This window comes from Lissotriton helveticus, chromosome 6 (genome assembly GCF_964261635.1).
Source record: "Lissotriton helveticus chromosome 6, aLisHel1.1, whole genome shotgun sequence".
Lineage (NCBI taxonomy): Eukaryota > Metazoa > Chordata > Amphibia > Caudata > Salamandridae > Lissotriton > Lissotriton helveticus.
In genome coordinates, this window is record NC_136067.1 from 179013444 (window position 1) to 179157622 (window position 144179).

The 144179-nt window shown below is 43.3% G+C and overlaps 1 pseudogene; it reads right to left on the minus strand.

Annotated features, from left to right (window-relative positions):
* Window positions 1-26894: 26894 nt before the first annotated feature.
* Window positions 26895-106623, minus strand: LOC144762217 (uncharacterized; annotated as a pseudogene).
* Window positions 106624-144179: the final 37556 nt, after the last annotated feature.

The following is a 144179-nucleotide window of genomic DNA, read 5'->3' on the forward strand; positions in this document are numbered from 1 at the left end:
GTTAGAAATAGCCCTTCGAAATAATAAGACAACGCCTATTATGCTCGACAGTCTCGGTATGTGGCGCAGAGAGGCTATGCAACGACAGAGAAAAGACGAGGACAAACCAAGTAGAGAAATATACCGACAGGACAACCCCAGGACACCGCTACCCACAACTTATCCCCCGACACTATGCAAAAGACGACCAGACTTAGGGCCAGACCAATGCGCTTTTTGTAGATATGTCGGACACTGGAAAGCCCAATGCCCGACTCTACTGAGCGTGAGTAAAGGCAAAGGGCCGACAGGAACGACAGACCGGCAGTACGAGAAAAAGCGCGAGACAAAGAAGAACCCGACTTACATAGGCAGACCAGATAGAACCACCACGTTTGATTATGCCCGATGGCACAGATTTCGCCAGGACAATTTCAGCGGCATGCTCAAGTTCTCCTAGGTCGGGCAACGTCAAGACGGGAACCCAGCCTCGCTTTAAAATTCACAGACGGAAAGAGATAATCATGACCAATAACTGTTTTATATTCGTCTTGGGTCTTTGTATGTCGTACTTGTACTGTCCCCCGTCTGAGTTTGTGTGTATGTAATGTACGAATCTGCGTCATCCCTCTACACGTGTTTCCGTGTTACTCGACCTCTGTTAGCAGAAACTTAGCATAAAAGCAACCTGGAAAGAAAGAAATGGCAAAACAAAATCCGTAGACCATTGATGAACTTGAACTTTTAATTTAACACAACAAACAAGGAATAATAACGGTAAAACTGTAGAAAATGAAAGTCAAACAGAACATTCACCCCCCCATTCTGGAACCTTCCAAGGTAGGGCAGGGTTACGGCTACGCCCAACCTGCGACAACCCATATAAGGCGGGCCCCGCTGCCAACTCTTGGTCAGGAAATCTTAACGTATGGGGGAGCCGGAGGAGAGGCAGGAGCCAGCAGCCTGGGCAGTTGTAGGTAGTCCCGCCACATGTCTCCTCAGCCAGCCGCAACGGGCCTGGATAGACTTAAGTAGTCCCGCCACATGTCCAGAGAAGAACGAGGCACCTCTTTCTTTTCCCTTCCGTAACAGCCGCAGCAGCTCTGGACGGCGGGATGTCCTGCACGTACCTCCACAACAATTTGTCCAAGTTGGGCTGGGAGGGAGAGGCGACGCGGACGAGCCTCTCCCACCTCCACCGATAGGAGGTCTCCCAGCCCCCGGCCCGACGCCGAACACCCCCAGTCAGGCGATGGTGCCAATACTTCCACAGCACCGAACACACCATGGTGGCACCCCAGTACTTGCGCAGCACCGAACGTGCAATGGTGGCCATATTTTCGGAACACCGAACCAGCAATGACTGCACTGATACTCGTGCCGCGCCGAATGCGCGCCACAGGTGGCCATACTCCCACAGCACTGAGCACAAGACTTGGGGAACACCGGATGTGGAGAGACCTTCATGCGGGGCGATGAAAAAGAACAGCATGGAGTGCACCGGGAGAAGGAGACGGCGCAAACGAGTCTCCCTCGCCCCCCCCAGGTGGGGGCATCACAGCTGCACCCCAGCTGAACGTCCCGCTTTCACACAACAGGGACCTCTTCCTTTCACTCCGAAGGATCTCTCCCACTCTTGCAAAACTCGACGAGAGTGGCCCCTGTAGGGCCTCAAAATGGCGTCTGGGTCCGCTGGAAAGCGGGCCCCGGCCACTAGAGTAACTTTGACCAGCAATATAACTCAAACATTTGCCCGCTGGGGCACGAGCCCCCCATCTCCGACAGCATCTCCGCAGCCTTGAAGATCCTACAAAGGTCCCCGGCGGAACCTTCGGCCTCTGCAGGTTTCCGGTAAGGGACGGCTGCCTTGATCGCCAACGAAATAAACGTGACATTGCCACTCCCTCTGTTAGCATGAATTCTAGAACTGCCGAAAAGGACTCTGGTCCAACTGCCAGTAATGGGAACATTTCCCCCTGATGCTGCCTCCGGACTGAGCCGGCCCCGCCCAAGATGGCGCTGGTATCCATCGGAACTTACGAACACCTCGTGGTGTTCCTTCGCACTAATATAAACTTGATGTTCTGAGACTTTATATGATCCTTTGTACACTTGGCTAGAAAAGACAAGGAGAGCTCACTCGACGAACAGTATGAAAGGATCGCGTTACAAATGCTGATTACAAATGTACAATGTATTATATTTTTTTATAGCTGATGTATAACCTCATCTACGACGCACACATACGGTATACATATAGGAAATCTGATTGCAACTATTATGATTATGCTTCTAAATTATGAAAATAAATGCCCCCCCCCGAACCCCCAGCCAATTAATAGACGTTTTAGTTTCTTACAAATGAATGAATAAAACTTTCCGATGTTTTTATTGCTGCAAACGACACCCCCCACTGTACGCACTTTAGCCATTGCCACGACCGGCCAAATACGACCGCACCCTCATAATCCACGTGCTGAAATGATTTTGCAAAATAAAGTTTTTTGAAACTATGGACGGGTATTGCATGCTTTATTTTAAAAATGTGGGATCGGTGGGAAAGTTCTTTTCTGTGCACCCTACTCTGCTCTCTCTTTAAGGTTAAAAGAAGATGGTCGCCCAGCCCTGGAGGACGGGTCGGATCGACAACACGACACCCCGCCTTCAAAAGTACGCGACTGACCCATGAACTCTCGCGTAGAGGAAGGCCTTGACTTCCAAGGATGGGTAAAACGAACGGTGTAAATGAGGGAATGTTAAAGGAGGGTAAAATGAAATGGTGTAAATGTTATAAAGTACAACGTTCCAAGGTATCAGGGAACGGAGCTGACCCAAGAACCGAAGAGCCTTAGAACGCCACAGCGTTGAAAGAGGTTTAAGGATCCCGATAGTGAGATACATCCTTTTGACTAGATACCTCGCACTAGGCACCTCTGGTTTCCTTTTTACGTTTTCCTACACCTAACCTACAAGGGCACACTGCCCCTCTCCCCTCCCAACCCCAAAAACCATATCCTCGGGGACTCTGCCCCGAGGAGGAAAGACGAGTAAGAGGTAAGTAAAGGACTTATGAATCCATGTATCTGAATATACGCGAATGTTGTCCTCCCCCACCCCCCTTTTTTTTTTTTTCCTCCCTCTGCAGGTTACATCAGAGATTACAACCAAGGTGTGGCGAAGATCTGAAGCCTTGCCATGTCTAATACACGAAGCAGACTAGCGCCGCAGGCGGTGCCTAAGCACGCCTGCAATCTACTCACGTATCGAGCAAACCCGAAAAATTAGTACGACCTGATAAAAAGTGATCACCCTTAAACCAGACCGGACGAATGAACCCATGTCACGTATGATGCGAAACTATGAGAGAATGTGTGTGTGTGACCGAGACGCTGACCCTACTGGTCGAAGGACCGAGAGTGCGAGAAAATGCGACAAAATGGTACCTCCTTTCTTCTTTCCTTTTCTCAAGGCACGTCCCCTCTATCCTGTCTAATGCTCAAACTGCATGATTACAAGATTTTAACGCAGACCCGCGAATGTCCTTTACTGTGTAATGCACTAAATAGCCTTTCTTGAATACACTGCCACCCTCTCTGTTGCACGTGTACTATTTAGCCTGCCGTTGCGCTCTCTCTCTCTCTCTCTCTCTCTCTCTCTCTCTCTCTCTCTCTCTCTCTCTCTCGCTCTCTCTCTCCCTCTATTTTTGCACTCCCACTCTTCCGAGTGATTAGCCCCGAAATTGGCAGACTGCCACCCCTAGCACACCACCTAATTGGCTTCAAATACCGTCAGTATTTGCACAAAAACTTGTCTTTAATACAATCACCCTGAGACCGTGTCATTACCTCTCCTTTTCCGCTAGAAGTCAATGAACCGAGGTTGGGCCGTAAGGGAAAGGACAGGTAAGACGACAGAGGTTCCCTAATCTGGCCCGTAATAAGGGAACTACATGTCAACGGCTCCTATGGTATAAGAAAGGACCTCAGAATACGCGACCCTCCCCACCCCGACTTGTCGCAATACCCAAACAGGAAAAATGATCACCCCTGTTACATCCCCTGTATCAGCCGCCCAAAAACGGGAGTTATGAAACTACCCCTCATTTCCGGTTGTGAGAAATGGGTCGATTTACGCCCTTACCACAAGTTTCTATGTCCCTAGTCGTCTCCCACAAAACCCCTGTCTTTTCTGATTAAGTACTCAGGCCGTAGGAAGTTACGTAGGACCCAGAATGATGTTTTACAAGGTTAACTGACTAGTCCAAGGTGAATCATCGAAATGAACCCCGTAGTAGTTGAAAAGCAGGATACATCGATAGAAAAGAAATGTTTAGCCATGTTCGTCTCTCAGCAAAATGCCTGTGTAGTACCATGTTGACAACTCACAGTACCCTTTGTAAATGTAAAACTCTAGAGAACGGCATATCTTTGCCAGGTTCGTCTCACGAAGGTGGGTCACCATCAGATGAACTGTCGTGACTGTAATAAATAATTGTGAAGGAAAGTCATAGTAGATCCAACAGGCCCGTCACCGGTCATTCATATGCCAGTTGTGAACACTAATATAACGGGCATTTTCATTCTTTGCCTGGAGCTGGGAGAGAAATAGACTTTTTGATTATCTTCATCTGCAAATTCTCTAAAGACTGTCTTTTCAAACTTGTTTAAGGGTACTGCTGTTGGAGGAGAGAAGGACCGGATGTGGGAGCACGAGGCCTGACTGCAGACTAAGGAACACCTGCGACATTAGCCAAGGCGAGACCACGACGGAAAAGAGCTGCAGGACGAGGCACTGTTTTCGACAACATGAGAAGAAAGGGCCGACCTGATGCCCCTGCTCGATGTCCAGTGTTTGCCGACAAGTCCCCGCTCTCTGAATTCGGTCACACGCCCGCCTATCTGAAGTCTCTCGTTCCCCTAGTCTGTTCCTAATTTGGCCTTGCTCCATCCCCCTTTTTCTCCGACCTACCCTATGGACTGTTTTGTACGCTCTTCTTCCATCTGAACTTTCTGACAATCACCTCAAAGGACACAGGACGAAAGGGACCTTTCCGACCAGAAACGCGAGGAAAGGGTCATGCCCTGCAACGCAGAACTTAGAATAGAGCTGGACCCGTAGCTCCATCGCCGGTGCTCCACAGCGCCAACGAAAGACCACAAAGAATAATGAGAACTCGTTAACTTCGAACATTTGACATCCTCAATCACCGTTTCTGCTATGCCTCATTTCTCTCCCAGCCGCCATTGTATTGATCCTGCTCCAATCCGAATCTGAGATATGTAATAACCTGCCAGTTCACGTTATGATATGTACTTGCTGCTCTCGCTACAGAACCGTTTTTTGTATTACATTCCTATGACTTTCCTGCTGAACAAGTTTATCAAAGTTTATCCAATAGGTCCAGCTCCTAAAAACTAGAAATCGCAAAATGTATTGTTTACAACTCTTTCATCTAGGGTTCCTACCGTTTTCTTTCTCATGCCCACCGCAATAGAACCAAGTAGAAAATGAACCAGCAAGATGTCTTGAATATGTTAAAGGGAGGACTGTTGAAAATTAGTACGTTTTGGTAAACATTATCCGCGCCATCTTGCCTCTTCCCCTGATGCCACACTTTTGTCGTGCGCACCCGCCATTTTAAGACGCCCCGATCAGAACGAACCCTTTTGCATGCCGCTGGCCCCTGACATAGCCCTTCGCCTTCACTAAGCCTGCACGCTGACCACCCCCCTTGCTTGCACCTGCCTTGAATCATAAACCCCTCTTCGGCGCTGCTCTGCCCCAGGCCCTCATCCTGTTCCCAGCGCGACACCTCCCTTCTTCCCTTTCATGATCCCCGGCCCTTAGATGCAAACCCCCTTTTTCCCCGTGTGCCCGTTTGTCTTCCCCGTTCCCAGGCCGACACCCAGCTCTGCCGATACTATCCCTTGCCCCTCCCCGTACAATAGAAAGCTTCCCTCCTCAAAGGACCCCCGAGTTGATCAAAGCCCCCCCACCCCATGAGATCCGATCGAACCCCGCATTCCATGAATTGGCGGAATATCCAGCTGCGCGATAGTTATCACCTGCTGTGACCAGGGTGGGGATTTTTACTGTAGATATGTGTGGGAACGGGCCCGAAGGGGGATTCCGGGAATGTCTTCCTGTACATCAAAGCTTTATCATATGTATGTAAACTATAATAAAAACCACAAACACTGTATATAAGGGGCCAGGCCTCAAACGAAAGTTAGAGCACCTCAGAACGATACCTTCTGTCCGTTTCGTTGTGTTCTCCTCCGGAGAGAATAAAAACCTTGTTTCCTGCTTTCCAGTCTCCAGCGCCTGCCTCTTCATTGATTAAATAACTAGAGGGTCACAGAGGCAATACCGCCGGGCAAATATCGATTGTCCCCGACCCGACTCAGGTTTCAACAGTCACAGAGAGGATATTCAGCATTGTGGAGGCTTGTTCGGCTACAGCTTGCAGGCTTGTCTGTCACGATTTGCTCCCTGTGCTCTCGTGCCCTCCACCAGGGGGCCAAATCGTGGACCCTCCCATTCATTCATATACTGACTTCCAGCCATTTGGACGCTACTTGGAAATTGCATCCATTGGAAAAAACAACTTTCGAAAGGAGGGCCAAGGGAACTATGTTTACCGACCATTCAAGATAATATCCCTTACTAACAGTACTCTTAACAACAAAAAACTTGAAGGTCAAAAAAAGCTGAGTAGGACAGACACCAAGAGAAAGAGTTACACTATAAACAGTTTCCACCCGTGGTAAAGAAACATCAAATACTTAAATAAGTCCTATCAGCCCACCCATATGGTGGAACATCGGTATTTAGGACCTTCCGAACAGGGTCCATATGTCCAAGCCCAATGATAGTGGCTTAGTCTCTTTAGACCATTGTTCTAAAGATAGATGTATCCCTACCACACGTGGAGCTGATAGAGTGCAGTGCTCAAAAAGAAATATATAATAGTGATTTAAAATGGCGGTCAAAGTAGAAAAATGTGTTTATTGGTATCCACCTTGACGTCAAGTAAAAAACAGTGTAATGACAGTGTGAAAATATCACTGTCCAGTATGTTAATAAGATTAATTTGGGCCAACATGTTTCTGCCGTGTTGGTGGAGGTTCACCGGCATTCTTCAGGGCCAGGCTGGAAATATAGCTACTGCAAAGTACACTATCATCAGTGTGAAAGAAAGAGACATTTTTTCAGAACATGTAAGTATTACTGAAATAGGCGAGTGTGGTAAATTTAACCACCCTACCGTATCCTCGTGACTTTTTTTGTATAAAGAGGAGTTCTTCCTGTAAATATTGAAAAAAACTAATGTCAATACCTAGTTAGTTATGGTGTCATTAGGAAATAACAATAATATAGAATCAATTCTCTGCGAATGCCCTCACTCAACTACGCCAATCTCGGTCTGTGACGGCGGCAACGTTAATGTGCACTCTAATAGTTACACCCAACTATTCAGTTAAAACAGTGTAAAAGAATATTTTTCACTTACCCAGCTTTATGTGGGAAGAAGGCCTCACCTCACCCGGCAACGGCTCGGACTGTGGGGCCCCGCTCTATTGAACATATGAAGAGGGACAATTTCAGGAAAGTCAAATATCCCCCTGAAGATAATGTTCTTCGTAATTTATTACCGGTCAAAAAATAACTTGCTTGTTGAGATATGCCCATAAGTTCCAAAACCCGATGTCTAACACAGGCCTGGCTGCATACGTAGAAAAGATCTTAAACTAAATGCCACACGATTTTTTATGTGCAACCAACACGGTCTGTGTCATTATTTTGGAGCTCTCCAATCTAGATAACTGCTTAAGTCATAAAAAATTCTAACAGAAAAGAGTTCTCTTATCATTTTTAAAGTTAGTGCTAAGATCTATCAAATGCTTTCTTTAAAGGTCAAAAAACCTGTGGTACGGCTTGAGACAAAGCCTCCGGGCGCCAAAGCAAGGTTGTGAAAGTGGCGCTTAAGTCCTTACCTGTCCGTCGGTACCTCCAGGAGTGTTCCTGAGCCGAAGAGGAGGTACCGACGGACGGAAGGAAGAGCGTTTATATACTCTCATTGATTGGTGCATCGCTTGGTAACTGCATTCACCTGGCTCGAGTCTGCGTAGACCATCAAAAAGCTTCCGGGTAATGCGAGTAATAGTGTCTCATTCAGCGCATGCGCAACACAGTCAAACGACCAACTCGCTGGAGCGCCGGCTGTCTCAGTGACAGGGCATGCGCAACTGCAGCGTTTGTCCAATGAGACACCGCTCCATTGTTATTCCGTGTCTCCGAGTTCTAGCGCAATTACTTGTGACTTAAGAATTCGTTATCTATATATATTTCAAAAGAATGTGTAATATACTGGATCCTCTATTGATTTAAACATGTAATGTTTTAAACAGTTGTTTTCAAAATATAATGCGCTAACCAGAAGTCAAATCATACTGCTCATTGGTGATCCGATGAAACTAAGTTCGCACTGGTATTAATAGTATCCTCTCTAGACAGGCTGGAGTATGAAAGAAAGTCTAGAGCAGGTCTACTTTATAGAGAATATATATCTGGATGTGGTGTAGTCACATGGAACGTCACAGGGGAACACTAGATAAGTCCAGAGCGCTATGAACCATGTGTATTGATCATCTTATAGAGCGCTAAATGAACAGGTACTAGTTTGAGGTCCAGCAAAACCAGGTCATCCGGATCATATGTATCTTGCTGGTTTTTCTCAAATCGAGACCCAAGGTATATTGTCATTCAAACCCCTCACATCGGTTTTGAGTTTAAAAATCCAACGTTGTTCTTTCAAAAACAGAAAACGTGACACATCAGTAACATGAGGGGGAATAAATGGCTTTTCCAGTACTACCCACTTCAGTTCGTCTGCCTTATGTTTAAATTCTAAAAAGTGATTTGTTAGGCAGGTCGATTGTTTGTTACACCGAATGGTGCTTTTATGTTCACTGATGCGGAGTTTAATCTTCCTAGTAGTATGGCCAATGTATGTAAGCCTGCAGGGACACTTAATCATATAAATCAGTTTCTCTGAATTACAGTTTGTGTGATTGTTCAGGCGCCATGGTCTGTCAGTACCGATATCTATCATTAAAGTTTTGCTTGTCTGAGGACAGGCAGCACAGCCTCCACATGGGTAGTGGCCTCGTACCGGGTCGGTGTTCCATAGAGTATTGATGTTTTCTCTTCGGTGATGTTTTGGTCTAGTATGTACTAAATTATCTCTAATGCTGGGGCCCCTTTTGAAAGCAAAAAGGGGGCGGGGGATGTCTCCTGACACTGTATTCAATATTTTCCAGTGTTTCAGGACGATTTTCTTGACCCCGTTAGAGAGGGTGCTGAATGTATGCACCATAGTCATGCGATCTTGTGGTGTTGTTGAGCGTTTATGTTCAATGAGCGCTTCCCGGTTGTTATTCGATGCTCTTTTACACGCTCTTCTCACAAGGTGGTGCGGGTAGTGTCGTTCTCTTAGTTGCACTGACAGATCTTTTGCGTGTTGATGAAACAGGGTGTTAGAGGAACAATTTCTTCTAACGCTCAGGAACTGTCCAATCGGTAAGTTATCCCGGAGAGATTGAGGATGAAAGCTATGGTAGGATAACAAAGAATTACGTGACATCGGTTTCCGATACAGTTCGCTTTGTAGACCTCCCTCTCCTGGGAAGATCGAGATGTCTAGGAATGGAAGTTATTCTTTGCTGAATTCCATAGTGAATTTCAGATGTCGATTTTGTGAATTAAGCCAGTTGTGAAAGGCTACTATCTCTTCGTTGGAGCCTCTCCAGATCACAATCACGTCATCAATATATCTCCTCCACAGCAACACCTGATGTAAAAAAGGGTTGCTGTGGTGGAGGACGTGGTCTTGCTCAAATTGGTGCATGTACAGATTGGCAAGACTTGGGGCAAATACACTCCCCATTGAGGTTCCCGAGATTTGTAAGTATAGTTCATCTTCAAATTGGAAAAAATTCTCCGTCATTGCCAGCCTGGCACATTCCATGATGAATCCCACTGGGGTGATGGTATCCATTTGTCTTGATTCTAGGAGACCTCTGATGCAATCCAATGTTTCTTGTTGTGGGATGCATGTGTATAGAGACTCGACGTCAAAACTCACCAAAAGGTCAGTAGTGACATCGAACTCTACCTCTGCCAGCAGCCTCAACACATCACCAGTGTCTTGTAAGTACGTTGGTGTTTCACTTACAATTGGTTTTAGAAAAAAATCTACGAATGTAGACAATGGCTCTAGTATTGAGCCTATCCCTGAGATAATAGGGCAGCCAGGTGGTGGTCTTATCTCCTTGTGAATCTTCGGGAGGCAATAGAAGTATGGTGTCACCGGATGTGTTGTGATGAGATATCTGGCCTCTTGGGTCGTGATCCAGCCTTCTCCGGATGCCTCCTCAATCAGATTTTTTATTTCATTTTTGATCCTGGTGGTAGGATCCTCTGTGAGGCGGTGATAAGCTCTTGTATCATTCAACTGCCTCCTACATTCTGCTCGGTAGAGATCTGTGTCCTGGAGCACAATCGCTCCTCCCTTATCAGCAGGTTTGATAGTAAGGGTAATGTCTTTAGCCAGATCCGCAAGAGCATTTTTTTCAGCTCTCGTAATGTTGTGGTAGGGTCGTTGTTTAGTTTGGCTTAGATTCATAATTTCATGGGTCACTGCTTGTTCAAAAGCTCTATAAGATGATCAATACACATGGTTCATAGCGCTCTGGACTTATCTAGTGTTCCCCTGTGACGTTCCATGTGACTACACCACATCCAGATATATATTCCCTATAAAGTAGACCTGCTCTAGACTTTCTTTCATACTCCAGCCTGTCTAGAGAGGATACTATTAATACCAGTGTGAACTTAGTTTCATCAGATCACCAATGAGCAGTATGATTTGACTTCTGGTTAGCGCATTATATTTTGAAAACAACTGTTTAAAACATTACATGTTTAAATCAATAGTGGATCCAGTATATTACACATTCTTTTGAAATATATATAGATAACGAATTCTTACGTCACAAGTAATTGCGTTAGAACTCGGAGACACGGAATAACAATGGAGCGGTGTCTCATTGGACAAACGCTGCAGTTGCGCATGCGCTGTCACTGAGACAGCCGGCGCTCCAGCGAGTTGGTCGTTTGACTGTGTTGCGCATGCGCTGAATGAGACACTATTACTCGCATTACCCGGAAGCTTTTTGATGGTCTACGCAGACTCGAGCCAGGTGAATGCAGTTACCAGGCGATGCACCAATCAATGAGAGTATATAAACGCTCTTCCTTCCGTCCGTCGGTACCTCCCCTTCGGCTCAGGAACACTCCTGGAGGTACCGACAGACAGGTAAGGACTTAAGCGCCACTTTCACAACCTTGCTTTGGCACCCGGAGGCTTTGTCTCAAGCCGTACCACAGGTTTTTTGACCTTTAAAGAAAGCATTTGATAGATCTTAGCACTAACTTTAAAAATGATAAGATAACTCTTTTCTGTTAGAATTTTTTATGACTTAAGCAGTTATCTAGATCAGAGAGCTCCAAAATAATGACACAGACCGTGTTGGTTGCACATAAAAAATCATGGGGCATTTAGTTTAAGATCTTTTTTACGTATGCAGCCAGGCCTGTGTTAGACATCGGGTTTTGGACCTTATGGGCATATCTCAACAACCAAGTTATTTTTTGACCGGTAATAAATTACGAAGAACATTATCTTCAGGGGGATATTTGACTTTCCTGAAATTGTCCCTCTTCATATGTTCAATAGAGCGGGGCCCCACAGTCCGAGCTGTTGCCGGGTGAGGTGAGGCCTTCTTCCCACATAAAGCTGGGTAAGTGAAAAATATTCTTTTACACTGTTTTAACTGAATAGTTGGGTGTAACTATTAGAGTGCACATTAACGTTGCCGCCGTCACAGACCGAGATTGGCGTAGTTGAGTGAGGGCATTCGCAGAGAATTGATTCTATATTATTGTTATTTCCAAATGACACCATAACTAACTAGGTATTGACATTAGTTTTTTTCAATATTTACAGGAAGAACTCCTCGTTATACAAAAAAAGTCACGAGGATACGGTAGGGTGGTTAAATTTACCACACTCGCCTATTTCAGTAATACTTACATGTTCTGAAAAAATGTTCTTTCTTTCACACTGATGATAGTGTACTTTGCAGTAGCTATATTTCCAGCCTGGCCCTGAAGAATGCCGGTGAACCTCCACCAACACGGCAGAAACATGTTGGCCTAAATTAATCTTATTAGCATACTGGACAGTGATATTTTCACACTGTCATTACACTGTTTTTTACTTGACGTCAAGGTGGATACCAATAAACACATTTTTCTACTTTGACCGCCATTTTAAATCACTATTATATATTTCTTTTTGAGCACTGCACTCTATCAGCTCCACGTGTGGTAGGGATACATCTATCTTTAGAACAATGGTCTAAAGAGACTAAGCCACTATCATTGGGCTTGGACATATGGACCCTGTTCGGAAGGTCCTAAATGACGATGTTCCGCCATATGGGTGGGCTGATAGGACTTATTTAAGTATTTGATGTTTCTTTACCACGGGTGGAAACTGTTTATGGTGTAACTCTTTCTCTTGGTGTCTTTCCTACTCAACTTTTTTTGACCTTCAAGTTTTTTGTTGTTAAAAAAAAAAAAAATTGCCATTCATTCCCAATCTGTGCCGGGTATTGTGAAATCCAACCTGCTCATGCCCGTAACTCCATTACCTAGAATTCCCTGCTCACTGCTTCGTCTCCAACCCTGTAGGCCAAGGATGGGTGGAGAAATTCATCTCACCTGTGGCTGGCTGCTGCTAGCCTGCTCACAACTGATGCATGTGATTACTGTGAGCTCTTGAAGCTCCCTTCAGTCCAGCGTTGGTCATTGTAGATGTGGTCCGGTGAGACCAACCCTTGTTTCCTGAACCTTTGTAATCCTTGTTTCCAGAATTCCTGAGCTATACCTATTCCTTGTGCCTGAATTAGCACTGCCATCAGGGCTGCCTTGTTTCCAGAGTTCCTGAGCTATGGTTATTCTTTGTTCCTGTTCATATGCTGCAGCTATTTCTTGTTCTTGATTTGCACTGCTTGCAGTGCTCTCTTGACTCCTTGTTTCCTGAGCTGTAGCTATTTTCTGTTTTCAGAACTTGCAGTGCCTGTCAGTACTACTTAGATGCCAGAGCTATAGCTAGTCATTGTTCCTGAATTAGCACTGCTTGCCGTGCTTCCTAGATTACTTGATTCCAGAGCTATTGCTAATATTTGTTCCTGAACTAGCACTTTCTTCAGTGCTACCTTTTTTCCTGATTCAGCACTACTCTAGTGCTCACTTGAGCCTCTCTCCTTCCTTATTTACCTTTTCCCAGACCCTGCCTTTCTTCCTATTGCCTTTGTTTCAGTTCCTAATTTGCTGTCTTTCTATTCCTGTTGTCTTGCTTCTATTACCTTGTATGTTTCTTACTTGCTTTCTGCCAAGTGCTCCCTGTGATTTCCTTATTTTCCTGTTAAGCACTACTCCTTGCTAGCTCCTTGTCTATCATGCTTGTGTTTAGTTCTAAATGCCTTGCTTTTACTGCCTTGTGTGTTCCTGTTTGATCGCCAGGATCCGTGGGCACAGCTGACAACCTAGGTGGTGTTTCTTGTTCACTGTGAGTATTGTCTTTGAGTTACATTTATAAGATCACCGTAGGTATCAGCACGACAGACCCTGACTTTGCATGCATTTCCCATATGTGGGTATTTGCAGTCAGTATCTGTAACAGCAATTGTGGGTGAGGAACTTACTGAGCTTCAGTCTTAACCGTGTGGAGCTACCAAGTGCTTTACCCCACACTCCCTGTATTGCTAATGTTTCATATATATGTCTTGCACATCCATCCTGGAAGTAGTTATTCTGAATGCTAAATCACCTCTTGTGTGCGTATCCCTTCTTCGGTTTAGCTATCTTGTTCTTTTGTGCAGGCATCCCCTTTGAATCCCTTTTCTCCTCTGACTTCTTGTGTCATCCTGGGCAGTGCGGTGCTAATCTTTCTGCTTACATATTCTACTGAGTCACCAGTCATTGCCCACATACCTGACTGTGCCCCAGACAGTCCCAGACAGTCCCTGCCCTTGTCTGTGACGAAGTCCAAATGTAGAAGCCTTCATCAGCTGAAGACGTCAAAAGTATCTGGAGACTCTGATTGACCGTAAATTTTGATTTTTTTCCATTCTGAGCTTTCCCACCAAAAGCCAACAGCTTTACCAGGACCTCGTCCAATTACTATCGAAACTCGTGCAGGATTTTCAAGGCAACTGCCTGATGCCTTGAAGATTTTTGATCTCCATTTCAGAGACTATGGGGCCAGATTTAGAGTTTTGCGGGTGAGTTACTCCATCACAAGGGTGACGGATATCCCGTCTGTCGTATTACATTAGTATTATATCCTATGGCACTTGTAATATGGCGGACGGGATATCCATCATGTTTGTAATAGAGTTTCCTGTACGCTGAAGTATAAATCAGGCCCTAAATCAAAAGGTACAACTTACATCCAGGTGGAACCTGATTTCTGTATCCATCCCACAGTCCATTGATGTCGGCCTGAAATCGTACCTGAGCTGCAGTCAAGTACAACCAGATGAACGTAGTTGGTGCTTAATGCCTTTTGAGCTATATTCCAGGTAATCTTATTTGATTTATGTTATTTTGGTGTCATTTTGTTAATAAAAATATGTTCTCTGCTTATATATTAGACACAGATTGTTCTGGTGTTCTTTTTTTTACTTTTTAACTGCTTTTGTACATCCAATCTTTACAAAGTTTTGGACGCTAAGCCTGTCTGCTCTTTGCCTCAGCAACCAAGCACACTGTGCAAGTGAATAGGATTGTCTCCTCATGATGTGTTGATGGAGACACCCATGCAAATTCCTTCTATTCTAGCTGCTGCTCTTGTGAATATCACAGATGAACAAGTTCTCAAATACTGTGAGGGATTGGTGGATGTGGTACACTTTATCAGTCGCCAGGTCAATGCCGCTCCTCCAGTTGGGCAAGAATCTCCATGTCATAACCTGAACTCTACAGACTGGGTTCACGTTAAGTAGCATGTTTGCAATCTGTGCCTGGAAGACTGTTGAAGAGGCCCATATCAGTTGATCCTGGTCACCATCACTGCTGTGAAGTGCTCTAGACTGGCAAACTGGATACATGCCTCACACACCTAGAACGCGAAACGAGAAGAGGAAGAAGCGGAGCCAACATACACTAACTCCTGGGGTCCGCCAAGTTTGATATTTCTGAGGCATTGGAAGAGGGAGAAGAAGACCAGTCTGAAAAAGCGTCAGAACCTCAACGGTGGCGAGAGAGGAAGGACGGTATCACTATTCCAGTCACAACCGAGACACCAGACTTTGGACTAAGGCTGCGCCTTTGCCAACACAGCGAGAACTTGGAGAAAACTGAATCAAATCAACCTGTATCAGTTGCACCTGAACCAGAGAGTGATGCTTAAAGGGGAAGTTCTGCCTCTGAAAATGAACCAGCTTCATCTGAGCTGAAAATCACAAGTACATCCCAGAATCAGTCACTGACAGAAAAAGCTTGGCCAAAGACAATGACGAGACAAAAGAGACTTTTGACAGGTACTAAAATACCTTAGACGATAAAAGAGGCAGGTGAGTTAGAGGACCACGTACTGCCCAAATGATAAGATACTGGTGAGGGGTGCTAGACTCAGTGGTCACTAAATAATCCAGAAGGGAGAGGAAGGTAAATCACACACATTCAGGTTTTTATTAGATGTACTTTGTCAGAACTGACATTAAATCTGACAAATGTCTGACTGACATTGATAAACCTAGGTGAGTCCAAGACAAAATAAAAGGGTTCAATTTGTGCCTTCTCTTGGCAAAACCAAAAATGACAAGCAGATAGTCAGGGTAACAGTCAGAGCCTTAGACCTCCAGTCGATACACAACAAAAATCACTGTAGAATTAAGAATAGGGTAGTGATGATAGAGTAATTGTTGAATAACTAATCTCTTAATTCAACAATAGCAATATTATTTTCTTGATCTGATTTCAGTTAACATGGTGCAGCAATGACGCTAAATCGTGCATGTAGTTATGGTAAATGCCATTTGACACGGTGTCACATTCCATCCTTTTAAAATCTCTCCAGGCGGCAGGAGTTGTAGGACCTGCGTTAACCTGGTTGTCTTCTTTCCTCCAGGACCGCACATTTCAGGTTTTCTCTTCTACATCTTCATCTACCATCAGGTCATCTGCGTACGGAGTTCCTCAGGGGTCCACGTTGAGCCCTCTGCTCTTTAACATCTACGTGAGACCCCTGGCATCCATTGTAGAGGAATGAAGGAAAAAGGTCCTAAGACTGAGTACAAAAATTATCACACAACTATTCAATTACATTAATTTAAATCAAATTAAAGAAGCAGAGCTATTCAATGCAAAATAATTTAATTCAAATTTTGCATATATATCCTTCTCAATGGATTACAACTTAAGTTACATTAGACACATTTGTAAACATGCTTGTGCCCACAAACACAACAGGGAGGGGTGAAGTGAAAGGAGTGTTAGGAAAAGGGTAAACGTGATCTGAGTCATTCAGTGACAAATCTTATTTACAATCGAAACAATACATATAGGTGGTCCCTTGAGACAAAGGCCACATTACAAGGCTCGCACAGAGTCCAAATTTGTTCAAGTAGAACGAGCCTAACTCCCTTGTAGCGATCAGTGTCTGTATGGGGACGGGAGTTGGTCACTAGTGTGTAGTTGTCTACGTTTCGACCCGAAAGAACAGTAGGGGTTTCTTCCTTACAATTGGGTCTTCATCAGGACAAAAGAAGTTGTGGGCGGGCAACCTCCTAGGGAAAATAAAAAAACTTGTTTGAATTTCTTCGTTAGAGACCACTACATCCAGTTATATTTTTTCAATGGATGGTGGGAATAACATTAAAATATGAACCCGTGTCGTCTGATAATGTCTGATTTGCACACTATTACGTCTAAACCTATGTACACAAATAGTTCTCACCTATCGCCAAAGGCGAGCGAAGTTGGAACTACTTCAAGATGGATTATCTGATCCTAAATCCAATCCTTATTGGTCGTGACGTTGGTAGCAAATAAGTTTGTGCAGCATACTTAGTAATGTCTAAAGAAAAAGGAAATTCGAACTCAGTGAAAACAGTCCATTCTGGACCACAGAAAGAATGGCACCACATTGGGAACATTTACGCACACGTTGGAGAATAATGTTTTATTTTATTACCTAATAGCCTCTAAAAAGTCAGCTTTAGGGGACTTATGACAAATATTCTTTCACAGTGAGTTTGGCACCCTACAAAAATAGATAAAAGGAAGTTGGTCACCATTAGATCACAGAAAGACTTCCAAATCATTGTGAGCGTTGAAAACACATTTTTGAGAAAAACATCTTGATGTATTACCTAATAGCCTCTAGGAAGTAAGCTTTAAGGAGACTTATGACACAATTTTCTTTCTCAATATGTTTGGCACCCTACAAGAATAAGTAAACGAAAGTTGGTTACCATGTTATGGGCTTGATTGTATTCTGCCACAATACATATTGCGTGTCCATACCTCAAAGCGTTTTCAAAAGCCCATTCCGGATTAATCTGGTAGTGCTAATGCGTTCAGCATCAAGTGAATGTTATACGTGAACTCTTATTTCGTATTCATATCCGCGTTAAGGATCCATGAAACCTTATTTGAAAATGACAAGTAAGACCATACATTGATTAAGTCAGTCTACGTAATAGCTCCAAAAGGATGGAAGGTATAATTGCTATTATTATCACACTTTAACATTACCGCTTTCTCTTAGCGGGGCTTCTAACAAGTAGGAGAAGTGAGGAGTCAAGCCTGAAAATCGGAAAGAAACATATTACCATTGAATATATGAACCAAAATGCGCGATTTCAAACGATCCTCACAGTTATTGAATCATACCGTCACCGGAGTTGGCTGTCAACGGTGAGAGACAGAATCTTGTGGTCTATTCACAGCTATCTGTCGAACAAGAAATCGGACACCCACGTTTTAAAAAAATGTCATGAAATCACTACCGCGATTCTATATACAAAAAACACCAACAAGGAGCTGGGTTTAAATACCTTGGGACGTCTTAAATTATTCCAATAGATCGTCAGGTATTCATAGCTTATATGGTTGTTCAAAGGTTGCTGTAAAGTATTAGGAGGAAACAAAACACGTTTTAAAAAGACGTTCTAAACAAAGGAGTCTCGTGTGTAGCGCGCAATTGATTTTGACGGAATCTGGACTCGCAGTAAATACCTTAGAACTTCATCTGTCATCCGACAGAGATCCTCGGGTGTTCCTCCCCCATGTAATTACTCCAGGACGCCAAACCTGAGCTGCACTCACATCATCCGCCGTGAGCTTTTACTCAAAGTAAACTAGGTTAAACCACTTCCTGGTTGCTCGGTGGGTGGGCGGAACTACTACGTAAGAATAGAAGAGAGACTATCCTTAGTAAAGGAATCGTAGTTCCAAAGCCATTTAGCTTATTCGGACTACAAACTCTTCATTGATCGTAATTGCTGTTTGCAGGCCTGGCCCCATAATTATATATGATTAATTGCCGGTAACGCGACATCAATCCCTATGGGCATATAAGATGACCTTTTATTTCCATAGTATTTTCCCAGTATTCAGTGCATTACCGACGTAGGTTGGTAAGAGTACATGTCCAAAAATCAAAAAATGTTGCGTGTAAATTTACCATACATATTCTACAGAAAAGTGAAACGAGTGCACTTAACTCACAGGTTAGTGAAAACTCATCACTCCATTGATCATTGCGAAAAGATTCTACATCAGTTCCTATATACACCCCGGAAAGAACGGGGGGGTTCCACAGCATTGGGCTATGGCTGATCCCGTTATTGCATATCTGTTGAGATGTTGGTTTTAAAATTTAAACAGGTGCAAAGATGCAGAGCGTCAAAAATTTAAATCACATGATTCTGCTATTAGGCCCTTGATAAAACTGAAAGACAATCACCACCGTTTTACCATATTGTACTCTGTAGTTCACAATTGGAAATTACTTATTGGAGGAGTGCACTTATCACATAGGATAGTGAAGACTCTACCAGTTGTTGTTTTAATAGTGGAAGAAAAAATGTACATACAGACTCTCAGTTACCTAACACAAAAAGATTTCAACATATATGCTTAGATATTCGCTAATTGAGCAAAACTAGTTTCTGATTCATTGAGACCTTCAGCCACAGAGTTGAAAATATGCATCCACTTTAGCTCTCTAATGTTCAGAATATTGGACAGATCTCCACCCCTAGGGCCAAGTGTGATGTGTTCCAAAACTACCCATTTCAGTGACTCAGGTAAATGGTTATGTTTCGTGCAATGCTCAACCAGAGGTGCCCCAGGTACCTTGCATCTGATTCTGCTGCAGTGTGAAAGGAACCGTGCCTTAACGCGCTGTTGAGTCTGACCGACATATATGAGCTCGCACGGACAAATTATTGCATAGATCACATTTTTCGTGTTGCAGTTCGTGTGTTGTTTGTGGGTATGACGATGGTTCTTAAAGACAAAGTCCTTCGATTGAATCGTAGAGGGGCAAGCCTTACACTTCCCACACCTATAGTGTCCCACTATCTGAGGGAGATTCCAGCATGAGGTTAACGTAGGTTCAGGTGGACACTCTAGAAATGATGAAACTACATAGTCTTTAACATTCCTGGCCTTTTTGAATGCATGCATTGGTACGTTTGTTATGCCCAGATCTTTAGCAACCATGCTCCAGTGCTTGTTGATAACTTTCTTAATAGAGTTACTTTTCGTAGAAAAAGTAGTAACACAAATCATGCGTTCCTCCGACTGATTGTTACGTGTGGTAGGTTCCAGAAGTGTTTCGCGATGACAAAACCAGGCTCTTTTCCTGGATCGTTTTGTGAGCCGTTTAGGATAGCCTCTCTCTATTAGGCGTTTCATCAGAATCTCTGATTGAAGCATATAATCTTCATTTTTACTGCAGTTCCTTCGGATGCGGAGGAACTGCCCGTAGGGCAAGTTATCTCGAAGGCTCCTAGGATGGTGGCTCGAGTACTGTAACAGGGAATTCCTTTCCGCAGGTTTCCTGAATAGGGTCGTGTGTAGTGTGCCATTTTCCACCACTACTGTGATGTCGAGAAAGTCAATCTTTTCATTGCTGGCTTGTATAGTGAATTGGATATCTGGAGACCGTGAATTCATCCATTTATGAAAAAGTGTGAGTTCATTATTATTGCCTTTCCAAAGTAACAGCACATCATCTATGTACCGAACCCAAAGTTGTATATGTTGTTGAAAGGGATTCTGGTCACAGATGACAAATGTCTTTTCATAGAAGGCCATGAATAGGATGGCCAGGTCCGGGGCAAAGGCTGCCCCCATTGCCACGCCCTTTGTTTGCAGATAAAATACATTTTGAAAAATGAAAAAGTTCCTCATCATTGCTATTTTCAATAAAAGAATTATGAATGAGGTGGGCACTTGCACAGGGGCTACACGACTGTCTAGGGCTTCAGTGATCACCATCAGGGCTTCATCCTGCGGTATGCTCGTGTACAATGACACTATGTCGCAGGTTACAAGTAGCTCTTCGTCAGGATTAAATGCTTTGCCGTCTACCAAGGTGATGGTCTGTGTGGTATCTCTCAGGTAGGTGGAAGTCGCTTCTGCCAAAGGTTTTAGGAAAAAGTCTATATAGCGACTTAGAGGTTCAAGGATGGAACCACATCCGGAGACAATAGGTCGCCCCGGAGGGTTGTGCAGATCTTTATGCACCTTCGGCAAGGTGTATATCGTTGGTATCCGTGGGTGACTCTGGTTAAGATATTGGTATTCCTGATCAGTCAAGAAACCCTGTTGGACTCCTTCCTGAGTTACTCGTTGAATTTCAGTGGCTAAGTCGCGTGTTGGATCAGATGTCAGTCTTCTGTAACTCACACCATCGTTCAATTGGCGCAGGATCTCATCTTTATACTTGGATACGTCTTGTATGATAATGGCTCCACCCTTATCGGCTGGCTTCACAACCACATTGGGATTGGATTTGAGAGTTTCCAGCGCCGTCCTTTCCGTCTTCTTAATATTGTATTTGACATAGGTTTTCTCACTCAAAATTTCTTTGACCTCATCAGTGATGATGTTCTCGTATGCCAATATTCGATGGCTCATCATGTTCGAGTGGGGTACAAAAGTAGAAGGTATCCTAAGTCCTGTTACCGAGATGTTCCTTGGAGGTGGACTGTTTTTAAAGAAAAACCGCAATCTGATTTTGCGAAAAAATCTGGAGAGTTCCATGATCATGTTAAAGCAATTCGGTGGTGTTGTTGGGACAAAAGATAAGCCCTTACTTAGCACCCCGAGTTCGTCCTCATTGAGTTCATGCGATGACAGGTTGATGATGGGTGTATCCGTGGTTCCTACCACCTGTAGTTCTTGCGTCTGGTGGAGCGCTCGCCGTGTTCCTCCGGTGGGAATCTGACCTGTTTCTGGCCTCGGCCTCTGCCACCGTCGTTGTCCCACTGCATCGGGGGACCTTGCTGTCCACGTCCTGTCCCTCAGTTCCAGTTGTTGCCTCGTCCGCGAGGTGGTCTCCATGTACCTTGTTCTAAAAAAGAATTTGGTTGGTATTGGGGACGATAGTTGTCCTGGTAACTGTAGGAGTTGCTACTTCCTGCTTGCTCTGAATCCTCTCCGGAACTGTAAGAGGAGTCGGAAAATGTAGTGAATTGTCCGCTAGGTCTTCCGCCCCTAAAGCCCCGATTCGTGAAACGTCCTTGTTGGTCCTGTCGATAGAAGTCTTCAGATAGGTATGGATAGGTTTTCTTCTTATCATAGAATTTAAGATCACGAGCTAATTTGTCAAGCTTTTTCTTGATGGTAGATGTCTCAAAATCTTGAAGAGTTGCAACCAGTTTGGATAGTGCCTCTTTGGAATTTGTAAGCGTACTATCCCCTGTGATGCTCGCCTTTAATTCAGCTATCTGTTTGGTCTGTGTCCCAACTTGCTCTGCTGCAGTTTCAATCCCAAGGACCATCCAATGTCTGGAACAATTATTTGCAACAAAACTAAAGCCTTCACGAAATTTGGGGATGTCCACGAAAATCGCAGGCTCAACTCTAACTTGAAGACCCACAGGTATGATATTATTCTGGAGGCACTGTGCGAGGAAGTGACCATGCAGTTTTGTTCGAGTCAACTTTTTTTCTAATCTTTCTAACTGGGATATCTTATCATTTAAGGTGATGTCAATGATAGGTGTGCCTACTGATAGAAAGTTATTCGCCGGGTCGTGTAGTAACTGATCAATGTAGTCCTCTGTATATGTGAGTATTTCCTTATCTACCATATTGAAAAGTCATATAAACTTGGGAGGGTGATTATGACCACAAGTTACAGAACTAAGAGAGGACACGGGAAGGACCTCCAGGAGGAGGTACTATAACCTCACAGGCCAGCGCCTGTACAGATCGTGCTTATAAACAATGGGTTGGACCCTATAAAGTCAAAAAGGACCTGGGTAACAGTAGGAATGAAGGAAAAAGGTCCTAAGACTGAGTACAAAAATTATCACACAACTATTCAATTACATTAATTTAAATCAAATTAAAGAAGCAGAGCTATTCAATGCAAAAGAATTTAATTCAAATTTTGCATATATATCCTTCTCAATGGATTACAACTTAAGTTACATTAGACACATTTGTAAACATGCTTGTGCCCACAAACACAACAGGGAGGGGTCTTCATCAGGACAAAAGAAGTTGTGGGCGGGCAACCCCTAGGAGGTTGCCCGCCCACAACTTCTTTTGTCCTGATGAAGACCCAATTGTAAGGAAGAAACCCCTACTGTTCTTTCGGGTCGAAACGTAGACAACTACACACTAGTGACCAACTCCCGTCCCCATACAGACACTGATCGCTACAAGGGAGTTAGGCTCGTTCTACTTGAACAAATTTGGACTCTGTGCGAGCCTTGTAATGTGGCCTTTGTCTCAAGGGACCACCTATATGTATTGTTTCGATTGTAAATAAGATTTGTCACTGAATGACTCAGATCACGTTTACCCTTTTCCTAACACTCCTTTCACTTCACCCCTCCCTGTTGTGTTTGTGGGCACAAGCATGTTTACAAATGTGTCTAATGTAACTTAAGTTGTAATCCATTGAGAAGGATATATATGCAAAATTTGAATTAAATTCTTTTGCATTGAATAGCTCTGCTTCTTTAATTTGATTTAAATTAATGTAATTGAATAGTTGTGTGATAATTTTTGTACTCAGTCTTAGGACCTTTTTCCTTCATTCCTACTGTTACCCAGGTCCTTTTTGACTTTATAGGGTCCAACCCATTGTTTATAAGCTCCATTGTAGAGGAGGCAGGCCTGTCCCTCTTCTCGTACGCCGACGACACACAAATCATCTTCTCCTTATCCTCTTCCAAGGAAGGGTCTTTTTCTCCCCTTCAAGCTGGTTTAAGGCGGGTGTCGGAGTGGATGAGTGCTAATCTGTGAAAGTTGAATGGAGAGAAAACTGAGGTGGTCATCTTAGGCAAACATAGGCATCTTTGGGGGCCCCATCATTGGCCTACGGAAATGGGTGCCCTTCCACAACCGGTTGCAAAGGTTCGTAACCTATGGTTTATCCTTGACAATACCCTCTCAATGCGGCAACAGGTGATTAGCGTTGCTTCCACATGTTTTACTATTATTAGATGGCTGCGGAAGATTATCTGGATGCTCCCGGACTCCACAAAAAGAACAGTAGTCCAGGCGCTAATCACCTCGCGCCTGGACTACGGGAATGTACTGTATCTTGGGGGAAATCAGGAGGTACTGAAGAAACTCCAAGTAGTCCAGTATTCCGCAGCTCGCCTTGTTTGTCAGACTCCAAGGAGATCATCCATCTCCCCGGTGCTGCGCGATCTGCACTGGCTCCGCATTGAGAGTCGGATTAAATTTAAGACCTTGTGTCTTACTTTCAAAATCATCCAAGGGTCTGTCCCCTTTATCTTAAGGAGATTGTCCATCTCTATGTTCCGGCTCGTCCCCTACACTCAGCCACCCAGGGCAACCTGGTAACACCGAGCTGTAGACTATCCAGAATGGGTGGTCGTTCTTTTGCGTTCCTCGGACCTAGATTATGGAACTCCCTTCCTTGGTCTATGAAGCAGCAACAGTGTTATGTCAGGTTCCGACGAGATCTTAAGACCTGGCTCTTTTCTCAGTGATGAGTTCTGGTTACTCAGTTACAGTATTCCAACTACCTGCACCGGGAAACCCTGTTCAGGGTAGCTGTGTGCAATATAAATTTAATTTAATAATAATAATAATAATAATAATTTCCATTTCTATGGTTGGGATGACATCTATCTGCTGGTGGAAAATGTTCCTATATGCCAACAAATCAAACTGATAAACCTGTTGTTAGCAAGCAAATGCATGAAGGTAGAATTTCGCATACCCCTCATTCTGAAAGTATTTATAGTTATAATGTTTATTTTCAGATGTTATCTGAACATGACAAAATCATGCAGGTAGAGAACTGTTTTGTGCTTCTGCAGCTGAGGGAAGCTGCATGTTTCCATTTACCTGTATCCTTTTCTTTCTCATGTAGTATCTTTTTAATTCTATTCTATCAGTAGCACTCTATTAAATAGTTTTATACTGATTGTGAAAAGTCTTCAGAAGATGTACTAAATGTGATGTATGCAAATATGTATTTGTGGTCTACTAAACATGCTTATTGTTTCTCTAAGGGACTTAAACAAAGGGATCCGTGTGAGTACATAATGACATTTTTTATTCATGTGATTAACCCGAGCATTACTAACAAAATCATGCAAGAGTTAACCTGCAAGATCAGTAAGGACGAGAGGAGCTCTGTAGACAAATTAATTGAAAGAATAAGGCAAGCAGAGGAGAAGGAAAGTAAGACAGTTAAAGTAGAACCTTGCAAGGGGAAGGGTTATTAAAATCTAGAAGCTCTGCCTCCAAGGTAAAGTGTTGATGTTGCCAAGAAGGGAAACATTTGCTTGATAAGAAGACCGGAAGAGAATTACTAGGATGGAGGGAATGTGAGCATATTTGCTTAGTTAGAAGGAGAACATTTGTTGAAATAGAGGTAAGTATTAAAGGCATATGCTAAGTGTGTGGAAAAGCAGCTTATTTTCAGCTGTTGCACAATTAGGTAGGTAGTTGTTATGCAACATTTGTCTTCTCCTGGATCTACCATAAGAGTGAGGTAGATCTGCAGCTTGATCACTATATAAAACAAAGCTGGTACAACTTAAAAACAGATTCTTAGCGGCATCTTTGGAGCACTAATACCCTCAGTAGTAGTTGCATTAAATGATGTGAAGATTAGAAATGTATCAGCCTTAGTAGACAGGTTTGCCACAAATGCTGCAGGTGCATTAACAGTAATTAACAAGGAATTTGATTGCTATGAAAATGCATATTAGGCTTGCAATAGACATGCTTCTCGTTAAAGAAGGCGGAGTCTGAAAGGTAATCCGCCCTAGAGAATGCAATGAATATATTCATAAAACAGAAAACCAGCTTAACAGTTATGAAGCAAACATTACAAATATTACTTGCAAACTAACGAAGTTGGAAGAGAAAGGTGTGTGGAAAGGAAGAGGCTCTATATTTGGGTCTTTGGGAAGGGATTGGGTAAAATAGGTGAATTTTTAGGAAGCGTAGGCAGAGGAATACTACAATAGCCTTTGACCCCTCTTTAGGTCATACTAATTGGTACTGCTTATGTGCTTTTCTTTCTAAAAATCTGTGTAGGTATTTCATCAAATGGTCAGGTAAAATATGAGATCAGGAAGTTGTCATCAACAATAGGGAAAAAAAAGAAAAATAATTGATTTAAAGGTTGAAGAAATGCATAGCGAACTCTATGAGACCATCAAGGACTTAGAAGGAACCAAGGAAAATAATCCAAAAATAATGACGGTTTTATTGCAATAAGACATAGATGTGAGGATTTAGAAATAATCAGGGGGAGTTGTGGAATCAGTTTTTGAATTGTAGTGTTGAATGTATTAAAAATCAAGCCTATACTAACATATTCAATTTAAGTTTTTAAGTCTATACATGTAATTTACATTACACTGCATTCTATCTTTAACATCCCGAATATAAACTGAGTAATATAGTGAAACATTTTGCTAGCTAAGCAGAAGGGTGGAAAGCTGCTCAGACACCCTGCAGATTTATTGGCTGGCCAAATCATGATCTATTGTTAGAAAGTCAGAACTGTAGGAATGAACCTTAAGAGCAATAAAATCGAGTCAAGCCCACTGGAATTCAGCAATTCTGTGGCAGAGGTGTTTGCCACATAATCATGGGTTGTTGACATTTGCCATATAAACCAAATAGGCTACTTAATTTGCATATTTCACCACAAAATGTGAGTAACTTAAACATATGAAAAGTTACTAAATAAAAAGTGCCACTCATAGTTCCATGAAGCAGACGTTCGATTGAAAAGGTTGATTGGTTATCTTTCAGTCAATGATTGCTGTATTGACTGGTATCAATGAGGTGGCACCTTCCCCACACAGCATTACCAGTTGTTAAATTGGCAGTAACAAAATACTACTGTTACATTCTGTGTTGCATTAGGCTGCATAACTTGCCTATTCTTGTTGCACAATTTAGTAACTTACTTATGTACTCATTCCTACTACCCCTCCTGGGATATAGGCCATCAACCAGGACTCTTGCTTTCTTTTAATCTGACTCCAGGTGTAACCAATCTCCTTGCAGCCAGCGTCAAGGCCTTGGTATCAGGTGTTTCTTGGCCTTCCTCTTTTCCTTTTCCTTGAGAGTTCCAGGTTCCAGGTCAGGGCTGACTTGGTAGTGTTTGATGTGGGCATGCAGAGGAGGTGATCTATCCAGCACCAGCATCTTTCCATGATTTTCTCATGAGCAAGGTCTGCTGTCGTAGGTGGTTGTTACTGATGGGGTTTGGCCAGGGGATTAGGAGGATTTTTCTCAGTCTGGTGTTGACGAATGTCTGGACTTTGTTGGTGGTGGTCACTGTTATCGTACAGGTTTCTGCTTCATACAGAAGAACTGATTTTACGTTGGTGTTAAAAAGCCTGTTCTTGGTTTGCAGCATTAGGTCCTTGAAGTTCCAGATCTTTTTTTAGCTGAATGAAGGCAACCCTTGCTTTGCACATTCTTACCTTGACTTCCGGGTCTGTGCCACCTTGCTTGTCTATGACAGTGCCCAGGCAGGCCTCAACCTCTTCCAGTGCATCACTTGCAAGAGTGACTGCAGTAGTGTTGGCCTTGATAGCCTTCAGGATCCCCTGTGGATGATGGCGAGGCAAAGTTGTGCTGACATGGCTCCCACATCGTTGGTCTTCTCTTGCATCTGCAGATGAGTATGGGAGAGTAGGGCCAGTTCATCTGTAAATTCCAGGTCGTAATGCTGCGTCCAAGGTGTCAACTGGATCCCATTTCTTTTCTTTGCTGTGGATGTCTTTATGAGTTAGTCTACGGCCAGCAGGAAGAGATCATGCGAGAGCAAATAACCCTGAAAGACTCTAGTCCTCAAGTGGAAGGCTTACATGAGTTGCAGGTCAATTCTTTGTAAAAGTTCCTGCTGATTCTTACAAGTCTATCGGACACACCATAGTGGCAGAGGAGTTTCCAAAGGGTCTCTCTGTCCACACTGTTGAATACCTTCTCATAGCTGATCAAATTGACATAGAGGGGGTAGTTCCAATCCATCAACTGCTCAATGATGATGCGCAGTGTTGTAATCTGTTCTGTGCAGGATCTATCTTTGCTGAAGCCAGCTTGCTGGTCTCGCAACTGAACGTCAAATTGTTTGTTCATTCTGTTCAGGGTGACTCTGTTGAACATTTCGCCTGGGGTTGGTAGAAGAGTTATCCCTCTGTAGTTTGCGGAGTTACTCAGGACACCTTTCTTGGGGATCTTGATGAGACATCCCTCCTTCCAGTCTGATGGCACCTTTTCATTTTCCCAGATCCTTCTGAACATGGGATAGAGCATGTCTACTGATGTTCCAATGTCTGTCTTCAATGCCTCTGCAGGAATGTTGTCAGGTCCCAATTCTCAGATGTTTGATGGTTGCCATATTTCTTCTTTGGTTGACCTGCTGCAGTTGATTGGCAAGTTCTTGTCAGATGGCTGTATGTCTGGTGGGGACTGTGACGTGGGCTGCTTCAGCAGTTCTACAAAGTGCTCCACCCACCTTCGTTGTTGTCCTTCGTTACCTATGATAGTCTTCCCAGCTTTGCCTTTGCAGGTTTTTCTGGCTTCCTGTATTTGCCGGAGAGTTTACTTGCTTTGTTGTGATGTTCTTTCAAGTTTCCATGGCTTGCTGCTTCCTGGGTGTTACGAGCCATTCCCCTGAATCCCAGGCGGTTCCGATAGGGTGACGCTAGATACCTTTATTTTGTTCCTAGGGTCTATCTCCAGTGGCAGAAAATAACACTGTATGGGTTGCAGGCCCCAAGGAGAAAGGGGGTTGGGTTTGAGAAAGACAAACAAGATGCTGTGGTGCTCCTCCGTGGCAGCTACAGTGGGGTCTCAAAAAGGCACCTATCTTGCAGCCACAGCTGCTGCAGGTAAGAGCCGTGGGGCTGTGTGATGAGGTACTTCGAGGGACAACCAAGAGGGAAAATTAATTATTTATTTAATTTTCCCACATGGTCGTCACTCTAAAATCCCCCCCACCCAGGTCCACCACCCCAACCTTGCTTCCTGCAGCGGCTGTTATCGTGAGAGAACGCCTGATCAGAAGAGTTTCTGTGAATTGCAAGAACAATGTTTTAACTTACAATATAGTTATTAAACAGAATCATAAAAATGTATTTACAACTCTTTTGTTCGTAGCACAAATGACATCAAGTAGTGCTCTGTCTTTCCGGTAAGAATTCTTGTGCCATCTTGAAGTTGGAAAATGGATTCTTAATGAATCGCTTGACGGATGTCAACACAAACATCATGTAGCTTCACAAGTTCAGCGCAAGAAGAGTCTAGGTGTCCCAAATGTAGTCCATGTGTCAAGCCGGAATACACCCAATTCATACTCCTAAGGGAAACCGAAAGTTTTAATACCAGGGAGGTGTATTCATGGCAGAGCCCTGTCAGTGCAAGAGTCTATTTCGCACTTCAAAAATCAAAGGGTCATTTTGTTTCTTAGAACCTACTGTAACTGAGCTCAGAACATAAGAAAATGTGAATAGTTTTTTTAATCAAAAATACCTGATTTCAGATTGCTTCTTTTGTTGTCTTTTTCTTCTTCTAGGTAATCCAATGCTGGAGCAGTCGTGGGATGGGGAGCAGCTGCAGCCTGAAGCGGAGAACAGCGAGAAAAAGGGACTCTGTGAAGGGAAGCAAGTGAGTGCAGGACAAAGAGGCCCAGCAGGAAACCAGGGTGAGAGCAGCCTTCAAAGCCGGCGCATGTTTCTAGAAAACAACACCTGTTGATTTTTGGCAGTCATCCACGTGAGCTTGATTGGCAAGTGCACACACTGCTGCCACCAGGGTCATAGAAAGTTCAACTTGAGCAGAGTAATTATTCTTAGAATGCACCTGCTGCAGCCCCTACGGGTCATGGAATGTTCAGATTGGGCAGAGCAATTAGTCTTGACAGTTTCTCTATGAGAATGTGATTAACATGTGCACCTGTCACTGTTGCCAAGGTTCTGGAGCATTCTAATAGATTTTTAACAAATAGACTATTGACGATTGAGCTAAGGCCAATAGTTCCCACAATGCCTCCAGGGAAGGCACACACAGGACCCACATCAGAAGTATGAACATGCAACTTGGGGAATGGGAATTAAAATGGAGAAAGAGAAATGCCCACCCAAATCACAAGGGCATAGAGGGCCATGCAGTGGGCTTCTGTGGCAAGACCAACGATGAGTATTTGATTGTCTCTTAAGCGCCGCTTTGCTTCCTTGTTGGTTTTGTTGGCCTTGAGCTTTTGCTTTTTCTGCTCTTGTTTGGCTGGTGTTGACTGCACCTTTCTTTTCCTTCCTCTCTTGGATTTTGCAGAGAGTTTCAGTGGAGATCCATTTTTATGCTGATATTTCTTGGGACCCATTACTTCCTGGCAGGTTCATGTCACTGTTTCTTTGATTTTCTCCCATTGATTTTTTACTGGGTCTCTGTTGCCCTCTAGTTCTTGCAGGACTTGAAACTTGTTACTAAGGGTGACTGATTATTCACTTCTTTTCTGTGCATCTTTGAGGAGGGTGGTGTTATATCACTTGTGTTCGTTTGTAGGTTCCGTCCATGCTCTCGTCAGCTTTAGCTTTAGCCTGGCCACAACAAGGTGATGGTCTGACACCATGTCAGATCCTTTTATTACTCCCATACCCTGTAGGGACCTCTGGAACATCTTGGCAATGCTGACATGGTCGATTTGATTCTCTGTTGAATGGTCTGGTGACACCCACATTGCCTTGTGTACTAATTTGTGAGGGAATAGGCTACTGCTTATCACCAGACTGTTCAGGGCACAGAGATCTGCAAGCCTTTCACCATTCTTGGTCCTTTCACCCAGGCTATAGTTGCCTATGACTTCTTCATTCCCAGTGTTGTCACTCCCAGTCTCGCTAGTGAGATCCCCTTTTAGAACGGCGATGTCTCTCTCAAGGCATTTTTCCAGAAAGAACTGAAATTCCTTGTAGAGCTTTTTCCCCGTCTTCTTTGCTGTAATTAATAGGTGCATAGCACTGGACAACATTCATGTTGAAATAAAACTACATGCATAATCCAAGGAAGGGGTTATGTGCACTCACACACAAAGTCAGTTAGCTATATGACGTAAACATTAAATTAACATATGGAGGTATTGGGGAGTATGGATACACAATCAGAACACAGACCACCAGTCCTACGGACATTATTCTTCTGTTATTAGCTTGCTTTGTTTACATTGATAAATGTATCAAATTCAAATATATTACTAAATCAATAACTTTGAAATTATAATATGACACATATCAAGAAAAAATATATATCTTTAGATATGGGAATTCTCTAAAGATACGAAACTGATTTCCACATATTATATGTCTACCTTGGATCTTTTCAAAATGAATGTTCAGTTTGGTGTGCCAGAGTAACATGGTGAGTTTCATTTATATGTGACTTGCGCAGTTCTTCAATTTAGGGATATTAGTGTAATACACAACACTTTGGACTAGGCGTTTTGACATTTTTTTTTAATGCTAGTTATATAAACAATATCAGTTACCCCATACCTCATTTTCTCATATTCTCATTTTCTCATTTTCTTTTCGGATTTTTCTTTTCAGTCTTATTGTTTTCCTTTCAACTGTATTATTTTTCTTTTTTCTTTACACTTTTTTTAGGATTTATGATGGCCATTGAGAGTGTTCTCCTTTCCACTTCTCTTGCTGTGTTTTGAGTATTAGTATTCAGGCCATGCAAACGGTGTAAACGCTCATTCTACCTGTTACTAATATCTGTTAAGCAAGAATGGTAAGTTGTATTTTTATATTACCCACAGCCCTGAAGTAATGGTATGTTATAGCTAAACACGTCATGGCATCTTCAGCGACTATGTGTAACAACTTTGTACTAATAATATTTGACGCACTGTGATATTATTTTTTCTCATGATATGTGTCATATTACATTATATTTTTTAAGTTATTGATTCTGTAATCTGTTTGAAACAAATGTCAATGTAAACAATACAGGCTAATAACAGAAGAACAAATTCCATATTACTGGTGGTATGTGTTCTGATTGTGTATCCATACTCCCCACTACCCCCCAATGTAAATTTAAAGTGTATGCCAGATGGATAACCGACTTTGTGGGTGAATGACAGGGCCCTTTCCTTGGATTATCCATTGTTTCTTGTATCTTTATGCCAAGAGGCAATGCTGCATAACTTTTTCAACTACATTATATGTGATATATATTTATATTTAATATTGTGGTATTTACTTTTTTAATTACGCATAAGAATGTATTTCACTTTGGTTTGTAATTCTCTTTGTGCACTATAGCAAACTATTTAAAGACTCAAGAAACATTAGTAGAAGATGTTTTCAAGAATAGGGGTAACGGTAGACATGCCAATAATACTATACCACGCAGAGGACTTGGGAATCTATTTATCAACCTCGATAAACTGTCGAAGAAATAATCCCAACAATGGTGGGAGTTGATAACTCTGAAACAATATTTAGAAATAGGCCGATTTCTGAAGGATTTGCGTATTAACATTTTTCAAGCTCTGGAAAATCTTGATCCTATTCAAGCTAAGAAAGGGAGGGAAAATGAACAGCCACCTGTAATGATTTAATGCTAAAGCTAATTGAGCAAGCTGAAACTAAAATGGATTCCCTAAGAAAGGAAATTAAAGAAACTAAACAATTGATTACAGGTTTAAAGTGGAAGAGGGAACTCGCAAATACGATGAGATTTTAGAAGAAGTATTAGATAAATATCAAGAACAGATCAGAGAGAGGAAAAGATCTAAGCTCTTACAGGATGAGAGAGACTATAACTCAGAGTATATATTGCTATGCCAGAAAATGGTATTCCGGTTTTAAAAGAGGGGCTTCCCAAAAAGCACCATTGCAAGAAAGTATTTCATTATCTGACTATTCCATTATAGACTGAAAAAGATGAGGCTGGCAGAAAACACATGTACAGGCAGAGAATGTACAACCAAGTCAAAAGAGGACAGAGGGGGGTCAGAAGCAGACAAGGAGAAGGAAACACAAATTCATGTGTCCAAACCAGGTTTATCACCAAAGAGAGAACAGTGCTTCTGAATCTACCCTATTAGTAGATTTGTCCTCTAGAAGGCTGACAGAGGAGGAAAACAGGGTGCTCAATAAAGGTTTATCATTTGCACCAACAAGACACTTTGATGATTTTGAATTAAAACCAGATCTCTTCAAATGCTTTAGAATTTTTAAACTGCAGAAGTTTTTTTAGTAACAAACCAGATAGGCATACTTCAATTGTGATAGAACTGAATATATAACATAAAATGTATATTTGTAAAGCGCACGTCCACATGAGGGTTTCTTGGCAGTGAATAACAGGTGTTTATTGTTACTCAACGGAACTCATTTTAAGGACCCCAGAAAGATGAAAGGTTGAGTGAACCCATCAGGATTTGAACCTGTGACCATGAAGTTTGAACACAGGCCCCTGCAGTGAAAGCATTAGTCGACTAAGCCACCAAACCCACATTATCCAAGTGTTGATAAGTTTAGATGACTCTTCACCATCAGGCATAGAGGAACTAGCCAAATAACTAGACATTGAGGATCATTTTGTCCATGATAGTGGTTTAACTATAAAACCTTGATTTACTCCGATATTTCCCAAAGAGAATGTGATAGATGTTTTGTTATGATTTGATTATTAAAGACTTTGATCAGTTACAAAGATTGACATGTAAGAACAATCTAACCAATAAAGAAATTGAAGATATAAATGACCTGTATGAAGACTGTTCCATTATTATATGACAAACTGATAAAGGTGGAAACGTTGTTGTCACGAATTACAGCAATTATGATATTGAAGCAATTGAGTATATCCACTAATTATGTCAAGTGTTCACGTAATTTGAATAACAAAGTTCAGACCAAATGTCAAGAATTGTTGCTCAAGTGGTTAGATGATGGATTTGTTGATCAAGAGGAATTTATAAATGTAGTGATAAATAATCCCACCACACATATCATTCACTTCTTACCCAAAATCCATAAAGGGAGTAGAACTCCGCCGTGCAGACCCATTATATCAGGTATTGGCTCATGCACAAAAAAGATGTCGGAATACATAGATATATATTTGGCACTGATGGTAACTTCACTATCTTCTTATATAAGAGGTGCTAAAGATCTGTTATGTAAGCTGTCCGGAATTCCAGGAGAACACTTCTATCTATTCGTCTCCATGGATGTGAAAAGCCTTTATACTATATTTTCTCATCATGATGGTATCAAAACTTTAAGGGTTTTTTTCTCCTTCAAATCAGCAAGGTATTATAAACATGCACAGAGATCGATGAAAGAGTTTGTCTTGGAATATAAGTATTTTCTATACCAACATAACTTCTACTATCAACTGCAAGGCGCAGCAATGGGTGCCAGGTTTTCTCCTTCTTATGCCAATCTCTTTATGGGTTGGAATGAGAGGGAGCATGCCTGGAGGGAAAGGTTGCATACAGGTTGCCATAAGGTATTGATATGGTACAGACTCGTTGATGATATTTTCCTAATATGGAATGGTACAGAGGCTGAATTAAAAGAATATCATACCTTTTTGAACTCCAATACCCTGAATGTAAAATTGACTTTGGAGTATTATCCAACTAGCATTACCTTTTTAGACTTCTACATTTATGTTAAAGTGCAAGTCTTACACAGCATATCCTACTGCAAACCTACTTCTAGCAATAGTGTTTTGCATTTCAGTTCTGGTCATCCTTTCAAACAGAAATCTAATATACACTACAGTGCACTCTTAAGACAGAACATCATTGTAGTAAAATTGAGACTCACAATTTATTTATTTATTTATTTAAACTTCTAAAGCGCGCAGCTACCCGCAGTGGGTTTCCCGGCGCTCAGGGATAGACTAAAGAAGAAAGACTGGCGAGCTGATTTTTACTAGGCTTTACGTTACTGCTGGAAGAGCCAAGTTTTCAGTCCCTTGCGGAAATGAAAAAGATTAGTTTCTGTCTTTAAAGAGACAGGAAGAGTATTCCAGAATTTTGGGCCTAAGTGAGAGAAGGAGCAACCTCCCATTTTAGCCAGTCTAAATCTGGGGATGGAAAAGTCACCATTAAGTGCTGATCTCAAAGTTCGACTGGGCTTATAAGCCAGGATCAAATTCTGGAGGTATTTAGGAGCTGAGCCGTGCTTGATTTTAAAAACGTGACACAAAGCTTTGAATTTAATTCTGTTAGGAATTTTTAACCAATGCAGGTCACAAAGCGCTGCAGAAGCAGAAGATCTTCTGGGGACATTGCAGAGAAGACGGGCCGCAGCATTCTGTACAACCTGAAGTTTTTTTATGGTTGTTTGGTCGGATCCCAGATATAGGACATTGCCATAGTCCAGGTGGGAAACAACCAGCGCCTGGACTACCGTTCTTCGTGTGGTAAGGGGCAACATCCACAGGATCTTCTGTAGCCATCTTAAGGTGGCGAAACAGATGGATGCCACCTTTACCGCCTGCTGTCTCATTGTGAGTTTCTCATCGATGAGAAACCCGAGGTTGCGGACTACGGTTACTGGTTGCGGGGTGGGTCCCATGTCACAGGGCCAATGGTGGGGGCCCCAGAGATCTTTATTTCTGCCCAGTATCACAACCTCGGTTTTGTTACCGTTGAGCTTCAAAAAATTACTCTTCATCCATTTCGAGACACAAATCAAACCTTCTTTCAGGGCAGAGGTGTTATTGCACTCTCTGTTAGAGAGAGAAAAGATGATCTGTGAATCGTCGGCGTAAGAGTACAGTGTTAGACCTGCCTCCTCCACAATAGTGGCCAGAGGTCTTACATAAATGTTAAATAATACGGGGCTGAGTATTGACCCCTGAGGCACACCGTACGCAGAAGGATAAGTTGTAGAAGAAGCAGAAGCAGAAAACACCTGGAAAGTACGGTCTTTTAGGAAAGAGGCTATCCAGGCAAGAGCCACACCTTCTACTCCTAGGGACCGAAGAGTCGCAAGGAGGATGGAATGAGACACAGTGTCGAACGCCGCACTTAGATCGAGAAGGATAAGGGCGGATGTTTCTCCGCGATCGACACTGTGTCGTATGCTCTCGGTAACTCCTAGGAGTGTGGTTTCAGTCGAATGATGGGCTCTAAAGCCTGACTGGAATGGATGTAAAAAACCCGTGCTCTCCACTAGATGTGTAAGTTGTGTATTGATATGCCTTTCCAGGATCTTCGATAGGATGGGAAGCAGAGAGATTGGTCTAAAGTTAGACAAGTTGGCAGTGTCTGCTCAAGCCTTTTTCAATAAAGGCATTATCATTGCATGCTTCCATTCCTGAGGGACAAATGGCTCGGTTAATGAAGAGTTAAGAAGTTTTATTAATACTTGACGTGGGCTGAATTCAAGTAGTTTTAGAATTTTAGCAGGTAGTGGATCCCGAGGGGATCCGGACTTAATACTGTTAAGGCAGAGGGAAAAGGAGACATCATCAAAAGGTGACCAATTTGCCAATTTCGTCCTCGTAAGGAGCGGGACAGCTGGAGTCTGGATGAGGTCCGGCTGAGGCGTATCATCAGATGTAGAAGGACGTAAAAAGTCGTAGATACGTTCTATTTTAGAAAATTCTGCAACCGAGTTGCATTGAACCTCATCCAAGGCGGGAGGGGCAGGGACTGCCTCTGCTCCAGTAAGTTTCTTCACGACCAAGAAGAGAGTACGGGGACAGTTTTGGGCATTAGTGACTGTATTCGAGACGTGGGCGGCTCTGGCCACTTTACAATGGTGGTGGTAGTCTCTAAGGGCTTCCTTATAGGCTGTTTTACGGGAAGCGGAATAAGAGCGTCTCCATTTTCTCTCCAGGGTTTTACAGCTCGATTTCATCCGTTTAAGATCTTCAGAGAACCAAGGTGAGGGAGAACGGTGAGAGGAAGAGTTTTTAAGAGTCAGAGGAAGAAGTTCATTTATGGCAGAATTAAGCCAATTGGATACCTCAGAATTTAAAGCAGATGTGGATGTGTTGGAGGAAGGAAGCGTGTTCAATAAACGTGCATTGAGATCATTGATATTAAGTTTGTGCCAGCGACGTATAAACATATCCTGATTACTGCTGTTGTTAGTTTGAATTTTAGTCTGAGATAAGGCAAAATGTACAGCATAGTGGTCAGACCATTCTAAAGGATGGGCGGGGAGGGAGCATTCAAAAGAAAGATTGGAGAGGATAGGGTCCAAAAGGTGGCCAGCAGAGTGTGTAGGCCCAGAATTACAGAGTAAAATATTTAAAGCTTCCAGTTCAGACAGAAACTGTTTGCTGACATTACATTGACCATCTTCTAGATGGAGATTCAAGTCGCCAAGAATGGAAAAGTTGGCCGCTTTCAGGGAAAGAGGCGCAATGATGTCTGCAAAGGAAGTAGTCCAAGTGGTAGCATTACCGGGGGGACGATAGATCAGAAGACCAGACAATGTGAACTGGGGGCTGATAGCAAGCTTAAAAAGTCCAGCTTCACATCCAGGCATGGGAAAAGCATCAAGAGTGTATGTGTAGTTAGACTTAAAAATTATAGCAATCCCACCTCCTTTACCCGTGTCTCTGTCTTTGTTGACCAGGTTATATCCGTCAGGAATCGCTATAGCGATGTCAGGCCCCGAGCTCTCACGGAGCCAGGTTTCTGTAAGGAACATGGCATCGGGGTTTTCGTCGATTATAAGGTCGTAAATATTGGTCTTGTGTTTTGGAAGCGATCTACAGTTCACACTCCAGAACTGCAGTTTTGTAGGGGGAGAGGGAGTAATACCAGCCTTAGATCTATCCCTCGGTTTACCACGTTTATGTCGTGCTTTCAGTTGGTTGCACATTGTCATTCGACCTGTGAAGAAGTCGCATTGCATGCATTTAAAATTGTGTGCCGGCAATATACATGTGGTGCACTGTGCCGACTGATGGTTGTTAAGCTGTTCTAGCTCCTCACCGGTATAAGTGTATCTGGCTCCTCGGTGAACAGAGATGACAGGAAGCGGGGCCAGGTCCAATGTCCCTTGGCCCGTCCTGGCGTGGACGGGCGTAGACGGGCCTGACTCTGGCTCGACTCCGGCGCGAGTCAGGCGCGCCCGCAGTGCGCGTTCGCTGCGCGAAGACATGGACAGCCCTTTTATGCGCAACTAGAGCGCTGACGATCCGCCCCACACACAAGATGGCCGCCGCTATTCAGTGCCCGGGACCAGCTCCACAGCGTCAATACTCGGCTGGGAGTGGTCCAGGGCAGCGGTAAAGAGGGGGAGCGAAGTGGGAAACTAGAGCTTATTCAATCAAGCTATTTAGTTTAAAATAACGGTGCAATACAAAAAGCGCCGATTTCGGCAGAAAATACAATTTAAGAGCAGTAAAAGTTCGTACACAGCACAAAATTAGTACAGCCTCCCGGCTTCCACCTCAGGAGGTTCTCAAGCAGTCATACAATCAACAAGCACAAGAAACAGTGCAGAGATTTCAACAACAGGGTTATCCCCACAAACTTTGACCACTGCACAGAATAAAGCCAATGGGGGTTAAGGGGGCATCCTTACTACTGGATAAAATTTCTAAAGCTAAAAAAGGATCTGCTTCTCCAGGTGGACAGAACGGTTTCATCACTATGTGTTGTGCTGAAAATCACAAAATATTTAACATCTTATCTAAACATTAGACTGTCTTGAAGATAGGCAAGGAATTTGGTGATATTATAGCTGATCGTCCTTTGTTTAATTTCAGAAGGGTAATACCCTAAAGAATATTTTGAGTCCTAGTGACACTGCTCAGTAGGCTAAGGTGAAATCTCAAAGTTGGTGAGGCGATAAACCTGTAGGATGTTACAGATGTGAAGGATGTGTTTGCTGTAACTATGTTAAAAATAATACCAGGACGTTTCCCAACCATGATCAGTTCAAAATGTAAACAATGGCCAAAATTCAAACCTTTATGAATTGTAATGTTACCTATTATATCTAAATGGTAATTTGTATCTGTTCTCTACAATTAGTTGGCTCTACTAGTAGATGGCTCAAAGAGAGATGGAAGGAACCATCTCAATGCCATACAAAATCAGGACACCAGATCTCCTACAGAAATGCACATCAAGGACAAACACCAACAAATTAATATCAGTCAAATCTCCGTGACTGGTATTGATCATATAACCAAACAACATAGAGAAGGAGGTAGGGAACCTAAACTGAGACATAAAGATACTTGATGGATCAATAAATTACAAACAGTAAAATGTGGTTGGAATATAGATCAAGAATTGCATACTGTTCTCTGATTTATTTATTCGTCAGCCAAACTGAAAATCTAGTAGTCTGTGACGATGACTTAGGCTATGGTAATTGGAATTTGTTGTTTGAGATCTGGCAGTGTGACTGTTAGTGTGTCTTGTTATGTTCTAAAGACTGTTATTGTACCAGATTCCAAGCCTCAACAGAAATCTAAGATATGTTTGCGATTATGTGGATTCATACATCACTGTAACTTTATTAACTTTGGCTTCAGTTAATTTTGATTTTACTCCTTTTATGTGCAATATGTAAGAGAAAAAAATTGGCAAGGGTTAATGGCCAATGTTTCAGAAGAATTTTAACTCTCATTTGAAAATAATTTTAGAGAATAATCTTTGAACATTTTATAATTTTCTTTCATTGAACAAGCATCTTAATTGCTTTGGAACACTGGTATTTGTATGCAGTGATATTGACATAGCTAACTAGTTAGCATAATGGTACAGGTACATTGCTGGAAGTTACTGACATATCCAGGTTCGAAATTTCAGTTAACCTCAGGGTGTAGAAGTTTGAATTGCTTTGATTTTTATTTGAATATTTTACATAGGTTCTAGTAAATGGGATGATTTACTCATGTTGCAACCAGTTTGAACCCTTTTTATATTGGCTCAGGGTGGTTGGAGCAGTTAGTAACTTTGATGAGAAAGCTGACAAGTTAGCGGAATGGTATGAGTGGATTGTATGAGTATATTCAGGTAGCAAAGTTCAAGACTTCTAGCTAGCCTATAACTGCATATTTCAGTACTGTACAATTGTATTTATTATCTTTGTAACTGGCACAGGTCGAAGTATGGTTACAATTTTGTGTTGCAATATATTTCAGTTGAAGTGGTAGCACAGCTGCATATATTCATTGTTTGATGATCATAACATATAAGGGTTCGAGCTGGAGTTTATTTTGAAAATATGGAACTTCATATATTTTTATATTTAATATGATGTTTAAGCTTTGTGAGTATTTTTCTTGAATCCACTTGGATTACTTAAAAATTATCCATATGAGTTGACGACACACAGTTGGTGGTGATTCTCTCGAGCGACTCCAAGCAGGATGCCATGAAATTTCAGGGTGATCTTGTGGCAGTCGCCGAGTGGATGACCGCCAACTGTTTCCAACTGAATGCTAACAAATCCGAGGTGTTGTTGGTGGGAAAGGACCATGGTCTATGGAACGAGCTCTGGTGGCCTAAGAGCCTAGGTACTGCCACCACCCCCAAGCAAGCAGTGAAGAATCTAGGGGTCTGGATGGATGCCTCCATTAACTTTCAGACTCCAACTAAAAAGCTGGTGGGAACCTGCTTGGGATTGTTGCGAGGACTTAAACCCATCCTGGGCTTCTTTGATGCCCCTACCAGGCAGATCATCATCCAGGCCCTGATAATGTCAAGACCTGACTACGCCTCCTCACTGTATCTGGGAGCAAACAAGTCAGAAATACAGAGGCTACAAAGAGTTCAGAATGCGGCCGCAAGATCTCTCCTCGGTCTGCGTAGAGCCTGCTCATTGACAAGCGCCATTCGCCGTCTCCACTGGTTGCCTGTGGCTAGGCGAATTGAGTTTAAGGGTCTCTGAATAGTCTTTAAAGCCCTAAAACTGGCATCTCCGAAAATCCTGACTCACCTCCTGCTACCCTATGTCCCCTCCCGCCAGCTTTGGTCCATGGGACATACCTGGTCGTGGTCCCCCAGTCAGGAGGGTTCGTGCCGGAGGTCGTTCCTTCCGTAACAGAGCGGCTATCCTTTGGAATTCACTGCCGGCCCACATTCGGGGGCTCAACAATACCTCAAATTCAGGAAAGCCATAAAAACCTTTCTTTTCCCCTCTCCATAGGTCACCCTTGGCCCTTTCCGAGTTAGGTCACCTCACTGCTGTTCAGGGCCGGGACGCCTCTTTGCCGGGGCAGCTGTTGTGCTTCATAAACCCGCTAACATAACATAGCATATGTTTGTAGGAATAGACCAACCCACAAAAGGAATGGAGCCGGTCCGTACTTTGGATATTTTATTGGTTTGTTTGAATTTTTTTAGGTAAAATGCCAACAGCCAAAAGCATGGTAATTGATAAGTAATTGCTGCAGCTTTAAAAGGTCTAACAAAGCTGAAGGACTTATTACGGTCATTTGCGATTGGAAAAGTTAGCCGTTATGAGGTATGTGTTACTAGGAAGAAGGGAAGTACTATTGTGGCCAGGTAACTGATTGTTGAAATCATTGCTGTAGACAAGCAAGGCTTTGTTGTTGATACATTGTAGGAGTTTATTTGTATACTTTTCTCAGAGAATAATCGCCTTATAAGGGATGGATATTTTGTAGCGCCTACATTCGGAAATGAACGAGTGGGGGCTTGAATTGAAACTGTGTAATTGTCTAGCAAGATGGGACAGATACTTTGTAGCTTTCATTGGTGAAAACATTCTGGCAGGAACATGTGTTCAAAAGAAGCGATGGCTTGTTTGACAAGGGAACTTGTTAGCAAGTAATTCTGTTTAGTTTTTCATGCCATGGTGTGAGCACGGCAGAGTGTTTTTTGTTCTGAAAGTGAGATTGGTGTTATATATATGACACACACAATTCTTGAATTTAAGGAACTTAATGTAATACACAACAATTTGGACTAGTGGTTTTGAGTTTTTTTAATGCTTTCTACTTTTCTTTTTCTGCTTTTTCTTTTGAGACTTAGGGCCTAATTATGACCATTGCCATTGGCCATCGGGCACCTCCGCATCAGCGGTCCAACCACCCTATTACAAGTTGGGCAGTCCGACCACCATGGGACAGGCACAACTGTCAGGGATCAGAGATCAGAGACCCCTGGCGGTATTACGCGGATCCTGAGGCTGCAATATGCTTGGCTGTGCCGCTGCAGTGTCAGAAAAAATATATCGAGTTTCCTCTCTGCCAGTTTTCATGGCGGTGAGCCCGCCTTGAAAACTGTGATAGAGAGGAAACAAAGGGGGCTCTACAGGGCCTCCTGTTGCCTCAGGGCCATAGTATTCATGCAGGGCGGCACATGCTCTGCCCCCCCTGTGCAGTCACCCTCTTTCCTTCATGGCATGCACTTTACAGTCCATACAATGCAGGAACGGGCTTTGGCGTTCCCATTGTGGTGCCTTTTTAATAGGCACTGCCGTGGGAATGCCAAAGGACTGCCCGCCAGTCGAGTTTGGCAGGGCTATAGCGGGGCACTGGTGAGGCAGCCCGCTCAGAAGGACTGCCAAACTTGTGATCAGGCTCTTATTGTTTTATTTCAACAGTATACTTTTACTTTGTTCTTTTCACTTTTGTATAGGTTTTCTGATGGCCATTAAACTTGTTCTCCTTTTCACTTTCCTTGCTCCATTTTTAGTATTAGTATTCAGGTTGCGCAAACTGTGATATGTTCATGTAATCTGTTACTAATATCTGTTAAGCAAGAGTAATAAGTTGTAGTATTATATTCCCTGCAACCCTGAAGATGCAGAATGTAACTGCGAAACATGTGCTGGCATTTTCAGCATCTATATATAACTTTGTACAGTTATTATTTCATGCACTGTGATATTATTTTTTTCTTTACATGTGCCATATTTTAGTTTCAAAGTTACTCAAAATAAGAAGAAGATTTTCTGTAGGACTGGTGGTTTGTGTTCTGACTGTGTATTTGTACTCCCCTCTATTCCCAATGTTAACATTCATGCTGCTCCTCTTTTTCATTGTGCAGGAAGTCGATGTGATGATTCTGGGATGGTAGGCTTCCCACTTACTCAGAGCGTTGTTTGCTGTTGACGTTAGCATCAGTGCTATTCCCTGAGTATGTGGGGCATTCTCTTCCTCATGTCCAGAATACAGCAGCATTCCTCCTGGAGCCAGTTGTTTCTGTCCCGACTGTATCCATCTGGTCTCACTGATGCCAAGCAGGGCAAGTTTGTATTTTAATCTCCACTGCCACTTGGGATGTCTTACCTGTCTCGTACATGGTCCTCAAGTCCCATGTACCGATGCTGATGGTCTTGGCCAAAAGCAGGTGGATCAGCTTTGTGGCTTCCAAGGACCTCTAGCTTTCACCACAAGGTGTCAGAGCTCTCCAAGGAGATTCCTCTCTTCCCAAGGTCAGGATGTCTCTTGGTCTTTTGGTTGACGTTTCTTTAGCTACAATTTCTTTACATGGTGGGGTAGCCATCCCCATGCATACCCTTCCTCCTTTCCCAGCCGGCCATGGCGGAATTTTACTTTGGTAAACCCTGCCTTATAATTTGATGACCCGCTGCTGCATAATTCCAGTGACTCTAGTTATAGCTGATTTTCCTGGCATGATAGCTGACATCAGTCTACAAACTGTCAGAGTCTATAATTTACTGCAGATGCAAGGGAAACATGCATCCCAGGCACTAACCTGTGCTTTACCAAGTTAGGTAAATGTCAGTGGACTGTAACATCAAGAGGTATACTGACAGACTTTATTGACACACCTTGCTCACAGACATAGCTACCTACTGTCATTTATTTCATGCACTTTTAGAGAACTGTTTATTGAGTAATCCATTAATGCAGGAAAACAATGAATGTGATTTAGTTCTAAAGTCTTCTCTATTTTATTCAAGACATTACATCAGATTAAATACCATCTAACATGACCTGGTGGGTTCGACATTGAAAGTGGTGCACCACCACATATGAACACCTGAGCACAGAAGCACTCTGATTTCAGGTTGGCCTAATGGAAAAGGTAATAATGCAGTAGTGGTTGTGGTATATAAATAAATAATACCGGATCTAGGTTTGACTGGACATAGCAATAACAGATAGCTCAATAAATAAGAGTCAAGATTCGAGGTAGTAGGAGTTTGCAGGTTTAATACAGCATAAAGGACAGGAACAGGACAACCTGCACAGGAATAGGATGGCAGCGCTGCCGGGGGCAGGATCAAGGAAAAGGAGGAGGATAACTTTTAATAACAATGTACAAGCATATATACTAAAACAGTTGCATTACAATACATACGATAGGCGGAGCAGTGGGTGTGGTCAATAGCAGTCGCGAAAGATAAGGCATAAAAGAGGCGTAAACAGGGCGTATACATAGACATGTGATGTAAACGTAACAGAATATGTCATAAATGGGGCGGAAACATGGAGGGGGCTACCTAAGGAGCCGGGACCTCTGACCTAGAGGTGCGCGCAAACTGACAATGACGTGTTACTAGGGGAAGCTGGGGGCTATGAACTCTGCGCTAGGAGCAGAGACTGAAGTCTGGGGAGTCAGGGCGACATGTACCTAACACTATCTAGTATCTAATGTTTAGAGGACATGTTGATATAAACTAAGAGTCAGGAGGGGAGAGGCTAACAGACTCTAAGACTGGTGCATGCATTATTCTACATGTAGTGCTTGATGAAGAATATAAAATGACCATAAATACAGTATTTCTCTTACATGGAGACGTAAAGGCTAGACAATGACGGAAACTATTGATGCGATTCAGTAGCTTAGGAATGCAGAGAAGGAGGGCTGAACTGATAACTAGAATCATAACATACTCTTGGCAGACTCGTAGGCAGAGCCAGGCCGAGCCGGGCACTGTGAGGCAGGAAGTAAGTGAAGGGTCGAGGATACAGGTGGGGGCTGTATCGCTCCTCAGCGAGGGTTCAGGAGACAGGAGCCGAATCTGGTGTCCGGGCCCTTTTGAGGCCTAGAAACGGGGACTTTACAATGAAATAACGTGCACACTGAGAAACGTGGCAATGTAACTTTACATAGGCCTGATATTCGTAGTATTCACGAGAACTGGAAACTGGCATACTAGAGATGGACACAACTGTAATTGCGTCTTTAATCAAACATGGGGAATACATATGCATATTAATCATGCACACATAACATAAGATGGGGGACACGTAGGGACACAGAACATGGCAAAATTTACTTTTCCACATTCCCTCCTTGTCACTACGTTTCCATCAGGAAACATCAATATTCATGATACCATCTACTATTTCATACAGTATCATTTGCTCGTCTCGAATTTTCTTGGAACTGGATTTAGAACGGGACTTGGGACTAGGAATACAAGAGGTAGCAAAAATGCCGCAAATCGCAGGGCCACATTGTAAACAGAGGCAGCAACTGAATATGATCGCTACTGCAATACCCAGAAATGACAATACTTTCCATCCCCAGGCGGAAATTATATTCCAGAACCAACCGGACCATGTCCAGGTGCCTGGATTCTGGTGTAACAGATGGGCAATTTTATGAAGTCTGGTTATAGCTGAATAAACAGACGGCGCGTTATTAGGAATGAAAATGCAGCAACTAGATCCGATGACTCTACATGCCCCGCCCCTATCGGCCAGTATGACGTCAAGGACGAGACGATTCTGGAGCACGACAATTCTCATAAAGGATTGCTCTTCGGTTAAGTTACCTAAAGCAGAAGTAGTCTCAATCACTACTGCTTCAAGGGTTCTCGTTAATCTACGTATCAGTTTACTATTCACGACAGTGCCTAAATAGGGGAAGACACCTTTATTGATATCTATATATTGTTCTAGAGCAGTTTCAGTATAATCGACAATCGGGAGGTCTCTCTTGTGTCTCGTATGTACTAGGTGGGAATTCCTATGATAGTCAGGTGGGGCTAGAAAAACTGGTGGCAGTAGGAAGGCAATGTAACAGGTTCCCTCCCAATCGAGGGGCAGACGAACATATGCGGTCTGACCACAAACAAAATAAGAATGACGTGAAGCTTTGAAAATAGATTTCCTACTGTCACTATACTTGACAATAGTCGTACAATCACTATGGCCTACATGTACGGAACCATTCTTTTGGACACATAATTCACCTTTGACTGGTAATACTGACATAGCAGGTAAGTCTGGAGTAGTATCAGACTGAACATTCAGGACCATGAAATTCGAAGAATAATTACCCAAATTATAAACTTCATTTTCTAGATCTAACCCTGTTCTGTGGGGAAGACCTTGCTTGCCTGGAAAACATGTACTGTTAAGAAAAGACATATCTGTTGAGGATGACGTTAACGTGGACCATGCTCCACATGAACCATTATGTGAAAATGGATAAGGAAAAAGTGGCAGAACTCCCTTCGGTGTCTGGAAAGGGGGGAGTCGACCACACACCCAACAATTAGTGGCATTGCTGGTCTGGTGTGAATAATGTAACATGCGGATAAAGGAATTATTACGCATAGCAAGACGATATGAAAGTTCATGAGGAGGCAGATCACTAAACGTGTGCTCTACTGTAGCATTAGCAGACTTATTTACATGAGAAACTGGAAAACACAAATAAAATGCATAACATGTGCAGGTAATCATAAGGCTGAGATATAGCAGAAAACATAAAATAATAGTGCAACTTTTAGAGTTCTCACTAACTCTCTCTCTGTGGGGGTCTATTATATACATGTCAGAAACCGGTCTAACCGTTTCACCTAGGGGAGGACTTAGACAATCAAACTGGCTGACTTATTTTACTAGACCTTAATTTTTCTTATACTCCTGCTGCGGAGTTTTCTCTAACAGGGAGGGATCTGTATCATTGTCTTTTGCGGGACAGTCCTTAAGAATAGTACTTTGGCAATCCTTAAAATCCTCGGAAATGTTCTTGGAGACAGTCTTTAGTCCGTAAAATCTTTTCACATGAGACAGGTGGACCCAGCCCTTCCTGCCTTCCAGCTTGACGGCAGTACGGGTGGCCAGGAGGACCTGCTTGGGCTCCTTCCAGCGGGGCTCCAGCGGACTTGAACGATCAAAATTCCGGACAAGAACCATGCATCCGGGAACGATGTCATGCGGTGCCACCTCGGTATTGTCTGGAAATGCGGCGGCAACCTGTGAACGACAAGAGTGTAGGGCAGACATCAAGGAAGCTAGGTAATCTGTCAGCATATTACTTGAAACATCTGTAATACTTCGAGGTCTAGGTGTACCCCACATGTTAGGGGGGCGGCCGAATACGACCTCATACGGGGACAGGCCTGATCTGGAATGTGCGACCATGCGCATATAAAACAAAGCGACTGGTAGAGCAACTAGCCAGTCTACCCCTTTTTCTTGACAGACTTTGGCGATGCGGATTTTCAGGGTCTGATTATGTCTCTCTACGAGACCGGCTGCTTCAGGATGGCGTACACAATGGAACTTCCACTGGTACCCTAACAAAAGAGAGATGTGTTTCATAAGCTCAGATGAGAATGGCTGGCCGTTGTCAGAATATACGACTCTAGGGAGTCCGTAGCGGGGGAAGAATTCACGAACCAACTGCTTGGCAGTGGTCGTGGCTGTGTAATCTGGGACTGGATATGCCTCTGTCCACCTGGACAAAGCGCATACAACTACAAGGACATACTTGAAACCTCGACATCGCTCCATCTGAATATAATCCATTTGGAGGACTTCAAAAGGGTGGTCAGGGGGCTGGAATCCACCTTGTTCCACCGGAACACTTTTACCTGGATTGAACTGGCAACATATCATACAGGTACGGACTTTCTGCTTGGCTGCAGCTCGTAAATGCTTGTTAAACCAAATGTTCTGGATACTATCTAACATAGCTTTTTCTCCTAAATGTGCTGGACTATGTGCGGTATTGATAATGACTTGAACCATAGAGTCGGGGAGAAACCATGTGGCTTTTCCCTTCGTTACCCATCCCTGATCTGTCTGGACCCCTCCTTGTTCGGACCATTTCTTGATTTCATCGGGAGTAGCATGTAACTGGATATCTATGACATCTTGAGTAGGGTCCTTAACTGTCATACATGTAGTCGGATCTGGAGTATGTGTCTGTGTCGGATTAACTGACATGTCTGGAGTCTGTGCTGTAAGCTTGGCTGTGCGATCTGCTAGATCGTTACCTTGAGAAATAGTGTCAGTAACTTTCGTATGTGCTTTGCAATTCATGATAGCAATAGATGTCGGTAAATGTATTGCATCTAACAGAGCTTGAATAAGGAGACCATGCTGAATCTTGGTTCCATGAGAAGTCATGAAACCTCTCTCCTGCCAGAGCACTCCGAAGTCGTGTACAACTCCGAATGCGTAGCGTGAATCTGTGTAAACATTAACTTTCAGGTTCTTGGCGTGTATGCAGGCTTGGGTCAGAGCAACTAGCTCTGCTGCTTGAGCAGACAGGGTGTCAATACGGTGTGTTTCTATAACTTCAGTGTCAGTAGTCACTGCATACGCGGCTACTAGTTCTCCTGTACTTGTTCTCATACATGAACCATCCACATAAAGTGTCAGGTCGGGATCTGGTAATGGAATATCTGTCAGATCTTGTCTTGGCTTAGTCATAGTGTTAACTACTTCCACACAGTCGTGTGTGGCAGGATTCGAATTAACTGACGGTAACAGTGTAGCAGGATTTAGAACGTTGCAGCGTCTGATTTCTATGTGTGGCTGGAACAGTGTCAGTTCATAACCTGTTAAACGTGCAATTGTCAAGTGCTGAGTCTGTGTTCGGTTTAAAAGAACTTCCACAGAGTGTGGAACTTGTACTGTCAAGGAATGTCCTAATACTATGGAATCACTTTGTCTGATAGCTAGTGCTGTGGCTGCAACTGACTTGAGGCACGCAGGCAGAGCCTGGGCTACTGGATCTAATGTGCTCGAAAAATAAGCACAGGGCTTGTATTGTCCTGCTTGATTTTGTGTGAGAACAGATAATGCTGTACCTTCACGTTCAGTGACGAAAAGTGTAAAAGGCTTACTGTAGTTCGGTGTAGCTAGAACAGGAGCTTGACATAAAGCTTTCTTTAACTCATTGAAACTAAGTGTATGTTCAGATGTCCAAGGGAGGACAGTCGATACGGCTGCCTCCTGTGTCGTTAACTGTATCAGTGGCTTGGCTAAGAATGCATACTGAGGAATCCATTGTCTGCAATAAGAAGTAAGGCCGATAAAAGCACGTACCTCCTTCTGGGTCTTGGGCTGAGGAAGACTCGCTATTAACTGGATACGGTCGGGTGTCAACTGCCTACCCCTCTTGGACAGTAAGTGGCCTAAATAGATCACTTGCTGGACACAGAATTGAAGCTTCGAAGGGGACACCTTGTGCCCCATCTCTGCTAAGAAATACAAGACTGTAAGTGATGCTCGCTCGCAAGCACGTTCAGAACGGGCTGTGATCAGTAGATCATCGACATACTGGAGCAGGGCAGTGTCAGTTGGCATGTGAATGTTGTCTAGTTGTCTCTTAAGTGCTTGACTGTAAATACTAGGACTTTCTGTGAAACCTTGAGGAGCTCGTGTGAACATATAGCTCCTTCCATTTAAACAAAATCCGAAAAGAAACTGGCTGTCTGGATGAATGGGGACACTGAAAAACGCGTTCTTGAGGTCTATGACTGAAAAAAATGAGGCTTCGGAATCAATGGCTGTCAATAGGGAAGAGATATCTGGGACAACTGGGTACTGGGGAATAATACATTTATTAAGTTCTCGAAGGTCAATCACTAATCGATATACTGGGGGTGCATTTGGATCAGTACGTTTCATGACTGGAATGATCGGAGAATTACATACATTGGAGTCAGTTTCTACAACTACTCCTTGAGCCATAAGCTCGTCAATAATTTTGGATAAGGCTGCTACAGCCTCAGGTGGTAATCTGTACTGTCTGATTCGTGGTAACACTACACCTGGCTTGAGAGTCACACGATGGGGTGTGATTTGCATATAACCTACATCAATTGGACCTTGCGCCCATAGATGCTGCGGAACATTAGACAATCTCGGATCAAAATCTCGTAATACATAGTGACCCTTGAAGTCACGTAGGAACAGGCGTATTCCCTCTGGGGAACAACATATGACTGCACCTAATTCTTTCAGTGTTTTAATACCTAACAGATTTTCTGGACATGACTTCGTAAGTAACAGATCAGTAGTTCGGGACAATGGACCTACTTCTAGAGTAACTGGCTTAGATATCTCGTTTACAATAGGCTTTCCTGAAAAACCAAGGGAAACATTTCTAGAGCCTGAGAGCGGAGCCCCTGGAACTTCGGCGTGACTAATGGTGGTCCTACTTGCCCCTGTATCAATCAGAAACTTTCTGTCTTTCCCTAATACTTGACTATGAACATAGGGACCCTCTTGATCTACAGGAATCTCGATGAGAGGCAAGCCTACCTCCCTCTCTAGGCTGTTTCATGAATATGGCTGATACTCTGGATACTCTGTCTGAGCATACTGGTACATCTGCTGTGTAACATGCTGTGTTGCAGCAATAGGCTGCGGTGCTGGAACTGTCTGTTGTGCATTCTGTGGCTGAGAGGTCTGTGAAACTTGTTCTTGTCTAGGCGGACGTGGTCTTTCTTTAGTCTTACCAGTAGCTATATTATGTTTCAGAACTGCACACTCGTTTATAAAATGACCTGGCTGTTTACAATAATTGCAGGTCCCTTTAACGGGAACTGCAGGATGACTGGCTTGATTCGGACCCCTCTTCTGACTGTCTTGAGGAACAGATTGTGCAACTAGTACTTTCATTTTCGTGTCTTTCATACGTCTTCTCTCGTGTTCTTGCTCTTCTCTGATTCTATTCTGATGATACTGGAGCATCTGTAACATCTGGGACGGGGTACTAGCTTGCCATGTACTTTCGACTTTCAAAACTCGATTCTTAACTTGTGGACTTGAATTCTCGACTAATTTAGTAACAAAAAGATGAGGGTATGACTCGCTACTTGTCTTGAGGCCACTGTTAATACTAAAGCATTTCTCAAATCTAGAATAAAAATCACTAGTGTCTTCGTCTTGTTTCTGTTTACAGGCTGAGATTGCATCCCAGTCTTCCTTTTTAGTGGCTAATAATCTGGGCAAAACTTGTATTAACAGTTCTGGTAATTCTTTACATTTCTCTCCAAGACCGGTACCTGGTACTCGTATCTTATCTTCAGCTTCTAGAACTGCCCAATCGATCTTTTTCTCTCCCACCTCCCATTCTTTTTCCTTGAGTTTCTCGTATACCCCTGCGGGCAACAGGACCTTTAGCATTTTAATAATATCTGGATACGTGTATTCTCCCATACGGAGCATGTCTTTTAATTCTCGGTGGAACCCTGCTGGATCTTTGTCATGACAGGGAATTAATTTCTTCATCTCTAAGAGTTCCATTTTTGTAATCGGGGTGTAAACAAATACTCTTTGCATTTCACCATCTGCTGTCCTGACTGGGTGTACTTCTCGTAACGGATTCTGTCTATCTATATAAAAGGGTTTACTTTCTGGAGGTGAAACATGAACAAAATGCGGGTTCAGGAACGTTCTATATTTATGACGCTGTTCTAGAATGACACTAATTAAATCGGTACCTAAACCTTTCCATCTATACTGGAGTAACTCGTTCAGGACATCATGTAACGGACCTGGATCAGAGTGTTGACCCTCATACAATGTGATGAGGTGCTGGATCATATACATACCCACCAGTCGTTGCTCGGCTGGGGGCAGTTTCAGAAACATTTGTGCCACTATTTCGTCTGGAAAAGTGGTAGAATCAGTAGTCCATCGGACTGCTGATCGGACTAGTTCTTGTTCATGCATAGTACTTAATTCACTATAACCGATTCGTGATTTCAAAATGTGATCGGTAGCTTGAAATACTTGTTCCAGAGAACCTTGTTCTGGTGCTGGATGAGGAACAGTTTTCTTGTAGTCTAGACGTGAATGTCGGTCGGAAAGTCTAGTTCTACCTACGTACGCTATTCTAGTGGGATTCTCGTCGTCTACCTCTTCAGTAGAAGAGTCATTTTCTTTCTCGCTTACTTGTGCTGCTTTACGTTGTTCGTGTAACTTTATTATTTCCTTACGAATTTTCTTGTACATACTCTCTATACTACTGATGGTTCTGTGCTTACCCTCGGCTATATTATCACTCCACCTTGTCAGGATTCTCATTTCGGCTGGATCTTTGGTCGGGTAATCTTGTTCTCTTATTAAACAATTAATCAGAAACTTTAATAACATGAGCTGGATCTCAGCTTTCCTTTGAGACATGGCTTCGCCAATACTTTCTGGATCATCCCCTGTACGGATGAAACGATATATTCTGTCTAGATCTTCTTTCATATTCGGTAGGGTGTCCAAATACCCGGTCACCCGTCTTACACGTATGGAGTATATAACTGTACTATCATCACCTGCGACTGGATCATAGCGGCATTCAGTAAGGGCTCGTCGGATTTCTGCAACGGACTTATATTTGGGCGTACGCTGTAACGCACGTTCATGTAACTCGACTAACGTTACACGTTGGTGTGGCGGCGGGGTACCAGGAGGACCTCCTCCTGCGGCCCCTAAACTAGAATCGTCGACTGATACTCTTCGTGCTGGCAGAGTGGCTGATGTGGCGGGAAGTTGTACTACGGGCTGGACCGGGGGTACCGTAACAGGTACTCCGGTGACTGGAGGAGCAGGATTTACATTATTTACAGGAACTGGCGGAACAGGATTTGCATATTCTGGGACTGTGTCGTCCAAATAGGACGAAATAAAAATATCAGCTGCGGTCGGTTTGTGACGTAGCTTGATCGGAACTAATGGTGGCGGAAAATTACTGGATGCCTCCGGGGTTGCTTTTGGCAAGCCCTCGGCAAGAAGAGGGTATATACCCTTAATGAGGGCATTCCTCTGTCTGTCGGACTGTTCGGTTTTAACTCGTTCACCTATCTCGATTAATTCCCTTTCTTGGGCTCGTTCTAAGGATTCTCTACTTAATTCTGACTTTCTGATTTCTTTTTCGGTTCTTTTATGAGATTCTTTGCGCCATAACTCGATGGCATCTTTCTGTGACTGTCTGGCTTTCTTTTTCCATAATGCTTCTTCTACTCGCATGATGCACTCGGCATCCCATGTACCTGATACGGGCCATCTATACTTTTCTTCTAACTGTTTGGTATATTCTACCCATAAATCTAGATATAATATGGCACTTATGCCATGCTTCTGATACATAAAATGACCTGGACTGTCCCTAGGCGGGACAGGAACTGCTGCTTCTAACAGACCTTTTCTAGTTTTCAACTGACGTAATTTAGAAAATAGCGGCATGACTGAACTATAATCTAGACACAATACAATACACAATGAACACGATAACTACACCACTTTCATACCACGACATTTAAAAATACATGAAGAACATTTAAAATAACAGTTCGAACAGAATACTACCTGGAATACTGAAAACAGAAATACATGAATTTTCTCGAGAACAGAACTGACTAGAACAGAAACTAGATGCACTGCTAAAACAGTACGAAACTTACCGGTCTCATAAAGAGACACGTCAGGACCCGCATCCACCGAAGTGGACACTTCGTTTTGGGTCTGTGTACCACCAAAACCCACGGACCAGAGACAATTAGATTGACCCTGTCTAGATACTACCCCAGCAACGGTACTCACCGGGCAGCAAGAACGGAAGGCCTCGGACTGGACTGGACTGCTTCGACGCCGGACGGACGAACTTCGGACTTCTGTTACGGGTGGGCCTCCGGATACCTCGGACCTTGGACTCTCGGCTTGGGCTCTGGTCGGGACTCGCCGCGTTCCTCCACCGCCTCGTCTGGATGCTGGACCGCCACCTCCGTCTCCTCCGTGGGCCTGAGGGATACTTGAAGCAGAAATATCTGCACGTGCACGGTATGGTTCCGTCACGGCTGCAGAGGGTCAGGGGGCCGGCGTGGCTTCACCGGCGCGTGGGGAAAGGGCAAGTCCCTGTTCGGGAGCCATTATGTGGTATATAAATAAATAATACCGGATCTAGGTTTGACTGGACATAGCAATAACAGATAGCTCAATAAATAAGAGTCAAGATTCGAGGTAGTAGGAGTTTGCAGGTTTAATACAGCATAAAGGACAGGAACAGGACAACCTGCACAGGAATAGGATGGCAGCGCTGCCGGGGGCAGGATCAAGGAAAAGGAGGAGGATAACTTTTAATAACAATGTACAAGCATATATACTAAAACAGTTGCATTACAATACATACGATAGGCGGAGCAGTGGGTGTGGTCAATAGCAGTCGCGAAAGATAAGGCATAAAAGAGGCGTAAACAGGGCGTATACATAGACATGTGATGTAAACGTAACAGAATATGTCATAAATGGGGCGGAAACATGGAGGGGGCTACCTAAGGAGCTGGGACCTCTGACCTAGAGGTGCGCGCAAACTGACAATGACGTGTTACTAGGGGAAGCTGGGGGCTATGAACTCTGCGCTAGGAGCAGAGACTGAAGTCTGGGGAGTCAGGGCGACATGTACCTAACACTATCTAGTATCTGATGTTTAGAGGACATGTTGATATAAACTAAGAGTCAGGAGGGGAGAGGCTAACAGACTCTAAGACTGGTGCATGCATTATTCTACATGTAGTGCGTGATGAAGAATATAAAATGACCATAAATACAGTATTTCTCTTACATGGAGACGTAAAGGCTAGACAATGACGGAAACTATTGATGCGATTCAGTAGCTTAGGAATGCAGAGAAGGAGGGCTGAACTGATAACTAGAATCATAACATACTCTTGGCAGACTCGTAGGCAGAGCCAGGCCGAGCCGGGCACTGTGAGGCAGGAAGTAAGTGAAGGGTCGAGGATACAGGTGGGGGCTGTATCGCTCCTCAGCGAGGGTTCAGGAGACAGGAGCCGAATCTGGTGTCCGGGCCCTTTTGAGGCCTAGAAACGGGGACTTTACAATGAAATAACGTGCACACTGAGAAACGTGGCAACGTAACTTTACATAGGCCTGATATTCGTAGTATTCACGAGAACTGGAAACTGGCATACTAGAGATGGACACAACTGTAATTGCGTCTTTAATCAAACATGGGGAATACATATGCATATTAATCATGCACACATAACATAAGATGGGGGACACGTAGGGACACAGAACATGGCAAAATTTACTTTTCCACATGGTGACAACTGTTAATAAAGAAAATGTCAAACTATCATGTCAAGAAATGAGGGAGGACAGAGAAAGTGGACAATCATGTTATTTTAGAAGATATATAGCCCGAGACAGCTTTTACAACACACCTTTTACCACGCACTACCTTTACCACGCAACTTTTACAACGCAAGTCGTTACAACGACTTGCGCTGGGGGGCGTTGTAGGATAGGGAATAGTTTACTTACTATCCAAAACCTTCCCTACTATCCACGGGGACTGGAGTTGGAATAGTGAATTAAACTATTCACTATCCAGCGCCCCCCAACGCAAGTCGTTGTAACGACTTGCGTTGTAAAAGTTGCATAGTAAAGGCATGCGTTGTAAAAGCATGAGTGGTAACGACATACATCCGCCTAGCTAGTAGTTGGTATAATTATGCATTATCAAAACAGTGTGACTGTAAGGAGGTTCTGGGGCTTTTGAATCAAGTAAAGCATGTTACAGACTAAGACTTTAGCATTTTGCAAAATGTTGCACTCTAGAGTCCTCCTGTACTCACTTTGCTGCCAAGCACGTCAGCTATTCTCGCCATGAAGTGCTATTAGACAGAGCCATCACTCATCTTCCAATATCCCCAACTCTCTAGGAATATTGACTCTCCCACAAACCTTCCTTCGCTTCCTACTTTGCTTTGTTCTCTGTCTCTGTTGTGTATGACAGGGTTTTCTCTCTCCATAATTCTTGCATGTTAAAAACTAGTTAGGCCTGATTGCATGCCAACATGAAAGCACTAACTCTTTAGAGCGTATGTGTGACAGGCTTAGGAACTAGGGGCCAGATGTACCAAGATAGTTATTTGTGATTCCTTCATTGCAAATCACAAGATTCGCAATTAGGGAATTGCAAAATGCCATGTATGAAGGTGTATAGTACACCTGTTGCGATTCCTAGTGGGTCACAAATGATCTACCGCATGAATTAAATGAGGTAGGTCGCAGTTTATGACCCCCCTAGGAATCGCAAAAATCACAGATGGTGGCCTGCTGAGATCAGCAGACCACCATGTCCATGGTTACTTTCAAATAAAGTAATCTTAGTTTTTTTTGTAAAGCAGCTCATTTTCCTTAAAGGAAAACGAGATGTTTTAGAGATGCTTTACAAAACGAAAAATGAAAAGTTTTCTTTTCATTTTTAAAGAACAGGCAGTGGCCCATGGGACCACTGTCTCCTCTTAAAAATGGTTTTACAAACATTCACAAAGGGGAAAGGGTCCCTTGGGGACGGACAACTTTCCATTTGCGAATGGGTTACCACCTACTTGAAGTAGGTGGTAACATGCAAATGTTTTGCGACCGCAAATGCGGTCACAAAACATTCATACATACTGATGCGATTCCGTATTAGGAAGGGAGACCCTAAACACGCTCCTTCCTAATACCGCATCGCAAACCCCTTTTGCGATTCCGTAACAGGTTACCGAATCGCAAAATTAAGTTTGCTGCATCGGAATAGCACTTTTTGCATTCGCAAACGGGCAAATTTGCTAAATCTGCCTTTTTGCTAATGCAAAAATGCTTGATACATCTGTCCCTAGGCAACTAACATTGTGAACACTAATGCAAACAGTATGTGCAAGATTAGCATGTTATTTTCAGAGAATATTTTCAGAGATGTAAGTTGAAATTAGTTGTATTAACAGAACACACAACTGGAAAGTTTCTGCTCTTTGAACGCTGTAGAGCTATGTGAAGTGAGTATAGCTACATTGCAGTCCTGATGTGGGCAGATGTGGAAGGAAATAGAAATAGCTACATAGGCCTGCTTTCCATGTGCTTCTGCACCAGAGGCATCACTAGTGTTCCAGAATGAGGAAACAAGTGTTCCGCCTCCCTTTTCTGTAGAGATTAATTTGAAGAGAAGGTAGAAGGAGATGTGATTTGGGAGGGCAGACATGAGGATTAACTGCTCAGTGGGCATGCTGATAGTGGCTATATTCGACGGCAGACACAAAGGGGGCCATTAGGCCACCCTATCGGGAAACGGGACCGCCCGCCTCGAGGGCGGGGGTCCCGAAATGTGCATTAGGATGCGCCCGCCACACAGGCGGGCGCATCCTGTATTGTTGCCATTGCGGCGGGCGGAGCAGTAATCTCCGCCCGCCGCCTTGTGAAACGTGCACGTTGTGCATTTCAAAGTGCAACATGACAGGCACCACGCGGTGCCTGCCATGTTGCACTTTGAAATGCGGGGGGGGTACCATATGTACCCCCCATGTGCAACCCCCCAAGCCAGGGACTCCCAGGGGGCCCGCAACGGGCCCCCGCAGGGAGTCTCCGCATGCCTTTGCATTGATGTCAGCCCATTGTAATATGGCGGGCGGTGTCTAACAGACACCGCCACCATGTTACTCATTTTCCAGGCGACCGGGGCGGTAAACATGCGGGCGGTGTTTCTCACCGCTGCGGTCCACCCCGCCATACTAATATGGCGGGGGGGATTTGGGCTGTGGATGTCGGGCGGATTTCCTCCGCCAGGCTGGCGGTAGCCACCGCCAGCCTGGCGGAGGAAATCCGCCCGACATCCTAATGGACCCCAAAGTCTTTATATGGTATACTGGGGTACTTAATGGCTTTGCATAGAAATTATTAGGGAGCTCTATTCATTATTCAGCCGATATAACAGTGATGCAGCTGAGAGCACATATGTCGATATTAGGTATGGACTAGACTAATAGAATAGGGAATGAATGGAGGTGTGATAAAATATGCTTGGGTTCTCTTAAGGTTCACTTTGTTGTAAAATATGACTTCTAAGATTACCATACATATTGCCATCATTCTGATGCACAATATTTATGGACAAATAGAACATAATAATTACCTATATGTTGTAACTCTGTGTGTAAACAATTTCTAGCAGATGAGGGTTACTCTGACAGTGTTGACTGAATCCTAACACTCCATATCTAAATGAACATAACTTGGAGAGAGGAGTGAGACACCTGCCATTTCTTTGAAAAGGGTACGCTATATTTTATTTCTCTTGGGGCTTACAGATCTCCCTGGGTTTTCCCTTATAAACCCCCTAGGATGATGGCTTCACAATATAGCTTTCTGATATATGAGACCAAAATGGCAACTGTTACCTATTGGTTATGTAAAGTGTTGTTGATGAATGTCCAGATGGGCTATCATAAAGTAACAAGCACGCAAGTTCGAAGTTATTTGTACAGATACTAGTTGGAGTAGTGCCACATTATCTTTTTTCTTTGTGTTCCAGGTTTTTAAGACACCTAGGCCGAGTATATAACATTAAATAATGATCAGAAAAATTCACAGGTTTTAAACACACTGGGGCATATTACCAAGCTATAGCGATAATTATCGCTAAGCTTGGTTAGCGGCCAAAATAATATCGCCGAGCTTCGCCTATTTTTATCGCTTAGGAGCCTTGATATTATCAAGGTTTATCTCCTAAGCGATAGAAATCGGCCGAAATGCATGAATATCGCTGAAAAGTCCGCGATATTCATGCATTACCGAGCAAATGCTCTTAGCCATGTTATCCACCTACCATTGGATAACATGGCTAAGAATTGCTCTGGGCAGGCGTTAGCTTTTGGAGATAATCGCGCTTAGTGCGATTATTTCCAAAAGTTGGTAATAGGTGTTAGCGATGTTAGCGACTGTTTCCAGTCGCTAACATCTTGGCACGCCCACTTTGCATGTCATTAGCGATAATTATCGCTGACCTGCAAAGTGGTCCCCTAAATGCCCGCTATCACCTATTAGCTGTCGCTAACACCAGTTAGGTAATAAGGCGATAAAATTATCGTCGCTTTAGCGGGAAAAATTCCCGCCAAAGCGGCAATAAGGCCCTTGGTAATATGCCCCCCTGTGTTTAGAGATAATTCAGAATAAAGTATTCCTGGAGATAAAAGAACGTACTGTTAAAGCCAATAGGTCTTTCTTTTCAGTGCTAGTTCTTGTAAACACAGGCTTTAACAAATGCTGTTTGCATGCATTTCTTGCCCAAATGGTGTGTACAACCCAATACAGGCATGTCAAAGAAGTTGGAATGATATATCCAACTGCCAATAGCAAAATGTGAGAGAGATCCTCATCTGGGTGTAGCCAAGGCCTACTCTATTTATATTTATGGAAATTGGTAACAATAGATTTTTTTATACAACTGCACTGTTAAGCAAGACCTAAAAAGGAAATAAAATGGGAATGAGAAAGAAAGAAACAAAACAAAAAAGGAATGAAACTGAAAAAAAATCAAAAGGAACTTTCAGACTGTGACTGTGCAGCAGCAGATAAGGCAAAACTTTTTTAGCTGATTGCTTTGCACTGTTTCTACATGAATAAGGTGATGTACTTAATTTTAGCAAATTTTTAATGCTCATCAAAAGGGTGCTTTTATTAAAAATTTTTGACAAGTATACATTTGTTTGACCATTGACTCCTGGCCATAAAATCACGCTTTGAAGTAATGTTTCTGTTTTACAATATATGAAGGAAGACAATTAGCAAATGTGTTATTTCTATGCTTACCTGACATATTCTTATGGTCAACATCACTTTAACCATTACCTTTCTGGTCAAAAGCCAGATAATGTGTGTTTGGAGATATGTTAACCTATTATGACATGTAGGGGGAAAATTTAAAAAAAAGTCACACAAGGCAGCACAGCCCCACGTGAGGCTGTGCTGCGTTGGGCGACAGGGAGGGAGCAGGAGAGTGCCATATCTTCAGAGATATGGCTCTCTCCTCCCCTTTCTCTTGCGCCAGCGCTGATTTCAGAGGCAGTGCACCACGCACACATCTTAGCACCGCAGCGCTAGGGTGTGTGCATGAGTGTAGCATAGGTTTTGTACAGGAAGGTTACCCCTTCCTGTACAAAATACTATGCTGGGCATGATGCAAAGCTTTTCCCACTTTGCATGCGTGCTCCACAGTGCAGCACGCATGGAAAGTCGGAAAAGGACGAGGAAATGAAAACATTTCTCCTATTAGCACCTCCTTTGAAGGGGTGTTAACTTTTGGCGCAAAACAATGTTTACACATCTTTGTAAATATGGTTTAGCTTCAAAAGGCATGGGTGGTTGCATGGGAATGCCCATGTATCACCCATGTAGCGCCCCCTTGGCGCAAAGTAACAAAAAGCAGTGCTTTACGCTGCTTGGCGCTCCTTAGAGGGTGCTATCAAGTGTAAAAAAAGATTTGCTCTGTTTAGCGTCACGTTTGTCACGCTAAACCAAAGGTTTGAAATCTCCCCACTTATGTTTTACCTTTTATGACTAGATATTTTATTCCATTGTACAATCTTGGCAATCATGTGCTAGTTTTCCATGTACATTGCTGGGCCACAAATAACTGCAATGCAACTATTTCCAATGGTAGCAGATATTTAATGTACTTCATGTTAGAGGGATTATTGTTTGAAGTATCGCAATTCACAATCACCTTTAATTAGCACTGAATGATACTCTATCTGATTGGAAAGTAGATAAACTATTTTAAAGTGGTATTAGCAACATTACCATTTGATAGTGTGTCAATTTACATATGTTAGACCTGACCCCCTAGGGTGTTAGTCCCTTAGACTGTTTGCTATCACCCTTCCTGTTTTGCTGAATTTGTTTTTGTTTGCTTTAAGAGTCTGTGCACATTATCACTGCTAGCCAGTGCTAATGTGCTTGTGCTCTCACCTTAAAACATGGTAAAATTGGCCTACACCTGATTGCCACATTTATTTTACGTGTAAGTTCCTAGTACATGTTACTATCCCTACCAAAGGCCTGTACATTTAGTGCTACTAATGGGCCTGCAACATTTAGTGTACCACCCTCTAGTAGTCTTTAAAAGATGTCGCAGGCCTACCACTGCAGCCTGTACTGCAGTGGCAGGCTGCGGACTGCCATTTTAACCTGGCAAAATAAATCTTTTTGCAGGCCTAATCTGTCCTTTTAAAAACATATAAGTAACCCCTAGGTTACACACTGACAGCTCCTAGGGAAGAATATTTAAAAAGTAGGACTTTGTAGTTTTGCATGTTGGGTAAGTGAAAAACTCAAACTCCTAAAGTTGTTTTTTAACTGTGGTAAGGCCTACATCACCCATTGACTAACATTGGGTTACCTTATTACTTTTATTAAGTGCTAACTTTAGATTGGGAGGAGATAGAGATGTCATGATTTTAGGTCCCAATTTTGAAAATGCCACTTTTAGAAAATTGAACCAAAATAGGAGTCAGGCCCAAGTGGGCAAGGATAGGGCTGGGCCGTTTTAATAACGCAAAAACATGAAAAGTGCACCTATACCCCGTATTTATTGGTGAGCTTTACTGATTTCTGCTCAAAAGACAAACAACTTTATGTTTATCTTAGTATTTTTTATTTTACTCTTTTCTTTTTTATCTTTTACTAAACTTGTTTTGTATTTTTCACACGAAAATGGAAACATGGTCAAATCATAACTCAAAATATTTCAAAAACATTTCAAATAAACATATAAACTGATTGTGCTCTACACAAAGACATCACAAAAGTTTGCTTTACATCTGTGACAAATAAAACTGTACAAAAGTGAACAATAAACATCAATTATCTACAATAAATCTTCTAATTGATGCAAGTATCCCTTTGTTTTCAAATAGAGACATACATATGTATATCCCTTAAGGAATACCCCACCACGATCTGTGAAAAGAGCATTAAATAGGCACAAGAACTACAAAGATAGGCCAATGTAGCTTGAATTTTATAATACAAAGCCTTTTCCACCCTCTCCTTAAAATCTTTTTAAATGATTGAAGACATTAAAAATTGAATACTATTGTCTGCAGAATTCTGGAGATTGACAAGACTATAAAGATACCGTGCACTGCATTACCAGCTGTCTCCTGGGCAGAATAAGACAACAACACTCAGGTATGATGGCTATATAAGTAAACGTAGTCAGAGATTCAGAGAGACTAAATTAAAATTTTAAATTCTAAAACGTTTGAATAAATACGGGGTAAAGGTGCACTTTTCATGTTTTTGCACTTTTAGAAATTTGGCATTTTCATGTCCCAACCATTTGTGCCTGCTGCCACTGTCCTTAGACACATGACTGTGAATGTCTATGCTGCTGGGGTTTGTGTTTTCCTCTCCGATAATGGCACAAAGGGGACAAGGTGTTGACACGATGGGGCATGCTGTCAGTGTGGCTGGTGCAGAGTTGTACCCTGCCGCAGTTACCCTTCAAACAGCTTTACCTTCAGCACACACAAAGGAACATGACACCTGCCTTTTTATTACCCCAGAGAGTTTAGAGCAATGACAGGGAAAATGAAAACGTTACGGAACTAGATGTGATGGCATGACAGGGTGCCCCCCTTCAACTATAAATACTGGAGGCCCAGAACCACTCTTTAGATCTCTTCAGTACCTGTTGAAAACTCAGAAGAGGAATTGCTCTGCTGCCATGCTCCTGGAATGGCTCCCCTGCTGCTAGAATGATTGCCCTGCTGCCTGGCTGCTTGAGGAAGGAAGAGTCAACATGCTGCCTGAACCCGGGACCACCAGAGGCACTCTAAGGGGTAGCAGGCTAGCATCCTGTGTGAGGGACACAACAACTTACCTGCCTGCTGCTGTTAGTCCCTGCTGGAGGAAGACCTAACCCCTAAGTGGTGCACCCTCAGGTACTAAAGCTTTGGTATGCAGCAAACGTGGCCTCCATGTACCAAAATCCACTTTTTTTTCTGAAAAACTGCTCTGAGACTGGTAGGAGACCAGGACCTACCTGCAAGCCAATCCAAGAAAGGTGCATCGCTGGTGGGATTGACTTCGCCACAGCTCCCACTATGTTCTTCTCCACAGCAGAAAATGCTCTTTAGCTGGACCTCCTGACGGATCACTGACAAAATATCGACCTACAAAATATCGACCTACAGAAACATCGATGCTGAAATATCGAAGGCAAGAATATCGACATTCCATCTACTACATGGTAAGTACAAAAAGATCGAAATAAAAATATAGCTGTTAAAAATATCAATGTTAAAAATATCGTTTATTTTTTCTGTAAAAATATAAATGTAAAATAAAGTAAATAACACTAAGAAATAAAATAAACATAGTTAAAAATATCTAATAATGTTTAAAATTAATGAATAATACATATATGATAATAATACATTAATTAAACAGATACAGACAACATATCATATATACTTAATACGTTTTAATAATTACTTTAATAATTTATAAATTAATAACAAATATTATAAATTACAAATACATTTACAAACATAAAACAAATACATAAATAAAAAGTAAATAATTATTATTAATACATTAAAAAAATAAATATACTTTTAATATTTTTTAAATTAATTATATACTACATTATCTAAAATTATAGAAAAAACATCAAATAGCTAAATAAATAAAAATACTATTCAAAACCCATGACTAAAATAAATACAGTAATAAAAACGTTGTATAGCATAGAACTTAAAACTACCATTCCCACTCCAGAGAGCGCAACTGTAGAGAAACCATTGGATAGGGTAGAGTTAAAATTTCTATTCCAACTCCAGAGAGTGCAACAGTAGGGAAAGCAATGGATAGCGTAGGGGTAAAAATTACTATTCCCACTCCAGAGAGTGCAACAGTAGGGAAAGCGTTGGATAGCGTAGGGGTAAAAATTACTATTCCCACTCCAAAAAGTGCAACAGTAGGGAAAGCGTTGGATGGCATAGGGGTAAAAATTACTATTCCAACTCCAGAGAGTGCAACAGTAGGGAAAGCGTTGGATAGCGTAGGGGCAAAAATTACTATTCCCACTCCCAAGAGTGCAACAGGAGGGAAAGCGTTGGATAGCGTAGGGGTAAAAATTACTATTCTAACTCCAGAGAGTGCAACAGTAGGGAAAGCGTTGGATAGCGTAGGGGTAAAAATTACTATTCCCACTCCAGAGAGTGCAGCAGTAGGGAAAAGGTTGGATAGCGTAGGGGTAAAAATTACTATTCCCACTCCAGAGAGTGCAACAGTAGGGAAAGCGTTGGATAGCGTAGCGGTAAAAATTACTATTCCAACTCCAGAGAGTGCAACAGTAGGGAAAGCGTTTGATAGCGTAGGGGTAAAAATTACTATTCCCACTCCAGAGAGTGCAACAGTAGGGAAAGCGTTGGACAGCGTAGGGATAAAAATTACTATTCCCACTCCAGAGAGTGCAACAGTAGGGAAATTGTTGGATAGCGTAGAAGTTAACTATATATACTTATAAAAAATTGTTGTAAATAAAATAATTATTAATTTAAAAAAAATGAAAACTCTACATCATTTGCAAATACCCATTAATAATTATTAAACACATAATTACAATTGAATAATTAATTAACAATAAATTAACAATATATACCAATAAATATTAATTAATAAATATTAGTTACCAAATAATAAATATTGAACACTAAAATATTTTTCGAAACTAAAAACATAATTACAATTGAATAATTAATTAACAATAAATTAACAATAAATACCAATAAATATTAATTAATAAATATTAGTTACTAAATAATAAATATTGAACACTAAAATATTTTTCAAAACTAAAAACATGATTACAATTGAGTAAATAATTAGCAATACATAACAATAAATACCAATAAATATTAATTACTAAATATTAGTTACCAAATAATAAATATTGAACACTAAAATATTTTTCAAAACTAAAAACATAATTACAATTGAGTAATTAATTAGCAATAAATTAACAATAAATACCAATAAATATTCATTAATAAATATTAGTTACCAAATAATAAATATTGAACACTAAAATATTTTTCAAAACTAAAAACATAATTACAATTGAATAATTAATTAACAATACATTAACAATAAATACCAATAAATATTAAATAATAAATATTAGTTACCAAATAATAAATATTGAACACTAAAATATTTTTCAAAACATACAACATATTAATAATTAATAATTAATTAACTATTAAAATATAGTTTACAATACATTTATTTTCAAATAAACAAATATTTTAATGAAACAATAATTACTGATTAATAAAAATGTATTTCCAATTAATAAAAAGTAATTAGAAATCGGAATTACCAATTAAAAAAAATTAATTACCGATTAAAAAATTAATTGCCAATTAAAAAATGTAATTGCCAATTACAAACATTAATTATCAATTAAAAAAATGAATTACCAATTAAAATAATTAATTACCAAATAATTAATTAAAAATAAAATATTTATCAATACTAATAAAAAAAATCATTATTTAATTACAATTAAATTACTTCCCACCCAATTCCCCTATAAACCCACAACCCGCTATAGAACTTAAACACAAAAATTTATTAAAATTAATTTACAATTACTAAAAATGTATAATTAATTTACTATAATTAAATTACTTCCCACCCTATTCCCCTATAAACCCACAACCAGCTCCAGTACTAAAACATAAAATTAACTTAAAATTAACATTATTACTATATAAAAAATAGTACACATATAATTTAAAACAAATAAAATACTTAACAAAAAACATAGAACACATACATATAAAATACATAATAAAATACATAACAATAAACAAATATCGATATTAGTAACATCGAAATTAGTAACATCGATATATTTGATATCAATATTACTAACTTCGATATTACTTACATCGATATAAAACATTTCGATATTACTTACCTTAGGGTCGATATTCTGTCCAACAATATTCTTGACTTCGATATTCTCCACCTTCGATATTTCCAACTCGATATTACTGTAGGTCGAAATTTCGGAATCGATATTTAGACTGTGCACCCCTCCTGACGACTGTTAATGCCCTCCTGGAACCCTCTTCAGCTACAGCCTCATCTCACTGGGTGAATCCGAGCTCCATAAAAACATTTAACTCTAAAAGTAAAAATCTTCACTAGGCTTGACGATGACCAGCACCCCATCCAAGATGACAACCTCCTCGGCCTGGAAATTCTGCGTCTTCCTCTGTGAGCTTTTAACGAACTTGTCAATGGCTTCACTAAGACCTCATCCAGTGGCTCCTCTGCATCAACAACTTGTCCTCGGATACAGACTAGTGCCTTGCCTCACGTAGACTCTACCCCTCAAGAATGTTTTCAGAAATGTCTTCTAAGTCCGAAGGTAAGACGAGACCAGGCCCAATTCACCCCTTGTATCCGACCCACACTCCATCAGCCTTAAATTTAAACTTTGACAAGGTCTTATATGACCATACACCCTCAGTTGGCACTTTCATCTTTTAGGTGCTAGATTTCACACAAAAATTCATGACTCATTTCTACTGATTGGCTTTAATTTATTTTGGTGTCATTTTATTTATTAAAATGTACTCTGTTTTTTTTAATTGGTTTGGGATATTATTTGTGTTGTGTTTTCACCTTATTATTGTTTGTGTGCTGCATAAATACTTTACACATTGCCTCTAAGTTAAGCCTGACTGCTATTCTGCCAAGTAGCCACAGAGCTAAGTACAGATTAATTTAGTGACATTTGGAGTTCACCCTGACAAGGATTGTTTTTATTATTTGAATGGCAGACAATCTACCTATATTTTATAATGGGCAATTATGGTTTTTAAATGGTTGTTGCATATATTGTGTAATAGAAGTGATATAGTTCTAAAGTAAAACTGGCATAGATATTATCTTCATGCCAAATTATGAGTGCAAGATGTCTCTATCATATACCTGCCACTGTATGGGATACGTTTCTGCAGGGCACAAGGGTTTTAAAAAGCCTTTCAATATATCTGGTACTTACTTTACTCATTTTCTGTAAGGAACGTGGGCATTGCTATCTTCTGAATGGGGGTGATGGAACTGCATTTTCATAATTTCTGCAAGAAAATGGTGATGGCTATGTTGCACATGGAGGGTTATGGGTATTATAAGGCTGCTGAATAATTTGCCACTGCATTCTAAATGTTAGGAAAATTGGAATAGTTCATTTGTACAGGGGGAATTATGGGTTTTGGGTGCCAATATATAAAACTGGCCCTTACTGTAGTGATTCCTTCAAAGACAAATTGGACATTTAGGGGTCCATTAGGATGACGGGCGTACTTTGTCCGCCCGCCATCCCATCGTGGACAGGGACCGCCCGCCATAAGGGCGGGGGTCCTGGGGCAGCATTAGGATGCGCCCGCCACAGTGGCGGGCGCATCCTGCATTCCTACCATTGTGGCGGGCGGTGCACTCAGCACTGCCCACCACATTGGCAGGCTGTGCATGGAACTGCTGGGGGGTACCATAGGTACCCCCCATGTGCACCCCCCACACCCCCTGGAGTCCCTGGGAGCCGAAACTGGCCCCCGCGGGGATTCTCTGCACGCCTTTCCGTGGCGGCATTCAAATTTGCCCATCATAATATGGCTGGCGGTGTCTGATAGACACCGCCACCATATTATACCTTTTCCGCCCCGGGGTGGAAAAGCGGTAGACGGTTCTACCGTCCGCCGCGGTCCCCCTGCCATACTAATATGGCGGGGTGTCTTTAGAGCAAGGATGGCGGGCGGATCACCCCCGCCAGGCCGGCGGTGGCTACTGCCAGCCTGGCGGGGGCGATCCGCCCGCCATCCTAACGGGCCCCAAAGTCTCATACTCTATCTCAACATTCCTACTCTTAAAGACTTGTTTTATCATCTTCTTAAATAAACACCATGAATCCAATAATTGTAATGCCATCTGAGACCCTGTGCAGTACCAACCCATTGACACACTAATAAAGAAATCCAGAGGCTTCACCAACTGATTCTTACTGTGCTCAAGTGTATTTACTACCAATGTAAACTTATTGAAGACTTAAAACGAATGTACTTCAGAGCATGTCCTTCTTATTCTTGTGATTTTATATATCTGAGCCCTCGGGTATTGTCACCTGAGCTGTAGTTCAGTGTGTCTGCTGCCCTGACCCAGCACACAGAGATGAATTGATTTGTTCAGTGAAGTTCACAGCATACATATATATTATTGGTTCTTCTTTTTGTATCACATGCATAGAAATTGCATATCCCAAAGATTCAGTTCTGACACCACTTTATTGTAAATCATAATCACAAAATTCCAGAATTAGTAATTTCCTTAGAACAAAGCACAATAGTTAAAACATTGATCTAAGAATTTTTTCTAAATATTTTTTATTGGTGTATATGCACAGGAGTCATACAGAATTCCAATATCCAGTCATACAGCAATAAATTCCAACTAATGGCTACACAAGATGCGCATTAGTAGAGAAATATTTAAGAAACACCACATGTATATTTTGTTTTTTTCCATTTGAAATGAGTGGCAACCTGAAGCTAAAAAAAGCAAAAAAACAAGACTAGCCCTAAACAACAAACCCTATCCCAACCCCCACCCAGCTGCTATTGTCCCACACTGATAAGAATAAGAAGCAGGAAGGAGTTGCTCCAGTGCATCTAAAGAAGGCACCCCCTTACCATTGTGCAATGAAACCCATGAAGCATAGCAAAGCTAAATAGTAAACTAAAGGTAAAAATACACATGGCAGAGGAGAAATTATGATGGGTGAGTATTGTCCTTGGTGCAAGCTTTAAAGTCCTATACCAGCACATCCCATACCTGTGCTGTGAAATGTTTTCCCAGACCGGGTAGAGCTTCTCATTTAACAGGGAAATCAGGAGAGCAAGACTTTGGTCCATGTGCAAGCTTTCTCAAGTTTAGGGTGGAAATTAACCCAGCAATACCATATTGGGGATGTTCATAAGCAGACATCCTGTTGTGTTTGACAGCACCTCACAAACCAATATGAAACTATAAGAGCAGGACCAAAGCATTTGCAGAAAATCTGCATTTCAAAGTTTACAGTGAGTCATGTATTGTATTGTCGGTTTTTGGGTATGTATTATTAATCCGGGCAGGTGTAAGGTAGGCCCTGTTCAAGATATTAAATTTAACACCTTCAATGCTATGGAGATTTTCATCATGTGCTGAAGATGTGTATTTCCCATTGTTCATGACGAGCTCAGCTCGTCATAAGCACACGACCAGTGTCCTGCATGACGAGCTGAGCTCGTCATGAGCAGCGAAGGGGTTAATGTATTTAAAATTGGCACCACGTGGCACCTTGTGGGGAAAATCCAAACCCTTAGCATCACGGTGCATGGGTTGTTCGAAACAGTCCCAAGAAGCGTGGTCGGGGATGGTCGGTGGCGAAGAAAGTCATCTTTAAAATTAATGAGGGTGAACCCCATTTTGGACCGGTAACATCCTGTCAATGAGAGAGCTGCCAATTGGAGCTGTGAGGCCAAATGGCATTGCTCAAAGTCTAGGAGGGCCAGGTCACCCACTGCTATGGGCAGTCTCAGAGTTGACATAGCTGATACCCCGCCCCTCAAACCAATGCAGTAAGGGCTATGTCAAGGTTTTTGCAATAGGAACAGAACTGAATAGTAGAACATTCACGAAATAGTACAGTAAAGGAGACATTTGTTAGTGCTACATGGCCCATTACAGACAACTGAAGGGAGGGCCATAGTGTAAATTGGCTAAGGAGGGACCAAACTGCACTGCGAGGTTACCATCCTGCAAGTCTTTATGAGTGGTAGATATTAAATCACAAATATCAAAATGTGACCAATTCACAATACAGTCTAAAGCCGAAGCATATATGAAGGGGAAACTTGTAGCTCAAACGTATGGGAAAAGCACAGAGTTTGGCCTAGTTTACTCGGAGGCCTGAAGTTACTGTAAAGTCGCCTAGAATGTGTGCAATGGATTAAAAGATCCTGGCCTATGTCTTATATATGTCATCAGCGTAGAGAGGCACAGCAGTGTGGCACTGTGAAGCAGTATACCCGTTTATGTTCTGAGTAGACGTGCAGGTGAGCCATCAGAGCGTGCATCACCATGGCGAACATTGATCTAGGCATTAATTTATACAATTTTCATAGTTATGAAGCTAGAAATTCTTGAAGTAGCTCAGTCAAAGCATGCTTCTCCAGTCAGCCTGGGGCATTTCAAGTCTGAAATTATACACATATCATCACTAATTGAACATAACATATGGATCAATCAATGTATGCTTACATTTTATTTTGGAGTCATGTGGGTGAAGCACTGGAAGGTGACACATACTAAGGGGCCCATTAGGATGGCGGGCGGATTGCCCCTGCCAGGTTGGCGGTAGCCACCACCAGCCTGGCGGGGGCAATCCGACCGCCATCCGCACCTAAATTCCCCCCCGCCATATTAGGATGGCGAGGGGGACCCCGGCGGACGGAAAGACCGTCCGCCACTTTTCCGCCCCGGTCGCCTTGCGGAAAACGTTTAATATGGTGGCGGTGTCTATCAGACACCGCCAGACATATTATGATGGGCTTGTTGAGATGCCTTTTTCACGGAAAGGCATGCGGTCTTCACTCTGGGGGCCCCTTGCAGGCCCCCAGAGTGAAGGAGAGGTGGGGGGTGCAAACGGGGGGTACCTGTGGTATCCCCCTGCATTTCCATAAATAAAGCGGCAGGCACCGCGCGGTGCCTGCTGCTTTGTCTCTGCAAATGCATGAATGCATTTTTAGCATTGTGGCGGGCGGTGCAGAGACCACCGCCCCCCACAATGCTAAAAATGCAGGATGTGCCCGCCACTGTGGCGGGCACATCCTAATACCCCCCACGGGACCCCCGTCCTTATGGCGGGCGGTCCCAAACCCCCAGTAGGATGACGGGCGGACTTTTCGCCCGTCATCCCAATAGGCCCGTAAATGTTGATAATGATAAGAATTAAATTGAGTAAAGAGATGAATACGCCTGAAATGGCAAATCTTCGCTGTGCACTGGTTTGGGGAGAAAGGTCTTCCTGTTCTTTGGAGTTGTTGTCTAAATTGTGTCATTTAGGCATGACACTAAGCCAAGCTGCACGCTAATGGATTACATTGGATTAAAATGGACTAAACTGAGGAAAATATGAGAATTACGGTGTGCATCCCACCCCCCTACATGTCTTTATCTAATAAGCCTATCGGGGATAGCACCCGCTTGAGTTAATGAATCAAAATGGAAAAAATGACATCGCAGTATAAGTCAACACGATGGCGTTGACATCTAAATTCATGAAAGAGACAGTGTTTTAATGTTAAAACGGGTTCACTTTTCGTATTAATCAATGCAGTGTAGTGACACTATAATAAGTTACGTGGTTGCATGATCGAAATAGATTTTTACTGTGAAAGATGAGCCCCGACATAACATATATTTTTTAGTGCACCATGGGATTGTGAGTTCCGTTGTGTGTGTTGGAAACGCCATTAGTGTAAAACACGAGGCAGGTGTGGGTTAAGTGGGGCTGAGTAACAGAGAGGATATCTGGTTAAATGGACGAAGGGGAGAGGGATCTTTAAACACTTTTTTGATACTCTGAGGATATTTGAAGACTAGCAGCGCGTTGTTGCAGGTACGGATCAATGTTTATACAATGTCGGAAAAAGAGTTCAGAGTGTAACCTTCGATAGGAGGATAATATACTGGAATAGATTGTTTAGAACAATAGGGTTAACACTGTTGAGAGGCAATGAGAAGTGTACATTAAATTACAATGTGGGACCCTGCTTGGTACAAATGAGAGAGCGTTAACATGATGTGACAATCATTATAAACGTGAGTTAAGTGAAGGGCATGGCTTTTTAATGAAATTTGGCAGTGAAATATTTTTCGATATATTAATTTGTAATGCGTCTTGATATTATCATGTACTGATTATGGTGTTATTTGTGATTTTTTTTTGTGACCACTGACGAAGGGCTATTTAAGCCTGAAATGCATTGGGTTGTAACGTCAATAAAAGCTGCTTTTTATGAACAGCGCTGCATTCGTGTTCCTGATTGAGGTCTGGATGGGCACTTTGGGGACATAAGAAACTTGGAAAAAAGCGCGTATACCCACGTGTGGACTAAAATTGTAGATTGAGTAAAAGCAACATGAAACGAAAACGGAGAAACATTGATAAGAATTAAATTGAGTAAAGAGATGAATACGCCTGAAATGGCAAATCTTCGCTGTGCACTGGTTTGGGGAGAAAGGTCTTCCTGTTCTTTGGAGTTGATAATAAAGGGAGAGCATACTGTGTATTAATGCTATTAAGGCTATATGATAACAAGCTTGTGACAGTAATGAGCAAACATGCCCATCCTTTGTTTACTCAAGTAACAAAATAGCAATCATATATTATTATTATCAACACTTGTAAAGCACAACTAACACCTTACGGGTACCCTGGCACTGTGATACGAATGGCTAACTAAGCGTAGATACAGATGGAATGCAGTTACCAGAGGAAAAAATTAACAAGATGCCAGAGGGAATACTCGAGGATAAAGCCATGTCTTTATCCTTTTTCTGAACTACAGAAGACCATCCATTTGTCTAATATCAAGTGTAAATTTGTTCCAGAGGCATGAGGCTGCTGTGTTAAAAGCCCTACCTCCTGATTTAGTTTTTTGTACTGGGCACCTTCACCAGATTGGCCGAAGAGGAACGAAGCATTCGGGGGGGGGCATAACATGTGAATTTGTCCTGCAGTGATTTGGGTCCGAAGCCATGTAAGGCTTCGAACACTATACACAGTGCCCTAAATTATATCCTCTGCAAAATTGGGAGCTATTGCAACTCTGCGAGTGCCTGAGAGGCGGAGGAATGGCGTGATCTCATCAGTGCCAGCTTGGCCGGCATGGTCTGTATTCTCTGTAATCTCTCGATCAAATACCTTGGTGATTCCAGCAGCAGGGCAATACTATCTAGTGAGAATAGTGTTTCTAACTATCAGTATTCTTGCCTGTTTTTAGAACATCAGGAGAATTTTCCCAAAATGATCTAATCAAGGTAAGACAGCTCCCAGCTGTTTTATTAACATGATTTTCAAGTGTCATTTTATTATCAAACATGACTCCCAGGTTAAGTACTGTGTTGCTGGGAACCAATGGGGTAGCAGTGGAAATAGGCCAGAAATCAAACGGAGTGTAAGGGGAATTCTACGTACTGCACAATGCAGGATCTCTCTCTTGTCAGCATTAAATTGAAGAGAGTTCTCTCTAAGCCAAAATGCTGTGTCCTGCAGACAGGCATGGAAGTCTTTTAGGGATACAGATTGCTCGCCCTATAGAGACGAAATAAGCTGAGTGTCATCTGCGTAGTTCGCTAGATTAATGTTATGAGTCCTTATAACAGCAAGTAAAGGGCTCATTTAGATGATGAATAATATAGGACTAATCGCATATCCTTGTGGGACACTGTGCAGAATGTTGGAAAACTTTGAGCGAAAAGGAGGGAGGGCTACTGCCTGTTGTCTATTAGATAGATACGATTGACACCACTTCAGGGCAGTGCCCACAACCCCCACTTCATCAAGCTTGGAAAGAAGAACATCATGGTTTACCGTATCGAATGCGGCAGACAAGTCGAGAAGAATCAGTATAGCTAACTTTCCCGTGTTTGCACGCATACATAGATTGTCCATAACAGTCACCAGGGCGGTCTCCGTTCCATAGCCAGGGCGAAAACCAAATTGCACCTTGTTCAGAATGTTGTTGGTTTCTAAAAACTGGGAAAGTGCTTTACTTACTAATTGTTCCAAGATTTTAACTGGGTATAGTAGAAGAGAAATGGGTCCGTTGCTTTTTGGACAAGTGGGGTCAAGTGATGCTTTTTTCAGGAGGGGCGTCACCAACGCCTGTTTCCAGCAAGTCGGCACAGATCCACCAGTCAACAATTGACTACAAAGTTGCCGAAGTATCGGGAAGAGTTCAGGGGCCAGTTCCTTCCAGATTTTATGTGCAAGCAGGTCCAAGGGGGATCCTGAAGAGACCCCCATGGCAATTTTATTGAATTCTTCCAAGAAAGTGTGACAAAGGGATCTAGGGAATAAGATTTTTCCACCCCTGCCCATCTTACAGACGGTGATTCCTTGGGCGTATTACCCATTTTGAGTCCATCAATAATGTTACTAATCTAGTCCTCAAAAAAGGTTGCTAGACTGTCACATAATTCCTGGCTAGGCACACTCTCATTCTTTGAGTAGTCCGGGTTGATCATATCATCTATTATCCTAAAAACACTTTGAGTACTGTTTTGTGCCTTCAGAATAGTATCTGCAAAAAACTCTGTTTTTGCTACAATTTTTTCTTTTTTATACTCAGCTATTGCCATCCTCCAGGAGATTTTTTCTTCGTCGGTGTATTCCCTATGCCATTTCCTTTTCGCTTGCTTACAGCCCAGTTTCAGGTTTCTCAGTTTTTCATTAAACCTTGGGGCTGACGGTCTACCTAATTTTTTATGACTTTTAACCGGGGCAATTTGGTCCAGCCTAGTGTTTATTTATTCACAAAATGTTACAAAATTGTCTTCCACCTGCTTATTTATATCACAACCCTTGTTAATCAGAAATATTGGAGATATCATTGCCTTTTTCAGGAGTCCCTTCCAATCCCTACTTTGAAAGTTCGTGACTTCCCTAAAGGTCGGTTTATTCATCCTATGGTTATATATGTGGGACCCTGCTTGGTACAAATGAGAGAACGTAAACATGATGTGACAATCATTATAACCGTGAGTTAAGTGAAGGGCATGGCTTTTTAATGAAATTTGGCAGTGAAATATTTTTCGATATATTAATTTGTAATGCGTCTTGATATTATCATGTACTGATTATGGTGTTATTTGTGATTTTTTTTAGTGACCACTGACGAAGGGCTATTTAAGCCTGAAATGCATTGGGTTGTAACGTCAATAAAAGCTGCTTTTTATGAACAGCGCTGCATTCGTGTTGCTGATTAAGGTCTGGATGGGCACTTTGGGGACATAAGAAACTTGGAAAAAAGCGCGTATACCCACGTGTGGACTAAAATGGTAGATTGAGTAAAAGCAACATGAAACGAAAATGGAGAAACATTGATAAGAAGTAAATTGAGTAAAGAGATGAATACGCCTGAAATGGCAAATCTTCGCTGTGCACTGGTTTGGGGAGAAAGGTCTTCCTGTTCTTTGGAGTTGATAATAAAGGGAGAGCATACTGTGTATTAATGCTATTAAGGCTATATGATAACAAGCTTGTGACAGTAATGAGCAAACATGCCCATCCTTTGTTTACTCAAGTAACAAAATAGCAATCATATATTATTATTATCAACACTTGTAAAGCGCAACTAACACCTTACGGGTACCCTGGCACTGTGATACGAATGGCTAACTAAGTGTAGATACAGATGGAATGCAGTTACCAGAGGAAAAAATTAACAAGATGCCAGAGGGCATACTCGAGGATAAAGCCATGTCTTTATCCTTTTTCTGAACTACAGAAGACCATCCATTTGTCTAATATCAAGTGTAAATTAGTTCCAGAGGCATGAGGCTGCTGTGTTAAAAGCCCTACCTCCTGATTTAGTTTTTTGTACTCTGGGCACCTTCACCAGATTGGCCGAAGATGAACGAAGCATTCGGGGGGGGGCATAACATGTGAATTTGTCCTGCAGTGATTTGGGTCCGAAGCCATGTAAGGCTTCGAACACTATACACAGTGCCCTAAATTATATCCTATGCAAAATTGGGAGCTATTGCAACTCTGCGAGTGCCTGAGAGGCGGAGGAATGGCGTGATCTCATCAGTGCCAGCTTGGCCGGCATGGTCTGTATTCTCTGTAATCTCTCGATCAAATACCTTGGTGATTCCAGCAGCAGGGCAATACTATCTAGTGAGAATAGTGTTTCTAACTATCAGTATTCTTGCCTGTTTTTAGAACATCAGGAGAATTTTCCCAAAATGATCTAATCAAGGTAAGACAGCTCCCAGCTGCTTTATTAACATGATTTTCAAGTGTCATTTTATTATCAAACATGACTCCCAGGTTAAGTACTGTGTTGCTGGGAACCAATGGGGTAGCAGTGGAAATAGGCCAGAAATCAAACGGAGTGTAAGGGGAATTCTACGTACTGCACAATGCAGGATCTCTCTCTTGTCAGCATTAAATTGAAGAGAGTTCTCTCTAAGCCAAAATGCTGTGTCCTGCAGACAGGCATGGAAGTCTTTTAGGGATACAGATTGCTCGCCCTATAGAGACGAAATAAGCTGAGTGTCATCTGCGTAGTTCGCTAGATTAATGTTATGAGTCCTTATAACAGCAAGTAAAGGGCTCATTTAGATGATGAATAATATAGGACTAATCGCATATCCTTGTGGGACACTGTGCAGAATGTTGGAAAACTTTGAGCGAAAAGGAGGGAGGGCTACTGCCTGTTGTCTATTAGATAGATACGATTGACACCACTTCAGGGCAGTGCCCACAACCCCCACTTCATCAAGCTTGGAAAGAAGAACATCATGGTTTACCGTATCGAATGCGGCAGACAAGTCGAGAAGAATCAGTATAGCTAACTTTCCCGTGTTTGCACGCATACATAGATTGTCCATAACAGTCACCAGGGCGGTCTCCGTTCCATAGCCAGGGCGAAAACCAAATTGCACCTTGTCCAGAATGTTGTTGGTTTCTAAAAACTGGGAAAGTGCTTTACTTACTAATTGTTCCAAGATTTTAACTGGGTATAGTAGAAGAGAAATGGGTCTGTTGCTTTTTGGACAAGTGGGGTCAAGTGATGCTTTTTTCAGGAGGGGCGTCACCAAAGCCTGTTTCCAGCAAGTCGGCACAGATCCACCAGTCAACGATTGACTACAAAGTTGCCGAAGTATCGGGAAGAGTTCAGGGGCCAGTTCCTTCCAGATTTTATGTGCAAGCAGGTCCAAGGGGGATCCTGAAGAGACCCCCATGGCAATTTTATTGAATTCTTCCAAGAAAGTGTGACAAAGTGATCTAGGGAATAAGATTTTTCCACCCCTGCCCATCTTACAGACGGTGATTCCTTGGGCGTATTACCCATTTTGAGTCCATCAATAATGTTACTAATCTAGTCCTCAAAAAAGGTTGCTAGACTGTCACATAATTCCTGGCTAGGCACACTCTCATTCTTTGAGTAGTCCGGGTTGATCATATCATCTATTATCCTAAAAACACTTTGAGTACTGTTTTGTGCCTTCAGAATAGTATCTGCAAAAAACTCTGTTTTTGCTACAATTTTTTCTTTTTTATACTCAGCTATTGCCATCCTCCAGGAGATTTTTTTTTTCGTCGGTGTATTCCCTATGCCATTTCCTTTTCGCTTGCTTACAGCCCAGTTTCAGGTTTCTCAGTTTTTCATTAAACCTTGGGGCTGACGGTCTACCTAATTTTTTATGACTTTTAACCGGGGCAATTTGGTCCAGCCTAGTGTTTATTTGTTCACAAAATGTTACAAAATTCTCTTCCACCTGCTTATTTATATCACAACCCTTGTTAATCAGAAATATTGGAGATATCATTGCCTTTTTCAGGAGTCCCTTCCAATCCCTACTTTGAAAGTTCGTGACTTCCCTAAAGGTCGGTTTATTCATCCTATGGTTATATACCGTATTTTCTGGCGTATAAGACGACTTTTTAACCCTTGAAAATCTTTTCAAAAGTTGGGGGTCGTCTTATACGCCGGTATCATTTAATAAGCAAGCGAATATAGCCCAAACCCTATATTTTAAAAGGAAAAGTAGGGGGTCGTCTTATACGCCCAGTCGTCTTATACGCCAGAAAATACGGTATGTGGGACCCTGCTTGGTACAAATGAGAGAACGTAAACATGATGTGACAATCATTATAAACGTGAGTTAAGTGAAGGGCATGGCTTTTTAATGAAATTTGCCAGTGAAATATTTTTCGATATATTAATTTGTAATGCGTCTAGATATTATCATGTACTGATTATGGTGTTATTTGTGATTTTTTTTAGTGACCACTGACGAAGGGCTATTTAAGCCTGAAATGCATTGGGTTGTAACGTCAATAAAAGCTGCTTTTTATGAACAGCGCTGCATTCGTGTTCCTGATTGAGGTCTGGATGGGCACTTTGGGGACATAAGAAACTTGGAAAAAAGCGCGTATACCCACGTGTGGACTAAAATTGTAGATTGAGTAAAAGCAACATGAAACGAAAATGGAGAAACATTGATAAGAAGTAAATTGAGTAAAGAGATGAATACGCCTGAAATGGCAAATCTTCGCTGTGCACTGGTTTGGGGAGAAAGGTCTTCCTGTTCTTTGGAGTTGATAATAAAGGGAGAGCATACTGTGTATTAATGCTATTAAGGCTATATGATAACAAGCTTGTGACAGTAATGAGCAAACATGCCCATCCTTTGTTTACTCAAGTAACAAAATAGCAATCATATATTATTATTATCAACACTTGTAAAGCGCAACTAACACCTTACGGGTACCCTGGCACTGTGATACGAATGGCTAACTAAGTGTAGATACAGATGGAATGCAGTTACCAGAGGAAAAAATTAACAAGATGCCAGAGGGCATACTCGAGGATAAAGCCATGTCTTTATCCTTTTTCTGAACTACAGAAGACCATCCATTTGTCTAATATCAAGTGTAAATTAGTTCCAGAGGCATGAGGCTGCTGTGTTAAAAGCCCTACCTCCTGATTTAGTTTTTTGTACTCTGGGCACCTTCACCAGATTGGCCGAAGATGAACGAAGCATTCGGGGGGGGCATAACATGTGAATTTGTCCTGCAGTGATTTGGGTCCGAAGCCATGTAAGGCTTCGAACACTATACACAGTGCCCTAAATTATATCCTATGCAAAATTGGGAGCTATTGCAACTCTGCGAGTGCCTGAGAGGCGGAGGAATGGCGTGATCTCATCAGTGCCAGCTTGGCCGGCATGGTCTGTATTCTCTGTAATCTCTCGATCAAATACCTTGGTGATTCCAGCAGCAGGGCAATACTATCTAGTGAGAATAGTGTTTCTAACTATCAGTATTCTTGCCTGTTTTTAGAACATCAGGAGAATTTTCCCAAAATGATCTAATCAAGGTAAGACAGCTCCCAGCTGCTTTATTAACATGATTTTCAAGTGTCATTTTATTATCAAACATGACTCCCAGGTTAAGTACTGTGTTGCTGGGAACCAATGGGGTAGCAGTGGAAATAGGCCAGAAATCAAACGGAGTGTAAGGGGAATTCTACGTACTGCACAATGCAGGATCTCTCTCTTGTCAGCATTAAATTGAAGAGAGTTCTCTCTAAGCCAAAATGCTGTGTCCTGCAGACAGGCATGGAAGTCTTTTAGGGATACAGATTGCTCGCCCTATAGAGACGAAATAAGCTGAGTGTCATCTGCGTAGTTCGCTAGATTAATGTTATGAGTCCTTATAACAGCAAGTAAAGGGCTCATTTAGATGATGAATAATATAGGACTAATCGCATATCCTTGTGGGACACTGTGCAGAATGTTGGAAAACTTTGAGCGAAAAGGAGGGAGGGCTACTGCCTGTTGTCTATTAGATAGATACGATTGACACCACTTCAGGGCAGTGCCCACAACCCCCACTTCATCAAGCTTGGAAAGAAGAACATCATGGTTTACCGTATCGAATGCGGCAGACAAGTCGAGAAGAATCAGTATAGCTAACTTTCCCGTGTTTGCACGCATACATAGATTGTCCATAACAGTCACCAGGGCGGTCTCCGTTCCATAGCCAGGGCGAAAACCAAATTGCACCTTGTCCAGAATGTTGTTGGTTTCTAAAAACTGGGAAAGTGCTTTACTTACTAATTGTTCCAAGATTTTAACTGGGTATAGTAGAAGAGAAATGGGTCTGTTGCTTTTTGGACAAGTGGGGTCAAGTGATGCTTTTTTCAGGAGGGGCGTCACCAAAGCCTGTTTCCAGCAAGTCGGCACAGATCCACCAGTCAACGATTGACTACAAAGTTGCCGAAGTATCGGGAAGAGTTCAGGGGCCAGTTCCTTCCAGATTTTATGTGCAAGCAGGTCCAAGGGGGATCCTGAAGAGTCCCCCATGGCAATTTTATTGAATTCTTCCAAGAAAGTGTGACAAAGTGATCTAGGGAATAAGATTTTTCCACCCCTGCCCATCTTACAGACGGTGATTCCTTGGGCGTATTACCCATTTTGAGTCCATCAATAATGTTACTAATCTAGTCCTCAAAAAAGGTTGCTAGACTGTCACATAATTCCTGGCTAGGCACACTCTCATTCTTTGAGTAGTCCGGGTTGATCATATCATCTATTATCCTAAAAACACTTTGAGTACTGTTTTGTGCCTTCAGAATAGTATCTGCAAAAAACTCTGTTTTTGCTACAATTTTTTCTTTTTTATACTCAGCTATTGCCATCCTCCAGGAGATTTTTTTCTTCGTCGGTGTATTCCCTATGCCATTTCCTTTTCGCTTGCTTACAGCCCAGTTTCAGGTTTCTCAGTTTTTCATTAAACCTTGGGGCTGACGGTCTACCTAATTTTTTATGACTTTTAACCGGGGCAATTTGGTCCAGCCTAGTGTTTATTTGTTCACAAAATGTTACAAAATTCTCTTCCACCTGCTTATTTATATCACAACCCTTGTTAATCAGAAATATTGGAGATATCATTGCCTTTTTCAGGAGTCCCTTCCAATCCCTACTTTGAAAGTTCGTGACTTCCCTAAAGGTCGGTTTATTCATCCTATGGTTATATACCGTATTTTCTGGCGTATAAGACGACTTTTTAACCCTTGAAAATCTTTTCAAAAGTTGGGGGTCGTCTTATACGCCGGTATCATTTAATAAGCAAGCGAATATAGCCCAAACCCTATATTTTAAAAGGAAAAGTAGGGGGTCGTCTTATACGCCCAGTCGTCTTATACGCCAGAAAATACGGTATGTGGGACCCTGCTTGGTACAAATGAGAGAACGTAAACATGATGTGACAATCATTATAAACGTGAGTTAAGTGAAGGGCATGGCTTTTTAATGAAATTTGCCAGTGAAATATTTTTCGATATATTAATTTGTAATGCGTCTAGATATTATCATGTACTGATTATGGTGTTATTTGTGATTTTTTTTAGTGACCACTGACGAAGGGCTATTTAAGCCTGAAATGCATTGGGTTGTAACGTCAATAAAAGCTGCTTTTTATGAACAGCGCTGCATTCGTGTTCCTGATTGAGGTCTGGATGGGCACTTTGGGGACATAAGAAACTTGGAAAAAAGCGCGTATACCCACGTGTGGACTAAAATTGTAGATTGAGTAAAAGCAACATGAAACGAAAATGGAGAAACATTGATAAGAAGTAAATTGAGTAAAGAGATGAATACGCCTGAAATGGCAAATCTTCGCTGTGCACTGGTTTGGGGAGAAAGGTCTTCCTGTTCTTTGGAGTTGATAATAAAGGGAGAGCATACTGTGTATTAATGCTATTAAGGCTATATGATAACAAGCTTGTGACAGTAATGAGCAAACATGCCCATCCTTTGTTTACTCAAGTAACAAAATAGCAATCATATATTATTATTATCAACACTTGTAAAGCGCAACTGACACCTTACGGGTACCCTGGCACTGTGATACGAATGGCTAACTAAGCGTAGATACAGATGGAATGCAGTTACCAGAGGAAAAAAATAACAAGATGCCAGAGGGCATACTCGAGGATAAAGCCATGTCTTTATCCTTTTTCTGAACTACAGAAGACCATCCATTTGTCTAATATCAAGTGTAAATTTGTTCCAGAGGCATGAGGCTGCTGTGTTAAAAGCCCTACCTCCTGATTTAGTTTTTTGTACTCTGGGCACCTTCACCAGATTGGCCGAAGATGAACGAAGCATTCGGGGGGGGCATAACATGTGAATTTTTCCTGCAGTGATTTGGGTCCGAAGCCATGTAAGGCTTCGAACACTATACACAGTGCCCTAAATTATATCCTCTGCAAAATTGGGAGCTATTGCAACTCTGCGAGTGCCTGAGAGGCGGAGGAATGGCGTGATCTCATCAGTGCCAGCTTGGCCGGCACGGTCTGTATTCTCTGTAATCTCTCGATCAAATACCTTGGTGATTCCAGCAGCAGGGCAATACTATCTAGTGAGAATAGTGTTTCTAACTATCAGTATTCTTGCCTGTTTTTAGAACATCAGGAGAATTTTCCCAAAATGATCTAATCAAGGTAAGACAGCTCCCAGCTGCTTTATTAACATGATTTTCAAGTGTCATTTTATTATCAAACATGACTCCCAGGTTAAGTACTGTGTTGCTGGGAACCAATGGGGTAGCAGTGGAAATAGGCCAGAAATCAAACGGAGTGTAAGGGGAATTCTACGTACTGCACAATGCAGGATCTCTCTCTTGTCAGCATTAAATTGAAGAGAGTTCTCTCTAAGCCAAAATGCTGTGTCCTGCAGACAGGCATGGAAGTCTTTTAGGGATACAGATTGCTCGCCCTATAGAGACGAAATAAGCTGAGTGTCATCTGCGTAGTTCGCTAGATTAATGTTATGAGTCCTTATAACAGCAAGTAAAGGGCTCATTTAGATGATGAATAATATAGGACTAATCGCATATCCTTGTGGGACACTGTGCAGAATGTTGGAAAACTTTGAGCGAAAAGGAGGGAGGGCTACTGCCTGTTGTCTATTAGATAGATACGATTGACACCACTTCAGGGCAGTGCCCACAACCCCCACTTCATCAAGCTTGGAAAGAAGAACATTATGGTTTACCGTATCGAATGCGGCAGACAAGTCGAGAAGAATCAGTATAGCTAACTTTCCCCTGTTTGCACGCATACATAGATTGTCCATAACAGTCACCAGGGCGGTCTCCGTTCCATAGCCAGGGCGAAAACCAAATTGCACCTTGTCCAGAATGTTGTTGGTTTCTAAAAACTGGGAAAGTGCTTTACTTACTAATTGTTCCAAGATTTTAACTGGGTATAGTAGAAGAGAAATGGGTCTGTTGCTTTTTGGACAAGTGGGGTCAAGTGATGCTTTTTTCAGGAGGGGCGTCACCAAAGCCTGTTTCCAGCAAGTCGGCACAGATCCACCAGTCAACGATTGACTACAAAGTTGCCGAAGTATCGGGAAGAGTTCAGGGGCCAGTTCCTTCCAGATTTTATGTGCAAGCAGGTCCAAGGGGGATCCTGAAGAGACCCCCATGGCAATTTTATTGAATTCTTCCAAGAAAGTGTGACAAAGTGATCTAGGGAATAAGATTTTTCCACCCCTGCCCATCTTACAGACGGTGATTCCTTGGGCGTATTACCCATTTTGAGTCCATCAATAATGTTACTAATCTAGTCCTCAAAAAAGGTTGCTAGACTGTCACATAATTCCTGGCTAGGCACACTCTCATTCTTTGAGTAGTCCGGGTTGATCATATCATCTATTATCCTAAAAACACTTTGAGTACTGTTTTGTGCCTTCAGAATAGTATCTGCAAAAAACTCTGTTTTTGCTACAATTTTTTCTTTTTTATACTCAGCTATTGCCATCCTCCAGGAGATTTTTTTCTTCGTCGGTGTATTCCCTATGCCATTTCCTTTTCGCTTGCTTACAGCCCAGTTTCAGGTTTCTCAGTTTTTCATTAAACCTTGGGGCTGACGGTCTACCTAATTTTTTATGACTTTTAACCGGGGCAATTTGGTCCAGCCTAGTGTTTATTTGTTCACAAAATGTTACAAAATTCTCTTCCACCTGCTTATTTATATCACAACCCTTGTTAATCAGAAATATTGGAGATATCATTGCCTTTTTCAGGAGTCCCTTCCAATCCCTACTTTGAAAGTTCGTGACTTCCCTAAAGGTCGGTTTATTCATCCTATGGTTATATACCGTATTTTCTGGCGTATAAGACGACTTTTTAACCCTTGAAAATCTTTTCAAAAGTTGGGGGTCGTCTTATACGCCGGTATCATTTAATAAGCAAGCGAATATAGCCCAAACCCTATATTTTAAAAGGAAAAGTAGGGGGTCGTCTTATACGCCCAGTCGTCTTATACGCCAGAAAATACGGTATGTGGGACCCTGCTTGGTACAAATGAGAGAACGTAAACATGATGTGACAATCATTATAAACGTGAGTTAAGTGAAGGGCATGGCTTTTTAATGAAATTTGGCAGTGAAATATTTTTCGATATATTAATTTGTAATGCGTCTAGATATTATCATGTACTGATTATGGTGTTATTTGTGATTTTTTTTAGTGACCACTGACGAAGGGCTATTTAAGCCTGAAATGCATTGGGTTGTAACGTCAATAAAAGCTGCTTTTTATGAACAGCGCTGCATTCGTGTTCCTGATTGAGGTCTGGATGGGCACTTTGGGGACATAAGAAACTTGGAAAAAAGCGCGTATACCCACGTGTGGACTAAAATTGTAGATTGAGTAAAAGCAACATGAAACGAAAATGGAGAAACATTGATAAGAAGTAAATTGAGTAAAGAGATGAATACGCCTGAAATGGCAAATCTTCGCTGTGCACTGGTTTGGGGAGAAAGGTCTTCCTGTTCTTTGGAGTTGATAATAAAGGGAGAGCATACTGTGTATTAATGCTATTAAGGCTATATGATAACAAGCTTGTGACAGTAATGAGCAAACATGCCCATCCTTTGTTTACTCAAGTAACAAAATAGCAATCATATATTATTATTATCAACACTTGTAAAGCGCAACTGACACCTTACGGGTACCCTGGCACTGTGATACGAATGGCTAACTAAGCGTAGATACAGATGGAATGCAGTTACCAGAGGAAAAAAATAACAAGATGCCAGAGGGCATACTCGAGGATAAAGCCATGTCTTTATCCTTTTTCTGAACTACAGAAGACCATCCATTTGTCTAATATCAAGTGTAAATTTGTTCCAGAGGCATGAGGCTGCTGTGTTAAAAGCCCTACCTCCTGATTTAGTTTTTTGTACTCTGGGCACCTTCACCAGATTGGCCGAAGATGAACGAAGCATTCGGGGGGGGCATAACATGTGAATTTTTCCTGCAGTGATTTGGGTCCGAAGCCATGTAAGGCTTCGAACACTATACACAGTGCCCTAAATTATATCCTCTGCAAAATTGGGAGCTATTGCAACTCTGCGAGTGCCTGAGAGGCGGAGGAATGGCGTGATCTCATCAGTGCCAGCTTGGCCGGCACGGTCTGTATTCTCTGTAATCTCTCGATCAAATACCTTGGTGATTCCAGCAGCAGGGCAATACTATCTAGTGAGAATAGTGTTTCTAACTATCAGTATTCTTGCCTGTTTTTAGAACATCAGGAGAATTTTCCCAAAATGATCTAATCAAGGTAAGACAGCTCCCAGCTGCTTTATTAACATGATTTTCAAGTGTCATTTTATTATCAAACATGACTCCCAGGTTAAGTACTGTGTTGCTGGGAACCAATGGGGTAGCAGTGGAAATAGGCCAGAAATCAAACGGAGTGTAAGGGGAATTCTACGTACTGCACAATGCAGGATCTCTCTCTTGTCAGCATTAAATTGAAGAGAGTTCTCTCTAAGCCAAAATGCTGTGTCCTGCAGACAGGCATGGAAGTCTTTTAGGGATACAGATTGCTCGCCCTATAGAGACGAAATAAGCTGAGTGTCATCTGCGTAGTTCGCTAGATTAATGTTATGAGTCCTTATAACAGCAAGTAAAGGGCTCATTTAGATGATGAATAATATAGGACTAATCGCATATCCTTGTGGGACACTGTGCAGAATGTTGGAAAACTTTGAGCGAAAAGGAGGGAGGGCTACTGCCTGTTGTCTATTAGATAGATACGATTGACACCACTTCAGGGCAGTGCCCACAACCCCCACTTCATCAAGCTTGGAAAGAAGAACATCATGGTTTACCGTATCGAATGCGGCAGACAAGTCGAGAAGAATCAGTATAGCTAACTTTCCCCTGTTTGCACGCATACATAGATTGTCCATAACAGTCACCAGAGCGGTCTACGTTCCATAGCCAGGGCGAAAACCAAATTGCACCTTGTCCAGAATGTTGTTGGTTTCTAAAAACTGGGAAAGTGCTTTACTTACTAATTGTTCCAAGATTTTAACTGGGTATAGTAGAAGAGAAATGGGTCTGTTGTTTTTTGGACAAGTGGGGTCAAGTGATGCTTTTTTCAGGAGGGGCGTCACCAACGCCTGTTTCCAGCAAGTCGGCACAGATCCACCAGTCAACGATTGACTACAAAGTTGCGGAAGTATCGGGAAGAGTTCAGGGGCCAGTTCCTTCCAGATTTTATGTGCAAGCAGGTCCAAGGGGGATCCTGAAGAGACCCCCATGGCAATTTTATTGAATTCTTCAAAGAAAGTGTGACAAAGTGATCTAGGGAATAAGATTTTTCCACCCCTGCCCATCTTACAGACGGTGATTCCTTGGGCGTATTACCCATTTTGAGTCCATCAATAATGTTACTAATCTAGTCCTCAAAAAAGGTTGCTAGACTGTCACATAATTCCTGGCTAGGCACACTCTCATTCTTTGAGTAGTCCGGGTTGATCATATCATCTATTATCCTAAAAACACTTTGAGGACTGTTTTGTGCCTTCAGAATAGTATCTGCAAAAAACTCTGTTTTTGCTACAATTTTTTCTTTTTTATACTCAGCTATTGCCATCCTCCAGGAGATTTTTTCTTCGTCGGAGTATTCCCTACGCCATTTCCTTTTCGCTTGCTTACAGCCCAGTTTCAGGTTTCTCAGTTTTTCATTAAACCTTGGGGCTGACGGTCTACCTAATTTTTTATGACTTTTAACCGGGGCAATTTGGTCCAGCCTAGTGTTTATTTGTTCACAAAATGTTACAAAATTCTCTTCCACCTGCTTATTTATATCACAACCCTTGTTAATCAGAAATATTGGAGATATCATTGCCTTTTTCAGGAGTCCCTTTCAATCCCTACTTTGAAAGTTCGTGACTTCCCTAAAGGTCGGTTTATTCATCCTATGGTTATATATCTGAAAAACAATCAGATGATGGTCCGACCAACACACCGGTAAGACGTCTACTGTTCCCATTGTCTGCTCATCGGAGAACACTAGGTCCAGTATGTGTCCCCCCTTATGTGTAGGCTCAGTAACCCATTGTTGTCGGTTTAAATTTCCACAGGATTGAATAAGATTATGATATCCCGCATCTAAATTCCCATTAGGCCACAAATTAAAGTCCCCCAAAATGAGCAGTCTGGAGTGGGTCGATGCCACATTGCTCAGGACTTCAATTAATCCCTGTTGTAATTGAGGATTGGCTGTTCCAGGAGTTCTATAAGAGACTGCACCGGTCAGTACTTGTCCTTTATAAAGAATCCCAAAAGTTCAATGCCCTCTAGCTCATCAATATTAAAAGGAGCAAAGTCCCATATTTATTTAAAAATGACCCCCATACCACCTCCTCTGCCACTGGGTTGAGGCTTATGGAAGACTTTATATTCAGGTGGGCAAGCCAATCCCGGTACCACCTTAAATCCAGGGTGTGTCCACGTTTCAGTCAGGAACAACACATCTAATTCATACCTTTCTATTAACAATTGAGTTTCAAGGTGGTGCTTAGGCAGAGAACATTAGTCAACCCCCATCTGAGGCTACCTCTTCTTGCAAAATCAGATTCAAACCCTGCAGTCTCCTCTAGCTTAAACCTGCCCCTCCTACTCCCTGATAACCCAATCTCACGCAGCTCAGCTGTTCCGTGGTATAATACTACCTCATATTTCCAATAGCGGCTTTCTCCAAATGGGCAGCATGGCTGGTGCTGTGCATGGTCGGTGCGTGGACGGGTGCAGAGAGAGGCTTGCCTTTGGTGCACCGGCGGCGTAGGCGCTGCGCAGCCACGCCTGCGTGTCACTTTTATGGGTGAGGAGTGGGGTAAAGCTAGAGCGTTGACCTCTGAATAAAGCGGGTCTGCTCTGACAGACGGACACCGCAAGGTCAAAAGGGTACTTTGGTGTTTTTTAAAGTCCAATATATACAAACAGTATTTAAAACAATTAAAGATAACTTTCTTCAACTTCATGAATTTAAGTGCGAACGTATAGAGTATATCATGCTGTGAGGGTAGGAGTGTTTTCCAATAGTATGTTTTTAGCCCATTGATGTTAAGAATAAAGTAGAGGACAGAGTAATGTACAAGGGGCTGCTCCCTAAAATGTGGCTACTATAACTTAGTGTTGTTGAAGTAAGGTACTGTAAAAAAAAATGCTATTTGCTTACAAGAGAATTTCAGGGTGCAGTCGGCATTAATTCATTATTGTGATTTCTAGCGAGAGCTCACGTCATCACACACCACAAAACATACACACAGATACAGATTGGGGCTTTTGGATCGCCCCTCTCAGTGTTTGGCTAGTGTAGTTCAGCTGGTTTTAGGCCCTGGCTTTAGGAGATGTCAATCACCCCACAGCATTTTACAGAGATAACATTTTTTTTAATTGTTCCACATAAATATACCATTTTGTTACTCCCCCAGAGCTCCTGCACCCTGTTTGTGCCCCTTTCAACCTTCCTACTCGTCCATTACTCTACACTGTGTTATCCTCTCTGTCCATTTCGTGCTGTTTTACATTTATCTTCTTGAGGGCCCAGCATTTGAAAAGTGCTATTAGTTCCCTGCAGTTTCATGTTTCCCCGCACTTTTTAAAAATGCTGATTTTATTGTTCTAACATGAGTGGTAATTTTGGAATGGTAAAGAAAAATTGAAAATGGCTGCAGTGTGTCAAAACACGTGTTGCAATGGATATGTGTGTAATTGCTGCATCACATTTATGTGTAGAGTCTGGAACTCCCTTCCGTTATAGAGTCATATCAATCTATTAACTGTTACTTTCAGGAAGGAATTGAAAACAATTTTGATAAACAGTTTCCACCCACGGTGAACCTCCTTCCCCTATGTGGCCATCCAGATCTGTCTGTCACCTTGGTATCCCAGGTGTCTTGACAAAAAGACAGAGAAAGACTATTCTGAGCCAGTCTACCTGAATCCACGTCAACAGATTGAGTTGTAGAATTTGAAATGGGTGACACCCCCCTCATATCGACTTTTTCTTAGGAGCTTAAGGCCATAGGTACAAGGCATTCTTGAGGTCAGAAACAGCCTGATATGCAGAATCGGGCTGTTTTCGAATACAAAAATGCTTTTTCATATGTACAAAGGGCAAATTGTGATTTAGTAACATGTTAATGAATTGAAATATGTGTTTAGCTATTTGGTATTTGGAAGGGGCGTGTTTAGGGCGTTCCTTCCAAATACAGAATTGCAGTGGTAAGTATGAATGTTTTGAGACCAAGTTTTGGTCTCAAAACATTCATATTTCACAAACCCCTCAAATGAGGTGGTAACCATTCACAAATGTGTAAGGTCCTGTGGTATCTCCAATTAAAACCATTAGTCCAGTCCACACCAACTTACTTAAAGGACACAAAAAGTCTGTTGCGTCTGCTAGCAGAGATCACCTTCCCTGAAAACTCAATCACTCTGGTAACTTTAGATGTGGAAAGCCTCTACACAAGCATTCCACAGGACGACACAATCAAGGTCCTCACTAAGGTACTGGATTCAACCAACTGGGAATTCCAGACACCAAAAAAATTCATTATTGAGTGTGCCACTCTAGCACTGAAAGAGAATTTTTTCTCGTTCAAAGACCAACTGTACCTCCAATGCTCTGGGACATCCATGGGCAGTACATTCGCGCCGAGCGTGGCAGGGTTGTATGTGGCAGACTTTGAAGCTAAACATATCTTACCACCCACTGCACCCTTTTTTTCGTCAATGTTATTGTGGAAACGCTACATTGACGACATTCTGCTCATCTGGAAAGGCAGTGATAATGATCTGGAAAATTTCCTCACATGGATCAACACTCTAGACCACAACCTAAGATTCACTAACACCAAAAGCAGAAGAGAAATTGTGTTCTTAGATGTGGTCATCTCAATCAGTGGAACGACACTCGCCACCAAAACCCACAATAAACCAACAGCAAAGAACAACCTCCTGGAATTTAACAGTTTCCATCCGCGTCCGCTAAAGGAAAACCTCCCTTATGGGCAGTACCTGAGGCTACGAAGGAACTGCAGCACGACCACAGATTTCAAAGTCCAATCAGCCAACCTGACGGAAAAACTAAAAAGTAGAGGCTACCCTATAACCACCCTTAACAAAGGATTTAAAAGAGCTAAAAATCAGCCAAGGGAGGCACTTCTGGAAGAAAGGACTAACAAACCAGACCAGATCCCACTTACATGTGTTACCACGTACAGCAGTCTCTCAAACATTTTGAAAAAGAGCGTAAACAAACATTGGAACATTGTAAAAACCCTTAAAAAGGACTGGGAAAAACCCCTGTTCTCTTTCAAAAAGGGACGCAGCTTGAGAGACGCCTTGGTACACACACGCCCAAAAGAGAAACCACAAACCATGACACCATCAGTGACAACAACATGGGGTCTCCCCAAAATTACCGGACACTACCCATGTTCGGATTGCAGTGTGTGCCACCTAACACAAGCTACCAAAACATTGGCTCTAGAAGAAGGGAAAATATGGACCCAACGTGGACATACCAATTGTAACTCGAACAATGTGATCTACCTGATCACCTGTTCTTGCCAGCTCCGATACATAGGTATGACCACCAGAAAAGTGAAACAACGGATCTGCGAGCACCGCAGCAACATAAGGTGCAAAAAAGTAACAACAAAATTGAGTCGCCACTTCCTAGAAAAAAACCACACCACCAACGATATGAGGTGGACTGTGATTGAAGCTATCGAAGGTACCAGGAATGTACAAAACAGACTGTTTGAAAAAGAACAGCGTTGGGTATACCGTCTGGGGACAAATACCAACGGCCTCAATGACGATATCCCCTGGAACACAGTCCTATCGTGAACTCCCGTACTACCGGCCTTGGTGTCTTCCAATGAGATATACTGGGTGATCTGAATTAATATACCATCAAATATTAAATAATTGCCACATTTTTCATATCCTATGCACATTGAGCATAAAGATATCAAAGTGGAACTATGTCCGTCTACTAAACATTAATGTTTGACATTTAACTACTGTTTGTGAATTTCTAATACTATATACTAGTATTTACCGCATTTTTCACATCCTGTGCACATTGAAAAAGACACCAAAGGGGATTTATGTCCGTCAACAAAACTTTAATGGTTGAAATGAATAAACTGTATGTGCATTTCTACTAGAATATGACTCATGTGTCCCTTACATCATCGCAGCACAAATACTTCTGATTAGTTGGCATTTATTCACCAATACTCAAACTACCACTCATTAGAGAGGATCGCCTTAGCAACCATTAGCGCGTCCAAATTCCCCTTCACGTATGGCTCGAAGATAGGCTCGCGACTCCAAGCCTCACTCTGAAATGAAGCGCACCGCGCCCAGGTGGGCGTGTGCGCTCCAGGCCTCGCTCTGGACGAGACACGCCCAACCAGGAAACGGGCGCGCAAACAAGAAACAAAGTGCTTTTAATCGCATTTACCGGCCCCGCTCTCTATCGTCGGGGTCCGGTTTAGAGGCTTCTTGCAGGTTTAGAAGCGGATTGCGAACGCTGAGGGCGTGAGTCTGCATCTCCGGCGGAACGACTTTTTGCGATCACCACGAGCTAAGTAACTGTATGCTTGGGTCATTCTGACATTTAACTCTTTCACTCCGTAGGATGTGCCAGGCGCGCTCCAATCCTCCTCCCGAGACCCATGGTGCTAGTAGCGCCCCATTTTAAAGTGAGATTTTCTCCATACTTACCAGCTTAGGGGGGTCACCGACCACCTGGTCAAATTGATCCCTGCTCATGGAGAATTCACATCGTGTTTTTACTTCCCCTGCTACAATAGTAGCTTTTAAATAAAACCCACCTTTAGCACTCCACCTCCTAGCGTATACAATATCCCTAAGGGCTACTTGGATGGTGCATAAGATATCATTTATTGTGTGCACACAAAAGCTTGTCACCATCTTAGGAGCACTATGATAAGTGTATTCTGGCATATACTAATTGTATGTTTGTCTGTATCTGTTTGTCCGTATACTTTCTCTTACAGGTGCTGACACACCCCTGAATTTTGGGGCTTTTTTAGAATGAGCAATTGCTCTTCTAATTTTTAAGCACTTTTTCACCCTTTTTTCTTTTTCACTTTCACGCCCCCAGGTCAGGGTGGACTATTAGAGTGTCCATACCGCCGGGGTATAGTCCTGAAGAATGCCTTGGTGAATACATACCACAAGTACGGCAGAAACATGTTGACTGATTAATTTTAAATGCGTGGTATTTAGCTGAATTTATCCCAACTCGTAATAACCTTGGCACGTAAATTCAGACACATAAAACCACCCACACGTGTCTTAGGGATCACTCATTAAAATGTTTTTTTGATACCCTGTTAGGCACTTTTAAATTTCTAATTTTCACATCACGTCCTCCCCACACGACCAGCTCCGCAGTCTTTCTGGCGTCGTAGCACACCGAAGAGGCACTCGGTCTCTTCGGTGGGGCCCGATGATGAAGCATGACACTGACCAGGTCGGTGTGTGAGGGCTTTCCTACTCAATCGGAGTGACTGTGTACAAACAAAAAAACCCACTTATCTCCTTGCTCCATATTCCTGGCAGCCTGATGACTGACCAGACCTCTCTTTTCTTGTTGTTTGGTATCTCCAATTAAGACACATAGGGGTCGATTCCGATCCGGTAAAATGCGCTCCGAATCGTCGTACTGAGAGTTTTTTCCCCATACGAATCGTACCCGTAGACGTCCCGTACGTACGACGAAGTACGATCCGTACCAGGTGCCAAACTCCGTACGAGTCGTACAGGACTCCGTACGACTCAGATCTCCGTACGAGTTTCACTCGGAACCGGCTGTACGCGACATCACTACGGTTCGAGGCTGGTTTTTACGACCCAGCAAGTGCGATTTGTGTCGGGTACGCGCCGTACGACCCTTTTCCTACGGGAGCCGAAAACAGTCATAAACGCAGAGTTCGCGCCGAAACAGGTACGGAACGCCCCCCCCGGGTACGGCACGTACCCCCCATGATCGCAGGGGTTCGTGCCGTACCCCTGTGATCATGCGGGGTACGTGCCGTACACCCAGCGTACATGGGGTACGCACCGTACCCCATGTACGGTGGGTGTACGGCACGTACCCCATGTACGCTGGGTGTACGGCACGTACCCCGCATGATCACAGGGGTACGGCGCGTACCCCTGCGATCATGGGGGGTACGCGCCATACGGTGTGTAGGTGATCGTGCGCTTTTCCGTACGAATCGACGTGTACCGTACGAATCGCGCCCGGGTCGGCCGATCGGGATCGGAATCGTCCGGTCGTACGGCGTCCGTACGAGTCGTACGGAAACGGCTCCGGATACGATTCGTACGGACGGGGATTTTACCGGATCGGAATCGACCCCATAGAGTAGGAGTGTAGAGAAGTAAATGAGCTTTGTTCCAATGTAAGGACTTCAGCCTCCAACCAACTGTCTCTCCTCTCCAGCTCTCACAGTCTACCAACCATAGAACACTGACCCCCAATCACATCAGCAAGAGCCAGATAACACACATCCTCCCCCAAAGACAACCCACAAATAAACACAGAAAATACTACATAGGTCAAAGGAAAAGGAATAGCACATTGCCACAGATGACAGAACAAGACAAGATCATAACTAAATGGTTATACTAACCCCAAAACACATATTCACCTTAGTTAACTACAGCAAAATGTTTCAGATTCCAGATGCATCCATCTTTAAATTTTAAAGCATTTTGAAATAACTGTACCTGCAGGTGGAGATTTGGTTGTAGTGAAATTTCCTATCAACTGCCATAACCATTCTAAATTCATCAAGCCTCTCAAAGTTGTTAAATTGTTTCAAAATGCTGTAAAGTTAAAAGATTAAGCGCTCAGAATTTGCACTACAATGGAGACTGGGAGCCTGTGCCTGCACTCCTACCCAGCAACGCAGCTGTGGTTGGAGAATGCTTCCCTGCACATGACGCGTTGGCCGGCCTAAGACAGCCAGCCAAACCCTCATGCACTTTGAAAGCAGTGCACTTACCACTCCTCTCAGTGCCTCTCACCCTACTGGCTCCGCCCCAAGACTGGGCAGGAAAGGAAAATAAAATGATAATAAAACGTGTTTATTATAGTTGTATTTTTCCTTTCCTGCCATTTTAAGGCAAGGGAGGAGCCGCCGCTACCCCTTTGCGTAAGTCATACGTTTGTTTCCATTTAACTTTTTTGTCTTTCTCCCTCAATGCACAATCATCGGAGATCTTGTCAACCATTCAAATGTATTCTGTCCAGTATTATTCTTCATCCAAAAGGGACAGACTATAGTATTAACCTGCCTCCTGTGAAACAATTCAAAAGGAGTTTGTTTGTTGTAGCATGCAGAGTGAACTTATAAGCTTCACTCTTGCTCCATAATTCTTCCTTCCTATCTTTCCCACACAGTTTCGCCAGTTGCAAGCTCTCTTTCAAAGTTCCATTGAATTTCTCCCTCATACCATTGATTTAGGGAGCATAGTGGAGTGGTGTGGCTCACTGGTTAGAGGCGGCGGACCCAGAAGCAGAGAACGGCCCGGGACCAGGGTTCAATTTTCGACGCAGCAGGGTCGTGGACCAGGGTCAGCGGACTTGATAATTCTCGGCTCGCTGCCTACTCTAACCAGGGATCACTTCGGCAACTCTGGGCATTAGCTTGTCTCATCTCTACAACGGTCCCCCACATTCGCCGGGGATGCCTGGTTTCACCTTGGAGATACCCAGTAGGGACCATCTCACAGGGATAGCCAGGACGGGTTCCCCAGCGGTCTACAGCGCCACGACGCCTCAGGGCAACAGTGCGCTTTACAAGACACATACATTTACATTTACATTTACATAGAGTGAACATTTCTTGTAGAAAATACCCCTCTCACTCAAGAACCTTTCCATAGCATGCGATGTAAGTTGAATTCCATTGTCAGTGAGGATGGCCCCTGGATTACTCTCTCTGCTGAAAAGTTTCTCTAAAAAGTTAACTACGGATACAAAGGTAATTTCTGACAAAAATACTATTCAGCTCATCTAAAGAGCATATCTATTAGTATGGGTAAATAAATAGACCTGGATCCCACACTTATAGGCCCCAAAATATCAAGGGCAATCTCCTCCCATGGTACTAATGGAACATCTCTATCAACCATGGGGGAAGTTCTCACTTTCTTGCTTTTGTTGCTAAAAGAACATTCAATACATTCTCTTACAATTCGTTCAATCTGTACATCTATCCCCAACCACCAATAATCACTTCTCAACCCTTCTTTTGTTTTACTCATCCCAAGATGTCCAATATGCACTAAATGTATTAATCATCTCCCCAATACTTGTGGAGGTACCAACTTTCAGTTTCTCATGATTAACCCATTGTTTACAGACAGTTCATCACATACATTGCAAAAAGCTTTCTCACCAATTGGATGAACGCTGGGCTACTCCATTAAGGATTTTCTTTTGCACACTAGACTGCCCTGTTCTTACTCAACTCCTCGAACTATTTAGTTTCTGAAATACACCCTTCTGTGTCTTTACAAACATTGATGTCTTCTTCCACCTACTAATGCTCAAGGGAAACATCCTTTACAACGCAACTTTTACCACGCAGTGCCTTTATGACGCAACTTTTACAACGCAAACCATTACAACGCATTGCGCTGGGGGGCGCTCTAGGATAGGGAATACGTTTAATTTACTATCCAACACCTTCCCTAGTGTCCACGGGGACTGGAGTTGGAATAGTAAATTAAACTATTCACTATCCAGCACCCCAAAGCGCTATGCGTTGTAAAGGTTTTCGTTGTAAAAACCGCGTTGTAAAGGCATGCGTTGTAAAAGTATGCGTTGTAACGTCATACATCCAATGCTCAACCTTGCTATTACTACCATCTGATGTCACCAATCTCAAAAGGCAGTCTGTTGCTTTAGTTGAAACTCCTGGCACATACCTCACATTAAATTAGAAGTCTTGCAATAACACAAATCCACTTCCAAATGTAACTGGATATGGAATCAAATCCTTTTTTTTTCAAATATTTTATGAAGGGTTTTGTGATCAGTATACACAATAAATCTCTACCCCCAAAAACACTTCTTAAACTTTCTTACAGCCCGTACTGCCAGACCCTCCTTTTCAATAGTAGAATATCTTGACTCTGACCCTCTGTGCACCCTGGAGGCAAAAGCTATGATGACTGTACCAATCACCATGTACCTGCATCAACACTGCCCCTACATCCATATTTCACTGGCATCAGTAGAGACTGAGCATAGTAAGCCTGGGATAAAGCTACTCAAATTTTGAGCTTCCTTCAAACTTGCTTTCATGTCCGAAAATTCCTCATCACATTGTTCACTCCAATCAGAGTACACGCCCTTTCTCAACAGCCCCCTCGAAGCACAAGTCCTACTTGCAAAATCCGGCTCTAAAAAACTATTCCTAAAAATGTGTGTACATCTTTCTTCCTTTCAGGCCTTCCATAAATTTAGTGTGGCAATCACAAGATCATCCTTAGGCTTAACCCCCTGACCGAAATGATTCGTCCCAAATACTTTATTTCCTCCTCGATGAACTTGCATTTCTTAGCCTTGAGTGAGACAACACTCTCACTCAAAATATCTGGCATTATCTTGGCTCTAACCAAATGTTGCTCTTTGTCATATCAAAATATAACAATATCATTGAGAAAGAATAGGACTTCTTCCATACTGCCAAGCATTCTCGTTATCACCTCTGATACACAGCAGCAATGGAACAGACCCCCAAAAGTCATGCGATTGAATCTTTAGATACCGAAACCATTATAAATTAAGTGAAATCCTTAGAACGATCTGTGAGTGTGACCTGAATATATGCCGAGGTGAGATCCATGGTGGTGAACTACCTAACACCAGAAAGATTTCCCACCGTTTGTGTTATGTTGGGAAGAGTACATTTGTCCTCCACTCCTCTCTTAGTGAGTGCCCTCAAATCAATGCACAAACTAATTTCATTATTGGGCGTGCACACTACCACAGTGCGAACCAGCCACTCGTTGCTTCCACCTCTTCAATGATCCCTTCATCACATAGTCTATCCAATTCCTGTTTGACCTCTACCCTAACACTACAGGGAATGTTCCTCGCTTTGCATGGAAAAGGAACAGCATCCGCCTTAAACTTTATATCATGCAAGAAATTCTTCAAACATTCTATGTTCGGTGAAAAGAGAGAGGGAAACTGTCACCAGAACCTTAGGAAACTTGTTGACACAGTTACTTTGGACTTGGACTTGGGGATTGACACTGGGGTTTATTATTATGCCCAATAACTTCTGATTGGCCAATTAGGACAGTATCTCCTACCACAGGGATGTACATATTGTCTTCTGCCTCTTTCCCTTTAAAACTGAAATGTCCTTCAAAGTAACCCACCAACTTTATGGGCTTAACTCCATAAGCATGAGGCTTACAATCCGGCTCCAACATCTCAACTTTTTCCTGAAAGTATTTATCAAACATGACATCTGATATTAAAGTCAGACGTGCACCAGAATTCATCATCATATCTACAACAATGTCATTTACCAAAACGTTGTTAGTGGGATCACCATCATCATCATTCACCCCATTGATAGCATCTGAAATTTGTAACAGAAATGTTTCACTCACAGCACTTAATTGATTCTACCTTTGGTCGTTATCCACAGCTTTAGGCTAGACACCACACTTACAACACTTAGCTTAATGTACTTTCCCCCCACACACATTGCATTCACACTTGATAGCAGGACAATCCGTACTGTTGGCCTAGTGTACCACATTACCACATCGGAAGGATCCCCCTTTATAGCTTTGCAAGCATGTGTTTCTAGATAATTGTGTGGACTGAAAACTAACAGCATTAACAGTCTGCAACTCCTATTTCTTTGAAGAAGACTGATGTAATTCAGCAACACTGCACATGCCTGAGAATGCTCAATTTGTTTGGCTATAAGCAACACCTCACTGAGTTTAAGATTTCTCTTCAAACACAAATAGTTTCTCACTTTATCACTTATGCACCACAACATAAACTGATCTCTTATCCGCTCTTGAGTATTGCTACCAAAATTGCAAGTGGAGTCTAACTGCCTCGGGGTAGTTACCTAATCCTCTACTGATTCATCAGACTGCTGTGCACGCATACTAAACTGATATATTTCTAATATTATAGACACTTTAGATAGGTCATGCTTGTTGAACTTTTACATGCACATTTCATATTCATCTATAGTGGACGCGGCATCACTTCCTTCTTTATCAGATACATCAGGGATATGTTCAGAAAACTCCTGCCCTTCAAATCCAGGACATTGCAGAGCAAGGAAGCCTTCTTTTTTGCAGAAACGTTTGTGCCTCATACTTTTAAATAATTATTAAACACCTTTTTTCCACTTGGATCATTTTAGCAATGGTTCACCAGGCATTCAATCAATCAATCATAGACATTTATAGAGCGCACTACTTACCCGGAGGGTCTCAAGGCGCTTGGGGGGGGGGGTGCTGCTACTGCTCGAACAGCCAGGTCTTGAGCTTTTTCCTGAAGGAGAGGTGGTCTTGGGTCAGGCGCAGGTCGGTCGGGAGGGAGTTCCAGGTCTTGGCGGCCAAGTAGGAAAAGGACCTTCCTCCTGTTGTCGTTCTTCGGATGCGGGGGACGGCGGCGAGGGCGTGACTGGTTGATCGGAGATGGCGTTTGGGAGCGTAGAAGTTGATGCGGTTGTTGAGGTAGCTCGGGCCTTGATCGTGTAGGGCTTTGTGTGCGTGGGTGAGGAGACGGAAGGTGATTCTCTTGTTGATGGGGAGCCAATGCAGGTCTCTCAGATGTCCGGAGATGTGGCTGTGTCGTGGGATGTCGAGGATGAGTCTGGCTGAGGTGTTCTGGATCCGCTGGAGTCTCTTCTGGAGCTTGGCGGTGGTTCCGGCGTAGAGGGCGTTGCCGTAGTCCAGTCGGCTGGTGACAAGGGCCTGGGTGATCGTCTTCCTGGTCTCGGTGGGGATCCACCGGAAGATCTTCCGTAGCATGCGCAGGATGTTGAAGCACGACGAGGAGACGGCGTTGACTTGTCTGGTCATGGAGAGGGAGGAGTCCAGGATGAAGCCCAGGTTGCGTGCGTGGTCTGTTGGTTTGGGAGCGGTGCCCAGGGCGGGGGGCCACCAGGAGTCGTCCCAGGCGGAGGGCATTGGTACCAAGAATGGAGGAGGAAAGATATTCTGCATAGTATGATAACACAAGAGCAAAATTAAATGTTGGTAAAGCAAATAACAAAAACTAAAAGCAACACCCAAACACCAGTATCCTATATGATACTCGAGTATTCCAAGTGTTCACTTTGGTACAATAGCTGAAATAAAAATAGGCAAAAAAAAGAATAAGGTTGTAGATGCAAATGTGACCAGTAGATGGCAGTCGAATCACATGACTTTCAAATACAAATGAAGAAGTGATGAAGGAAAACTTCCCCAGCAATCAGGATGACAATAAAGCACCACCTCAAGAGAGTTTTCATACGAAGTCGGTGAGTAGTAAGGTACCATACATATAGTTACTTCATTTTCTTTCCCGTACAAGTCAGTGGAAGAAAAAAGTGAGTGCCACGTGAATGTTGAAGCAAGATGCACCCAGTGATGCTGCAGCAGGGCTCACAGAGAGACTAGGGATGTCCTAAAGCTGTCAACGCCCGTGCGTCACGCAGCATGGCTCGCGGTGCAGAAGGAGATGCAGATGCAAGCGAGAAAATTCAGCTGTGGGTGTGGGCTTTTTTGCGGTGCAGGTAGAGCAGAGGAAGCACGCGCGAAAAGTCAGCTGTGCCCATGGCCTGCTCGCATTAGAGTTCAAGCGTGTAACAGTTGGGCCCCTGGCTGCACTCGCGGCAGGGCCCTCAATACAGTTGTGGCCAGCGGGTACGCGTCTGCCTGTCAAATAGACTGAAAGGAGTTAAACATCCCAGAAGTCCAGCGCATTCCACTACAGAGGAGGCGTAATAGTGGAAGGAGATGTATTAAATAATACAGTACCTCTGCCCAGGAGGCACAAACATGAAAATGTGTCATAAATCGACGAGAGTAGGGGTTAAAGTCCTCAACAGTGTAGGCTCACCAGGCAGTCGTCGCCAAATTGTGGCATCCCCAAATAAGAAACGCATAGTAGGAGTGTAAATCAGCTTTATTCCAGCTTAAGGACTTCAGCTGCCAGCCACTGTCTCTCCTCTCCAGCCCCCACATTCTACCTACCGTAGAACATAGAACCCCCACTGACATAAGCAGAAGCCAGATACCACAGACCCCCGTCCCCTTTGTGAATGCTGAAATAAATATTTTTTACGAGCAGGCAGTGAGTGGTCCCACAGACCTCTACTTACTTTAAAAAAATTAAACTTAACGTTTCATTTTTTTTTTTTTTTTAAGCATCTCTTTATCCTTTAAGTAAAATTGGCTGCTTTTTAAAAAAAAATTGCTTTAGAATAAAGCAATCACAGACTTGGTGGTCGCCTGACCCCAGCAGGCCCCTGTATTAGCTGCAGTTCCTAATGGATCACAAACTGCGACCTACTTCATTAATATTCATGAGGTAGGCGATGTGTAATCCCATTAGGAATCGGAATGTAGCAATTCATTCTTTTGTACATAAGTTGGGGTACACGTTTGGTTTCCTAGTGTTATCCTAGACGAACAACACTCAAATGATTGTGGTAGAAGATACTTTTAGACAGTGAGTGTATGAATGGGATCAGCGTTTTGATGGATAATAATTGTTTAAAAATGAATGCTGAAAAAACTGAGATCCTGGTTTTGGGGGCTCGCACATAGAGTGGTACAGGTTATGGTGGCCGGAGACCTGTGGTCCTTTGTCCTCCCCAGTTGAATCAGTAAAAACGTGGGGTTATTTTTGACAACTCACTTAATTTTGACTACCAGGTCAGTCAGACCGCCATCATTTGTTTATTTATCACTAGCTCACCCGTCGCGCGTTGCTGCGATCCATGAAGAAAGGAAATTCAAGGAAACTCGTTATGATAACATTCATTTTACATTGTGTCATTTTTTTTAAAAACGTATTCATTTTAATATGGAAAAAATTTCAAAGTTTCGTTTTAATTCTATTTATTTATTCGAGTGCTTGTGGATACACGATTGTTTGTTTTTCCGTCTGGTGCGTACATCAGTATTCGAAAGATTATGAGGGCCCTCGGGGGCAGATCTTTTTAAAAAAATGATGCCAGAAACCTTCACGGGAGTGTACTCAACAACTTCCCAAAGTTTCCTGGCGATTTGATGAATGCTGTTTTAATTCTATTTATTTATTCGAGTTCTTGTGGATACACAATTTTTTGTTTTTCCGTCTTGTGCGTACATCAGTATTCGAAAGATTATGAGGGCCCTGGGAGGCCAATATTTCAAAACAATTTATGCCAGAAACCTTCGCGGGAGTGTACTCAACAACTTTCCTAAGCTTTATGGTGATCGGATGAATGGTGTTTTAATTCTATTTATTTATCCGAGAGCTTGTGGATACACGAATTGTTGTTTTTCCGTTTGGTGCGTACATCAGTATTCTTAAGATTATTAGGGCACTGGGGGGCCGATATTTAAAAAAATGTTATGCCAGAAACCTTCGCGGGAGTGTACTCAACAACTTCCCAAAGTTTCATGGCGATCGGATGAATGGTGTAGTATTGCATAAAGGACAAACAGACAGACAGGCATACATTCGTTTTTATATGTTCAGTTCAGTTCAGTTCAAAGCTTTATTTCGATATGCACATATCATAAAAGCACATACAAAGTTTAAAAGAAACACCACAATTCATAAATCTTACATTTTGCAAGGTTGGTTACAGTAAAAATATTCATATTACAATAAAAAAATTAAGAGGCATATTAAACATTAGCAGCTTTGTAGAATTTAAAAATTTGATTAAAAACTAAGTCATCTCATAGGTTTTGCTCTAATTACCCATACCCAGCTCAGAAATTTGGCAACCCCACAGACTAAGCATGTGCTAGTGTCAGTCTTAAGTATTCTTAGAGCTACGGAATGATTCCTGGTTCCGAGCAATAGACATGCAGGTTTTAGCCATTTCTGTCTCAGTTTTGCATAGGCTGGGCATGCAAAAAAGACATGTGTGATGCTTTCATTGACGCCTTCACAAAATGGGCAGTCAGGTGGGGTTTGGTACGGGGGCTTCCACTTACAGGTGTAATCGTGTAAGGGTAGGTTTCCCAGCCTGAACTGGATAAACAACTATCTATCCCTAGATTTTTTGATGAAATCCAAGTAAGGCTCCAAGCGAGGTTTGGGTTTATGCTGTTTAAACTCTTCGGTCAGCCTTCCTTGGTTTAGGTCCCTTAGATCTTGCTCGTCCACCCAATTCCAGTAGACTCGCTTAATTTCAGGCTTAGATAAGGAAACTCCAAGCTCCCAATTGATTGGCAAACCAGTGTCGTTCAAAAGCTTCTTGATGTTACGGATCCAGCTGACTTTATGGGAGCCATTAAGATTCATAACCTCTATCAAACCGTCGAGGTACTTAGAGAGCTCAGGGGTCCGCCATAGCCTAGCCCAATATAAAAGAGGTCGTAGCCTGGCTAGGTCCCGAATGGAGCGGCGACCCAGATCGCTCAGTAATGGTTTGATGGGGGTGCCCATTGGAAGGGATACCAGCTCTCTAATGAACTTATTCTCGGAAGTGGTGAGGCCGCTAATGCATTCGAAGCCCCACAACTCTGCACCATAGAGGGCGCTGCCCACAGCCTTTGCAGCATATATATCCAGGGCAGGGGCAACGGGCTTAGAGGTGGACATACGATGTTCCCGCCCCAAAACACCAGCCACCCTTTTATGGTTCAGAAGCATTTTATCAATATGGGGCTGCCACTTCAAGTTTTGAGAGATTCTAATTCCCAGGTAGTCAAATTCTTTTACGAGCTCCAATGGTTCTCCATCAAGAAAGAGGGTGGACCTGGAAGACTTACTAGGATTGAAATAGAGGAGCTTAGTTTTCGAGGTGTTAATAACAAGGCCCCTAAGTTCACAAAACAAACTGAAGCAATTCAGCAACTTTTGCAGGCCCACGGGGGTTTTCGAAACCAACAAGGTGTCGTCTGCGAAAAGTAAGGTGGGCACTTTATCGCCCGCCAAAACCGGAGCGTCTGTGTCTATTTCAAGCAGAAAAGAGAACACACCATTCACACAAACAAAAAAAAAAGTGTTGGGGCTAACACGCACCCCTGTCTGACCCCTCGCTTCACAGGAATCCTATCGTTTTTTTGCCCTTGGGAGCCCCATCTAATACGGGCATAGGTACCATCATGCATGCGTGCCAAAAGGTTTAAGATTGGAGGCGGAATCCCCATCTCCTCTAATATAGTCCACAGGCGATCTCGGGGAACCAGGTCAAAGGCGGTCTTCAAGTCAATAAATGCCAAATAAAGACCCCCTTTGCCGATGGTGACCACCTTCCAGTGAAGGAGTAACAACCTGAACGCTTGGTCAGTTGTGCCTGTGGGTGCCCTGAAGCCAGCCTGGTAAGGGGAAATGATCTTGTGCTCCTCTGCCCACGAGTGGATCCTCTCAATGAGAAACCTGCCCACCAATTTCTGTCCAGCGTCTATTAGACTAATTGGACGGTAGTTGGCAGGGTTCTCCCTAGGGCCCTTCTTGTAGATGGGAATCACCTCGGCCGCCTTCCAAGAATTAGGGACCGGTGAGCCTGCCATCAATGCGTTTATTAGGGTGGCGAAATACGCTGCCCAACCATCGGGGTTAGCTTTAAAAAGGTCACCGGGCACACCGTCCTGTCCTGGGGCTTTGGCAGATACTATTTTGGCTATTGCAGCAAGAACCTCTTTATTATTAACTCTAGTTGGCGCGAGCCGCCCGGAACCATCAACCGGAGCACCGCTCAAATGCCCAGGGACACCGGGCAGGTCATTCCCACCATAGAGTTTGAAGAAGTGTTCAAACCATTCACTGTCCGTGATATGATTTGGAATTTGGTTCGAGCTGCACCCAGATGATTTTCTGACTAGTGACCAAAACAAGCTGCCATCCTTGTTTCTGCTTGCATCTCTAAGATTTTCCCAATGGGACTCTTCCCAAGCCCTTTTGGCGACTGTAATTGCCTTTCTATAAGACAATCTGGCCGAACGTACAGATACTGGATTAGAGGATTTGATGGCAGAGATTAAATCGGTTTTCCTCCTTCTACAATTACTATCAAACCAGTCCTGCGATGGCTTGGTAGTTGCCAGGCTCTTCTTTACTGGGACCGTAAACAACTTGTTAATCTGATCCATAGTGGCAGTATAGATGTTTTCTGCCTCTGCTGACCCAGCCACCTCATCACAAACTACAGATAGCCTTGCTGACTGCTCTGCGAGGATTCCATCCAGCTCACGCAGTCTGGCCTCATCCAGACAGAACTTAGGCCACTTGAGAAATCTGTTACAATTAGATGGAATAAGTTGCTTGGTTAATAGACCCCCGCTTTTTAAGGGTATGCACTCCCTTCTGTACCATGGGTCTAGCAATGTAAGGGACAAAGGATTATGGTCACTCTCCACCGATGGTATAATGACCATATCCACCACAGACTTCCAAGTCCTCCTATCTATCATTATGTAGTCAATCCTACTCTCACACAACACTCTATTGTAGGTATTAGCACCCTGAGCATCGGAGGTAGTACGGCCGTTGGCAGCTCTTAAACCTGTTTCAATCATTAAACCGTTCAATTGAATGACTACAGGAGACCATCTCCGCACGGGCTTGAGGGTTAGGGAGAAAAACCCTGCATATGCAGCGGTTCCAAACTCCATGTCTCCTAAAACATGCAAATGTCAAACCCATTAATGAAGTCAAGCCAATCTGGTAACAAAAGCTTGTTTCGCAGACCTGCCACATTCCATGAGACAATTTTAAGATTGCTAACATTATCCCTACCATGGGCTAAGACACTTGCAGTTTCACACAAAATTGGGTTGGCGTTGGTGTTTATAATGCCTGCAGGGTCCAGGGCTATGCCACTGGATTTTATACCTACTGTCAGTTGCACTGCAGGTAGCTCTAAGAGGTGTTCACCCTGGGGGGAAGGAGAAGTACTTATTTCACTTGCGGTAACATCTGGTCAATCGACTGGATCCAGACAGTCATAACGATTGTAGTGGAAGAAGCTATCAATGTTTACGGGGGGCATAGACCATTCTCCTTGTGCTACGCCCCTCCTGCGCCCAGGAACCATAGTCCATCCATCAGGTTGAGAAGAAAAATGGCCGGGGGGATAGAAGTAGGTTAGTGGGAGGGAATGGACAGTCGTACCTGTGCTAGGGTATCTCCAGTTGCAGATGAAATCAACAATTCTAGGTTTATTGAAATTAATCAAAATACAGTCTCCCCTTATGTTTTTAGCCAAATGTCCCACCCATGGAGTCCTACGGATCATAAGTATTTTACCCACTTGGTGCAAGGGCAAGGGTCTATTCACATTTAGCCAGTGTACGACCCTATTCCATAGCTTTGTAGGGCTTTCCCTTTCGTTTTTGCCCAGTTCTGGAGCCCCCGCTAAGACCACCACAAATGGGCAAACCTCTGGAGGTAAGTTTAAGATCTTTTTACCCGCAATAGGTTGGTTAATCAGTGCCCCCCCACCAGGCAAATTTTGTTCTGAGATTTTCTTGCGTTGACATGAGTTATTCACATTGAGAAGAGTTGTTTCTTTGTCAGTAGGGATAGCTACAGGAACAGATATAGCCGACTGGGCTGTACCTACACCCACTGACTCCTTGTTGGTAGCTGGAGTGGTAACTTTTTCCTTACGGGTTTTAGGCAATTTAGACAGTTTAGCGACTGAGGGCGAAATAACTCTGAGAGTGGGTTCAACAAGGCCCTTAACATCACGTTCAATCCTTTTTAGGTGGACCTCAATCTTGCTCAACCTCTCTTCTAGTGGAGCTAACAGGAGTTTAATGGTGTCATAGATAGTATTAGGCTCAACCTCCAACACCCTCTGTAGCTTTTCTTGGCTTGGTGACCCATCTAAAGCCTCTACTGCCCTGCTAGGCGGAATAGAGCCTGTTAAACCAAGAGGTGAATTAGCGACAGCTTGCTCCGCGATGGGTGGGTTTGCTTTCCTGCCCTTACGACCTTTGTTTCTCCTCCCGCCTGCATTATTAGGTAATTGGTGGGTCTTTTTAGGTATTGCCCCTGGGTCTTTCCCACACTGTTGCCTAGTATTATATACCTTTACTACATTGGGTACAGTAGGAAACATTTGAGGCGACAACAGCAATGATTCTGAGGCCGTGGACTGGCTACTAAGGGTAGTCTGTGACAAATTACAAAGGGGAAGCTGTGGAGTTGGGAGTTCTAGAATGGGGGAAGCACTTAGTCCACTATTGATAATCAGGTTATCAGGGGTCCGAGCGTCCGCAATTAGTCCCATAGAAGATCTTCTTGCAATAGCTAGTTCGTGCGAGACACGTTGCTCCATTATAGTAATCCCCTCATCAACAACACAGTTCATCTTTGTTATGAATTGGTCCATAGCTCCCGTAAACACTGCAGCACCTGCTCTCCCCTTAGCCTCTTTGGATGGCATGTCAAAGCTCCCAGTTTGTTACAGAGGGTTATATTGATAATGTACTCACTCGGATGTGCTGGATGGGAAATGGAAGGGGAGTGGCCCGACCCGGCCTCTCAGGTCTTGAATGGGCTTAAACGGGCCCGCCTTTGGCCCGGGCTTTGCCCGGGCGCTCCCGCGCGCGACTCGCGGGGGCTTTTAACGCGCCTCCGGGCGCTCTGGTGGCGTCACTCTCGCGCCACGGTCGCCGGGGCACCTGGGAAATGGAGTCCCAGGGGTGGTGATGGTGCTGGTGGTGCAGGAGAGCGAGGAGCTGCGAGCCGTTCCCCTCACGGCAGGTGATGGCGGCGTGAATGTCCAAAGTTGAGCCGTTCCCCTCACGGCAGTCAGGCAAGTCCTTGGCGTCAGGTAGTTAAATGTAGTAAGCTCTCCCAATGAGCGCTCGGCGCTCCTGTCTTTTAACGCGCCTCCGGGCGCTCTGGTGGCATTCACTCTCGCGCCACGGCCGCCGGGGCACCTGGGAAATGGAGTCCCAGGGGCGGCGATGGTGCTGGTGGGGCGCTAGAGCGAGGAGCTGCGAGCCGTTCCTCTCACGGCAGGTGATGGCGGCGTGAATGTCCAAAGTTGAGCCGTTCCCCTCACGGCAGTCAGGCGAGTCCTTGGCGTCAGGTAGTTAAATGTAGTAAGCTCGTTTTTATATATATAGATCAGGCCCATGAAGAAAATCCGCACAAACAAAAGGATTCTATCAATGTGTGTTCGCTAGAGATTTATTTTTATTTTTATATTGTGGTTCTGTGAATAGTAGGATGATTGACTCTCTCTTAGGGTGGTAAAGATGAGAGCACAATGTGCTTGTTAAAATACCCCTCACACACTAAAAAAATCCAATAGTGTCATGCTTCATCATTGGGGTCTTCCCGTCCCTCTACCGGGCGGGGCGTGCTACGACCTGACGAACTACGCGGGAGCACTAGTGATGTGACAAGGCTATGTGATAGTGCAGGGTGGTAAGTGTCAGTGAAGTGTAGGGACCTAATAATATGTGAGATAAAAACAAAAGCTAAAAATCCTCTGGCTAGTGGAAAAAAACAATTTATTCACTTCCCTAGCTGGGGACGTTAAGAAGGGGGTTTTGGGGTAGAGCGATTAGCTACTACCTGGTCAATGAAAATCTTCACTTTAATCCCTCCTGAACTTCGAGTTACAGTGACCATCACCTTGATAGCATCTCGCTTAGACTACTTCAATGCTTTATATCTGAATATCAACAAGCCCGCACTGAATAGGCTGCAGGTTAAAAGAAGGCAAGAGTCCACCTTGTCTTAAATATGCCTAAACATCTTTCGGTGAGAGCTGGCATTCGCTCCCTGCATTGGCTGCCAATTAGACAGAGCGTAGTATATAAAGCCCTTTGCATGTTCTTCCTGGCTCTCGACAATCAAGGACCTGCACGTTTTAGAACATCTTCCAGTGGTATGTGCCTAACAGACTACTTAGATCATCCTTTCACAGGAAGGTGATTGCCCCCAGATTCCATAAAACCAGATGGGTGGCCACTCTTTCTCTTTCCCTGTGGTTAAACTGTGGAATACTTTGCCTGCGCACATCCTGGCCCTTCAGTCTTCCTCCATGTTCAGCAAGCACCTTAAAACCCTTTCTCTTCCATGAGTGTTGTTTTTTGGTTTCAATCAGTTGTTCCCCAGTATGTACTAGCGCTTCGACACCATCGGGTTTATTGCACTCTATAAATTCTATTCCATTAGGAACTGCAATTTTCTAATTGCGATTCTGTAAGAATCACAATTAGGAAATCAAAATACCTTTTTTTGTGTACATATAGTCCTTATATCTTTATCAATGCCACACTATCAGCTGTTTACCATGCTAATGTCAACCCTATTGTTTTGTACAGTTGTATTATTACTATGAACATTTCTACACATTGTTTAATTGATTGCCTCGTATAGTGCTCTGATACCATTGATTCAAGCTCACGCTTTAGAAAGCTCTTTTGGAATGGGCTTTCTTACCATTCCAATGGCCACAGTGTGCCCCATGAAGGGGCATGCATGCATGCACAAGATGTCACATTCTGTTTACATTGGCATCTCCATGGCACTCGCAATGTAAACAAGCCAGTAGGTTGGAATATGTATTTTAAAGTAGACACATATTGGCTGTCCCAATACTTGTTCTAAAATATCTCTATTATTGCTAGAGACTGGCAATGAGCTATGTATGTTAGTATCAAGCAATTCAGCATCTGTTTCCGGAAGTTACTGTTAATGGCAGCAAATTGTTCCCTAAAGAAAATAAATCAGAGCTCTCTACAGTTTGCACAACTAGGAACTTTTACAAGGTTCAACTCTCAGTACCTGGGAAGGAAAGATGTTTGATTCCAATTTTCAGTGATTTGAGAAAACAGACACATGGACTGGTCTGTCAGTGCTAACAAAATTGATACCACACGTTTATCATCATGACCTTTGACAAGATTGCCTGCGCAGACATGCACACACCAACAGTTCCACCTGATACAGATGTCAGCTCGGATCTAGGTTCCTTGGCAGATGAGGGTCCAAAGGAGACACTGGATTTTCACAAGGAAATGTGTCTGCTGAAAATGGCTGTGCCACAACGTGGCAGAGGAAGTGGCCACAGACGCAGGGGTACAAGGCGAGGAGGGGCAAAAGGAAGACACACCAAGGTATAGACAACATTTAAATTACAGACACACAATCTAATATGAGCCCTGGAGTCATCAATATTTCGTGCTTACTTCTCACTGAAACGCAAGAAAGGATTTTGAAGTATGGACTCAGTTTTTGCCCTTCATCTGGTTCAGACTTTGTAGTCTTTGCATTGAAACTTATAAATTCATCAGGAAATTGAAGTTACGCAAATACCATGCTATGAACGAACAAAGACACAACAACTACAATAGAGATTTCAATATAATTGAAACTGACTTCACCATTGGAGACATGCCAAAGCTTCTGCAAATAAATGATCTAGGGCCAGATGTAGGTAACTTCAATTTACCGACTCATAAATAACGAATTTTACCGATTCGGTATTTATGAATCGGTAAATTTGAAGGTGGGAGATGTAGGTAATTTTTTAATTTGACTTACTGAATCGGTAACATTTGGTATTTACCGATTCGGTAAATACCGAATCGGTATTTCCCATTGATTCCTATGGGCTGTGAAGCCCATAGGAATCAATGGGAAATACCGATTCGGTATTTACCGAATTGGTAAATACCGAATCCTGCAAGGGTGCAGGGGGTGTCACTTTGACACCCTCTAGCACCCCAAGTACAGGCAGGTGTGACATGTGGCACACATACATGCCCTAAGGGCATGTCTGTGTGTCACATGGCACAGGTGTGCATGCACAGATGTGCATGCACACCTGAATTCGGTATTTTACCACCCAATAGGATTGGGTGCTAAAATACCGACTCTTAAGGGCCTGTGGCACTCTTAGGATTGTCACCTACATGTGGATTTACCGAATCGGTAAAATTACAGATTCAGTATTTTACAGAATCGGTAAATTTACCGATTCGGTAAATTTACCGAATCTGTAAAATAATGGCCCCTACATGTCAAACACCAAATACCGGTCGGTAACGGCCGAAATCGGCCGTTACCGACCGGTATTTGCTCTCCTACATCTGGCCCCTAGTTACGGAGGGAACAGGCTACAGACCACCTGAATCACAGGAAAATATGGATACTGTACTGATGGAACGCATGTTTTTTTTTGCAGATTCCACCATTGAGAGTTCCTGGAAGCCTCGTAATAAATTCATTCCTAAACTATCAAGTAGAAATCTCATAGATGTGTTTCATGAACTATTTGTTGACGATATCAGCAAACTCAGAAGAACATTGAAACACAAAATTCATACCAACTTCACACCACATGAGTGGTGTAAGCTCAATACATTAAAGGCTAACAATTCCATCATTTTGAAGCGCTCAGACAAGGGCGTCAATATCATCAGCATGGATAGGGCTCGATCCATCCAAGGATGCATTTATTGTATACATCCATCAAGCATGAATATGGCATAGACGTCTGTCAATATTACTTGAGAGCCCGTTAACTGACTTTCACAACACACTACTTTGCTCATGACCGTGTTGAGATTGTGCCTCAACCCATTACGTGGACAGCCGTCAACAAAGTGAAGATTTGTTTCTTACAACATCTCAGGGCCATATAAAATCAATATAAGAATTACCCGATGGCCAAACATTTTTGGGATGTGGCATCAAGGGAATCTTAGCAGCTTATGCTACTATGGCATTAAACATATTAAGACTCATCCGCGTAGATGACACAGAGAACTCGAGCTCTGTAGATGTGAGTCTAGAATGATTATCCTTTTGAGAACTGAAAAGTCTGGGGACATAACTTGGATGCCGAACTTTGGGGCATATTATCAAGAAACAGCGTTAAAATTATCGCCGCTTTAGCGGCAGAAAACTGCCGCTAAAGTAGCGATAATGGGCTTGATAATATGCCCTTGAGAATTCCAATAGAAGCCCATGTTATCGTGTCAACATGGGCTTCTATTGGAATTCTCAAGGGCATATTATCAAGCCCATTATCGCAGCTTTAGCTGCAGTTTTCTACCGCTAAAGCGGTGATAATTTTAAGTCCGTACTTGATAATATGCCCCCATATGTGCACATTTAAGAGAGACAATATCACTTATCAGCCTTGCACGATTATTAATAAGCAAAATGATTTGGTCTTAACAGTATACATATTCACCAACATTATTTGGTGTGTGATGGATTCTAACTTGGTGTTAAACTGATGTCACAACATCAATTGTAACCTAGGTCACCGACACTTTTCTCTTCTGTTTTTTATGGATATCTACCACGTTGCAGTCAATTACAACTACCTCCCCTCTTTTAATGATTATGGGGTAGGGGATATATCACTCTCGTGCCCAACTTAAAAAATCCCGTCCCTTTGAAATGAACAATTGTGAAACCATAAACCACTGTGAAAAAGTGTGTAGAAGCGAGATGCCACCTCACGGGCGCACCACCAACGGGGAACCTGGCAGGTACTCACCAGGATAGCCCTGTTCTTATCATTGGTGCCATCAAGCTCAAATAAAAGTGTCCAAATGAAAACAGAAATGTGTTTGCAAAAAGAGTGCAGTGGAAAAACAAACAAAACATACAAAATAGTGTCACATAAAATGCACCCAGCACAAATACACAAACTTTATTCCTATTTATTGTGCTGATTGCATGGTTAAACTGATGTCCCCTGGGAATGTTATTGAGGGCTCATCCTTGAGGTTTTGTAAGAGGGGAACAGTGCTTACTTTTAAGATATTTTTTGTAAATATCTCTTTCACTTTGTAATTGCACTTTTATGAATGTTTTCTTTTTTTGCACTAATTCTGGTCGCTTTTTGCACTTTCTGGGTCATATAGGTAGGCTTTTCATCTAATCCAAGGGGATTGTTGATGCCACGTGACCGATAACCAAGCAATTATGAATGTTGAATTCTGATACTGATTGATTACTGTGAAAAGTAGATATTGAGATTGATATATTTGCACTTTAAGCATCTTTGCACATCTTATAATAAACAGTGTGATCTCTTGCTCAGGATATTGACTGGTCATTGAGAAAAAATTATTTATATTCAACTGTTTGCACTTTAAGCGTCTTAGCACATTTAATCATTATAGTGTGTTCGCATGCTCACGAAATTGACAGACCAATGTGAAAAATAGAGTTACATTTCACTGTTTGCACCTTATGCGACTTTGCACACGCTACATATGAATTATGTGTTCCACATTGATATGGTTTTAATCACCTTGTCACTTTCCAGTTGATTAGATATGTGAGTACTGTTTTGTTATGAGTGTGTGCTATAGAAGGCAGAATTCTTTGTGCTGCCAATTACTTTGGCAACTTTTCACGATTCTTCACGATTTTTCTTTTTAAAGTCCCCTTCTTGGTTCAGCTGCTATGTTGAAAGTTTCGGGGTGATCCGCTAAAGAGGGGGCAAGAAAAAAGGGGGTCCCAAAACACGTTTTTCCCATGTTATTTTAATGGGGGGGTTTTCATTTTCTGGACATGGCTACATCCTCAACCGCTGAAGGGAATTACACCAAATTTGGCAAAAAGCTAGATGCTGGTCCAGAAAGAGTGTTTTTGTGATTTGGTGAATATCTTTTCCATAGTTTCAGGGATATTTTAAGCTTAAAAAATATTGATATCTGGGGATGCGAGTCCTTGCAGTGAACACACATATCCTACTAACATTTTTTGGGCTGCCTACATTTTAACCAGAAAGTGTTGACAGCCATCTTGGAACTCTGTTGAACTGAGTCACTGAAAAAAGGTTTAAAAAAAAGGGAGCAGGGTAGAAACATCCTGACCCCCTAGACCTCTTGGAGGGGCCACTGAGACTTTGCTGGGCCAAAGAAATAATTATTTAAATTTTTTATTTTTGGCTGGATCAGCAGATCCGGTCCAATTCTTTTAAAAAAACAAAGTGCAGGCTCTTCTGCTATGTTCTTTATAAGCCCCCCGGGTGGTCCAGGTCCTGGGGGTATTATGCACCTATAGGAGGCAGGTACACAGGCCCCCCTTGCTGGGGCTTACTAATGCCTCGGGGACCATCACCACCCCAGGGCTTCTTTTTAAAAAAAAGCACTTAGTCACCAATACCACCACTCACACACCATGTCACTCACACACACAGCTACTCACACACCCACTGATACACCCATACTGCCAGTTACACACCCATACCCATTAGGAAACATACAGTCACACAGCCACTCACCTAATATATGTTAGAATTGATATCACTAAGTAGTAGTGCACCTAGTATACTAATTTAACTTTTGTAATAGGTTGGTATAGGTTAGTATACACCCATAAAGGGAAACAGCCTTTACAGTGAGGTTTTTACCTCGTTGTGCCTTTACCACACATTTTTTAGCATGCATATTTTTACAGCGAATATGCATTTTCAACGCATGCCAATACCACACATTTAAGGTAAGTTGGGGGCGGATGGGGGTCTGCCCCCACAAATACATTGTTTTTAAATCTAAAAACAATGTGTGGTATTGGCACGCATTGTAAATGCAAATTCGCATGAAAAACATGCACGCTAAAAAATGAGTGGCAAAGGCATGCAAAGTAATTCCCTGCGTTGTACCATCGTACAACTACCCATAAACACTGGAAAACACTTACACTCACTTTATGATCGGCAGTGATGTCATTTGAGATGTCATCAGTGATGTCACTGACAATGTCATGAGTGACGTAATATGTGATGTCATTAGCCGTGCATTGCAGGGGCGTAAGTTAAAGTTAACTGGGGTAACTATAACCGCTGAATTTCACTGGTTTTGTACAAGTGACATCTCAGCTTAACTATAATATCCCTGTAACCTTTATTTTTTCCAGTGAATTAATATATATATATATATATATATATATATTTATTTTTGACAATCTTTTTATTGGCAGTATCATAGTGTACTTTACATGGTAAGTCAGCAAAAACACAGTGCAAACAGTTTGAGTCATACACCTAATTACTACAAGTGTAAAAGCTTCTTGTAACATTTTCGTTTTGACTTTATCTTTTATCCCAACCACAGTAAAACAACTCCCCCTTGCGATCCCCGCACTCCGTGGTATACATTGAAAAATGCATATTGCATGGTTACAACTGGTATTACTTCAACTTGTGGTTCTCGGTAATGCGGTACACTTGGGGACAGTACAACTAATATGAAGTGTATTGCGAGTTACCTGTGCATCTAGAGCCATCGGGGTTGCTGGGGCGTGCGTTGGAAGCGCCCCTAGGTAGCGTGAGGACGCTCCCCCTATTGCCAGCTCCTATACAACTGATATCTCAGAACCCGAGTCTGGAGACCCTTCTGATTCAAACGCCCCCAATATCGTATTCCATTCCAAGGAGGCCAGGTTCTTCCTTAACCCTCTACGTTCCTCGCGCAGCAGCGCTTCGCTTTCTGCCTTCCCCCATCTGAGCACCTCCGCCCTCCATATATCAGGATTTGGGGGCCTAGCCGACTTCCAGCGCATAGTGATCGCACGTTTTGCCAGCAGCAAGGCCATATCCGTGAATCGGGTGGCGACACTTTTTGTACGTTCTGAAGGGCTAAGTCCGAGTATGGAGTAAGCTAAAGCGGCATATGGCTTTGACGGTACTAGCTTTTGTAATGCATCATGCACCGTGGTCCAGTAATATCCCAGCTTTGGGCAGTCCCACAGCATGTGTATCAGGCGCGCGTTAGTCATGCTGCAGCGTGGGCAACTATCAGGTGTGGAAGGGAACATTACGTGTAGACGGTGTGGTGACAGATAAGCCCTGTGTAGAATCATTAGTTGTATGAATTTAAATTTGGGGTTACTGGAGACTTTTTGGGGGAATTTGAGTATACGTTCCCATTCCTTATCCCTGAGTGGCTTACCCATGTCCTCCTCCCATTTAGTCCTCAAGGGTTGTAAGGAGACCGCCCTGCCAGTCCTTATGCCATCCGCAAGCCATTTCGTCAAATGGCTGCCCGTGCCCATGAGGTATTGCATCGTCAAAAGGGGCTTAGTGGGGGGCTCCGTCACTTCGGGCGCCCATGTCCTGACTACGTACCCTCGTACTCGAGCATGTAAGAGGAATGTGCCTCTTGGGACACGGTGTGTTTTGCGAAAGTCGTCAAACGACATAACCTGGCCACCCGTGAATAGGTCTCCTAATTGCGTGACCCCCACTTCCTGCCACGCCGTAAGTGTTCGGGTCGAGAGCAGTTTATATATATATATATATATATATATATATATATATATATATATATATATATATATATATATATATATATATATATATATATATATATATATATATATATTCGATTTCATTGCTTCCGCCGAGTTTCCTCACAAAAGGGAACGGACAATCAAGTTAGTGCAAATTAGTTTATTCAAATGCAGCCATTACGCGTTTCGGCTCTTGCGAGCCTTGATCACATGATCTATATATATAGGAAAGTGGAGAGGCTATATATTATATTTTATATATATATTTATTATATATATATACATATATATATATATATAGAGAGAGAGAGAGAGACATAGATAGAGAGAGATAGATAGATAGATAGATAGATAGATAGATAGATAGATAGATAGATAGATAGATAGATAGATAGATAGATAGATAGATAGATAGATAGTTAGATAGATAGATAGATAGATAGATAGATAGATAGATAGATAGATAGATAGATAGATAGATAGATAGATAGATAGATATACACATACATATAAAATGCAACATTAAAGTCTTTCCCATCCGTCCCCCTGGGTTCCTGCTTCTTCCTTTCAGGCAGAATTTACTTTCATATTTTCTGCGTTGGCCAGCAGCGCAGTACAGGATACCCCTGCCACGTTTTGGGTCCAGGGAACAACTGGCACGCCTCACGGCTAAACCTACACTTTCGGAAAACAGAATACGCCTGGTACCCGCCCAGGGGAAAGGAGAAAAACTAGCAGTTGAGGGATTCATCTCTCGTGGGTCACTTGCTTCGCGCACTCGAACCCCTGTTTAATTGACTCTTTTCTCTGGTGGCTGTGGCAGTACAGGGGACTCGAGGGGAGACCTAGTGTGGCAGAAATCAGCAGTTGGTTCCATCGAGCCTGCGAATTTCTGGGTACCGCAACTAAGAACTTATTATTTCCTCCCCGGTATTTCCACCAACCTATGGTGCTACCACATGGCATTATGGGTGTTGCAGTTCCAAGACATGAAAAAACTGCAGCAGGTGAACAACATTGTTAAAAGGGAGGAGCGGTGAAGAAGGAAATTGGTCCGAAATGCATTCGCCGCCACTGGGTTGAACTCTGCAACATTAAAGTCTTTCCCACCCGTCCCCCTGGGTTCCTGCTTCTTCCTTTCAGGCAGAATTTACTTTCATACATATAAAAGTGTGCAGATGTATTTTGGTATTTGTTTATATTTATAAATTTACCAGTCAATTATTACCATATTGTCAACACAATAGCATGTAATCTAATATGTGTATGTCATGTGGCTGCATTGGGACACAATGGATGTTAATAAGAGGTCTAGTACTCAAAGATGGGGGAAGTGCAATGAACAAAACACTGTTTTTAAATCGCCTGTGTTAGGGAATCAGGATTACCCTATTGAAGAGGTAAGCTGAAACGAGTTGGTGTCCTGTAGTTTGGTGCCATGTCACTATAAAGAAAACTGAAGCATTCTGCTGTGCCTGTATTTTTTATTGGAGACTGTTACATTGGTGGGCTGTCCCAGTGATTGAAAAGAGCAGTGCAGGGGGCACGTGTAAGTACAGATGAAACTGACATCCAGTAAATGGATGTTTTACTATCAGCATTTACTTTAAATGAATATTGTGCTTTTCCTACTTGGAACTTTGGAGTATTCTTCGGTGAAATGAATGGCCAGAAACCTGTACGTATACTGACAGTAACTAAAATCAGGGTTGGGTTGGCCATTTATCCAATTAGGCATTTCCCTGGTGGGCCCGAGCCACGGAAGGCAAGTTTATGAAGGCCGATTGCCACCGCTTCTGTCACTCTCTCCAGCAACCCATGGTGCATGGTGGCAGTTAAAAAGGAAGAGAGAGAAAGAAAAGGAGAAAGAAAAGGAAAGAGAAAGGGGCTGATATGAGAACTAGAGCCAGGGATGCTCATACTATTATTAGCAACTAGACTGCGTATCCCTCTATTTAAACAAACACTTGAAGAACCCAAGGCTGAAACTGACTTTTACCACTCAACATTACATCATGTACTTTATGTGCACACAACAACTTTGCAATATTTGACAACTATGACAGCATTTATAGTCATATGTGCTTTCCAAATGGCCATGTAACTTTAACTTCATCTGAATTTTATTGCCTCATATTGGTTTGCTAGTCAAGACAAATGTACCAATTAACGATAAATACCAACGTACACAAAACACTGGCACACAAAAAAGTGTTGCACTGGGAAAAATACTGCAATCATCTTCATCATAAAGCAAACTAGTATAATGCCTGTGAGGGGGAAACTGCTTTTTCTGAGACATCAACTTTGATTTTACTTATAGTGCTGGAAAACCATTTTACATTTTTGATCATGGTAATTTAAGCATAGTTTACCATGTTGACTTAATAAACTTTAACCTAAACTGACAAGTAATTGCATTGCCTGTATGATATAGAGCATGCAATGTTAACATAATTCCTGATGTAACATTGTCCTGTTCATCATCACCATTCATTCAGGATTGAGAGGATGCAGCAACTTCTGTTACAGAGGAGAGTGCAATTTGTCAATTATTTAGCTGGCTTTCAGTAACTTGTACCTGTGAAAGATATCTCTCCTGTAATCAAGAAAAGACAGCATGTTGGGACCTGTAGCATACATAAAATGTCCAACAAATTCTAGAAAATGTGCAAATTCACTTATCGAGGGTTACATCTAGGCATGGAGTAAATTGTGAACCTTTCTGAAAGTTAAAAAAACAGAAGTATATATAGATATCTAAATAAGTCAAAGGTATCCACGAGTACTCAAATGCATTACTATTTCTGTATATGAATATGTAACAAGTATGCATCTCTGTGTGCAACCAAAAAGTACAGTTACACATTGTTTTTGTTTCCATAGGGAAATATGTTTTTCTTTGGATAAGCTGCGCTTCATACTTGCCGTAAAGTTAAGGTGGTGTTTCCTACCCGTCCCTGCACTGAAAATCTATTTACACTTTTTTAGTCTTTTCAGGGGGAATATAACCAGCAATGTGTTGGTAAATACACCAAAACTAGTGAGGTTGTGGTGGTTCACCAATTTTTACAGATAGACTCATCTAAGAATTTCCACAAAATAGCCTTAGCAACTAGATTAACTCATACACTAAATCCATCATACGGATAGCATTTCCATGTGTAAATGACATTTCTGAGGCTAAAGTGATACCGTTTGTGCACCTAAATTATACCTAGGTGCACAAAAATGTTTATTAATTGGATCCAACAAATTGAGGCTGCTCTTTGGAATGAGACATGCTGGAGGACATGGTTGCAAGTGCCTAGAACCACAAAACCTAGCTCAATAAATCTTTGAGAGTTAGTTAAATTACATCAAAATATTTAGAAACAAGAATTGTGAAATGGGTATGTTAATTTTAATGGAAGCAGGTGGGCAATGATCACCTTACAAAGACTTGCGTGGATGTGATTGCATAAAAGAAGTGTTCAGGCGAGCATGAAAGCACAGGCGGTCAGATACATGAGACTTTCTTTTCGATGCTCTAGTAAGATTGTGATATTGGTAAAGAAATCATTTAGAACCAGTTTGGCTGGAGAAGCAAAGGTAACATGAATGTACAAATGTACACTCAGCTGCTGAATATCAATTGAGTAAGCTAAATATATATATTCCTATTTGATGTTTCAGTATTCGGCCACCATCCTTTATTGATTAATCTTTCTCTCAATGTTTCCCGGAATGTCCTTGAGTCTTCTTCTAGCTTCTTCTGTCACTGTTCCTCCCATGCTTCCACAGCCGATAAGGACACACAGCAGTTTCGCTTCCCTCCCTTGCAGGGTCCTTTGCGTATTTCATCCTGCTGGCAAGTTTCCTGTCGACAAGTACCATGCATCTTCATTTGACATATAGTGGAGTCCCTGGAAAACGCTGCAGAACAAATAGCAAACATAACAGATTAGTTGTTGTATTTCATCTTTCAGCAAATATTCATAATATAATAGATGTATTGGAATTAAATCAGCTGCTTTCTCATTTAGAATGGCAGATAGTTTAGTGTATAAAAAAACACCTTCAGACACCTTTTTAATTTATCCTGTATCTTCAAGTTACTGTATTTATGTTCAAGTTGCTTCCCTTTACAGAATTATATTAATTTGTATGAACTTTTTTCATCTTGGTATACAGTTAATGATGAAATGCCCCTAATGCAGTATTATTCTTATCAGTGACCAGACGACATATAATGTTTCTCAGTCAAAATGGTCAATTCAATGAGCCCTTGTCCTACTTGCAAGGTCATTGAATAACACTTGGAAGCTCTGTAAAGATGACGCCTAATTCAGGGAGAGAATAACAGTGCATGCTACTTAAGGATGACCTCTGAGAGAATGCTGAGTATGGCACATTTAAGATGTAGATGACGAGGAAGGATCGAAGGGCAACAGATAGGGGCATGTGTCTAGAAAACAACATATCACATAATGATCGAAATTCTTAAAATCTGTGGCAAAATAGGTGCTGCAGGTTGTACCTTCAATCTAGCTTATGGAATTCATAACTGTCCAATTCATCCTGGTTGATATTATATATAAGCTATAAACTAAATTTATCATCATCGCCTGCATCTCAGTTGACATGCTGTGTTATTCTGACATGGCATCTTACTTTGGAGAAAAAGACTGACAGTACTATAACATGAATAAGCAATGAGTGCTGACAAATGGCATCATGGCATTATAGCCCAATCAATTAATTCTGTGCTGTCGGAAAACATCACTTTGAATTCTAGGTCATGTCACTTTGAGTTTCAAATTCAAGTAATGGAACTATGAATCTCAGCAATAAAGTGTGTAGTGCTTTAAATCTGGTTGATGGAGTATTTAGTATGGAATCCAGTCACACTGGATCCCAGGCTCAAGGGTGGCATCTCGTAGATCGGCAGTTGGGGTTTTGGTGCTGGCCTGGAAGCATCTCTGGAGGCTTGTTAACCTGATAACTGGCAAATAAGCATTTGATACATGGACACTTACCTCACCTCTTGTAATCAGTTAAGACATCTTTTTGGTGACAATTGTGTGAGTCACAAACACAAACCCTACTACAGAGGCCATCTATTTCAGGAAAAATGTTAAGGGTTGAAGAGGATCTCGATTTTCACGGAACCAGGCGTGAGTTTACTTCGGAGCTTCTTTTCTTCAGAAGCAGAGTCCTGGTGTGAATTTCCCCCTTCTGTTCATTACACAAGGGGCAGTGATAGAGCCGAGGATCTATTGTTGGCTCTGACGTTGGGAAAGGCCTGCGCAGTTGGCAGCTGCGCAGTGCTGGAATGCAGCGTTGATATTGCGTTCCAGAAGATGGGCCTAATTTGACTATGCAGAGGAAATTCCTTCGTTGTTGCGGCAGCGCTCACCGTCTAATTGGTTCTGCTGCTCACTAGGAAGTTAGAAGTGCATCAATGGTTGGCGGTCTAGTCCTTTTGCCAAAACGGGAAAATCAACGAGAGCGGAAAGTGTACTTCTTCGGCGTAAGCTTTTGACGAGCCTTTCTCAATCTTGCATCATGAATGCAGATCCTCTCTACGGCTGTGTGTCTCTTCATTGTGGCAGGTCAGCAGTGCTGACAGGTAGAATCAACGCTGATCTGCACAGTGTAGTTTAATTCCTTTTTGAGAGGGCTATGCCGATCTGCACAGCATGCAGGTCATCTGTTTTGTCTATTTACATTCTTGTTGTGAAATGCAATGTAGGTTTTGTTTTTTTACAGCATATGCTCTGGGTTTTCCAGTTATGGAGACAGGTTCAGGCCAGGGGAAATTGGACTGTATGTTCCTCATTGCTTTTCCATATCACTTATTATCTGTTTTTAGGAGAATTGGAGTGTACTGTTTCTCTTTTGTGTTTTTATTGTGATCTTCTCTACAATCCACCATCTAAGGGAGCAACTCTATTGTACCACTGTATACGCAATTAGAGTCATGCAGGCAGTAACCCCACCAAAACATTTTTCTCAAAACACCAGGTGAATACCCCATATGATGGGTGCAGTGGTTCAATGCATTCTAAACTTATTTGAGAGCTATAGGAGTGCTTTGTTTCCTAGCAGAGAGAAGGAAATATCTTCTACTGCATGCTTTAGGTTTCAAGGGAGAGCTATTTTAAAACATTTGCCTGAACCAGTTTTGGAGGGAGGAGGAGCTGGATGCAGTGGCAGCCGTTAAAGTGAATGGCGAAAAAGAGTTGAGAGACACCAGTCTAGGAGACAAATCACAACCAGCATTTACTGACAAACCAAATTAATTGTTCTCACAGCAGAATATTTGTTTCAGTTGTGGATATTGTACACATGTGAAAAGGAGAAAATGTGCAGCAAAATGTGTCACCTATATATTGTGCAATAAACAGGGGCATTTTTCAAAAGTATGTAAATTGTTCAAGACTAAACAACAATCATCTGTCAAATATTTGTTGGATAGTGACATTCCAAGTGAGTAAGAAATGTGTTTAACCAAAGATCTAAGGGATATGGTCCTGGTGGTACAAAAGCCATGAGATAAAGGTGGGGAATCCTGAGTTGTGGGTTGATCCGTATGTCGAAATCATGGTAGGCAGAAAAAAGTTGATTCAGGGGCACGGATCACCATGATCACCCAAAGGTTGTTTAAAGATGTGTGGCCAACTAGGCAGCTTTTACCACCAGATCATAAGGCGTTATCTTATGGAGGCCGCAATATAAATCTATGTGGCTATACCGATGATATACTGGAAAACGCCCCCGCAATGATCTGTTCCTTAGCCACCCCTTACCATCCCCAAAGATCCCTGCGTTCCAGCACGGCCTTTCTGGCAACAACACGCAAGATCTAAAGGGCCAAGTGGGGCGGCCGCTCCTTCTCCCTGAATGCTGCCACGACTTGGAACTCTCTACCATCCACGCTCCGTAGTGAGCCTAATCTTCTAAAATTCCGCAAAACTCTTAAAACCTTCCTTTTTTCTAAGTAAATCAGTAGACTTCCAGAGATATGCATTACAGCGCTACGAGGCCTTCGGGTAGTAATGCGCTTTACAAAACCCACTTTCATTTCATTTCATTTCTGGAATTCAAGGGACCGAAAGTAGCTGGAAAGGTTTATGTGGCCCACAAAGCATTGAATATTCTTCGATGGTTCCACCAGGGTTTGTTTGGAAAACAATTCTCAGACCAGGAGCAAGGGAACACGTGTTGGCTGTGAGGGATAGCTTGGAGTTGGAAGAACTCATGAATAAATATCCCCATGTTTTCTCTGGTGAATTAGGAAAAATTCAAGGTTACAAGCACAGGATAATAGTGAAGGATGGTGCACAGTAAAACAAACTCAGAAAGGTACCTTTCAGTATACGGAAAGACTTAGAGAAGGAATTGGACAATTTAGTGAGAACTGGGATAATTGAACCCAGTGATTCTGCACTGCGGTTGTCTCCTTTGATGGTAGCTCCCAAGCAGAGCCGGGAACTGAGGATTTGTGTGGACTGGCGCTGCTTCAATAATAGAATTGTGGGTAGATTCTTACCCTTTTCTCAATAGTAACGACCTCTTGGCTAGCCTAAAGGGAGCAAAGCTTTTCACTAATCTTGACTTTGCTTCAGCTTACCACCAGATTGAGCTTAAACCAGAATCGAAACATTTAACAGCATTTGTCTCTGCTTTCAGTACTTTCAGTATTACCAAATGCCTTTTGAAGTTCCTTCAGCAGTCTTAGTCTTTTAGCGAACTATGGCGGACATGCTGAAAGGTATCGAAGGTTTGTCTGTTTTCCAGGATGATGTTTTGGTTTCGCCAAACAGGCAAACACATGATGACATTCTGTATGAAGAGTTGAAAAGGTTCCAGGAAAAAGGAGTAGTGCTAAGGAGAGATGTGTCTATTTCTAACTGATAAGGTTCATTATCTGGGGCATGTGGTTTCCAGCAATGGCATTATCCTGAAGTCTAGTCAGGTTGACAGCATTATTTAGACCAAGCTGCCTGTGGACAAAGCTGGACTTAAAAACTACCTAGGACTGTGTGAATTTTATTCAAGATTTATTCAGAATTTTGCCACAAAGTTGAGACCATTGTCACGTATGCTTATGAAGGAAGTGACCTTCGTTTGGGATGCAGAGTGCCAAGAGGTATTTGAGTGGGTGAAATGCCAGCTTGTTTCACCAGTGCTGAAGCATTATGATCCTGATTTACAGTGTGACTTGATGGTTGCTCCGGCAGTGTTGGTTTGGGAGCGGTACTCAGTCAAGAGACTGGTGGTGAAATGAGAACAATTGGGTATGCTTCACGTGTGCTAACTGGGACTCAGCAGCAATGTTCAGTGATTGAAAAAGAATTGTTAGCCTGTTGGTGGGTAGTTATGAAGTTCAGGAATTCTGTGTGGGGAAGGAAGTTTAGAATACAAACAGATCACAAACCTTTGATTTCTATTTTGAATGGAAGGAATGCTAGAGGATTTACCCCACGAATTGCACGGTTGTCTTCCAAACTGTTGCCATTTGATTTCATACCAGAATACATTCCTGGTAGCAGGAATGGTTGTGCAGACTATCTGTCACATACTTTGGAGTGTGTTGAGGAAGAAAGCGGCGCTGTCGACAAAGACAAAGTGGATTGTTTGATGGCTGCTGAATACGAATGGCGGAAGGCGCTCAAAGAAGATTCTGCCATGCAAATGGTCATGAAATATGTGGGGTCAGGGTGGCCTTGTGAGATGAATCTTGATTTTGGTTTTAAGACATTTGTAAAAGTGGCAGAAGATCTGTTAGTGGAGGATGGTTTGTTGTTGAGGGCGGATAAGTTGGTTCCACCTGTTGTGTTGAGGAATGCAATCATAATCTGTGCCCATGAAGGTTATCTGAGGGCTACTCTGATAAAGAAACAGGTGAGGTTGTCTTTTTGGTGGCCTGCAATGGACAGGGAGATTGATGAGGTGGTCAAAGAATGTGTAATATGTGCTGGTAGTGAAAAAAGCATGAAGTCACATACTCCTCCTCTAAGTCCCATAAATTTGCCTGTTGCACCTTGGGAAAAGTTAGGGATTGATATTGTTGGACCATTCCAAGAATTTGCGCCTTCCCCCTAGTTTGCATTAGTCCTAATGGACTATTAAACAAAATAGCCGGAAGTTAAGTCTGTGAAAGAAGTCAGATCTGGAGTGGTTGTTGAGTTTTTAAAAAATTTAGTTTTAAAAGAAGGTTTTCCAGCCACGCTGATTTCTGACAATGAAACGCAGTTTTTGTCAGATGAGGTGGAGAGCTTCTTGAAACCTTGTGGTGTAAAGTATCTGAAGAGCTTGCTGTACCACCCTCAAACTAATGGCCTGGTAGAAAGGATGAATGGGATGTTTGGAGAGTGTATACAGTGGCTGTGAGTAATAAGTGTGCGATGGCTAATGCAGTTAGGACGATGTTGTGGTATTACAGTACAACTCCACATGCTTCAACTGGGGTGTCACCATTTGAGTTGTTGGAAGGTCGCAGAACAACTACAAGTTTTTGCCCGGTTTGGATGAATAAATGGGTCAAGCAGGGCAAATGGATGGATGGAAGTGCATGGAGGCATGTAAAGGGTTGTGCAAGAAAAACAAAAGGGATATTTTAATGCAAGAAACCAAGTGAAAGATTTCAAAATTGAAGTTGGAGTTACTGCCCGTGTTAAAAAAATCTGTGCATTGGCTACAATGTTCAGTAGAAAATGAGATGGGTGCACTGGCTAATACAGTTAGGACGATGTTGTGGTTTTATGGTATGACTCCACATGCTTCAACTGGGGTGTCACTATTTGAGTTGTTGCGAGGTCGCAGAGCAACTACATGTTTTTGCCTGGTTTGGATGAATAAAAGGGTCAAGCAGGGCAAATAGACGGATGGAAGTACAGAGGCATGTAGAAGTTGTGCAAAAAAAACAAAAGGGGTATTTTAATGCAAGAGGCAAAGTCAAGTATTTCGAATCTGAATTTGTAGATACTGTATGTGTTAAAAAAAACTGTGCATGTGAGAAAAGGTGGATCTAACTTTGGACCGCCTGTATACGTTTTGGAATTGAAAGGGAATATTGTGCAGATAGAGGGGGTCAATGGTGGAACAGCTGTAAATTGGCTAGATTGCTCAGTGGAAAACAAGATGGGTGTGCGGATGGTGTTGAGTGTACTAATGGTATGGAGGAGGAGAAGGAAGGTGTTGGTGTAAGGCGTAGTACTAGGCTAAAAAAATTTCCTGTACGTTTCCAATAATGATACCCTTTTCTGTTTTGGGTGTGTCATGATGTACAGTCTAGTTTATTTCTGCAGGTAGTGTTTATGATATATTCTGTGTTATACTTATCTTTTATTTAATTTTTTTATTTCGTCTTTTATTGCCTCCTTTCCCATAAGTTTGAAATCATTCCTTTTACATCCACTAGGATGCTTGCAGTTATGTTTTCTTGCAAATCTAAGTACTGTATTTTTTCTCCTGTATGATTAGTTGTGTATTTTCACCATTGTGTATTTTAATGATTTCATACTGTATTTTGTTTTGCAAGGGAGTGCTTTAAGTACGGTTGATGGAGTGTTAAGCATGGAATCCAGCAACACAGGATTCCAGGCTCAAGTGTGGAAACTTGTAGAATGGCAGTTGGGGTTTTAGTGCTTGCCTGGAAGAGTCTCTGGTGGCTCGTTAACCTGGTAACTTTCAAATAAACACTTGATAGATGAACACTTACCTTGCTTCGTGTGATTTGTTATTACAGGGTTTTGTTGGCATAAAAATGCAAGACTTCCAGAATGTGTCACACATCGTATGGTGTCATTTGACAGTTATGCACAGCAAAAAGACCATGCAATTTAACATATACCTCTTTGTGTATTTAGGATGTACCCTTGACATTGAGCCAGAAAACGTTATTTAAAAGCCTTTACTAAAATCCCCTATGTTATGTTATGTTAAATGAGGCTTGTTGAGCGCACTAACACCCGAAGGTTTCTTGGCGCTGACTGGAGGGACATGTGAATGAACGGAGAGGGATTTATTCAGAAAGGGTGAACAGAAAAGTCTTAAGGAGTTTCCTGAACTGAAAAAGGGAATTGCTGGATTTAATAGTCAGAGGGAGGGAGTTCCAAAACTTGGGGGCGAGGAAAGCAAAACGACGGCCTCCAAATTTATGAAGTTTAAATTTGGGGGTAACAACCAAGTGATGGGAAGCTGAACGAAGAGAGCGGGCAGGTTGATACAGGGTAATCCGGGATTTCAGGAAAGCAGGACAAGGGCAGTGAAGGGATTTGAATACCAGGCAGCCCATCTTAAAGGCCGCTCTCTCCTTCACTGGCAACCAATGGAGCCTGCGGAGCAGAGGCCTCGCCGATTGCCACTTAGGGATCTTGAATATGAGGCGGGCTGCCTGGTTTTGGACCACCTGGAGACGGTGTAAGAGGAAACGTGGGAGTGCATGATAAAGGGAATTGGAAAAGTCCAGGCGCGATATGACAAGGGACATGACGACCTGACACAGGGCCACGTGTGGAAGTAGGTGCCTGATCTTCCGGATTTTTCGGAGTTGGAACATGCACGAAGAAATCGTGGCACCCACTTGGGCCTTAAGTGACAGTTCAGCGTCGATTGTCACCCCCAGACTCCTGACTGACTTGAGAGGTGTCGGGGGGGAGCCCAAGTCAGGAGGCCAAAACTGCGGACCCCTAGAACTTTCAATTTTTTTCCTTGTTATAAGATAAATGACGTGACAGCTTTAAACATGTAACACATTCTTTGTAATATGTCACGACTGTACAGCTTCCCAGACCAACCACCTACATTAACTGTTGCAGAAGCCTTCAGTTCTGGTATGTAGGTGACTATCAAGGTAGGTATTTAGTATTGCTGAACATTTATTCAAAGTGGAATCTATAGTTAATTGATGCACAAATAACTAGCAAAGTTTTTGTTGGGGAAATTACTTCCGAAGCAGATGGTCACAAGCAATGAGTGTCAGCTAAGTTCAGATACTTTCATATTTGAAAATGGTATCAGAACCACTACTTTACATCACATCCTTTGATTGTAAATGTTATCAAAACTATTACTCTGTAAGATTCCATCCTTGTCTAAAGATGACGGGCCTCATTTATGAGGTTTTGGCGCAGGGCAGCGTCACAAGGAATCTTGCTGCCCTGCGTCAAAAGAGAAGGACAGGAATGAGCCGTATTTAGGAGATACAGCACATTCCTGTAATTTTTCCCTGCACTGGTGCATAATGGGCTGCCATGCACCAAAGCAGGCACCCTTGCGCCATGGTGCAAGGGTGCCTGCGTTGTGGGGTTGATTGATTTTGTGCAGGAAGGGACACCTTTCAGCACAAAATCAATCAGGCTATTTCCTCTTTCTATGTGTGCTGCACAATGCAGCACATATAAAAAGAGGAAATAACGAGGAGAAATGAAAACATTTCTCCTAGTTGCAATTCCCTAACGCCACTCCTTGGGTGGCATTAGAATCTGATGCATTCCCATGTTTACAATCCTCCTAAATCTAAAAATGCTTCAGATTCCACAGGTGTTGCAGGGGAACGCCCACAGCAACACCCATGCAATGCCTGTTTTATGCAGTGTTCTGCGTGCAAGGACCACATATTTTCAAGCCCATGAAAAGCCACGTAAAATGGCTTTGCGTGGCCTTGTAAATATGCTGTGGCAAATTGCACTACTGGAGCAGCAAAAAAGTAACAGTACGGCGGCGCAAAAGTGCCGCAGGGGGTCCGTAAATGAGTTCAAAAGTGTGGTATTTTGAACTTCATTAGAGGAATGTAAGGATTACAAATTTTACTGATGGAGTTATAAAATTTGGTAAAAGAAGTGTATGGTTTGAGAGTTGGCAGCTGAACTGAAGGTAGTGGATGAGGTGCACAACAAAGAAGAGCTAGAACCTACCTTATGGACTCAGTATCTTTAATTTATTGGGTGTTACACTGGTGACGATCTAGCCCGTTTTAAGCAAGACATGCAGAAGGTAACACCATGATAAGAAGAGCCGCAGTCCCTATGTGCAGGATTATTGCTTCATACAGACTAACTGGCCCAACAGAGAGCCTGCAGAGTTCAATCATTATGATTGCTGAGTAAAATTGAAAACCGCAACGAAGAGCATAGGTATTGCCTCTTATCTCTTCAACCTCACTTTGATAGTGAGGAGTAGGCCACACCATGGTCAGGCAACCTGGCTGGCTGATGACGTGTGAAATGTTTTATCAAGTAACAAGGATCCTTGATTAAGCAAAATAAAACCAACAATAAACGTATTATAGACAAGAATCTGTTCTATAATGAAAAAGGTGTCCAGCCGGACACTAATTTAATTGAATACAAAAGGATAATAGAATTTAGAGACAAACAATTATACAGTGGGATACAATCCTGTATCCAGTACATACAACAGGGGAAGGGGATTAACAGGCAATTACAGATGGAGCTGCTAGTGCAAAATAATACATTAACCTAGCTTAACTCATGCAGTAAACACAGTTGTATAACAAATCCGGTTCTGCTGGGCACGATCGCTCCTAACAGTGGTCTCCCACTGTTAGGAGCGATCGTGCCCAGCAGAACCGGATGATGTTCGACCTCGAACACTACTGAATTAATATTGACCAAGCACGGGAATTCTAATATAAGGATCCCCGACAAGCCAGGATTAACAAACCCTTTTTGGACTTCCATGAACGTTAAGATGGCTCCAGTAACGTGACGATGTGGTTTACTTCAATACCTTCCTCGTCCTAAGTATCTCCCATTGTGCACTGGCCCCGTCTCCACATACGGGTCCGCAGACCAAGACGCGGCAATTAACCCAACCTGGAATAAGACTACCCGCCCCTCCAGGTTAAGAAGTACGTTGTCAATATAATGCTGAGAATCCACAGCCCCGTGGACACGTTGACTCTACGTTTTTCCATTCCGTCGGTTGGAATTATTTGAGCCTAACTAGGCTTGTAATTAAGGCAATGTTATATGTAGTCCTGATGATGATCCCTTAATATATGTAGGATCGAAACGCCGTCGACTGTCTATGTAGTAACACACTAGCTTTCCAATGTGTTATACAACTGTGTTTACTGCATGAGTTAAGCTAGGTTAATGTATTATTTTGCACTAGCAGCTCCATCTGTAATTGCCTGTTAATCCCCTTCCCCTGTTGTATGTACTGGATACAGGATTGTATCCCACTGTATAATTGTTTGTCTCTAAATTCTATTATCCTTTTGTATTCAATTAAATTAGTGTCCGTCTGGACACCTTTTTCATTATAGAACAGATTCTTGTCTATAATACATTTATTGTTGGTTTTATTTTGCATAATCAAGGATCCTTGTTACTTGATAAAACGATTACCCTTGGTCCTTGACTACTTGTAGGGTTCCCTTGTTCTTTTGGAATTGACGAGTGAAATGTGGCCTGACCACGAAGGCTGGAGAAGGTCAGGGGAAACTCCTTACTTACCCACAAACGTAGCCTTCGCCTAGGTACCTCAACTGGTTGTGCACGTCTGCATGTCTGACCGTCAACTGCCTTTCACCCTTCAGCTAGAGCGCGTATGTGTGTGCATAGTGATGCGCATTCTTTTCTGCCAGCCAATCAAAGGATTACTGAAACACCATGAAGCAGATATTCCACTTAATTTTTCAGAGTTGGCTTTATTAAAAGAGTGAACATCTCCTTCATCATTGGTGATGTGCACACCATTGTAGACATTATGAGAGGGTGCCACGAGTACCAGTGATATGCATACCTATCTCTCTGACCAGACATCTTCATTGGTGACGGACACACCACTGAAGATATAATAGGTGTGCACACCTACTCTGTAGTGTTGACATGCACACTCTTGAGGCACCTTTGGTGCAGGTCATGCCTGATCTCCATTTTTCCTAAACACACTGGGGAATCACCAATAAAATGGGTCTAGTGGCAAAAGCTCTTTAATCATTATTCCAAGGTATGTGGCAACAACATATCCATAGAAAGGTAAACCTAACTATGGATGCACAGGTCCATCTTTCCCATCCAATCTGACCCAGTCAGATAGCAGGTTTAAGGCAGGAATCTGCAGATGTTAGCTAGAGGAGAGCTATGGAAATGAGCCATTCTACATCTTGCCCCTATGCTGGAATTTCAGCGATACTGAGTAGTGCTTTCTGGGAGAAGATGTTGCCACACTTTGGAGAATGTACTCATGTTCTGGGGGTGTTGACCTGCCCCTCATTGGACAGGAGTGCCTGACCCCAGAGAACACTGAATACATATGTGAAAGGAGCAGTGCCTCTCTGGTCTACTGCTTGAAACTAAGAGAAGAAGGAGGATTGCCAAGCTGGAAACTTAATTTTCACCATCAGGCCCTGCATTCCGACTCACTGCGTCTGCTGCATTATCTGTAACTACAGCCTTGTGGACGTACCTTGCTTCAAAAGGATAAAAGAGTGGACTCTGTGCTAGCTACAGGTTAACAGAGCTCACCTGGAACATCACCACCAAAAATACCCTGCCTGGAGTGAGTCCATTGGTTTTGAAAGAGTTTTGTCCAGGTGCTTTGTGGGAATTGTGGTCCCAGTCTTTCAAGGACCATCATGGTGCTACTAGACTCTTGGATTGTGTTTTGGACACTTTGGACCCTCAAGAGGTACTTCTGGTAGAAGTTCCAGAAGTTTGAAGAAACTTTAGAAAAAAGCTTCATAAAGGGACCGACTCAACCGCCAGCTGGCCTGACCTGCTGGTTCATTGCACTGAAAAGCTCCAGAGGGCCAACTTCCAGAGTTTGACCGGGAGCTCCCTGAAAAGCAAGCTGGCAAACCCTCACCAAATTTCAACTGGTTAAGAGCATTGAGTGATCCCGGCAGAAAAAGTTCCAGAAAAGTTTCTAAGTCTGAAGATAAAAGTTTGACCGAGGGCTACCGCAAGGAGTATCCAGCAGGGCTCCATCGCGGTCGGCCGTAAAAATTGACTTTTCTCCTAGTCAAGCACGACCAGATATCACAGAGTGGCACTACAGGTTTCTAAGTGCTATAAAGTGTTTATATTTTAAAAATTCATATCTATGGTTCCCTACATTGGATGTTTGTCATTCTAGTGTCATTTTAAAGATAAACATATTTCTTATTTTTATAAATTGGTGTTGGATTTTTATTTTGTGTTGTGTCTTCATTATTCAATGAATTGGGTTTTTAAAATGCTATACATACCTGTCTCCTAGTTAAGCCTGCCTGCTCGCAGCCAAGCTACCCAGGGTTGAGCATGGGACTAATTTATTGAGACCTGTACTGAGCCCTAGACAGTGTTAGTTGCCTTATTGCCAGTGGGAGATGCCTATTTACCACTACTAACAACCCCCTTTCCAACAATCTTAATATCAAAAGCTCCTCCCTAAAGATACTCCAAATGGATCAGAATGCGGCTGTTTGCCTCATTTGGAACATTCCGAAGCATATCTTGGTCAGATAGGGTATTCGCAATTTCCTCTGGCTTCCATTCAAAAAAGTGAATTAACTTTAAAGTACTTTGCAATGTCTCTTGGCACTTCATCGCAAAGGATCGCATCATCTCAATTCTCTCTTCAAATGGTATCTGCCTTGCATATCTCTCAGATCCTCTTCTGGCAGAAAGGTGATTATTCCCATCTATCGCAAAGTTAGATGGGGGAGGTCGTTCCCTTTTGGTTGCAGCAGCAATATTGAGGAATATGCTGCCTATCCATATTGGAAGACAGATTCCATTTCTTTATTTAGGAAAAATCTAAAAACATGGCTTTTTTCTTCATTATTCTTGAGCTTGGGTTCTCAAGGTCTGTAAAGACAACCACTCTTTGGCTCAGCGCTTTGACACCTTTACAAATATGTTTTCAATTTCATTTCTATTTTCAAGCTGCAGGGCAGTCCTCTGGTAGCAGCAAAGCAGTCCTCTGAGACACAGGGCAGGCCTCAAGCAGCAAGGCAGTACTCATGTACAATAGTTGGTCTCAGAGTCCTATTTATATACCTGGTGCCAGCTTTGAAGTGAAAGAAACTTCTGGAGATGATTCTGGAAATCCCTTACTCCCTCTCCAGGTCCAAAGATGTCATGGGTGACATGACCCTGGTGTCAAGGTCTTTGTGAGTGAGCTGAGGCAGCTCCTTTAAAATGTAAGTGGGTCACGGGACAGCCTCCCCCGCTTTCATCCTGGCAGAATGGCCCTCTCTCAGCTACACCCAGGTTCCATTGTTCACTGTCTGGGTTAATACACATTTCTAATGGGGAGCAATTAACAGGCCCAGGAAGCTGGAAACTCCCAGAAGGCCTCAGAACGTTTAGGCAAGAAAATGCCAACTCTCTAAAAGTCGCAACACACACAAAAATGCCCCCTTCTCACACCTACTTACAATATGGTTTTAACAAAGACCAAATAAACAATTTCATTAAATCTGGTCTGGTACATTTATTTATACCTTTTATTCATATGTTCTCTATGGAAACTAGTATCTTCTAGAAAAGTTTTTAGGCAGTAAGGAAATACACACCTCAACAAAGCACTTGCAGTCTTATTCAATCAACAAAGTGCATTTCTAACTAGCATCAAAAGTTACAAAAACATTTAAGGAAATACCATCAACAGAAAAACATCAAAAGAAAAAACATCCAACAAACAATTACAAAATCATGTTCATCAATTTGAAATACACTGAATCATTTCATTAATCACAAATCTTAAAAAGACATAATTCATAACAAGAGCAACAACAATTTAGTCTCTTAGTCAAACAACACTTAATGTAATAATTGGCTCTTGGTGGATTTGCCGACGCGTTTCAGGTTCGGGTCATTGCTCCCCAAACCTTCATCAGGGCTCTGTTAATAATCTGTATCTTCTTGTGCAGGTGACCATTAGTCACTCCTGTCGATAGATGTACCCTCTTCTTTAAGTCTGAAATGGCACACCTTTTTGTCTCCGTCTGCGCGAACTGGCGCTGTGGGAGGAGCGAAGGCGAGCGAGAGACATAGTAGCACCGTCTTTATCCAAGTGGATCAGACCGCACTTCCAGAGTGATTGATTTATTTCTGGAACAAGTTGATGCTCACGAATAAAAGTAGAGGCGATTGTAAGATACGCCGAGCCCCGGATGGGGCCGCAGACGGGAGCGTGAGGAGTCACCTTGGTTCATTAAGGAAAAAAAAAGGGGAAATACATAGCTACGTGACAAAAGGTGACGTAGCCCAGCCACAGTATGACAGTGGACTATACATAAGGACAAAAGTAAAGCGATAAAGAAACTCCTTCGCTCCTCCCACAGCGCCAGTTCGCGCAAACGGAGACAAAAAGGTGTGCCATTTCAGACTTAAAGAAGAGGGTACATCTATCGACAGGAGTGACTAATGGTCACCTGCACAAGAAGATACAGATTATTAACAGAGCTCTGATGAAGGTTTGGGGAGCAATGACCCGAACCTGAAACGCGTCGGCAAATCCACCAAGAGCCAATTATTACATTAAGTGTGGTTTGACTAAGAGACTAAATTGTTGTTGCTCTTGTTATGAATTATGTCTTTTTAAGATTTGTGATTAATGAAATGATTCAGTGTATTTCAAATTGATGAACATGATTTTGTAATTGTTTGTTGGATGTTTTTTCTTTTGATGTTTTTCTGTTGATGGTATTTCCTTAAATGTTTTTGTAACTTTTGATGCTAGTTGGAAATGCACTTTGTTGATTGAATAAGACTGCAAGTGCTTTTTTGAGGTGTGTATTCCCTTACTGCCTAAAAACCTTTCTAGAAGATACTAGTTTCCATAGAGAACATATGAATAATATGTATAAATAAATGTACCAGACCAGATTTAATGAAATTGTTTATTTGGTCTTTGTTAAAACCATATTGTAAGTAGGTGTGAGAAGGGGGCATTTTTGTGTGTGTTGCGATATAGAAATGGTCCAGCCCTCTCTCGGCCCCCCCTAAGGACCTAACTCCTTTTGTGCGCAACTCTCTAAAAGTGGCATTTTCAAAATTGTAATCTATAATCCAACTTTATAATTAAAGAGGATTTTAAACTACACTTCATTTGAGTCCTGTTTGCGCGTCGGATTACACCAAGTCCGAAATACCTATCTCGTCTGGAGCTCTTCTGTGATTTTGACGTTCCGTATATAAGCTTTTCTTACTGAATCAAGAGTCTCCACAACATTTTCAATTTCGATACAATCATCTACTTGATGTTGACACCATTTCATTTAACGAATAATGATAGCCTAGCAATAGCCCTGAAGAAGTTTGTGGTCTATACCACCAAAGACGAAACGCATGTTGGCGGCTAGATTTCTTGAGAAGAACATATTCTGAATAAACTGAAGAAACGAAGACCATCTTTCTTGTGACTTACTTGAAGAACTTTTACTGATTGTTGTTACTAGCTCAGGATATAACTTTCTGTTTTGGACTTTATGGGGTATTGACTTTTTCATTACACTTGTTTATTGATAGTGGATGGCCATCATCTTATCCTTGGAGCTTGTTGGTTTTGTGATCCCTGATATTGTTACAATCCTGCGCAACTACCACTCAGCCATCCTTCGTTCCTTGTACTGAAATTTATATTGGCTTCCAATAAAACGTTAGCACTTTTTAAATGTAATAAGGTAACCAAATGTAATTATATGAGAGAGGTAGGCTTTACAGCAATGACAACCACATTTAGGAGTTTTTTACTACCAGGACATGTCAAATTAAAAACACATGCCCTCCTTGTTAAATACAATGCACCTTCCGCTATGGGCTGTTTTGGCTCAGAGGAATTGGGTTGTTGGTCGAGTGGGTTGTTAACCCTGCTCAAGCCTCAGCCACAATCCCTGGCAGTCACTAAATTAACCTTTGCTTAACCTTCTAGTAGCGCGGCACAAAAATAGCTAAGCTTTAAATAGAGGAAATATGTATAGTATTTATGCAGCACACAAACAATAATAAAGTGGAAACACAACACAAGAAAAATCTCACACCAATGCAGATAAATAGAGTGCCTTTTAATACATTATTAGACATAAAACAGCAAAAATTCAATAAGTAGAACGAGAGTTACGAATTAGTAAAGTTTAAGGTAAAAAATCTATCGCCTAAAAGATCAAAGCGCCAACCGGTGACATCCAGCAAGACCAGACTTAGATGAAAATTAAGAAAAAATTCTCCAAGGAGGTAAGAAGTTCAGTGGGGCAAGCCTGCAGGCAATGTCCGATGAGGAGTCGTTGTCAGAGGGTTGCCGCTGGACATAGTTGCTGTCAACATTTCTGCATTTGGATTTAATCTCTTTTTTGGAAGTTGAAAATCTCCAGCAGGATGAAGGTGGAGGTTATAGCCATTGAGAGTTCTACTAGGCCAGAACCTACTTGGCATCAGGATTTGTTGCTACCGAGGACAACAAAGCTGGAGCTGCCACGAAGTCTGGCAAATTAGCAATGCACCTTGGGCAAATAGACAAGCAGTGTGGCCCCAGTCTCCTCTGGGTTCTCAGAGCAGTTTTTAGTCCAAAGTTTTCCAAGTCCCAAGTTTTGGATTTGGGCTATCTGGGCACCTTTAACACTACAGTTAAGGAACCAGGACTGGGAGGGCACCACTTGGAGGTTAGGATTCACTAAGGCTGGGTCAAGGTGTGGGTTCAATATGGTTGGAGCCTTTTCTGTCCCTGAGGCTCAGATCAGGAGGCCAGCCAACTAGCCTGTGGCGTCACTCTGGAATACCGGGGTTCATGAAGGGGAACAGGTCTCCAGCAGCAAGGCAGACCTCTGAGTATTGAAGGCATGCTTGAGGCAGCAAAGCAGTCCTTCCAGGTGAAGCAAAGCAGCCTTGTGGAGTACACAACAGGCACTCCTCCGAGAGTCACTTCGGTGGCCCAGAAGGTGAACTGAAAAGTGGCTCTGAGGGTCCAATTTTTATACCTGGTGCCTTCTTTGATTAGGAGAAGTTTCCGATAGAATTCCCTTTGAAGTGCTTGAAGTTTCCTGCTTCCCCTGTTTTGGCTCCAAGCTGGCTGCATGACAATGCAGTGGTGATAAGTCCTGTACTGACAGAGCACAGGCTATTCAGTTGCAAGTAAGGCCCCCTCATCCTGCTAGTGAATGGCCCATCCAGGCACATCTAATCCCTCTATTGTGGGCCTGTCTTTGAGCAACAAACAAAGTCCATCTGCCAATACACATAGTCATGTGATCCAGGAACAGGCAGCAGGCACCAAATAGTTAGGGAAGGAAATCTTAACTTTCTAAAAGTGGCATTTTTCAAAATGGGACTTAAAATCTGACTTTTCAATTAAAGAGGATTTTAAATTAAATTTCTCAGACACCAAATATAAAATGTTTACTCTGTATCAAGATTTAGCACTTATAAAATTAATAACACAAATAATGTAATTCTATAGGAGAGGCAGGCCTCACTGTAGTGAAAAACACATGTAGGAGTTTTTCACTACCTGTACAAGTCCAACCTTTTACTTACAATGCAACCTGCCCAATGGGCTACCTAGGACGTACCTTAGGGGTGGCTTGTATGTAATGAAAGGGGAGTTTAAGACTTGGCAAGGAAGTTATATTGCCAAGTCCAATTAGCAGCTAAAGCTGCATTCACGCTACAATGGCAGGCCTGGGACATGTTTTAAGGGGCTACTAAAGTGGGTAGCACAGTAAGTGCTACAGGCCCACTAGCAGCACATACATTTTTAAACCCTTGATATATGGTATACCTACTTTACTAGGGACTTATAAATAAATGTAATATGCCAATCAGGTGTAAGCAAATCTCACCATATTTTAGGCAGTAAGCACAAGCACTTTAGCACTGGTTGGTAGTGGTAGGGTGCACAAAACCAAATTCAGCAAAATAGAAGGGTGAAGGCATAAAAAGACCACCCTAAATCTGACTGGCCTAACATGTGTCATCCCAGCAGAAAGTGGGGAGAATTACCCAACCTCCTGGGAATTCTCATCACTAAGGCAAAAGAACGTGACAGACCATGGGGGCGTGGCCAGCCAAGCAACATGGCTGACGCAACTCTTTAGAGCTCCGTCTGCAGGGCCCTGATTTATCCTGAAATTCCCCTGCGAAAGCGGTTTGAGCTCAGCAGTGCCGGGCGGAGCAGGTGCGGCATTGCCCAAGGAGTCCGCCAGTGTGCGGGGCGGCGGTCAGCGGTGCCGGAGTGGAGGACAATCGCCTGCTGGGCCGCTGAGGCGAGGGAGAAAGCGAAAGGCGCGAAACCCGCCGGAGCCCGGACGGGCTGGGAGGCCCCTACTGTGGTGGTAGCCGAGAGGGCTGACCGGATCAGGACCCCCGTGTGTGCTGCCGGTGTGCAGCGGCGACCCTGGTGTGAGGTCCGGGTGACCGGAGAAGCTCAGGGAGACTGTGCAGGGGGCCGGGAGGCGAGGCCCAGCGGGAGCGGAGCTCGAGGCACCGGAAGCGGAGGACGGCAATCCGCGGCTGCCTGCGCCGCGGAGGGCGCACACCGTGAGGAGAGGGGCGGCGGTGAGGCTCCGGCCAGCGGCGCACTCTGAACACCGGCGCCGGACTGCTGCGCGCCCGGTCTGGGCTTAGTGTGTGCTGAGGGCTCCGACGGACTGTGGAGCGCGGCGGAAATCTGGTGGCCGACGAGTGAGGTGAGCGGCCATTGCGGGGCCATCATTGAAGTCTGCCGCCGGCCGACGGAACACTGGGGCGGGACCTGGCTATCCAGCAGCTGCAGTGGCACAGGCGTTGAGATGGGCCACGAACAGGAACACTGTACCTAGGGAGAGGGGGCGCAGCGGGACAGCGGAGGCCAGAGCTGCAGAGGGAGAGGTGGACGGTGGCTTCCGTCCCCCCGGGCGCCATTTCGTGTTGGGTGCCATTTTGCCCGCCGGCACTGTCGGAGGCCCTTGGCCCCCCTCCCTCCCCTCCCTCCATCAGACCGCTTGGGCTGTTCTCCTGCTGCGGACGTCCCGGGCCCCTGAGTTCACGCAGTGGAGATCGTCACCCCCTCCCTCTGTGCCACCGGAGCGGAGGTGCACGGAGCAGGGAGTTGCTGCACTCGGGCAAGCACCGACTGCGGAGGGGCGCCAGCTGACGGACCGGATTTCCTTGCTGTGGCGGTCGGCCCTCGAGGGACCCGCTGCAATCAGTCCCTATCGGACCGGTCAGTGGCACCGCACCGGGGCACATGCGTGATTCCCCAACCGTCAGGAGGCTTGTAAAAGAGCGGCACGGAGAGGACTGGCAGCTGGAGGGCGCCTGGGACACCATATGTTGTGCGTTCACTCTCTGTGCTAGCGACTGAGCCGAGGGCCAAGGCTGAGTGCAGGCGAGGGAGAGGCGAGGCGTGGGACTGGGTCTGACTGCTGCCACGTTGCAAGGACGCCATTTTGATACAGGAGACGCCCCGGGTGCCCGCGGGGGGCTGATGCCCTATCCCGGGTCCGCGACAATCGCTCCCTCTGCTGCGGGTGCTGTGGGACGCCGGCACTGCGCCAATGTTGCAGGACTGAGAGGTGAGGAACCCACTGGTGCGGTGGGAGTCGGAGTGCATCTGGGGGGAACTTTGTTGACTGTGCCCGCACCCATCTGCCAGGGAGTGTGCGCTGAAGGCCTGAGGCCTGTCCACGTGGCGCCCAGTCCCTAACCGCCCCAACGCGGACACCTACTGGAGGAGGCCTGTGGCAACTCTTCAACGCTTGGTCAACGCGTGGTGAGGCCTGCCGAAGTCGGACTGCTCCCCCCACGGTTGCCGCTGGGTGGGCGGCGGACGGAGAAACGTAGGAGAGACGATTGCCGGCTGCTTCCTCTGGCCCAACTGGTTGAGCGAGCCTACTCCACCTGCAGTTACAACTGGAGGCCGCACTGGCTGGGAACAGCTGGCCGGCCGACGCACGCAACTGACCCTCCAGTCGAGTGCAGTGGACCTGGTGCTTTGGGGACCTCTGCGCCGCTGCTGTTGGTCCGGAACCGGGAGTGCCGATGCCCACGGCGCAGCAACTTGCAATGGGCAGGCTGCGTGACAAGCCACAGACGAAGCAACAAGGTCTGGGTGGCTCGGACGCACTGCAAGATACGCGGGGGGTCGATTCGGAGCCTGTAGCAACCCTGGCAGCAAAAATGGACACCGTTTTAGCAGCAGTGGAGCGCATCGGAACTGCCTTGGTACAGACCAAGACCTCTTTGGAAGACCGACTTGATAAAGTCACCTCCGACTTCACGTTGTTGCATGCGGACCACCACAAACTGTTGGAGTCCGTCGCCGCGCAGTGCCAAACGGTCCAGGAAATACAATCGGGGGTGCGTAGCCACACCTCTGCCCGCAGGACCTTATAGACAGGGTGCACGCACTAGAGGATCATGCGGAGGATGCGGAAGGGCGCTCCCGGGCGCAGTAATGTCCGGGTGGTGGGCCTGCCTGAAGGGGAAGAAGGGAAGAACCCTGAGATGTACATGGAATGCTGGCTGCGGACACTTTTACCGGATGGAACGCTGTCACCTCACTTCGTGGTGGAAAGGGCTCACAGGGTGCCTGCGCAAGCCCCCAAACTTGGGACTCGACCCCGCCCGTTCCTCTTTCAGCTCCTCAACTATAGAGACCGGGACGCGGTGCTTCGCGAAACCCAAAAGCTGGGGGACATTCAAGTGGGCAACAGCCAGGTCCTGTTCTTCCCGGACTACACGGCGACTGTGCAGAGGAGACGCGGCTCGTACCTGGCAGTGAAGAAGCAACTGCGAACGCTGGAGTTGCCCTACTCCTTACTCTTCCCGTTGCACCTCAGAGTGGTCACCAAAGAAGGCACGCGCTTTTTCGAGGCCCCGTCAGAAGTCTGGGACTGGCTGGAGGAAACAGGGCGATGATCGGGATCGAGACCGGGGGGCCCGGTGGAGGGCGAATGGCAGGAGCAACGCTCTAGGAGGCGGAGGAGGAAGAGAGGTGCTCGACAAAACACAGGCCTGGGGCAGGCCGCCCGAGTCCGGAGAAAATGCGGCAGGAAAGACAGGAAGTTCTGGAGGCGGTGGCGACCCTAGGTGTAGCGCCTATCAACAGCGACCTAAGCCATAGTCAGCACAGCCACGCGCAGGCCATCGGGCCGTCGTCGCCATCCACGGAGAGGTCGGATGACGTTGTTATGCCTGCGGTTACACCTCAGACAGCGGACTTCATAGTGTGACTAAATCCGGCCTTGGGACATTCTGACATGCCGGCTGAACTGAGCCAACTGTATACTGTATCCTTTCATTGACTGCCTAATGTACTGCTGTGGCGGATACCGGGCCTGGTGCTTAGCGCGCATCACGCTGCGGCCATGTACCCGCAGCCGGTGTGGGTGAGGGGCGGGACGCTAGGGTGATTCGCCACACCACAGGCAGTGGACTTCATGACATGAGCGGCGACGGACTGGGGTCCACCGGCTTTATTGTCTGAGCTGTGCACAGCGTATAATATATCCTTTTCTTGAATGCCACATGTTTTGCTAGCGCAGGTGGGGGGCCTCGGCGCAGAGCGTGTATTACACCTTGGGCAAGCGGCTGTGCTTGGCATTGGGGCGAGGGGGGGATTTTTCGCCCCCGCGTGTGCGGCGCTACATGGGCCGGCCTCGGGTATTCAGGTGTGCGCCGCCGGCCGAGCACTGCATGACCACCGCCACAAACCTGAGGGCCCTAAGAGAGAGGGACTAACCCGTCAAGTTAAAATGTTACTGTTAATTTGTATATTCCAGGAGCGACACTTAGCGAACACCCTGCAACAACTCCCCCCCTGGCCCGGAGGAACGAACACCCCGACCCCCCAGCTGACTGCATTCCAACACACGCCATGGTGAGCACCGCTATTATGACATGGAACGTCCGCGGCATGCATACCCCGTCGCGCAGATACTCCATATTCGCCTACATGCAGCGACACAGGGTGGGGGTTGCCCTCCTCCAGGAGACGCACATGTCACAGGTGGAGCTAGACAAACTCCGCTGGAGATGGAGGGGGCAGATATATGGTACCACATACTCTTCACATGCGCGAGGCGCACTGGTGTGGGTGAGAGCTGGCGTCCCCTTTGTGTGTATAAGCACGCAGGTGGACACTAACGGGAGGTACGCCCTTGTTCGGGGGCGTCTTAATGGGCAGGAGATGCTGCTGGGTTCCGTTTATGCCCCCAACACAGACCAGCCTGCCTTCCTGGCGTCCCTGAACTCCATCCTCCAGAATTACGCGGGCCTCCTCTGGTTGCTGGGCGGGGACTACAACATGGTCCTGGACACGAAACTGGACCGTTCCTTCCTACCCTTGCGCGCAGTGGCGGCGACATCAGCGGCACAGGCCTTTAGGGACTGGTTATTACACTGGGACATACACGACCTTTGGCGCACGCAACACCCTGCGGACAAAATATGTTATGTTTTTATGTTTATGTTAAAAGAATTTATTGAGCGCAGCTAACACCATTAGGTTTCTTGGCGCTTATGTTGAGGGAGCGGAAAGGGAGACGTGGAACAGAATCTGAGAATAGGACTCAGTGAAAAAAGAGGGTTTATTGAGGGAGCGGGAAAGGGAACGTGAGACAAAATCTAAGGATAGGACTCAGTGAAAAGGAGGGTTTAGAGGAGTGATCTGAACCCGGAGTATGATGGTGACAGCCTAAGAGGAGAGGGAAGGGAATTCCAGAAAGATGGAGCCAGAAATGAAAAGCTGAGGCCACCATGTTTCTTCCTCTTGAATCTGGAAACTGATAGCAGGGCCATCTGAGATGACCGAAGATTGCGAGAAGGGACGTACGGGTGGAGGAGAGAAGAGATAAAGAGGGGGCCTTGGCCTGCAAGAGATTTGGAAATAATGCAGCCGAGCTTGAACTTGCAGCGAGCAGGTACCGGAAGCCAGTGGAGACTTTTTAGGAGGGGACAGACATGTTGATCTCTAGGTTGGTGGTAGATCAGGCGAGCAGCCTGATTTTGGATCAACTGAAGTCTCTTCAGTTGATAGTCAGGAATGCCTACGTACAGTGCGTTTGCGTAGTTGAGCCGCAACATGACTAACGCAAGCAGAGCCAAAGTAAGGGCTTCAGTGGTAAGTATGCGAGAGATTTTTCGGATTTTCCTGAGTTGGAAATGGCTAGCGGACACTACTGCGCTGATCTGGGGTGTCATAGAGAGATCGTTGCTGATGACAACACCCAAGCTTTTGGCACAGTTAACTGGGGAGGGAGAGCTACCCAGACTAGCAGGCCAAAAGGACGGCTGCCAAGGATTGGAGGATCCCCCGACAAGAATCAGTTTGGTCTTGTCGGGGTTGAGCTTCAGATGGTTTGAGCTCATCCAATTGCTAATGAAGCCAAGCGTGTTTTGGAAGGTCATGATGGAATCATCAGAAGAGTTTATGGTGAAAACCAGTTGTATGTCGTCCGCGTAATTAAACGCGGCAACCTTAAACCCACGGAGGGAGCGAAGTAGAGGAACCAGGTACAAATTAAAAAGAAGAGGGGACAAAGAAGAGTCCTGCGGGACACCACAGGTCAGCGCGACCTGGGTAGCAGAGAACTGGGACAATCTGACGGCTTGTTGGCGTTCAGTCAGGAAGGACTGAACCCAGGCCAGGGCGGTGCCCTGGATACCGGCCTCTCTGACACGGCCGACCAAAATACCATGGTCGACCGTGTCAAAGGCGGCCGATAAATCCAAGAGGACCAGGGCCTGACGGATGTTGGCGTCGGCCCCTCTGCGCAATTCATCCATCACGGAGAGGATGACTGCCTCCGTGGAGTGCGCAGGTCTAAATCCGGCCTGCTGGGGGTCCAAGACACGTGAATCTTCAACAAAGGTGCTGAGTGTGTGAGTGACATGCGACTCCAAGACTTTGCTGAGGAAGGGGAGAAGAGATATGGGGCGATAGTTGCTCATGATGGAGGGGTCTGCCTGAGGTTTTTTTAAGATAGCGACCACCTCTGCCTGTTTAAAAGAGCAGGGGACCTCCCCGGTGGCCAAAGAGTTCATTAAGAGGGCCAAGGGGGGTTCAGGGCAGGAAGTGAGAGCTACCCGAAGGGCCAAGGGGGGGCAACAATCGCGTGGAGAGCCAGAAGAGACTTTGTGCAAAAGGGAGAGAAAGTTAGTTGTCAAGATAGGGGGGATCTGGGTTAGGATGTGAGGGTTGAAAAAGTTGGTAGGGGCAGTGGGCGGAGAAGGGGGTGACGGGGCTTGGATAGAGATACTAGTTTTGATTTTAATGATTTTATCAACAAAAAATTGATTCAAAGAATCACACAAGGATTGGGAGGGGGAAGGCGCGATGGTTACTCTCGCCGGGTTAGAGAGTTCCTCCACAATTGAGAATATATCTTTAGATTTATTGGAGGAGCCTAAGATTCTGTTGGAGAAATAGAGGGATTTGGCCGATGCTATAGCTAATTTGTATTTTTTGAGCAGGGAAGAGAATATCACCTTGGTCTCGGGGGAATACCCCTGGCGCCAGCGCCGTTCTGCCTGGCGGAGACCAAGTTTTTGGGCTCTCAGGTCCTCGGTAAACCACCTCTGGCATCGTCTCGCTCTGACTAGTTTTAAAGATGCTACCACATCAGCAGCAGAGGTGAGCCAATGAGTGAGGCTCAATGTCTGGGAATCGATGGAGACAGATGGACCGGTGGTAGGAGGGACAGATGAGCTAAGAAGTGATGTAAATTCATTTAAGTCTGCCCTG